The sequence below is a fragment of the Lagenorhynchus albirostris genome, chromosome 7 (assembly GCF_949774975.1).
Source record: "Lagenorhynchus albirostris chromosome 7, mLagAlb1.1, whole genome shotgun sequence".
In the NCBI taxonomy this organism is placed as follows: Eukaryota; Metazoa; Chordata; class Mammalia; order Artiodactyla; family Delphinidae; genus Lagenorhynchus; species Lagenorhynchus albirostris.
Genome location: NC_083101.1, coordinates 32,973,959 through 33,117,395, shown reverse-complemented (window position 1 = coordinate 33,117,395; position 143,437 = coordinate 32,973,959). Strand labels below are relative to the sequence as shown.

At 48.5% G+C, this 143,437-nt stretch overlaps 1 protein-coding gene across 1 annotated transcript; it reads left to right on the top strand.

Moving 5' to 3' along the window:
• Positions 1 to 23,274: 23,274 nt before the first annotated feature.
• On the top strand, positions 23,275 to 126,279 carry COL15A1 (collagen type XV alpha 1 chain). Its single transcript, XM_060154758.1, has 42 exons — positions 23,275 to 23,432; positions 23,515 to 23,600; positions 56,532 to 57,079; positions 58,447 to 58,521; positions 59,996 to 60,076; positions 65,295 to 65,442; positions 68,632 to 68,741; positions 71,418 to 71,573; positions 72,782 to 72,934; positions 74,799 to 74,935; positions 75,380 to 75,386; positions 75,445 to 75,585; positions 79,494 to 79,544; positions 80,716 to 80,802; positions 81,969 to 82,094; positions 82,968 to 83,030; positions 89,996 to 90,031; positions 90,449 to 90,589; positions 90,771 to 90,839; positions 91,660 to 91,695; positions 91,802 to 91,885; positions 93,180 to 93,245; positions 95,673 to 95,708; positions 97,800 to 97,862; positions 100,257 to 100,325; positions 100,433 to 100,468; positions 103,519 to 103,572; positions 103,673 to 103,732; positions 105,222 to 105,290; positions 105,408 to 105,449; positions 107,986 to 108,031; positions 109,765 to 109,845; positions 110,265 to 110,314; positions 110,412 to 110,513; positions 111,418 to 111,562; positions 115,395 to 115,459; positions 116,777 to 116,905; positions 117,043 to 117,102; positions 117,837 to 117,896; positions 122,442 to 122,627; positions 124,063 to 124,178; positions 125,189 to 126,279. Exons 1-42 carry the CDS (start codon positions 23,422 to 23,424, stop codon positions 125,400 to 125,402), a joined length of 4,095 nt encoding a protein of 1,364 aa, XP_060010741.1. The 5' UTR covers positions 23,275 to 23,421; the 3' UTR covers positions 125,403 to 126,279.
• The last annotated feature ends 17,158 nt before the right edge of the window (positions 126,280 to 143,437 follow it).

The following is a 143,437-nucleotide window of genomic DNA, read 5'->3' as shown; positions in this document are numbered from 1 at the left end:
AGAAGAGGTGGCATTTGAGTTGGGTTTGATTTCCGCAGGAGGAGTTGGCAGAAGGGAAACAGGATGAGCCAAGGTCCAGAGAGGGAAACGTTGTCTTAGTAGAGGAAGTTGCAGGAAGGCAACCTGGGTTGTGTAGGTCACTGTATTATAAGCTCCAGGAGGGCAGGGGCTGTGTCTGTCTTGTCCCTTGTTACATGACACTGCAACTGGCACATAGTAAGTTGTAAACTGTAGCTTAAGAATGAATGAGTGATATGAGAATGGAAAGAAAAGATGGGACCTAGAAATCTTTTTTGGAGGTTTGTTTAGCACCTACAATGGGTTTCATCGTCCCCTTCCATCCTGTGTAGATGCTCGTGCCTAGAAGGAACCTTAAGTTCAACCCCAATCACCTCTGTAACACCCCACCAAGGGGTCATGTACTTTTGGTTGGTATGCCCCTTAGTGATGGGGTGCTCACTCCCTCCCATACAGCTCGCCCCTCTTTTGTGTACATCTGATTGTTAGAATAGCCAGCCTTACATTGACCACACAGAAGCAGAGGGGTGGCAGGGAAAGACCACTGAACTTGGCTTGGCTCCTGGCCCTGCCACGGACTTGTGTGGTCCCTTGGGCCGGGCTGGTGTAGCCAGTGATTACAAGTGTGGGCTCTGGTGTCTGACAGTTACTTGATGTGCAAGTAAGCTTAGATAAACTAAGCTTCTCCTCTGTGCCTTAACTTTCTTATCTGTAAAATGGGGATAGTAATAATAGTACTTTCCTCATAGGATCTTTGCGGGGATCCTTCTCAGTACCTTATTAGCAAATTAGTAAGTACTCAACATAATTAACCATGATTTGTAGTGTTATCACCTCCTTTCTGCCTCTCAGTTTCTTCCTCTGTATAATGGAACTTAGAACTCCTGCCTTGGATGTCTCAGGTGGTATGTTTGAGGAGCCAGAGAGAACGGGTGAGAGGCATCCACAGAAGGGAGGGTTGTGTGCTCTTCCCACCAGCTGTGGTGTTTGCCATGGGAGACTTCACCACATGGCTGGCCCCCCAAATCACTCCCACCCAACCCAGAACCCGAGTTTTCTCTCCACCTTTGGTGGCTAGGTTTCTGCTTCTTGCCATCCCCTATCTCGACTTCTAAGATGTATATTTAGAACAGGCCTCTGCAAGGAGCAGAAGGAGGAAATGAAGGAAAGGAAACAGGCAAAGTTCTCTCTCTCAACAAGTCCTTGGGGGCCTCAGGACTCAGGCCCCTTTGCAAAGCAGGCTCGCCCAGCCTTTGAAATAACCACTTCCTTCTCTCTTGACCTTTTCAGATCAGAGAGGTGGGAGGGAGTGTGGAGGTTCACTTCCCAGACGTGCTAAACAGGAGGCTGCAGGCTTTCCTCTGATGTGCCCCACTTGTCCAGGGGCCCTGCCTCTGGGAGACAGGGCTCTGGGCTGTGGCCGCTCCTCCTGGGGTCTGCATTGGACTTGCCAGTGGCCCAGCTGCCACTGAGTACACGGATTTCTTTGAAGAGGTTTGGCTGACCTTCAGCAGAGCTGAGGTATTGTCAGAGCTGGAAGAAGTGTTAAGACTCCAGGGCAGTAGTTTCCAGGCTGGGGGTCCCTGGGTGTTGGGTTCCTGGGACTATGTCCAGTTCTTTCAAAATCCTAAAAGAGAGAGTCCATAGTTCCTGTGTGAGGGCTCATAGGCTCCTAATAGTGTCAGGTGTCTCCGTGTTTCTGAAGTCAATTCAGGGTGGTCCCTGTGCACCCTCGTGTTTGGAGAAAATAATAACAGCTTTTTATTGAGCTTCTCCCCTGCCAGGAGCTGGACGAAACCCTTCACACATCGTCTCAGTGATCTTCAACCTGGTAAGGTGGGTACGCTTATGGTTCCTATCTTGCAGATGGAGAAACCGAGGGTCAAAGGGGCTAAGCAAGCTGCCAGAGGCCACACAGCCAGCCAGGATTCCAATCCAGACAAGCTGGTTCCCAGCTCCACCCTCAACCACTAGGAATAGTCTCCTGGAAGCTCTGTTACGTGTCTCTGAATATCACAAAAGGGGCAAACACATTCGTCATTACTCAGGAAAAGTACCGGCAGGGAAGATTTGTGGATGCAAGCACTCGACGTAAGAGGAATAATAACAGAGGTAGTGGGATAGTGCGAGCCAGACACCTTGTGTTGTAGAACTAAGGCCCAGTGAAGTGAAGGTCTCGCCCAAGGTCTTCTTGTGAACTGGCAACTGGGACAAGAACTTGTTTTATTTCAAGTGGACTCCTTGGGCCTAAATCCAGAGGGACCTTGGCTAGCCAGGAAGCAGGCCAGCAGTGGGTTTTTCCTGAGCTAGTGGCTCATACCTTTGATGGCATCAGCCTGTGGCTCTGCCGGGCAGAGTCTCTGAGCTCCCCCTGTCCCAGCAGGCTGCTCCCTGTTATGGGACTGACCGCAAATCCTGACTAATTGTCCACCAGTCCCCACCTGCCTCCCACCAGCTGTACAGAGCTTTGGCCTTGCCAGACCAAAGGGCTGCTGAGTGCTGGTGGGGGCCAGTGGTATTCGTCTTCAGCAAACTCTTCCCTCATCACCTCTGTGACTTCCAATTCCCTACTTGTGCACGTACCTTACAGTTCGCAAAGTGCTTCCACATCTATTAGTTCATTTGAGACTCAAAGCTGCTCTGGGAGCTGGGCAGGGCAGGGATAATGTCCCATATTATAGAAGAGGAAAAGGAAGTTCCAAGAGGCAAGTGCCTTGTTCAAGGTCACACGCTCAGCTAAGAAATTTTGGAGCCAGAAGTTGGAGCTGAGTCCACCCACACAGCCTCACCCCTTTAAAAAAGAGGAGTCTCAGGGAGCAGTGATGAGTAAGGTGCTAAGCTGGGTCCTGCAAAGCACTTTATATATAATTAACAGCATCATCATTAACCATATCTTTCTTTCCATAGTACACAAATACTCATAGTACACAAAAGTACCTCAGTTAAAACAGTTAAACCTGTATCAACTAAGATTCCAGTCCTGCATTCTGAGAACTCATTATGTGATGCAAATACACAGGTGTTCAAGTCAGAAGTGGTTTCTGTCTCACTGTCACCCTGGAAAGACGGTTCATCATCTGGGTCTTGGTTTCTACAAGTGGACAGAAGGTAATGATAACATTTACCTCGCTTCTTATAAAAACGAGTAGGACCATTACATACAAATTTCTTTCTTTCTTTTTTTTTTTTTTTTGCGGTACGCGGGCCTCTCACTGTTGTGGCCTCTTCCGTTGCAGAGCACAGGCTTCGGACGCGCAGGCTCAGCGGCCATGGCTCACGGGCCCAGCCGCTCTGCGGCATGTGGGATCTTCCCAGACTGGGGCATGAACCCGTGTCCCCTGCATCAGCAGGCGGACTCTCAACCACTGCGCCACCAGGGAAGCCCCCATACAAATTTCTTTACGAAATTTTTATACGACTGTTACACATGACAATGAATTTTCATAAGCAGGGAAGGCAAGGGAAATTTACATCTATAAGCTAATGATTATTAAGTGCTTCCTGAGTAATTTACATGGATCATGCCATTAATTTGAACAATGGCCTTTAGGAGGCTAGTACCTTTATTATCTCCACTGTATACATGAGGAGACTGAGACGCAGAGATTTTAAGTCACAGGTAGCAAATGGCAGAAGCAGGATATTAAATCTTGGCAATTTAGTGCCAGCAGGTAAGCATTTTAACTGCCCAGGTGCCTCAGAATCACCTGAAGGCCTGGATAAAACACAAATTGCTAGGCCTCACCCCAGAGGTTCAGATTCAATAGGTGTGAGAATTTGATTTCTAACAAGTTCCCAGGCGATGCCGACGCTGCTGGATCAGGGGCCACGCTGTGAGAATCCTGTGCCACACAGAGCTCTCCTGGCACTTCCTGCCATACAAGTGGCCAAATCAGGACCTCTGAGGCCTGTTTGCAAGGTTAGCTGGACATCCATGCACTAGATACTTGATTTATGTCACAAGACATATGTTATGCTCATGGACAAAGTAGACGTGGAGGCTGAGGAGGTCCTGACTCCTTCAGAAACCAAATTAGAGAAGTTGCCCAGTGCCTGATGGCCCTGCAGTTGCCAGAATCCTTGTAGCTGTGGCTACTCAGGTCCTTCCCCAGAGTTGACCAGGGGGAAGGAAGGCCACTGACTGAGGAAGGCACAGAGAACAGATTCACGGGCTGCTTCCTTGGCTTCCATCAGTTTTGCCCTTTAAGCTGGTCACACTCCCAGATTTCAGAAATCATCTATGAATGGAGAGATAAGGCATAGCCTGCGAAAAGAGAAAGCACAGACCGAGAAGATTTAAATTTAATTAAGATTAATTAAATTTATGTTTTTGAAAAGGAATAAGAAAAAGAACTTTAGAAGAATACAAGTATTTCAGAAAATAGGGGTTGAGCCAAAAGCAGGGGTCATGGGCAGAAGAGAGTCAAAAAATCAAGACATATGGATATCCAATTGTTCCGGAATTCTATATATTGAGAAGGCCATGCTTTCTCCACTAAACAACCTTTACAGCTTTGTCAAAAATCAGTTGTCCAACCCTCATAATGGGAGAAAATATTTGCAAATGAAGCAACTGACGAAGGATTAATCTCCAAAATATACAAGCAGCTCATGCAGCTCAGTATCAAAAAAAACAAACAACCCAATCCAAAAATGGGCAGAAGACCTAAATAGACATTTCTCCAAAGAAGATATACAGATGGCCAACAAACACATGAAAAGATGTTCAACATCACCAATCATTAGAGAAATGCAAATCAAAACTACAGTGAGGTATCACCTCACACCAGTCAGAATGGCCATCATCAAAAAATCTACAAACAATAAATGCTGGAGAGGGTGTGGAGAAAAGGGAACCCTCTTGCACAGTTGGTGGGAATGTAAATTGTTACAGCCACTATGGAGAACAGTATGGAGGTTCCTTAAAAAACTAAAAATAGAACTACCATATGACCCAGCAATCCCACTACTGGGCATATACCCTGAGAAAACCATAATTCAAAAAGAGTCATGTACCACAATGTTCATTGCAGCTCTATTTACAATAGCCAGGACATGGAAGCAACCTAAGTGTCCATCAACAGATGAATGGATAAAGAAGATGTGGCACATATATAAAATGGAATATTACTCAGCCATAAAAAGAAACGAAATTGAGTTATTTGTAACAAGGTGGATGGACCTAGAGTCTGTCATACAGAGTGAAGTAAGTCAGAAAGAGAAAAACAAATACCGTATGCTAACACATATATATGGAATCTAAAAAAAAAATGGCTCTGGTGAACCTAGGGGCAGGACAGGAATAAAGACACAAACATAGAGAATGGACTTGAGGACACAAGGAGGGGGAAGGATAAGCTGGGACAAAGTGAGAGAGTAGCACTGACATATATACACTTCCAAATGTAAATTGATAGCTAGTAGGAAGCAGCTGCATGGCACAGGGAGATCAGCTTGGTACTTTGCCGACCACCTAGAAGGGTGGGATAAGGAGGGTGGGAGGGAGATGCAAGAGGGAGGGGATATGGGGATAAACATATGCATATAGCTGATTCACTTTGTTATACAGCAGAAACTAACACAACACTGTAAAGCAATTATACTACAATAAAGATGTTAAAAAAAAATCAGTTGTCCAAACTGAATAGCCAAAACAATCTTGAGAAAGAAGAATAAAGTTGCAGGACTCAAACTTCATGATTTCAAAAGTTACTACAAATCTATAGCAATCAAGACTGTGTGGTATTCACATAAGGATAGACGTATATATAAGGGAACAGAATTTGAGAGTCTAGAAAGAAACCCTCATATTTATGATTAAATGATTTTCTGCAATGGTGCCAAGACCGTTTAATGGGGGAAAAATAGGGTCTTCACCAAATGGTATTGGGACAACTAGATATCCACATGCAAAAGAATAAAGTTGGACTCCTGCCTCACACTATATACAAAAATGAAGTCAAAATGAATGAAAACTATAAGACTCTGAGAAGAAACATAGGGGTCAATCTTTGCACCCTTGGATTAGGTAATGGGTTATCTCTCCATTTATTTAGATCTTATTTAATTTCACTCAGCAATGGTTTATAGTTTTCAGCACCGGTCTTTCACATCTTTTGCAGATTTATACCTAATTATTTCATATTTTATGCTATTATAAATGACATTATTTTTACATTTTAAATTCCAATTTTTATTGCTAGTATACAGAAATAAAGTTGATTTTTGTACATTGATTTGGTATCCTGCAGCCTCACTAAACTCACTCCTTAGTTCTAGTAGCTTTACTGTAGATTCCATCGGATTTCCCCATAGACAGTCAGGTCATCTGTGCATAAAGGCAGTTTTACTTCTTCTTTTCCAATGTGGATGCCTTTTGTTTCTTTTTCTTGCCTTAATCAACTAACTAGAGCCTCTGGTGCAGCAAAGAATAGCAGTGAAAGTGGACATCCTTATCTTGTTCCTGATCCTAGATGGAGAGGGGCATCTTATAGTAAGTACGATGTTAGCAGTGGGGTTTGTGGGGGCCCTTTGACAGAAGGAGGAAGTCCTCTTCTATTCCCCTTCAATTCTTAATTTGCTGAAATTTTCATCAAGAATGGATGTTGGATTTCATCAAATGCTTTTTCGGTATCTACTGATACAGAAAATACAGTGATCACAGATGGGAGAGGGTCCAAACTCAAGAGTGGCCTCTGTTTCTCTCAGAATGAAGGAAACAGGGAAGAAAGGGCCCTGCCCAGTGAAAGGAGCCTGTCTAGGGGAGCTGGGCTTGCCCCACCTCTGCTCTGCACCCCTCTCCTTGCCTGGCATTCCTAGAGGTCAGATCCTGGCCTGCGAACTCCAGAACCAGTGCTCTTTCCTCTACACCAAACTGTCTAAAGACTTTGACTCCGGAACTTTGAATGGTCAAGGCCCTGAAGATGGATGGCCCCTCAGTAATATAAAATAGTAGCAGCCATTTACAGAGCACTTTTGGAATGTCAAGAACCAGGGCTGGGTCGAGGGTGAGGTAAGTGAGCCATCTCTGGATGCAGAATTTAAGGAGGTGTCCACAGGACTGTAGGCACCTCATTCGCTTCACCCTAATCCCAGCCCTGCAAGGAACAGTGCTAAACACTCCACTTGCATCTGTTCCCTTAATCCTCAAAAGAGCCTACAGTGGTAGGCTATTATTCTTATTTTTCGCAGAGGAAACAGAGGATCAGAGAGGTGAAGTGACTTACTGAATGATAAGTGGCAGAGCTGACTTGGAAGCTCTGAAAGTCTATTCATGATCCGTCTGTGCTCGTAATCAGTAGTTCTCAACTCCAGTGGATCAGAATCTCCTGGAAGGTTGGTGAAAGCACTGATGGCTGGGCCCCATCCCAGAATTTCTGATTTGGTAGGTCTGCTGTGTGGGCAGAGGAATTTGCATTTCTAACAATCTAGTCCAGGGACCACATTTTGAGAACCACTCATTAAATCTCCGGGGGCATGAAGATTCCAAGAGTAAAAGAGAGAAGTATGAGAAAACACTGCTAGATCCCTCTGGTTTTGAGAAAGGAAAGAAAGCATCCATCTCCCAGGACTGGACCAAGAGTTTCCATGTCATTTCCGGGCGTGTGTTGGAGTTCCAACCCCATTCCAGAACGCCTTCCACAGAATCAATGAGCACTTACGAGTCGAACTGAGGGATGAACGGACCAGTCGTGCTGGGACCTCTGCAGGGGCTTATTCATCCAAAAAGAATGCCTGACATTTATTCTGAACAGCGTCTTTCTATAAACCCTCAATTCTTGTGGTACCAAATGGCATTTTTTTCCTAAATATATTTCGAATATTTTCTAATTTATTCTTAGACATGTGTATCAGAGAGACATGGTTCATCAAATTTTTCAAGCCTTTGAATAAGGGCCACTGCAAGATAATGGGGGGGGGGAACCAACACAGAACTATTCATCATGTTATAAGAAAAGCAAACTTAAATGAGGCTTGGCCAAATCTCCAAGCTTTAAACACGTGACAACATTCCAGAGTTGACCCCAGTTTCTGAGGGGTTAAATTTTTCTTTAATTTCCCAAATCTTTGGACCCCAAGACCCCCATTCAGCTGCACTTGGCCCTAAAGTGCAATAAGAAAAAAAGCTGATTTTATTCATTCACTTGATCTTTATCAGGAGTATCACAAGGAATTCTCAGCACTGCGGCCCACTGGAGTCACTCGGGGAGCTTCTAAAAATCTCTTTGCTCCTCGCCACATCCCAGACAAAGCACATCAGATCTCTAATGAGGCTTCTGAATCTTAAATATCTCCCTTGAAGTGAGACCCTTGCTTAGAATATGGAGACAGCTACTGCCCAGGGCTCTGATTGGAGGGGTGATGAATGGGGAGTGAACTCCTATTTGTTAAAGGTCTTCTGATGCCACTTAACAACCCTCTGAGACAGGTATTATTACTGTCTCTACTTTGTAGAGGACACACTGCCGGTCAAGGAGGTAGAGTGACTTGCCCAAGGTGGCACAGCTGGAACTTAGTGCCAGGCTTCGATCCTTCCTCCTCGGGAGGGAGGAAGGAGGCAAGAGTGCCCGTGGCAGCCACTGCTTGCCCCCTGCCTGCTCAAGGCAGCCCTTCTTTGTCCGTCCTACCTGGACCCCTGTGTCCGCTTGGAAACAGTTCATGATCTTCTCCAGTTCTGAGGCCTCTGTAGCTAAAGGTCAAGGACAGGACTGTTCTCCCATCCCTGCCCCCCCAGGACTTGCTGTTAGGTGGTGGATGACAGGGGCCCTGCTGGCTTCTCTCTGGGACTCTGGCTTCTGGCATCCCCTCCTTTCCTGTAATCTGATGAGTAATCAGCAGCTGAGGTCACCGTGTGTCCTCTCACAGACCAGGGCAGGCCAGGGCCCTGGGTGACCTGGCCAAGCTTGGCTGGAGCTTGTGCCTTATGCTGCTCCTAATGTATGCACAGCACCCAACAGCTTTGCTGCCCAAAATGGGCTATGATATTTGTAATATGAAATATATATTTGATCTACATCCCCATTTCTGGCACAGAGTTCCCCAAACCCTTGGAATTTCCTGTGCTGAGAGGGATAAAGGTGTCTTTTGTTGTGTTAATGAAGTGACTTTTAGACCAGCACCTAAGAATGGGGGCTGGTTGCCAGTTGGAACTTTCAGTCCCACCTCCAGACCCCTGGGGAGGGGAGAGGGGATGGAGGTTGAGTTCTATTGCCAATGGCCGATGATTGAAGCCTCCATAAAAACCCAGAAGTATGGGGTTCAGAGAGCTTCAGGGTTGGTGGGGAGAATGGTACACTCCCAGAGGGCTTCGATGCTCCGAGCTCCACACCCTTTCCCCTGACCTTGTGCTATGCCTCTCTTCCACCTGGCTGTTCCTGAGTTATATCCTTTTATAATAAACCACTGATCTAGTAAGTAAAATGTTTCATGAGTTACGTGAACTGCTCTAGCAAATTAACCGAACCCAAGAAGGAGGTCGTTGGAAGCTTCACTCTATAGCCAGTTGGTCGGAAGCACGGGTGACAACATCGACTTGCAACGGCGTTTGAAGTGGTGGGAGGGGAGCCATCTTGTAGGAGTAAACCTTTCACTGTGTGATCTGCTGCTAGCAGTGTGAGAATTGAGTTGAATTTTAGGACACCCAGGTGCAGAGACCTGCTTGATGGTGTGGGGGAACCTACCCCTCCCAACACACCTCCACCTTTGGGAACTGGTACCAGAATCTTTAAGGCATCAGACAGCTTCACTGGTGCATCTCAAGGTAAGATCTTTATCCTTGCTTAATGACTGAGGAAACTGAGACTTTGATTGGGCACAAGGCTTGAAGCAGCCACCTGGGACCAGGGCCAGGTCTCCTGTCTGTAAGAACCTGTTTGGGTTTCTAAGTCCCCCACTGTTCAGGTTCAGGCCTTCCTCACCCCCAGGCTCCTGTGGCATCCTTTCCACACCAATGTCCGATGCATCCCTCCAAGGCACAGCCTGGCTTGTCCCTTCATTCAGCAACCTTAAATGACATTGAAAACGAACACCTTTTTTTATTACGGAAACTTTCAAAGAAATGCAGAAGAGAACAGTATAATACCACCCTTCCCCCCAACTACCAACTCCTTATCTCCTTTCATCTTCACCCCATCCACTGCTCCCACCACTCCATATTTTTGGGAGCAAATCCCAGATATCGTATCATTTAATCTGTAAACATTTCTGTAGTTATCTCTAAAAGATAAGGACTTTAAAAAGTATCCACAATACCATTATCATCTTTAACAAGATAAACAATAATTCCTTAAGATAAACAAAAGCCCAGAGTTCAAATTTCCCCTAAGTCTCTTGAATATTGTCACTGCGATTCATTTGTTTGGATCAGGATCGAAATAATGCCCAATTATTCCAGTGGGTTGACAAGTCTCTTTAAACCTCTAGATTCCCCTTCCTTTTGTTTTTTTCCTTGTAATTTATTTGTTGAAAAAAACTGATCATTTATCCTGTAGAGTTAGTGTCCCACACTAACTGGATTTTGCTGTTTGCATCCCCTGTGGTGTTGTTTAACATGATTCTCTGTTCCTTGTATTTTAAAGAAAAAAATCTAATAGGAAAAATAATGATCTAATGTCACTACCCTAATAAAACTATTTTTATTCCTGTCTGTTCTCCTTTGATCCCTGTTTACATGCATATAACCTTTGGTGTTTTTTTCTGTTTAACACCACACTGTAAATATTTTCCATGTTTCTATGTAAAACTTTCATAATTAACGTTCTTAATAGCTACTTACTATTCCAGAGTGGTGTTAAGCCTTAGTCATTTTCCTACTGTTGGACTTTTAGGTTTTGTTTATTTTTGTCACTCTGATAGATAATAGTAAATTTTTCATGTCTCTAGTATAGTTATTTCTTTAGGGTAGATGAATGCCCAGGACTGAGACAGGGGTCCAAAACGGATGAATGGTTTTATGTATTCTGTACATATTGACAAGGTGCCTTCTCAAAATGTTGTACCAATTTCCATCATCACCAGTGATGTACACACGAACTCCACCTCTATGACTTTGCACTGCCTCCTCCCCACCTTGAACCTGGGCTAGCCTTACTGATTGTTTGACCAATAGTATATGACAGAAGTGATGTTCTGGAATTTCCAGCCAGTTTGCAAGAAGTCTAGGCCTCTAAATGCTTGCTCTGGGCCATGGCAGTTACCATGTAAGAGCTCCAATATACCGAGGAGACTGCTGTGCTAGAGAGGCCTGGTGTAGGAGCTGTGGTCAACAGATCCAGCCCAGCCCAGGCTGCCAGCCTCTCCAGGCATCGGACACACGAGGGAATCTTTGCATCCTCTAGACTCATTTGCTAGCTGAGTACCACTGAGTGCCCTCAGATGCCATGAAAAGCAAAAGCATTTCTCTGCTGAGCCCTGCCTGAATTCCTGACCCATAAAATTGTGAAATACAATAAAGTGGTTCTTGTTTTAAGCTGCTAAATTTTAGGGTAGTTTGTTATGCAGTAATAGGTACCAACAGGTGTCTTTATGCCTTCCCCCTTATTTTTCTTGTGTCAAGAACTATGTTCCTTTGATTTACACTTCCAGTTTGCATTTTCCCAGGGATTTGGATTTGGATTCGTGTTTTTTTTTTTTCACCTTTGTAAATTGACCTTGTTTTGCCCCCGAGCAGAATTTTGACTCTGGAATCACACTTATATAGTGAGTCAGGGACCCTGCATGTCCCCCTCCCCTCAACCTCACTGGGACATGTGATCCTGCTAAGGAGATTTCTACCTGAATGACCTGGAGTTTCCTTCCAGTTCTTCCATGATTCTAAGTGTCCTGGATGGTGGAGGGAGAAAATGAGATTTGTTTTCTAAACCCAACACCCATATCCACCTGATCATGGCATATCGAGTGCTGCAGATGAAATAAAAACTGTAAGGAGACACTAAGCATCATCTCAGTGCTCCTTGACAAGAAGTCCCTTGTAAGTAGTTCCATAGTAACCTGAAAACATAGAAATAAAAGAAGCTTTAAACACTGAATGGTTTCTGCAGTAATATAATTTGGACTTTTCTGTGCCTTAAACAAAACTATATTTTTATATATGCTTTTTGCATATATTTTATATTTATTTCATAAAACATGAAACCATTCTAAAGACACAATATTTGGGCAATAAGATGGGCAGTTTCTCATCTTAACTTACCCCCCAACCTCTACTCATGGTGTTTCTTCCTACTTAAAGCATTAATAGCATCTATTGCCTTTCTTTTTTTTTTTTTTTTTTTAGGGATTGAACTTTTTTTAAAAAAGAAGAGATGTAATACTATTAGAGAAATTTGAAAACAAGGTAAATATCCATAATGCTACCACATTGACACAGTGACAAGTACATTTTTATGTTCCCTGCTTGGTTTTATAAATCATGTGTGTGCAAATATTTTTCCAGACTTTATTTTTACGTAATACTTTATCATAAGTATTTTCTCTGATCCTTCATAAACTTCATACCATCATTTTTAATGGTTATAGAATATTTATTCAAGGCTTATACCCTAATTTATTTTATCATCCTCCTCCCCCTTTTTGAATATTTGGGCTGCTTCCAGTTTTTCACTAAGCAAGTCTTTGATGAGTATTTTTCTGCATATGGTTTTTCCATATTTCAGGGTATTTTCTTAGGCTAGCTTCCCAGAAGGGGATTATGGAGTCATAGTGTATGAACATTTTTATGGCTCCAAAGTATCTTTTGAAGAAGGTAGGTGTTCCATTTCATGAGGTTCACAAACGTAAAAGAGGAAATTTGGCTTCAAAAAAATCCCGTGTAACACATCTATGTAAAAATTTGGGCAAAGAGAGGTTCTAATAGTTTTCTAAGTTATTAAAGCATGCCCTTCTTAATTTAAAAAAGTTACTTTTGATTCTGTTTGTTTTTGATGAGAGTCTTTGCTAAGATGTTTTACACTTCGGAGCTTTTCTAAAAAGAACCCACAGAGCACAATTTAACCTTTTCTTGATGACTCATGTGATCAGTATAACCATCAGCTATTTCCCTGGGCTGAATCCCGGAGGACTTTTAGGAATTTCTCAGGTGGAGAGGCTACTCGCTCCTTCACAAAACAGCCACAGACCAGGAGCTCTTCTAGAGACCTACCCCAGTCTCTAGTTTCACGGCTCTGCACTGAGTCGCTGGCTACCTGTAGTGAGCTGCTGCCTTCTCAGACACAGACTTGTCTGGCCAAAGACACCAATGCCAGCTCTGATCTTTCCTCTTTATTCACAGGCCACAGGCAGCTATTGGAATTGGGGGCCTGAAGGACCAGCTCCCACCAAACAGCAAGGCACCCACATCAGCAATCATCCTTCTTGGCAAATATTATTTGTGAAGCACAAATGTTGAGGTGGTGAAAATTGCATGTTGGGATTTCCTTGGACTTGCCGTTGGAAACTTGCCATCTCCCACCGAAGTCCTGTGAAACTCCTGCAACTTCCCACGTGAAGGTGAAAAACTCTCAGTTGTCTTTTCATGTATCCCCTGGATAACGAGGTAGGTGAATGGAGTTCTGAATAAAACCTGGGTGCCTAACCCAGGTGGTGGTGGAGACAGTGAAATGTGAGTGGAATATGCATGGGCGGCCAGAAGACCCAAGTTGAAGTTCCAGCTCTGCCCTTCATTACCTACTGGCCTTGAGAAAGTCAGTTACTTAACCCTTCTAAGTTTCAGTTTTCTCATCTCTGAAAGGGATAATAAGACATGCCCTGCCGCCTCCAGGGTTGTTGTGATAATGACATGAGATAAGTGGTAAGGAAGTCATGAAAGCCCCTACCTACGCAGGTCACCATAATCTTATTTAGATTGTAAGAATACAGACCTGCTCAGGCCAGAGCAAGCCAACATTTTATTTTGTCAGCTTTCTGGTGGGAAAATGTATGATGTTTCATGCCTCATTAAGAATGAGAGGCCTGGCAGGGCTGGGATTCCCAGAGCATGAAGCAGGTGTGGGGAGTATTCGAGGGGTTGTCTGAATCCTCGGTGGCGCTGGGGTGCTGGAGAGAGAGTGAGATGCTTTTCTCAAGAGCTCTACATGTGAGAAAAACAAGTTGCAAAATCCAGGATATATATATGCTTTTCCTGTCCATATAGGAAGGGATTATATAGGGAGGGACTGTCCATGGAGAGGCAGGGGGAAGGCCACATTTTTCTGAAAGTGGTAGCATTTAGACCATTTAAAGTAATATGTTGATATGATGGTTGTTAAGAGTGTGGTAAAAATATTAGAGGAAGCAGCTGGAAGAAGGGATCAGTTTGTGACTGACCTTAGTGGTCAGGAGGTGTCAAAGGGTGGCTGGGTATCCCAACAGCCAGTGTCACAGCCCCACCCATTGATCCTGGCTCTGCCCTCAGCCTCCCAGGTGGCATCTACTCTTGCACTTCTTCCTCCATATTAGAACCTGGTCTGCTTGCACACAGTGGCAGGGAGGTTTGGGATTGATTTGGAGAGCCAGGCTGCCCTCTGCCATAGGTGTCACGCTGTAGTTCAAAGAAGGTGAGAAGTATTCTCTTAAAGCCTTTCAGCCGAGTTCAGGGTCCTCAGCCCTACCCTGCAAAATCTTTTGAATGGTCAGATCCATCTGTTCCCACTGTGGGGAAATGCAAAACACATGGGCCGCCTGGCTCAGAGCAGGGTCCTGTGAAAACCGCACGCTTCAACGATGACAATTGTTTGTCTCTCTTTGGGCATCTCTTCGGGAGACAGAGCAAGACAAGTTTAGCTCATCAGAAGTCACTGGGGCTTTCACTTTACCCTGAAATTTACTAAGTCAAGTAGTGTGGGTGAGAGCAGACAAATGATTCTGACAGCAAGGGTCCCTCTATATTCCTACCGCTGGTGCTGATTAAGAGTTTTGAAATGATTACATCCTAATATGGGTTTTGGCCCATTTGTAGGTCATGAAATCTATTTAGTAGGTTTTGACCAGCCTCTTTTTTTTTTTTTTTTAATTCAGTGGAATAGCACAGAATAGAGTAGAAAATACCTGAGCTCATTACATGTAATAAGTGCAAATACTGTTGCATGAAACTTTTGTTTCAGAAGTATGTGTTTATGGGATTGTGAGACCAAGCGTCCTGGTCAAAAAAAGTTTGAAAGTCACAATCTGTTAGTATTTCTCAGTGTGGGCACAGTTGATACTTTTGCTGGGCTATTTCTTTGTTGTGTAGACTGCCTCTTGCATTGTAGAATTCAGCATCCCTGGCCCCTGCCTGCCAAATGCCAGTAGCATCCCCATTCATTGTGACAAAAGAAACTTCCTTACTTGGACACCCTCTAGGGGTGCCATTGACCAAACACTTGAACCTATAGGGTTGAGTAAAGAGGAAGATGCAATCTATTGCTGATTCAAGACCTCTCCTGCGGATTTGCAGTCAAGGCCAACAGAGCCAGAACCGGAGGCAGTGAGGCACATAAGTGGGGAGAGAGAGGGGCTGTATTTTTTGGAAGCTGTACCACTTACTGACCACTCTCAAAAGCAAGGTGTGGCCCTACCCTCTGGGGATGTCGGTCCTTAGTCAGTGATAAAGCTCCTATCAGTTTGGGCAGATTTCACATCCTGCCCTCTCTGGCTTATCACAAAGACACATTTATCAACCCTCATCCTCCTTGAGACAAAAATAGCAGTTAACTTGAATACTTCCATCTTCGCCACACCCTTCTTTACAGATATTGGGGAAAGGACAGTTATTATCAGATATATTGATGAGGGGTTTGGGGTAGGATGGAAGGCAGACAGCCCCCAGGAGAGAGGTTTGCACACATCCTCTTCAACAGGCCCCCTTCTCTAGCCAAATGGCAGGCAGGGGATCCCCTGGTTGTCTTATTTCTTTGAATTTGCACAGCAGAGATGGATTAGATTGGATCTGGGATCATGTGCAAGGTCCCTTCCATTTCTGGGCTGCTTTGTTTCCAAAATCTTGGATTCTAAAGGCCTTACCTGAACAGAATGCATGATCTCTTGCTCTTTCAAGGGTATGGTAAATAGGAAAATCCATCCAAGAGAGGTCTTGGCAGCCTGTCTGAGCTAGAAACTGCAAATGCATTACTGTGGGGGATTATATTTGAACAGGAAAGTGTCCTAAGGCAAGAAATGCCAAGATAGAGGTCAAGAACCAGGTGCTGTGAGAAATATAGATGTGAAACTTTAGGCCAGTGGCAATGAAACTTCAGTGCACATAAGATGGACCAGAGGAGCTTCATAAAATTCCAGTTCCCTGATTCTGCCTGCAGACATCCTGATTTGGTAGGTGTTGAGTAGAGACTTGGAAGCTATGCTTTTAACATTTTCCCCATGAAATTATTCTGATGCACGTGGGCCACAGGTTAGGAAACACTGGTCTGGACTGGGGCTGACTAATGCTGATTGGCAGAGTGACTGAGACTTTTATCCTTTAAGGGTCTGTTCTCTTAGCCGCCTTGACTATTTCATTTGCTCATTTACCATCATTATGGAATATGGAGCCACCAAGAAATCCCCAAGAAATTACCTGAGTTCCTCTCTGACCCCATAAGGTAGTCACTGTTAACACTTCTCATGGTAATCAGAGTTCTTATCCCCGCTAATGCAGCCACTGTTTTCTTTGTCTGCTGGCTCTCTGGCATGAAGAACTCAAAGTAACCAGGTGGTACTCTCAGCTTCAAGTTTAGTGGCCTTACTATATCCCTTGGAAGAATTCTTCCCCTGCAAATCAGCACCTCTACCCCAAAAGAGCCTGGAGTTTCAGTGGATCACTGGAAGAGAGAGAGAAAGGGCTCAATCCTAGTACTATCCCTTGATTCCCAGACCCAAGTATTCTAGCTACTGGGGACACAGGACCATACAGTGACCATGGGTTCCATGTTCTGGAGGACAGTGCCGCAACCCTGCACTGTATTGCCCCTAAGCTGATGCCTTAGCTGAGCCTTTAACAGGCTATTCCACCATTGTATTAAGCTAGTGGCTTCTGGGTGATGTGGTAATGCTAAAACCAGTGGGTTCCTTGGTCATTCACCAATTTTCACACCTCTTTTGCCATAAAATGAGTCCCCTCATTTGAGACAATGTTGTACGGGACACCACACTGATATATCAAGCATTCTGCTACTCACTGAATGATGGTGCCGGCAAAGGTACTTGGTCAGGGAAGGCAAACTCATATCCAGATAGGTATCGATCCTGGTAAGGAAGAATTGCTCAGGAAGGGTCCGAAGAAATCAACTCGCCATCAAGTGGCTGGGTGGCCTCTTCGAGGAATGGTCCTATTTTGAGGGCTCTGTGTCAATCTCTGCAGCTGGCAGGTTGGCCATTCCACAATGTCAGGAGGTAGATCTGCTTCAGAAGGATGGGGCCCCTGTTCTTGAGCCGTGTTTGCCTAACATTTACCCTGGCCATCACTGTCACTCTTCTTAAGGCTCCACCATGTCAGCCCTGGGGTCGCCAGGGCAAGAGGCTAGCTAACGTCCACAGGATGAGCCACTCTGTCCACCTGGTTGTTGCATGTCTCCTCTGTGACGGATGCTCTCTGGTGAGCATTGTGAGATACAAAGACCAACACATTTTGTGCCCATTCCTCTATGTAATCACATGATACTTAGCTTCTGGCAGAACCTTTGTATTAGCTCCCTGACATATGAAAAGGTCTAGTGGAAGTCCTTGAAACTACCTTCCTTTTTCTACCTCCTAGAGTAAATCAGAAGCAATACCACATCCCAGCAAGTATTGCAGAGTTTAGAGCTACTGTTAACAGTTACATGGTGCAGGGGTAGTGGGTCCCATTGTATTTCCACGAATTCTCCTGAATGGCCTTTGAAAAAACCAAATGGATTGTGGTGGATAATAGTGGATTGCTATAAACTTGGCCAGATGGTAGCCTCAATTGAAGCTGCCATGTCAGATGTGGTAGCTACTGGAATATATCAATACAACCTTTGACACTTGGGATGCACTATGGTCTGGCAAATGCAGTCACAGCCTCTATGCGGGGGGAAATCAAAAGCAATTTGCTTTCATATGGCAAGGAGAATAGTCCAGGTTCATTTTTTGGCTCCAGGGCTATGTTAACTCTCCTGTTCTCTGTTATACTATAGTCCATAGGGGCCTTGTCATCCTAATATGACACAGATCATAATGCTGGTCCCCTATTTGGTAACATCATGCTAATGGGACCTGGTGAGATGGACGTGACAACCACTCTAGGAACCCTGTTAAGATCATGAGTGTGAGAGATAAACTCCACCACCTAGCTTATCCTGGGTCACTCAGGTGTTAGTCTTAGGTGCCTCTTTGGTATTAGGGAGTAAAATCCTAGGGAGCAGAAGTGAAGAAAAGAGAAGTGAGGCAGGGAAGGAGGAAGAGCCAATGAGAGGCATTAGATGATTGATCACTCGGTCTTGTGAGAGCATCTCTCAGATGGCGTATAAATGACTTTCTCAGGACAGTGCATCTGGTTGAAGAAAGGAGAGAAATGTATTTGCTGGCTTCCATTGGCTAAATATTTGCTTTGTGTGGTGTTATTTCTCCTGCACTTCCAGGTTGCTTGGGCTGAGTGGATTAGGCAGTGTGTCAGAGGTCAGCATCTGCAGGGAGGCCCTGGGCAGGAAGGGAGAAGTGCTCAGTGTGGGTAAGGGGCAAGGGGCTGTGACGGGGACGGGGACTCTGGGTGTCTAGACGTTCCCACCAAATGGGAAAGGGAGCCCAGGTTTTTATCCTGTCAGCCACTGGTTGAGAGCAGCTGGGGGGTCAGCACTGATTCCCTAGCACTTCCAGTCCGCTATGCTGTGGGCAGAGCAGGCTCCAGCAGCCAGAGAAAGTGCTCAGGTGAAGGGAAGCAGTTGCTGGCAGCTGGATGACCTTGCCTATGGTGCACATAAATGATGGAGGCAGAGGGTAGGGACGGGCACTGGCAGTGGCACCTAAGAGGTGTTTGACACACCCTCCCTCCTTTTTTTTCTTGTCCTCTTCCCACTAGGATTGTCAGATTTTCATATTCATCTCTCATGCAGAACAAATCAGCTCTTAGTAGCCCATGGTCTTCCTTGGCATAGCCAGACACATCAAGGTGCTCATCAGAACAAAAGCATCCTCCGTGGAAGGCACGTGTGGGGTTACGCTGTCATTGTTTTCTCTTGTTTACCCAAAGGGCAGCCCTTTTCTCTGGATATTCCAGTTAATTCTTTTCTAGTCAGCTAGTTAGGTCTATTCTGCTTTTTCTGCTCCTGAAACCAGATGAAGATGCAAGCTTTGAGTGTCTCCTGTGAACTTCCCCACCACAGCTCCTCACGTGTCCCCACGTCTCGAGGAAACATGTTCAGAAAGACATGCGCTATGTTCTTCGTAACTTCTTCCTAAACCACAACCTGGGATGCTTCTCACTGATTTTTGTGCCCCTTCCAGCTGCTTGAGACAGTCTGGAGAATGCTTTTGGAGATTGAGTTTACTGGGACAGTTGGGTGGTTTATAGGAAAATGGAACAGCCCGTTAATTTAGTTGAGTCCTTCAAGAGCTGGGACATAGATCCCCCCACCTCCACACGTCCCGATCTCGCAGATTGTACTAAAGCCGTGGTAAACAATTTAGACCAGCTCCAATATGACACAAAGCTTCCTCTTGGCTATTTCTACAACTTCATATTGAATAGAAGGAAATCGCTTAAACCCTCAAAACACAGTCTGGCAGGAGGCGAAACGTCTTGTTTGGCATCCTGCCCCCATCCCTCCCACACCGGCAGCTGGGACCATTTGGTCCCCCTTCAGCTCCCAGGCCGGATGCCCTCCCTGTCCTCCATCAGTCTGAGTTCACAGTTCCCACCTCCAGGCCCAACTTTAAAAATGAGAGCCCTGATTACCTAGGAACATGGTCTGGCTTCCCAGGTAAAATAGGTACAAAATTAACAATATTAACATGCATCCATTTCCAGTCATTTGTAGGAAAGAAATGTGCTCTGGGGACTTATATCTTTAGATTCTAGTGAATTAGATATTATCAGATACTTACACAGAACCAACAAACCATGAAATGTGCACAAACGACTTCCCTGTCAGAATAATAAAGGAAACTACTGCTTTATGCATATGTATCTTGGACTGATAAATTGGACCACAGTCAAGCCCACCAATCAAAATACAGCTATCCTTTCATCCATCAGGTAACATGCATAACTGAGGGGGACCAGGTTTTTTCATCATGGCATTTTAGTTTTCATTTTTTCAATGTGGGTATTCTTAATTTGTATATTAAACGTGTAGAAATATGTTCTTCCACATCTTTCTTGAAACATGCTCCCCTTCTCTATCTATTTATGTTTTCCCCCCATTTCTACCTGAGATATGAATGCTCAATCTCTTCCACTTTTCTCTTTCTTATAAGAAAAGGCAGAGTGCATATGTGATGAGAAATGGCAAATGGTTCTTAGACTTGGTGTTGGGGAACAATAGGGATGGTAGGGATCATGGCAAACTGGAGAACATGGCCTTGACTGAAGGCAGCCTCCCACTTTTCATGCAAATCAATCACTGGCACAGGGAATGCAAGCCCCATGTTGCCAGGTTTTCCAAAAATTTAAAAAGAAGCCAGAATTCTGGATTTTAATGTAAAATCAACTAATTATCAAATATATTGCTAACTAATTTAATTTGGAGGTTGACACCAGGCAGGCTGGACAAAACATACCTGTGGGACAAATTGAGCCCACTGCCACCAGTTCACAACCTGTGGTTTTAAGCATCAAATAGAACAATAGAACTATTATATAATCATAGTTGATGTGGCTCTTTCGAAGCAATATAGAATTCTAGTTCTTTTTTTTTTAACATCTTTATTGGAGTGTAATTGCTTTACAATTGTGTGTTAGTTTCTGCTGTATAACAAAGTGAATCAGCTATACATATACCTATCTCCTATATTTCTAAGAAAATCAGTTACATTCCCAGTCGATGTGGTACTTTATAAGCAATAAAAGATATAGAACTAATAAGGCAAATTCCTTATGGTTAGTAATTCATAATAAAATAAGGTATGTCCAGCACAGCATGGCTGCAAGTGGGAGAAGAATTCATATTCACAGAATAAGAAAGAAGCCTAACGGTTTTGTTAGAATGCACTTTGCCTTTTGTGTTAGCTTCATGGGGGGCCATCCTAGCTCTAGAGCTGCATTGGCTGCTTTTCCCCTCCCTCCTATTTGCACCCCCCCTGCCCCCTGCAAACCCTCCATAGACCCCAGAGTCTGGGTTAACTTCACTACCAGGCTGAAGCCTCTCCTGCCTTCTCCAGACCATGCTGGTTTTTCTTTCTTTTTTGAAGACTGTGTGCATTAATCCCAGAGCTGACCCCTCACATCTGTACAGCACTTTACAGTGGACAGAGCACTGTGGCATCCAAGTGATTTCATCGACATTCCAGCCACCCACCCACAGCAGGATCATTACGTCCATTTTATAGATGAAGAAATAAAAAGTCACACAAGGATTTGCCCAACTTCACTCTGTAGCTAGGGCCAGAACTGGACTGGAATCCAGGCTCCTGACCCCAGGCCAGAGCTCCCGCTGGAGCCCTCACTGCCCATGCTGGCATTAACCCCTTCATGCATGAGTGCACCATTATCTCCAGGGCAATTTTGCTTTCAAGGGTGGGGAAATGGGTGTAATCCTCTTGTTCACAGACAGGTAGTGTGATGGAGTGGTGAAGAGCATGGGTGTTGGTACCTGTCATGCACTAGCTTGGGTACATTTTAAACCTCAGCTTCCTCATCTATGAAATAAGGATCATTGAAGTATCACCTATCCAGGGCTGTTGCGGGAATTGATTGTCATGAGTAAAGCATTTAGCACAGGGCCAGGACACAATCAGCACTCAATAAATGTTAGCTACGATGTCCATCCCCATCCCATCTCTGCAGGTGGTGACTTGCCATCTAGAAAGGAAAACCAGGAACTGACCACAGAGTCACAGCCCACTGTGGCTATTGGTGCACCAGGAAGAGACGCCCCTGGGCCTGCCTGGCTTCAGAACTCTCCAGGTCTCAGCTGATCTCAGTGGTGCCTCATCTCCCCCAGATATCTTACACTACTGGGCCTGGTGGTAATCACAATAATAAAAAGCCACCGGGCTTCCCTGGTGGCGCAGTGGTTGAGAGTCCGCCTGCCGATGCAGGGGACACGGGTTCGTGCCCCAGTCCGGGAAGATCCCACATGCCGCGGAGCGGCTAGGCCCGTGAGCCATGGCCGCTGAGCCTGCGCGTCCGGAGCCTGTGCTCCGCAACGGAAAAGGCCACAACAGTGAGAGGCCCGCGTATCGCAAAAAAAAAAAAAGCCACCATTTGAGGGTTTAGCCAGTGCCAGGCCCTGTGCTAAGATCTGTAGAGGTGGAATAGTCTGCCCTCTGCTCCCTCCCCGCCAACCATGCACACTACCCATGTGTGCTTCTGTAGGCTGAGGTTGGTTCTTCTGTCCCCGATCATCACAGTGCCTGGAGTGGTATCTCACCTAAGAATTGTGTTCCTTCATTCGTCCCCTGTTTATTGGCATCTCCTACTGCCAGGTACTATTTTAGAAGAGAACAAAACAAATATAAATTCTTGCCCTTCTGGAGCTTACATTCTGGTGGTGGAGGATGGTGGTGCCGGCAAGGTATAAAGAGGAAAACCTTGCAATAGTAGATAAATTTAAAATTTTTATTAGGGTTCTCTTTGCTGCGTTTATTTACATGAATCACTTATGCCGCCCCAAGGGGGCCATTCCTGGGCATTCAAGGGGGTTGTGTGTCAAGCGTGCAGGGCGAGGCACAGCAGTCAGGAGCCCAATCCAGCTGTGTGAATTTGGGACATTCACTGCGTCTCTCTGAGCCTCAGTTTCTTCGTTGTCATTTAGGGAAATCAGAGCGATTCCAGCCTTTCTGGGCTGGTGAGAGGATTTCATTGGCCCGTAAAGAGAGTGCTTTGTCTGCGAAGCAGCCCGGACAGGCACAGACGTGAGGGCCGGAGGGAGCTGCCCTCTGACCCACAAGAGCGCGGGCGCGGGGCTTTTCTCGGTTACACAAGGCCACCCGGGTGGAAGCCACGGCTGGGGGGCGCGCATCTGTCGAGGGGGTGAGTGGCGTGGGGAGGTGGTCAGCGCGGCCAAGAGCCACGGGACGTGAGTGCGCCGCTGCGGCACTGCCCGAGGTGGGGCGCGGCGCGGCGCACGGGGGACCGCAGGGCGCGGCAGAGTCGGGTTTCAGAGCGCGGGTGACTCAGGGCGCGGGCCGGATCCTGCCCACCGCTGCCGTTGCCGCTGCCCCTGCCCAGCGCCGCCTTTGTTCCCGGCAGGAAGGGCGAGCGGCCCGCGCGCAGAGCCCGTCGCCGTCCTTAGAGCTCGGCGGCCCGGTGCCCTCGGAGGCTCGCGGAACTGCGGGATGGCGCAAAGGTAGGACTCGCTGCCCCGCGCCCCGGCTCCCCCCGGCCCCTCCCGGCCGCCTCACTTTCTCTCTCTCCGCCACTTCTCGCAGGAGGGACACGCAGCGTTGGCGCCTGCTGTGGCTGCTTTCCATCTCCGTGCTTCTCCCCGCTGTCACCCGGACCCGCTCCGCGACAGGTAAGCAGCCCGGCCCGAGGGTGGCACCGGCTACCTCCGCACCTGGGGGAAGTTGGTTTTGGCTGCGGGCGCGGCTGCGGTGCGCGCCTCATTCCTGGACATAAAAGGGAGTCCTCGCCTCTCGGTGCGCACTGGTGGTTCTGCCACGGCTTCCCCGGGCGCTGCCGGGGGTTGGAGAGGCGAATGGGAGTCTCTGGGCGGCCGGAGTGGGTGGAGCGCTGTCCGGGCACCCGAGGTGTCTGAGCTAGGCGCAGCCCTTCCAATCTTGGGCAGAGGGGGACTTTGGAAGCCCAGTGACAGCGCCAGCGGTTCCGCGGGGACAGTTAGCTCCAGCTCACCCAGGGCCCGCGCTCAGGTCGCGCGTGCTGGCTGGCTCATTGTAAGGGCAGAGCTGGTGCCCTCTCTGTACACAGGTGCGGAAGCACGACTGCCAGCTGAGACACCTGGTGCTTTGCCGCGCAAGAAATAACGGGACTGAATTGCCCTGATGCCTAACTTAGCCCTGAGTTACCTGGAGAGTCCCATCCATCGTGGGCAGTAGCTCCATGTGTGATGGGAAGAGCTATGGACTGGGGACCAGGGGATCTGGCACCTTCTGTTCCCAGGTCTCACTTTCCCTGCCAGGACCCAGAGGCGGTTGCATGACTAGTGGAGTCTGAGTTAAAACAGTTTTGAGTTAAAGTGTGTTCAGGCTTCCTGGGCTTGAATTGTGGCTGTGTTAGGTGCCATTGGACAATGAATTTCACCACTCTTTGCCTCAGTTTCCCCATCCGAAAAAGGGGAATACTTAGACGACCTTTCCTCCTAGGAATGCTGTGCAGATTAAAAGAGATATTAGAAATAATATGCTTTCCACACCATGGCACATACTGGGCACAAAATAAGTGATCGAAACTATAGGTTGATCCTTGCAATAGCTGTGTTGGAAAGCAATGCAGACATTTTTACAGAAGAGGACACTCAGGGTGAGAGAGGCTTAGGAACTGGCCTGTGCAAAAGGCAGGGCTTGGGTGCCAAGGTCTCTAGACTCTGGTCCTTCCCTGCTCAGCCCTTTCTCCATGCAGTTTTGCAGGAGAGCTACCACTCTCCAAATAGTAGCCTCGGACTGCTTTTGGATTTAGGAGATTAGTACACAGTCTCCATAGAATAAGTGTGCTGGGAGACAGGGTCTGGGGTGGGGGGGAATGAACACAACCTCTGTCTCTGTGAAGGAAACTGAGGACTGTCGAGTGGCCATGGTTAACTCTTCGTGTGCTGAAGGAAGCCTGGGACAGCCCAGATCCTTGCCTCCTTGGGAGCAAGACTCAAACACAATGACAACTTTTCCTGCTAGAGCATCCAGCCTGGCATTTCTTGCAGACCAAAGGGCAGCTGGAGCACAGTTTTGGCTTCTCAGCACCGTGGCCCGTGTCGGAACGTTGCAGTTTTGCATGTAATATGAGGTACTGCCAACTCAGCGGCAGAGGGCAGCTTCAGGTTCTGTGGTCTTTGTGAACTCTGCTGCAGCCCCACCCCCAAAATGAGGAAGGTCTGGGGAAAGAAAATTTGGTGTTTCTTTCTCCTCCTGCGTTTGTAGGCTGGCTCTCTGGATGCCAGGTCAGGGCTGTTTTTCTAACACAGAGGAAGTCCTGTGCCTATCCTTAATGTAAAAAGGGAGTGCCAGGAAACCCTCAGGAGAAGAATGAATGATTGTAGTGTTTTAATTACTGGCTAAACTTTTGGTTTTCTCTAAAGTTAGGAATACCCGTTACTGATGGGTGATTGATGGATATTCAGTGTCCCTCGAGGGGAGAATCTTCCTAGACCTCAAATATCCTCCTGTAAACTAAATCTGGCATGAAGTTTAATAAGGCTAACACTTGTAAACCACTTCATATGTGTGATAAGTTCATCCTTCATTCACTCAATCATCACAATCACTCCAGGAGCTGGGTACTGGGACTGTGCTTCAGATGAGGAAACGTGGTCCAGAGACCCCAGGCTTCTCAGCTCCTGAGGGTTTTCTGGCTCACCCGGTTTAAAGAGACCCTTGTCAGTTGGCCCCTTATCCCTCGCATCAATCCTTGTGCCCCTAGTGGGTGAGGGCTGAGCTGGTAAAGTTACAGTGTCACTGGAATGCCTGCTCTTTTAGAAGATAAGGAAGTTGTTGTGAGACGGGGGCAGTGGTGTCATAACTAATTTGTTCCTGATTACAAAATGTTAATATGTGCAAATGATCTACTTTTCTTTAAACTGTTTTATTGTGAAATATAACATCTATGCAGAAAAGTGCGCACAAAAATACAGTCCCATGATTTCTCACAAAGCAAACTTTCATGTAAGTGGGTCAAGAAATGGAATAGCCCCCAGAAGCTCTCCTGTGCCCCTTGGCTGTGATTTTTCCCTCCCTCCCCTCAGAGGTAACCATCCCCTTGACTTTTATGGTGATTCCTTCCTTCCTTTTAGAAAATAATGTTAGTACCTAAGCATGGATCCCCAAATTCTGAAGTTCAGTTTTTCTTTTTTTTTTTGAGCTTTATACATGTGGGGTGTCTCCTTTGGTGTTTGGCTTTTTTCCCTGAATATTAAGTTTTGAGATTCATTTATGCTGTTGCATTTCACTGTAGTTAATTCATCTTCCTTTCTGTAAAGTATCCCACTGTATTAACTTACTGTCCATTACTTATCCATTTTTTTCCAATGACATTTGGGTGGTTTCCATTTGGGGCTAATATTGTAGCGTGTCTCTGACATGCTGTTTGTCCACGTCTCTTTGTGCACGTGTGCACACATTTCCGTTGGTTGTACACGTGGAATTGCGGTGCTGGCCGACAGGGCAGGCAGGCCCTCCAAATGAACAATGGCAGCACGGCTTCCGCTATGGTTGTGCCAGGGCTCACGGCCGTCAAGCTGGTAGGAGAGCCTCTGTTTCTTCACCTCCTCCCCAGCACTTGGTGTTGTCAGTGGGCTTAACTCCAGCAGTTCTAATGGGTGCACGTTAGAATCTTACTGTCATCTTAATGTATGTTTTCCTGATTATTAAGTCGATTACCTTTTCGTATATGTATTGGACATTTGGATATCTTGATTTACTTTTTTAAATCGAGGTGAAATTCACGTAACATAAAACTAGCCATTTTCATAATGACAATTCAGTGGCATTTAGTACATTTTCAGTGTTGTGCAGCCATCATCTCTAGTTCCAAAACCTTTTCATCACTCCAAAGAAAGCTTCATTCCCATCAAGCAGTCCCTCCCCATTCCCCCCATCCCCACTCCACCAGCCTGTGGCAACCACGAAACTGCTGTCTCTATGGATTTGCCTGTCTTGGATATTTCATATAAATGGAATCATACAATATGTGACCTTTTGCATCTGATTTCTTTCACTTAGCATAATGTTTCTGAGGTTCATCCATGTTGGAGCATGTATTAGGACTTCACTTTTTTATGGCCAGATAATAGTCCGTTGTTTACCGCAATTTGTTTATCCATTCTTCCATTGATGGAGACTTTTGGGCTGTTTCCTCCTTTTGACTATTATGATTAGTGCTTTTATGACATTTGGGTACATGGATTTGAGTACTTGTTTTCAATTATTTCAGTTGTATACCTAGCAGTGGAATTGCGGGATTATATCATAATTCCATGCTTAAATTGTGGGGAACTCCTAAACTATTCTCCACAGTGGCTGAACCATTTCACATTCCCACCAGCAGTGTACAAGGGTTCCAGTTTTTTCATGTCCTTGCCAACACTGTTATTTTCTACTTTTCAGATTACAGCCATCTTAGTGGGTATGAAGTGGTATCTCACTGTGGTTTTGATTTGTATTTCCTGAATGACCAATGATGTTGAGCATCTCTTCATGTGCTTCTTGGCCATTTGGGGGAAACTCTGAGTACCAGTCAGGGCAGGTTCAGGTTTTCCCTCTAATCATCTCATTCTTGCTGGTGGCCAGCTGATGTGCTTTCCTGCGTGAGAGAGAAAGGGGTAAGAGTCACACCTAAGATTTTACATCACTGGCCTCCCACCTTACCTGTGCCCCAGCCTGTAATGAGCTCATGTTGCTCACATACCATTAGAAGTTGTGATGAATATGAATGATTGTAGTGTTTTAATTACTGGCTAAATTTCTGTTTTTCTCTAAAGTTAGGAATGCCTGTAGTGGCATAATGTCCTGTCATTATATGTTTTAAAGCAGAGTTAAGGCTGAAAACCCCTGGCACACTGAACCACACATAGCTCCCCATGTATATTTGGGATTTTGCAGTCTCCTTGACTTTGCACAAGGTGTGATGAATCCCCTTGTCTAAAATACACTCCCTCGCCTTGTTTCTCTTTAGGGCCTTATTCTACCTCCCAGCTTAAACGGCACCTCTTCCAGGGTGCCTTCCCTGGATCTCCCCAGCTAAGCTTTCTCATCACTAAACCGCCACAGCCCTTCACCTGTCTCTCCAGGCACCAGCCACTACTGTCCCCCCTGTACTGACAGTATGTTTATTTCTCTCTCCTTCCTATGAGAGCACCTTGAGGGTGTGGATCATGCCTCATTCATCCAGAGTTGGCCACGTGGACTTTGGCCATTTTGTCATTATGATAAATAGTGCTGCTGGAAACATCTTCAGACAAATGGCCTTTGTTTTCTTTTGGGATTATTTCCTTTGACTAGATTCCCTCAAACAGATTTGCCCATCAAATAACAGAACTAGTTGGATAGTTCTTATTATCTATTTAGATGGATCTTTCTGAGATACAAATTGAATCATGCCGCTCCTTAGTTTAATTGCTCTCTCTGGGTTCTCCACGTACCTAGGATGGAGTCATGCTCCTTGCCCCCAAGTACCCCTTGTGGTCTGGCCTCCGCCTACCTCCTGTTCTCTACTCACACGATGTCCCTCTTGACTTGGGCTCACACCAGCCGTTCGCTGGCAGGTTTCTGGATGAGATATTCACTGTCCCACCTCTGTGTCTTTGCATGGGCCAGTCCCTTCTTGAGAATGCCTTTCCCCCTTTTCACCTGGCACCCCGTCATTCATCCTTTAAGATTCCTCTCTGGGAAGTCCTCCTGTTCTACCAGGCATATTGAGTGTCTCTCCTATGGGCTAACACTGTATATCACCGTCTCTCAGTCACAGGGCTTCCCAGACTGGACCGTGATCATTGATTACTTGTCTGCTCCTACCACTACATAGGAAGTTCTGTGAGGTGGGGACTGGGCCTTGCCCGACTCTGAACCCCAGAACCTAGAGGGCCTGGCACAGAGTGGATGCTCCCCAAATCTTTCAATGAATCAAAGAGGGAATGAATGGGCAGGTCCAGACTGTGGTCTAGAGAGAATGTGCCGATTTATCATGTCCTCTGCAGTGTCTAAGTCATCCTGAGTCTTCCATGGCTCTGCCAGCTGTGGAGTGGCCATGGCTGAGTAATCAGGGCACGTTATAGGGCTTTTAGTTTTCTTTTCTTTAATGACTTTAATAACTGGTTAGGCTGGAATTTACACTAATGTTACTTTGCTCTTTATCTTTTTTTTCATTACATCTATTTGTGTAAACAATTTATTTTCTAGCTTATCCCACTCATCTTATTCCTGAAAGCCTCTATTTTGTCAAAAACTGCACGTTTATCTTTCTGTGCTAGCTAAATATATGAGCTTATTTTCGAGTTTTGTTTGAATGTCTACAGCTTGATCCATTTAAAATGAACCATTGATTAAATAGATTACATAGAGTGTATTCTGAGTTCAGTTCTTTTCCAAAGTGGTACCCAGGATTCCCTGAAATACTAATTAAAATGTAAACTATTCCTCCATCCTAGTATTGCTTCTGGTTATCATATAAAATTTTTCTTTTAATAATAGAATTTTTTGTGGAATCTTTATACATACTATTGGTTGCTTTCTTGTGCGTATGTGTTGTTTTTAAAAAATCCCACATGGTCTTGATAATTGTTGCTTTGTAACGTGTTTTAAAATCTGGTAAGGGAAGTTACCCCTGCTTCCTCCATTAAGCTATGAATTCCTTAGCATAGACTGATTTATCACATAATTTTCTCATGATATGATTGGATACTGGGAGTGTCATAGTGGTGGTGGGCAGGTGAGGGTTATGAAAAGCAAGGCAATCTTAACAATAAGACTCAATTTAAGACATTAATATGCAGTAAGGAGAACAGATGAGCAACTAAGGCTTCAAAGTCAGAGGAACAGCTGTAGGGCCTGAGCTATTGCTGTCGACACAGAGCCCAGGGAGCTGAGGTGGGTCAGAGGTGTTGGAGAGGCCCAGTTTGCTGACTGACCACCTTCCTCCGCTACCACAATTTAAGAGAAAAATGTCTAGGGTTAGAGCAGAACCTCGAGAAACCCCAGACCTCTTCCTGGGCAAGATCTAATGAGGCAAAAATGAGGCCTAGGTCACCTATTGAGTGCAACCCACCCCTTATCTCCAATCAGAATCAACTCAACCCAACCCAACCCAACCCAACCTAATCCAGTGTAATCCATCCCAACCCAACTTTATCCAGTCCAATTCATTTCATACTTGTTGCATGCCATGGATGACTTAAAGAACTGGACAGGGCAGAAAACAGTTTTGAGGGCCCTCATATCTCTCTTAAGTGAGCAGGACCCTTGACTTCAGGTGTTAGGGCAGCCCCCTTTTTGGTTTGGGGAGCTTGGCTAGAGTCTGGCTTGCAGAGAGCAGCCCTGCCTTAGGTCTGTCTGGGAGTCACCCCTCCTATCACTGAGGGACTCAAATGAGGCCCAGCTTAAAAGGCCCCTCCACCACCAGGAGGTCTTTGCAACTAGTCTCCTCCCAAAGCAAACGTCTGCTGAAGTCCTCAAAACTGTCTGCCCTGTTCTGTGTTTTGGCTACTACTATAGATTTCTGTCTTCCTCCCATATCTCCTGACTGCCTGCCCTCTCTGAGGCCCACTGGGATAGGTGGCAGAGTGAATAAAGAGCCACACTGGACCCAGTGCCCATCCTGGAAGGACTCACAATCTAGCAGTAGGGACCAGCAGCTGGCTTGAATGCTGTGGACCTTGTCCTGAGTGTCCTAATGAGGGTGCAAGCAAGCCTCCTCAACACTGAAGCAGGGATGTCCATCTCCACCAGAAGGTGGAGGAGGCGGAGGGAGGTAAGCAAGCTTTGAAAGAAGAGATTTATATTTTTCAGTAACATTAAAATATTTTGATAATAAAAATAATAGTCATTGTAAAAATCTAGGTTGGAAAAAAAAAAGGAGTTTAAAAAAGTTGCATATTTTCGCGTGACTCAGAGATGAATCCTGCTAACATTCGGTGGACTGTTTTTCAAGTTTATCTTCTGTGCCTAAATGTGCACATATGTTATAATGCGAATAGATCGTTCTGTGCACTGTATTTTGTTGCTTGGCATTTTTTTCCTTAACAATTACCTAGATACTTCCTCTGGAACGTTGAATATTCTTCCCTAAATCCTTTGTAATTGAAATAGTATTTCATTATGTGGATGTCCCATAATTAAACTAGGCCTCTTTTAGGCCTTTAGGCTGTTTCCAGTTGTTTACGTCCATAAACACTATTGTGATGACCCTATTCTTGTACCTCTGTACTTGACCATTCTCGTGACTATTTCCTAGCACAAATTCCTAAAACAAACTGTTGGGTCTAGTGCTTGCCCGTTTTTTTTCTTAAGGCATTCATTGCATTTTTTTGGAAAGGCATAGTAATTTATACTCCCTGCAACAGCATAAGAGAACACCTACCTAACTTACCGCACCTTTGTCCACTGATGCTATTTTTCTAACTGAAAGGAGAAAATGACAACAGTGCAAGGGACAGTGCCAGCATTACTGCTCCAAACTGCCCTTAGTTAAATGGAGTTGGGGATTCCTCCCTCGCCCCTACCATTCATTCATCCATTTGGCACGGGCCTTGTGGTAGGGCTAGAGGAGAAGAGGCTTTTTCAGGAAATTAGAATGCAAGAGCTCAGGTCACAAGGACCTTGGTGGTTCTCAACCCTGGCTGCACCTTAGAATCACCTCGGGGATTCAAGAGGAATCTGAAGCCCAGTCCTCCCCGCGTCCAGGATTCCTAATATGCCTGGGGTCCAGTCTTGGGCAGATTTCAAAATCTCTTGGTGTGATTCTAAAGTGCAGCCAGGGTTGAGAACAAGCAATGCAGTCCAGTGGCTTCCTTTCAAAAGTGACAATGCTGAGTCCCAGAAAGGAAAGGTCCTGTCCGTGGTCGCAAGACAGGTGAGAGGCAGAGCTGCCACTGGACCCCAGAACCCACGTCCTGGGTTCAGATCTCAGGTCTGTTGAGTGACCCGGGGCCAGTGACTTCTCTTATCCATGTTTTCCTTATCTGTAAATTGGGACAATAATTCCTACTATGAGGAGTAATAAGGGAAGCATAGGGCCTGTAATTGGTGACAAGTTCTGTACCTCTTTCCTTCCTGTTCCCGCATCTCTGTGAGTTCCTTGAGGGCAGAAACCCTATGTTATTTATCCATGTTTCCTCAGTGTCTGACGTGGCACCAAATGGACACAATGAGTGTTTGAATACATTCATGAATGAATATTCAAAGCCTGGGGCTGTGGAGATCTTAGTGAAAACCTAGCATTAGGAACCCTGGACCATAGCAGAGTCTGTGTGAGCCTCCAGCTCTGCTGGAAGACCGCCTCCAGCTCTGCTGGAAAACCACCCCCAGCCATCCACTGTGATGATGGTGATGGTGATGATGATGACGGTGGTGCTAATGGTGGAGGGGCCAGAGCGGGTGGGAGCAGGGGCTGGGTGTAACAGATACGTCAGGGATGGAATACATTTCATGAAAGAAAAGTGAAGGTATGCCTTTCCAGTGCTGGAAAGTTATAACCATTGCATCCTGTAGAACAGAGAGTCCAAAAGCCGATGACAGACTACACCTAAATCCATGCAGTTTCAACAGCGTCACACAAAGAACCATCTGAAGTTAGGTGAGCCAGCTGCTTCTCCCCTTCCAGCGGCACAGTCTTAGTGCCTGGCTTGTTCTGTCTTTGTTTTTAGCAAACAGGTCTGTTTCCTGGCCTCCATTCTCTCCACCCACCCCCTATACTGCAGCCACGGGAGTCTTCTAGCTTCTTGCCACTCAGGTGTGGTCCACCAACCAGCAATATCAGTATCACCTGGGAACTTAGTAGAACTGCAGAATCTCCAGTCCCACTCACAGACCCAATTTATCAGAATCTGCATGTTAACAAGCTCTCTGGTGATTCACATGCACGGTAAAGTTTGAGCAGCAGTGTAAAACCAGCTCTTATTATGTCACCCCCTGCCTTAGAACCTTTTGTCATCTTCCTGTGCTAACCAACCTTGGTAGGCAGAGTACTGGCCCTCCCACTGTGTCCACATCCTAATCCCCAGAACCTGTGGATATGTTAGGTTACCAGACTAAGGGGAATTAGGGTTGCAGATAAAATTAGTATTGATAATCATCTAACCTTCAAAAAGGGAGTGGATCCTGGGTTACCCAGGTGGGTTCAGTGTAATCACAAGCGTCCTTAAAAGTGGAAGAAGGAGATGAGGTGAGAAGGACTTGACCAGTCTTTGCTGGTGTTGAAGATGGAGGAAGGGGCCACAAGCCAAAGGAATACATGCAGCCTCTAGAACCTGGAAAAAGAAAAAGAAAAGAAAAAGAATTTTTCCTCAAAGCTTCCAGAGAGGAGCACGATCTGCTTAATTTTTATCCAAGATCTGTGTTGGACTTCTGACCTACAGAACAGTAAGGTAATACATTTGTGTTGCTTTAAGTACTTAATTTGCAATAATTTATTACAGCAGCCATAGGAAATGATTTTAACATTCCTTAGCATGGCATTTGAGACCCTCTGAAGTCCTACCAGTGTGCTGTTTTGGCCTCATCTCCAAGAATATCCTTCCTCTTAGCCTGATCTCAAAGCTCACAGCCCCCAGGGTGGCTGGAATGTCAGGAGTGGGGCACCCTGCGAGTCCAAGCTAAGGTTATTCTCCCTGCACCCCCAGCACCTAGCCCCATGTCTGGCTCCGGCAGGTACTCAGTCAATGCTTGTTAAACAAATAACCCAGTGGAAGCCTGCTATATTCATTCAGGTCACCACCAGCCATGGTGGGGCCCCAGTACACTGGAGGCACTGGAGGGGCTCTACTTTGCTGTCCCCCTGCTCTTCTGTCTTGGGCAAATCACTGGCTCTCTTTGGGCCTCAGTTTTCTTATCTGGGAAATGAAGGGGTTGGACCAGGTGAATCCTAAAAGCACTGTTAGCGAGAACATTCTAGGATATCTGAATTCACTTCACCCAAACTTTGCGGCGGTTGGGGGAGGTGATTCAACTCAGCAGCGCTCGGTCCAGTTCCCATCCTTCACTGACATCCTGTTCCATAGGTCAGGATACAGAACTGTGCCCAACGGCTGTGTGTATTTGGTACATAATGGAGACCACAGCTGCTCTCCTTCCCTGTCTAGTTAAAATGCCAAATTGCTCACTCTCCCACAGAAAGAAAAAGGGAGGGAAAAAAGAATGCATTTCTCACTGCAGAGTTTTTCCACGTGACACATTTTCTAATTTTATTTCAGGCTTAACTGTCTAGAGTAGGTGGCTTCATTTCAGTGTCTCCCCCCTCCCCTTTTATTAGAATATGAGCTTCCAGTTGAAGAAGTGGAATGGTTTTTCTTGTTTAATATTTGCAAGTGTGGGCTGCTATCAAACTACGGCTGAATGTCCTCATTTTCTCTGCTGAAGGAAGTGCTCTCAGGTGCACAGCACTAAGCTAGTGGTAGGATTCCTGGGGTCTGGACCCTCCATGGGACGCTTGACCAAGTCACTTCTGTTCTTGGACTCAGATACTTAGTCTGCAAAGAAAGGAAAAGGTTGGGTCACCACGGAGACTGTATGGACGATTGGAAGAACTGGTTGGTGAGCCCCATTTCTAAGAGTTGTTTTGTTTGAGACTTTATTGGAATTGTGTGCACCTAAATTTATATCTGCCATCAGCTTTGTCATCTCCGCACTGTCGCTGCAGTGCATGGATTGGTTGAGAAATTTTTAGCACCTGGAAAAAGTGTTGTAGCTTTTTTTCGAAGAAACTGATTCTGCTCCTGCAAGGTCTGTTGCTTCCAATCTCTTCCTTTCATCCCTTTGCCCCACTGGGTTCAGGCCTGTGTCGTGCTCACTAAGGGACTGTCACAGCAGCTTCCTGTCCTGGCCAATAGGTCCTCCCATCTCTCTGTCCTCTAGTGCATCTTTTCACAGCAACCCGAGTGGCAGGTCCTATTATGTCACATGCCCTTAAAACCCTTCCCTGCTTTCCCTTACAGCACCTTAAATTCCACTCTCCTCGAGCTGGAGCTCAAGGCGTCTTCTCCCCTCCCAGCGCTCCTGGTGCCCTGGCTCCAGCTACGGTGCCCTGGCTTCCAACTACGCTGAACTCCACTTGTCTCTGAATTTACAAGTATGTTCCCTCCTCCTATCTTTGCTAGCGCTGCCCCACAGTCTGGAATACTCTCCCTGCTCTGTTGAAATCCTCTTTCTCCTTTATAGACTTGGTATTCAAAGTATGGTCCCTGTACCAGCAGCATCAACACCACTGGGGAGCTTGTTAGAAATGCAGGGTTCCCTGGTCCAGCCCCAGACCTGCTGCATCAGAATCTACACCTTACCTCGCCCCCTGGCTGATGGGAGTGAAACAGAAGTGAGGGGCGCGCCTTGTAGCGTGGTGGTCAAGTGCTGGGGCTAGGGGTCAGGCAGGGCTGGTTTGGTTCTAGGCTTTGCACGTACTAGCTGGTGACCTTGGACAATTTACTAGTCCTCTTCTAGCCTCAGTTTTCTTATCTGTAGAGTGGAGATGATAATAGTACTTATCTCAGAGTTCTTTGGATGAGTACATGGAGTCATGTCCCCAAAGCTCTTAGCACAGTGCCTGGCACACCACGATCTGTCAATGAAGGGTAATGGCCATGGTGACGAGGTTCAACCTCAGTGCTAACTGACATGGTTCCTAAACCCTCCTATGGCCTCCCTCAGCATTGCTTGTACCTGGTTTCTTCCATCAGAGTCACTTGCAAGCCCATCTACCTAAGGATGGGGAGAGCCGGGACAGTGCCATTCATTTTCAGGGTTCAGAATCATTGACCTTCCAGTGCAGGGAGACAAGCAAGGACTTTGCAAGTATGGGTGGGTGAGTTGGATAGAATTAATGCCAAAATTTCTAGGTATAAATGGTCATCCTGCCTGTCATAGCCTGGTAGGTTTTTCATTCACTCATTTGTTCACTCACTTTTATTTGATAAATATTTATTAACTGCTTACTGAGTGCAAGGCAGTGTGGTACATGCTGGCTACAAAATGATGAACAAGATAAGTGTGGTTCCCTTCCTCATGGAGCCTAGAATCTAATGGGGGACATAGACACTAAATAAAGGGTTGTAGAAAAAACCCTAAATGTCTATAAACAGTAAAAAGTGTTATGAAGAAGTGCAGGGAGCTATGAAAGCACATGGCTGGCCACTCTAATACTGTGGTGTCAGGAAAGTCTCCCCAAGTTGTGACCTTTAAGATGAGATCTGAGGTGTGAATAGATTTAGCCAGGAAAGGGGGTGGGGCTGGTGGGTTAAAAGAGGAGTGGAATGTTCCAGATAGAGGCAACAGGATGAGGATAGGATGGAAGCAGCTGCTGGTGTGGCCTGAGCAGTCAATTCTCTGAGCCTGGTAAAGGAGGGGAGGCTGGGATGGGACAGGACAGGATGGGATGGGGCTGAAGTGGGGGGTCTCCAGCATGAAAGCAGGACCTCCGTCCAGTAGCTGCTTTCCCGAGCCTGGCCCTGGGTGAGCATCTCGGCTGCCACTGCCCCTTGGGTCCTGCCCAGTGCTCATAGCCCAGGGTCCATGGGCTGAGAGCCTCTGGGTGCTCTTTCCTGCCCTGCTCTTGCCTCTACTTACCCGAGAGTTTATGGCTTCAGGGAGGGGCACAGTGTCTCCACCTCTGTGTTGCCCAAGAGAAGTGTATGTGAGAGACTTGCAGTAGAATGATAGGGAAGCAGGGCTGAGTGAGAGCCTGGAGCAGAGTCTCTGGTCTTACCTTGGCCACCCAGAGCCTCCCAGGCCATCATAGCTGCCTGGCTGAGAGGTTGTGAAGGTCACACAAGAAAAGGATTCTAAGAATTGCCCTCTGCAGTTAGTCTCGGCTTTGAAAGCTTCTTCCTGTCTGTGAAATGAAGGGGTTGGACCAGCTCTGAGGCTCATCTAGATCTTATATTATCTCTTCTGATTTCTCTCTCTGGATCTCTGTATTCAGAACGTGTATCCACAAGTACATGCAGAATTCTCTTGCCAGGGAACAGAGAGGTCTTGTGGGGGAATAACTTGGGTGGGAAGTCCTTAGGTGTTTTCACATGGGAAGCAATTCCTTTAGAGATGGTGGGAGATGGGTGATTCATTACCCACTCCTGTCCAGGCCATTCCTTTAGAGACCTGCTTCTCAAACTGGGTGTGCTCGTGGTCCTTGGCTGTGTGACAGCAGTGTGCAAAGCTACATTGTTTATTTCCTGCATCTATTTTACTCAGCGGTTGATAACTCAGGGAGTCCAGTAACAACTGGAAAATAATTTAGAATATTTTTATGTTAAACAGCCCACAATTATTATGGAGTGCAAAACTTAAGTGCTTTTAAAGATAGGGCAGGAGGCTTTAATTAAATTTCCAAGCTCTGTGGGGCTCTGGCTAGACCCAGGCCTTCAGGTATAGGGTCCCCTCTCTCTAATGGTGATGCTTTAGTGGAGACGATGTTATATATAGATTTGAGGTCCCCAGTTGGTGGGGGAGGCTTGGAATTATGGTAGCAGGTACAAGAACCCGTTCTTGTATAAACGTTTCCTCCATCAATAGTTACCTAACGCACTTGTGTGTGGAAGGGGCTACTGACATGTTTGGTTTTTTGCTATGACAAATGGAGGTCACTGCTCTCCATAGCGCTTGTACTAGAACTTTCAGGTCCACGAGGGAAGGAACTTGTCTGTCACTGCTGGATCCCCGGCACCTAGAACAGTGGTACCACACAGCATGTGCTGAATAAATGCTAGCAGAATGAATAGATGTGTGTGTGTTGGTGGCCGTAAGAAACTTCCCTCCTCAATCTGCATTTACCTTTCCAGGAATAAGTGTGTGGGTGCACGAGCATGGGAAGGTTGGGTGGAATGTGAAAAATGCTGTTCATGCATATGCATGCGGTAGACTGGCCAGTCCCACTCAAGGTCAAGGTTTCTAAGAATCTCTTTGGAGGCAGCCTCCTACCCTGTGTGGTCCATGCTCCTTGTGGGAGAAGCACAGTTCACCATTCATGCACCTTGGGTAGCTGGGGCTCCTGAGCTCCCTTCTTAGGGTCCGTGGGTCCCCCAAATACCTCGCTCCCATCAAAACCCACCGGGGACCTTGAGGACCCAGAAAATGTTGGACTTTCAGGATCCTCTATTCTGGCTCTCCTAAATTACAGAGGGGAAGATGGAGGCTCAGAGAGAACAAGGGACGTGATGAGAGTCACACAGCCAGAATATAGAAGAACTGGATTTAGAATTGGGTTTTCTGATGTCCATGTGGGTGGCATCACACCACCCTCAAATGCCCAAGTTTTGCTGCTGCTTGGATGTAGACATGTCCGTCTGTCCCATCCTCAGGGATGTGGGAGGAAAGACGGGGGACAGGAATTCACATACACTGAGGGTCTCTCCTGTGCCTGGCAGCGTATGGTTAGAGCTGAGTTTTGGAAACATCAGCTGGACTTCAAATCCCAATTCCTCCATTTATCAGCTGTGTGACCTGGGCAGATTGCTCAGAAGGAGGGTTGGTTCCCTATCTGGACGGGGGGTAGTGGAGGTCCCACCTCCCAGGCTGTGTGAGGCGCTCAGAGTAGAGCCCGAGAAGACAAGCCCTTGGTGGGGGAGAGCTCTCCCCGAAACCATGAACCGCACCCTGTGCACAACAGCGTCACTGGGGAGCTTTTAAAACATGTGGAGGCCTAGGCCTTTCCCCCAGAGGTCCTGATTGGGATGCAGCCGAGAATCAGACTTCTAAAGCCCTCAGGCGGTTTTTCTGCCCATCCAGGAACACAGTGCTAGAGCATACACACCATGAGGGCAGGGGACGCATCTGTCCTGTTCACCCGTGAATCTCCCACAGTGGCAGTGCCAGGCACCTGGTGGCTGGTGAATGAACGAATGAACGAACGGACAGATAAATAAGATGTGCTCAGCACCTGACATTACCCTGTACCACCACCCTGAGAGCTGGGTATTGTCATCTCTCTGTCCAGATAATGAAACTAGGCTCAGAGGAGTTAAGGAACTGGCACAAGGCTAGTAAGTGGATGAGGCCTGGCGTGCAGGTCTCCCTGGCACAGAATACACGTCCTTCCCCTGCATCTGCTGGGCGAGGCTCGAGGCTCATCCTCCTCGGGTGCCCCCGAGGTCACCCTCAGTTTCAGGCCTCCAGTTAGGGGCATCTCCTGGTACACACCTTGGAGGGTCTGGTTCCCTCTGCCATTACTCTGGAGGTGCACAGGCTCTTCCTCCAGCTGACATTTGGAGGCCATCAAGCTGTACTTTCATCTAGATTAAACAAGAGTCAGCCTGTTTCAAAATATGACTTCAGGGTCACCATCTGTTCTGGCTGTTCCCTTAAACTCAAATCCCACCTCAGAGCCAAATGGGGCCCCAGCATCCCGCAGGGAGCAGGTCTCTGCACAGGGGAGCAGGAAAATCTGTAGAAAGGAGCAGTGTGTTTGATAACAGCTGTAGGACAAATTTCTTATGTCGTTCGTTTCCCCCTACTCCATGGCATCGAGTTGTTATATGTGAGCACCACAGGCCCCACTACGCATCCATTCCTGTATTGGGTGCCTACTGTGTACCAAGCACTTCCCTGTGCCTCACCTTCTTAGGGCAGTGGGTGAGAGTGGCCTGGATAGTCGATAACTGTGGGAACACGATACGCTGGGCAAGTCACATCGTCAGTCTGGGCCTTAGTTTTCTCATCTTGGGGACACTGGACTGAAGTCCTTCCCAGCTCTGAAGGTCACCCCGAGTCTCCAGGCCTCTATCAGCCTGTTCAGTGTAGGCACGATTTCACAGCTCCTGCTGAAGCTGTGAACTCATTCTGCCAGCTGCTTCCCTGCCCTGGCTGAATTCATACAAGCTCATCTGTTGGGACGCCCTGGGCCGTTCCCAGGGCAGCTTGATTTTGCCCAGGGCATCACATGACAAGTGCTGAGAGGCTGCAGGAAAATATGTCTCCTGCTGTTGCCAAACGACCGCCTTCGCTCCACATTCCAAATCGCCCAATTCCACCCTCTGCTTGGCAAGGGAAAGGAAGGGGCCCGACTGCAGGGGCAGCAGCTCGAGGTGAAGTAGTGATGCCTCCTAAAATGGTCAGCGGCAGCCTTCCTCAGAAACCCTTCAAGGCACCCCATTGCCTGTTGCATAAATTTTAGTCTCCTTGGCTTGACATTCAAGGCTCTCCCTAATCTGTTTCCAGTCTCTTGAGTGAAAAAGTGATTAAGAGTAGAAAGAGCTGGGAAGGACCTCAGATGACCCATGTGTGAGTCCCAACCACACCAGTCCAGCTCTGTGGCCTTGATCTCCTTCAGCCTTGGTCTGTTTATCTGCAAAATGGGAGAGCAATTGTTCCCACCTTACCAAATTGTCCTGAGAGTAAATGAGCTGATGTTGGCTTCACGCTTCTAACCTGGCTTCATAATTCTCTCCTTTCTGTGCTAATGTTGGAGGTTACCTAAGAGTCCCATTGCTCCCATCCCCCGGGACTACCCACTTACCCCTCAGTTTCCTAACTCCATAGGTTTGCTTATGCGCTGCTTGCTCTACCATGTTCACCTGTGCAGAGCCTTCCAGGCGCATCTCCATTGCCCTGTCCTTCAGTTCAGGCACCTGTATCAGGGCTCTGTGTGTTGGTGTCTTGCCCTCCCTACTAGTCTGAGAGCTACTCGGGGACCAGAGCCCGAGTCTTCTTGATCTTCCAGAGTCCACCCCAGGCCCAAGTCCAGACAAGTGTGGCCACTGGATGCTGGTTGTGGGCAATGCCAGAACCCTGGACTGGGACCAGGATAGAGTGAAAGACAGGGAGGTCCGCTCCTGCCTCGCCTTCCGAGATCCATCCTCCCCTTGTGGCTGCGGTTCTCTCGGGGCCGGCACAATGTAAATTATGACTGAATTGCATGTGGTTAGCACCTCTAACTCTGTAAGAGATTTTATGGACCACGTGGTGTCAATCATGCGAAAGAACTCAAGAAATACCCAAGGACATGCCTTACTTAGAGACTTAGAAAGCTCCAGAATTACTCTTTCAAGCTCCTCCCACCATCGATGCCCCTCCCACCCCAATGCCTTACAACGTGGGGCTGGAGGTTGGAGGTGGGGGGATGCAGGAAGGAGCAGGAATCTTACCCTTCTTCTCCCAGGACCTCGAGGGCTGGCCTGTCCCGCCCCATCTTGCCCAGTGGCCCCAGCTCATGCTGTAGCCCCCAGATAGGCGACGAGCAGCCTCTCTGAGCTCTCCAGCCAAACCTCAAGAAGCTAATAGTATATCACGAGAAGGGGAAGCGTACGTTGTCCACAATCCCTACCCGGACCCTTGTTCCGGGGAGGCAGCTGGAATGCACACTGAAGTCTAAGAGGCCAGTGTGTTTTAGAGCGGCACCCCCAGCTCAGTTTGGTGGGTGAGAGCCAAGGCAGGCATTTTTCAGAAGCCTGGTCATTCTGCACCCTCTTGCTTAAGGGTTAGCCAAAAGGATGGAAGATCGCAGCCCTCAGAAAAGTTAACATCAGGCCTCTGTTTGGCTATTAATATTATATTAATAGTTGGATCAGATGAGAGCTAGGCCGTTAAGTGCATATTGAGCTAAATGGTGCTGGTGGGATCACTGTGACAAACAGCTGGCGTTCATCAGAGTTCTTTGTAATTGCTGAAAAAGACTATTGATTGTATGTATTGATGACCATAAATGTAATATGGTAAGACAGGCATACGGTCACTCTTCTCCAGAATCCGTTAAGCTCATTCATTCACTCATGTGTGCATTATTCGTTCATTCATTCCTCCATCAATGCTCAATTTTTGCCTAACTCAGGCAAGCCCTGTGCTAGAGGCGTGAGGGTGAAGTTAGGAGATATAAACATGAAACAGATGATGCCTGACCCCCGAAGGGCTCACAGGCTGGTGGGAGACGTAGGCAAATAAACAGATAATATCATAGAAGTGAGGAATTGGAGCTTCCTGGGAAACTTACCAAAGGAGGGTTTCTTGGCAAGATGGGGTGATCCATTTGCAGGCATTTAGAAAAAAATCAACCCTGAGGCCCAGCTTCCCAGTGTGGCTGGAGAGGACTTCCCCCAGGTAAGGGCAAGGGGAAGGTGGGGAGGCAAGGGAAGTAGCTGTTGTTGCCCCTCCTGGAAGTGTGGCCTCCTCCGGCTTGGGACAGGCTTTCTCTGGGGAGCAGCTCCCTTGGAGGCCACAAGCTTCCTCCTGGCTTTGGAACCCTCGCAGACATGCCCAGGCCCCCTGGGCTGCACCTCCCAAGCCTCTCTGCATCCCACAGATCACCAACCTCCTTCCCCCAGCTGGGGCCACGTGGCTGCCTCTCCCTGTTGTCAATCGGTGGGATCTAGTCACTCAGGGGACTCGGCCTCCCGTCAGCCTGTCTGGGAGGCAGCTCATTTGCTGTGGCTGTGCTGTGATCTGAGGGAAGCCCCATCACAGCTAGGGCCCTGCCTAACCCTGTGTCCATAGAGAATGGACCCAGGCTGGGTCCACATCTTGTCTCTGCCACTTACTACCTGTGTGACCTCATCCCTCTGCATCTCAATCTCTTCATGTATAAAATACAGGTAATAATACCTTCCTCACTGGGTTATTGTGAGTATTAAACGAGTCAGTCCAGGCACCACACTTATAATAGGACTTGGCATACAGTAAGGGTTCAATGAATGTATTAGGTTTTTTGCCTGCTCTAACAAATTACCACAAACTGGTAAAGTTCTGGAGACCAGAAGTCCAACGTCAAGGTGTTGGCAGGGCTGCACTCCCGGTGGAGGCTCTAGGGGAGAATCTTTCTTTGCCTCTTCCAGCTCTGGGGGCTTTCAGTATTCCCTGATTCATGACTGCCTCACTCCAGTCTCTGCCTCATAATCATGTCGCCTTCTCTTCTGTCAAATCTCCCCTGTGTCTTATAAGGACACTTGTCATTGGACTTAAGGCCCACCTGTATAATCCAGGATGGTCTCGTCATCTCAGGATCCTTAATTATATCTTCAAAAGACCCTTCTTCCAAATAAGGTCACGTTCACAGGCTCCAGGGATTAAGATATGGACGTATCATTTTAGAGGCCATCGTTCAACCCACTACAGCGAACATGGGCCATTATTATTATCGTTTAGTTGTTGTTTCTTCCAGCAGCTGCAGTTAGCCTGACCGTAGCGTCCTGCCCTGGGGTCAGGAGGGGGATGGAGTGGGAATGCTAAACCAATTTCCAGGTTCCAGCTCCTCTTGGTCAGCCCCATTTTATTCAAGCCATTCCCAGGCTGGGACAGGAAATTCTGCTTATGAAGTTCCACTGGCCACATTATAGCATTTCCGCATATTCAAATTTCACTAATCTGAGATAAACAGTCCTCTCAGGCCCCTACACCTGTTTGGAGCTCTCTGTCCATGTTAGTTGCTCCTTACACCTGAGCAGGCTATGCTTAACAAAGCATTTTCACATGCAGAACCACATTTGACCTTCACTGCGACTAAGCTGAAGGAGGTCATTTCACCCCATTTTGCAGGTGAGAAAACTGAGACCCAGAGGGAAAATTGCACAAACCTATCTTTCCTGGCAATTATAGACAACAGTTCAGGGGAAAGAAAAGAAGGCTAGTATCATTGATGATAATTGCAGTAACAACAACCACTGTGCTATATTGAATGTATGCTTTGCTAGGCCCTCTGCCTAGTATTTTACGTCTGTTATCTCAAGTCATTCTCAAAAGTCTCTCCTGAAGTAGGTGGCATTATTCCTGTGTTATGGATGTAGACACCAAGGCTCAGAGAGATTAAGTGTCTTGTTCAAAGTTGCACAGCTTTTAAATGCTGAACTGGGATTTGAAGCCAGACCTGGCTGAATCTTTCTCCCTAATACTGTGCTGCTTGGAGATCCTTCTCTAGTTTGGAACATATGTCACGCTGGCCAAAATGAGAGCAGTGGCAGTCCAGTTCCCTCCCAGATCTGCTCAGAAGATGAAGCCCACGAGAGACTGTCTCTTGCTGGTGGCAAAGCTCCTTCCTGAGAGGCAGGTGCTGAGTGTTGATGCTCAGAGCAGTGGGGATTGGCAGCAGGGCAATGGGAAGAGGGAGGCAGACAGGCCCAAGGTCACTGAGGGCCGGGACAGTCAAGGTGTGCTCCCTGGAGTGGGGCAGCCTTGGGTTGAAGTGACATTCCTGGAGAGGAGAGGAACAGAGGGAGACTCAACTCCTTGCCTCAGACCTTTAAGGTTCATATCTTAAAATCGCCAGTTCTAGGACCTGATAGCTGTGTGCCCTCGGGCAAGTTATTTAACTTCTCTGTGCCTCTGTCCCCTCATCTGTCGACTGGGAACAGTAAGAGTGGGGTTGTTGTGGAGAGCTCTGGGGCTGTGAATCAGGATCACCTGGGAGGCTGGTGCCCAGGCCATGCCTGGACAAACTGAATCAACATCTCTGGGGGTGGGCCCCTGGCATAAATATTTTTTTTAAATCTCCCCGGTAATTCTGTGTAGCCAGGGTTGAGAACCACTGCTCGGCAGGTAAAGTACATGGCGCCCAGGACATGATAAGGGCTCACTATACACGAGCTATTGTTACACTTTCCTCGTACATTCACGAAATTAACATTTATTGGGCACCTCCCTGTGCCAGGCTCTGCCAGGTGCCCATATCACCTGCGGTTCATACTTCTTGCTCAGCCATTTCTAGCACTGCTTCCAAGAGAATGAGTTAATTGGGTTCGATGCTGTGTGAAGACATGACCCAAATCTAATATTCTGAGAAGAAGGTTTTACTGATAAGGGCAGAATCCAGAAAATGTGCCCACATCAGAGAAACTGAAACCCTGTGTGTAGGAAGTGCAGCCGAAGATCTCCAGACCTTTAAAGAGGAAGCTAGAGAGAAAGAGTGGGCTGCAGACTCTCTGTGGGTCCCCAGGCAAACATCTGCCCCAGCAGTGCCCCCACTTCGACATCTGTAACGTGGAAGGGTTTCTCATGGGTGGCTTTATGTTTTTAGCCGCAGAATCCTTTTCAAACGAGGCTGTAATTGGAACCCAAAATATCAAGCAAATTAAGTCTGAGTTGCTTTGGTGTGAGTGTATGGATCAGGGTAGATGAGTGTGGGTGTGTGAATGTGTGAGAGAGTCTCCACGAATGATTTGTGTGTGGATGTGAGTGTGTGAAGGTGTCAGGGTGTGTTAGTATGGGATGAGAGTGGGGGAAGGTGTGTGTGGATATGTGTGCATATACGTGTGAGTATGTGAATGTGTGTGTATGGATATCTGTATCAGGGTGTGCGTGAGTGTTCGTGGGAGTGTTGTGAATAGGTGAGAGTGTGTATGAGTGTGGTTTTACGAGCGTGAATCTGGATGGGTGTGTGTGTGTGCATGTGTGACTGTATCTGCGTGTGTTAGGGAGCTGAGGGGCAGGCCTCCTTTAGCCTCCCCTCTCCTGCTGGTGGCCTCCTCCGTGCCCCTCCCTGCCCTCCTGCCATCCCTGGCCCTGGGGAACAGTTGGGAACTGTCTGGTCATCTGCCCTGCCAGCATTGGTTCTGTGTCCCCTTGCAGCGCGGAGCCTGGCATATTCAGGACATCCTGAAATTGCCCACTTCCAGCAGGTTGCCACCTGTTCCTCTCTGGTGCCCCTCACGTTCCCGGGGCAGGCCCCTTTTCCTCCAGGCCCGCTTCAGTGAGTTTGTGAGTTTTCCTTGCAGAGCCCCGGGCTGAGTCCTCTGGAGCTGCTGCCGGGAGTGATGACTCACCGCAGTTGATGTCATCCCCAGGAGTCAAGGCCTCCATCACACTCAAAGAGTCTTTGTTCCCCAAATGGAAAAGGAAGGGCCATAAACTGAGAGGAGTTACTACAAAACCCTTCCCAGATGCCCGTGGCCCTCATGCCTGCCCACACCTGCTAGCCTTTACTGTACCACCTGGTGCACGGGGTCCCTGCAGTGGCTGTGAACCCAGGTTTGGGGAAGACAGTGAGGAAGGGGTCTGAAGACGCTCACCGCAGCAGCACAACAAGACCCACTGCTTGCTTCCTGGGGCTTGCGTATGGCTCTTGCACTGGAGCCAATTCTGCCTAGCCGGGTGTGTGTGCGTGTGTGTGTGTGTGTGTGTGTGTGTGTGTGTTGCAGGGCCCGGTCACAGAATGAGGGACTCATGGCACTCTCTCCAGGCTCAGCTCCTCAGTTCCCTAGTCTCTGGGCCTACTTATCTGATTCTATTATTAATTCTGTAAAGGCTATAACAGTTGGAGGATGACTGTGAAGGGAACTGCAGAGACCATGAGGGTACCCGGCCCAGAGTCTGCCTAGTCTCTGGGTCCTGAGTGTTCCTGGCCCATCGTGTTGTCCATTCTCGTGGTGACTCTGGGAGGCAGCTTTCATTGCTGCCCCGCTGTACAAATTAGCTCACAGCTCAGAGAAGCGAATTGGCTTGCCCAAGGTCACACCCCAGTTAGCGGTAGATCCAGGGCTCAAGTCCAGATCGTTCTGCTACCAAGCCCCAGGAGGTTAACCCTTACCTGTGGCTGCCAACCAGGAGAGGGCATCAGACTCACCCAGGCCAGACTCTGGAAGACTCTGATTCCATAGGGCCAGGCAGGAGGGGCAGACCTCTGTCTTTTTAAAAGCTCCCTGGGTGACTCTGACGTGTGGCTAGGACGGCAACCTTCATAAAACATTATACTGCCTAGTCAGATTTGAATCCTGACTGCAATTGCTTATTATCTTCATGGCCGTGGGGCAGTAATTAACTTTTCCAAGCCTCAGTTTTCTATCTTGTAAAATGGGGATAATAATATTATCTCCTTCATAAAGAATCAAGGGTGAAGGTGAAATGATTGGTGGAAAGCTCTTCAAATAGTGCCTGTCACGCAGCAAGCCCACAGTAAATCTTAGCCACAGATGTTATTGTTTCTTGTCATCCATTCATAGGTCACCCTTGCCAGACTCCGTGCTGGTGCCAGGGACTGCGAGCTGAGTCTGTGTGATCCATGTCTAGGCATATCAGGGAAGGAAGGGAGCTAACCACCAGAATGCAGGGATGAGGGTGTAGCGGTGGAGGGATGGACGGGGACTGTGGAAACACAGAGGGAGAGCCGAGGGGGAAGCCCAGGAGGCAGGGGGCTGTGATAGGTTGGCTTCCGCACTGGGGTTTCAGGTGAGTTACTTCTGCTCTCTGGGGCTTGATTCCCTTTGCCAAATGAGAGTATGAGCCCCACCTTCCCTCTCTCCCCCCTGGAGAGGGAACAGGTGAGAGGATGCTTCGAAACCAGAGAGGGTGCTGATGGGTGCAGACTTCTTCCTGCTGGGGCACCCAGCTGGGCCCAGCTCCTTCCAGCTGCTAGGCAGGGTAACCAAGCTGCAGGGCCCACACCTTGCCAGGACTCTGACCACCTCCAGGCCCCTTCAAAACCATCGTTTTCTCATTTGAGGTCAGAGGCCTGAAAGAAAGAGAGAGAGGAGAGCTCATACAGTAACTTCATTGAGCAGGAAAATTCCTGCGCTATATATGAAAACCGGAAAAGGGAAAGAGGCGTTCTAAGTTTACATGTAGAAAAATGCTCTTCTGTAATTCAGAAAAATGAGGTCTTTGATTGTTGGCAAGCCCAGGTCTTCCTTCTAAGTTGATCCAGGATTTTTTCCCTGGCAGCGAAACAGTTCTTTTTTCTAAGAAATGCATTGGGTGGTAGGTTTTTCTAAGAACCTCTTGCATCTTTGCTGGGTGTGGATTGAGCCCCTGCAGGAGGAATTCTGCTGCGTCCATTTTCCTCGGGAAGGGAGTCAGGTAGATCTGGGCGCCTTCAGGGACTCCAGCCCGGGTGCGGTGATGTTTCCTCACAGGCAGAGTTATGACATTTTCCTGGGCACAGTGCTCCCCACCTCCGGCCAGGCCACACTGTCCAAAGATGAGGACATCTGTAGGGGGAGAGCTGGATTTGTGCTGGTCCCCATTGGAGTCATTCCTTCCAGGCCTGAAGGCTGTGGGCTGAAGGAACCGGCAGTTAAGGGTGGTTAGAGAAACTGGAAAACAGATGGGAGATGAGGATGCAAAACTGAAGACATTCAGACCTGGCAAGGGCCTTTGGAAACCATCTGATGCAGGCCTCTCATTTCATGGACGAGGAAACTGAGGCTCAGAGAGAAGGGACTGCTCGAGATCATACGCTGCATTGGTGGCAGAATCTGCCTCCCAGGCTGGGCCCTGTCCACCATTCCATGCAGTGTCTGAGAGGCCATGGTGTGGAAGTCCAGAGGGCAGAGTTAGGCCCAGCCAGGCAGGTGGGAGCTACAGGAGGACATGCCTTAGCTTACTGGGAGAAAGAAGACTTAGAATTGCCCAGCAGTGGCCAGGGTTGTCCTGGGGCCGTTGAGCTCCTGGACAGTGTAGATGTGCAAGCAGAAACCAGATAGACTTTGGCGTGGAGGGATGTGGCAGAGGAAACTCTTTCTCCAAACGGTGAGCAGTCTTTCTGCATAGAGTCTGTGGCTTGGTGAACTCCCAGCAGGCAGCAAAGGAGGCACTGGGGACCTCCTCTCTCCCAAGGGGTGAGTGCAGGGAAATCCAGGGGAGAAGGGGCCCTGCTGGGGTCCCAAGGGCAGTCATCCCCACTTTACCTACACACTTAGCCTGCTGGCTCCATCAGGGTTGGAACACCTGGACTCCCTGAGCCCTGCCCCCAGTGGGAGCAAGAGGAATCAGTGAGTCCCCGTTTAAGCTGACTGAAGTGTTCTGTAGTCTTCACAACGGCAAGTGGAAATGGGACGTGGGGAAGGGACACCTTTTGCTTTCCCAGGCAGCCGGTGTAGGAAAGGGGTAGAGGATGGGAGGGAGGCACCAGGGTTCTAGGCCTGGCTTGTTCACAGCTCCCCACTGACCTCAGACCTGCTCTCTTGGGTCACTTCCAGACCTGACTGTGATTCTGGCACAGGCGGTGACCCTCGCAGCTGCAGCCCAGGAAGCCTTCCTTGGGTTTCATGGATGCAGTTCTCCGTGTGGCCGCCAGGGGCCGCTGCTGTGCACGTTCCTGGAGTGTCCTCAGCCACCCTGTCTGGCTTCTCTGCAACTCTCTTTGACCTAGAGCCAGAGGAATGCTCCTTAGTCCCTTGGGGCTTTAAATGCTAACAAGCGCAGAGCGCTGGGCTCAGGTCCCAGAAAATCATCTGTGAGATGGAGCTTTGCAAAGCCAGATACAGTTCCCTGAGGAGGCAAGGCTCCAGAGCCCAGGCTAGCCCAGGCTAGCCCCAGGCACTGCCTCAGGACCCCACAGATGGAAGGGCTGAACCAGCCCATTACATAGAAGGAGAAACTGAGACCTGCCTGGGGAGGAGAGATGTCAGCTGTCCTGGAGAGGAGGAGAGGGAAGGGTTCCAGTTCTTCACCTCCTCTGGCCAGGTCACTGTCATCTCTGTGGAAGGAAAACCTGAACCCTGCCCTGTTTGTTTCTTCAGCACTAGGATTCTGCCCTGGTTTCCATGGAAACTGGCTTTGGACCCCTGGGAGGAAAGTTGCACCATGTGGCGACTGTTCACATTTTCCTCAGCCCAGTCCGCCTCTAAAGCCGTCTGATTCCCTTCCCTGTGCCCTCGGGAGGGGCTGCACCAAAGTTGTGCTTAGGAGCCCAAACCAAAGACTTGAGGAAAGTGAGGCCCAGTGGCATCTCTCTATTTCCTTTCCTCAGGCCACAATGCCAAGGGTCTGCTCTCTGCCAAGCCCTGATGTGGGTATTTGAAGGAGGGAGTCATGACTATGGCTCTGTGTATAGGGTGGGAGAGGAGCTCCAGTGTCTTGGGGTGCAGCTGAGTGAGCTTAGAAAGATTTGGCTGTGAGAAGATAGGGGAGGATGTTACCGATAGAAGGAACAGCCTGAGCAAAGACGGGGACAGGAAAAGGGAGCGAATGAAGCAGTGAAGCAAAAGGTGTCTTGAGTGGAATTTCAACTTGATCCTGAGGGCGCTGGGGAGCCATTGAAGGCTCTGGAGCTTGTGAGTAGCATGAGTGGAAGACTGCTAACTGAGACACCTAGATCATGAGCTTCTTGAGAGCCTACATTCTAGGTTCAGCTCCATATCCCCAGCTGCACATAAGGTGTGAGGTGGGGGCTTTATGAATGTTATCAAATTCATGAACTGGAAAAGTGGGTTGAAGAACCTCCATTGGAAATGAAGCTATCCCTATGCATTAATGAAGTGAAAGATTAAGACTGAGGTCAGATGTCCTATGAGATAAGTAGTTATCTGTGGCGAAGTGTGGCCACCTCCCACAAAGGGCCCCGAGGTTCCTGAGGCCAGAGAATTCTGCAGTCAGTCCCCCATTAGCACTGCCCCCTCCAGTCTTGCCCCTCAAGGATGGTGAGCTGTCTTCCCACCAGCTGTGATCTCCACCCCTAGCTTCCCACCCAGCACAGAGCCATCCTAGGACAAGTGTATGGACCAAGTTGCTGGGCCTGTTTGTCTTGGCTCCCCAGCTTCTCTCCCCTCCCTGGTGGCTGCCTGAGCAGGTGGCCTTCCTGCTGGAGGCCAAGGAGAAATGAGCCAGCAGGCCCAGGCGCAGCCCTGAGCATGGGTCACTCCAGGCCAGGGGTCGCTCCCTGCCACGCCACGCTGTGGGACCATGCGTGTGGAGGGAGTGGTGGTTGCTGAGAGCATGGCTGGGCCGACTTGGACTTCCTCTAGATTGTGGCTTGGCTCCCCCTGTGGCCGACCCAGTGGAAGCAAGGCCTGTTGCCTGATGCCTGCACTCCGGTCCTGTCTCATGGCTGAGGTCTGGGCAGCGGGGCGGGGGGTAGGATTAGGAAATGATCTCTTTGCAGACTTTGCTTTTTGCTAAGCTTATACCTTTGAATCAAACAGAAGACCAATTTCTACCATTTGTTGAGCACTTGCACTTTTCCTCCATCATCTCATTTGGTCCCCATGTGTGAGATGGGTGGGATGTCCCCTCGTCAGCAGTAAGTTATCTGCCCAAAAGCTGCCCGCTTCGTAATTGGCAAAGGCTGGATATGAATCCAACACCAAGGTAGTTCTCCTCTGCAGGCTGCCTTTTTTGCCCACTGTCCGGCTGGCCAACCAGTGGTCTGTGCCTGGCAGGGCTGAGGCAGCTTAGGGGTCATGGGAGGGATACCAGTTCCGGGTCATCTGTCATTCCAAGTCACCCCTAAGGCAGAATCACACCTCCCCTCTGTCTATCCTTGCTTCACTGCTCTATCTACTGCTTTCTGGCTGTGTCTCCTCGTCCTGGAACTCTCTCCTTGACCACCCATTTCCCTGTCTATAAGATAAGGAGATTGGATAGATTGGTGATTTTTTTTTTTTCCCAAACCAGAATCCTCCTGGAACTAAGAATTCCCAGAATGGCCACATGGAAGCCTGGGCTTTACTGGCCATGGCAGCACTGGGCTGGTTTAAGCAGGTTTCTGGGTGGGAACCTCTCAGCCCCTGTCCTTGGGTACCCTGGAACCCCAGCTGTTCCTTGAACGCTCAGGACACCACTTAGAAACAAGCCGCTGGATGAGAGGCCCTGGTCATTCACTCCCTGTGGAACCACACATTCTACAAACCTGGAGTATCCCACCAGAGAGGGACTTCTCCTCCTGTTTTCAGTAGGCGAGAGAGAGGAGCTAGAGGAAAAGCTTTCACTGGATTAAATGGAGAAGAAAGCGAAGCTATCAGCAGGGTACTCATGGTTTTGTTTGTTTTTATCTTTAAACTGTGGAAGGGAGGAAAGAAATCTCAGTGGGTTGCTTGCTTTTCTATTTCTTTTCTTTTCACTTTTTCTTCTTTCTATAGAGATGGGCTGTATTTGAGTGAGGAGAAACATGAAGAAAAGGTTTTATACTTTCTAAAAGGGGATGTAGGGTGTTAACATCTTTAAAAATATGTAAATGTCTTTATTTTTCACATCATGTACTTGGGGTAAAATTCAAAAAGTAGAAAAGAGTATCCAGTGAAAAGAAAGTCTCCTGTCGTCTCCCAGCCACCAGCACTGTTCCTTGGAGACAATCTCTGGTCCCAGTTTCTGGTGTATCTTTCTAGATGTATTTAATATATATATTAAAATATATTTTATATATTTATGTATTAATATATGTATTTCCAACTGATAGCAATTCCATTCTGCACCTTGTCTTTCTTATATGTTTGTTTCTAGTTAATACATCTTGTTTCATATTAAAACCTAAGGAACCATACCTTTTTAAAGGCTGCATTGTATTTCGTTGTATGGGTATATCAAAAGTTACTTTTTTTTTTTTTAGAAATTTATATATTTATTTGTGGCTGTGTTGGGTCTTTGTTGCTGCACGTGGGCTTTCTCTAGTTGCGGCGAGCGGAGGCTACTCTTCGTTGCGGTGCGCGGGCTTCTCATTGTGGTGGCTTCTCTCATTGCGGAGCACGGGCTCTAGGTACACAAGCTTCAGTAGTTGTGGCTCGCGGGCTTCAGTAGTTGTGGCTCACAGGCTCTAGAGCGCAGGCTCAGTAGTTGTGGTGCACGGACTTAGTTGCTCCATGGCATGTGGGATCTTTCCGGACCAGGGCTCGAACCCGTGTCCCCTGCATTGGCAGGTGGATCCTTAACCAATGTGCCTCCAGGGAAGTCCCAAAAGTTATTATTTATTTAACCATTCCCCAAGAATTCCAAGACAGAATGGTTTAGATACATTTAGATACATTTTAAACAATACTGCAATGGATATTCTTGTAAGTGCTTTATATGTCACATTTGTAACTGTATCTGTTCTAAAAATTCATAGATGTATAACTGCTGGGTCAAAGAGTACATATGCACTTTTACTTTTGATAAATATCGTCAAAGTGCCCCTCGTACAGTTGTTGTGCCAGTTTACAGTCCCACCAGCGATGCACGCGATGCCTGTTTCCTCAAACTCTTGCTAAACAGAATATTATCCAACATTCTGATCTTTGCCAATCTGATAGGGAAAATGGTATCTTCATAATCTTACTTGTTATCTCTCTTGTTCTGAATGAGGTTGAGTATTGTTTCATATGTTTAAGAGCCATTTTTTTTTCTTTTACTGTGGAAAGAATTTCCTGTTCTTTGCCCATTTTTCTGTTGGATTTTTGGCCTCCTGCTTATTCGTTTGTTTTGTGTATTAGCGTAATTCATCTGTTGCCTGTGATATATGTAGCAAATATTTTTGTCCAGGTTGGGATTTTATTTGACACTGTGGGGATTTATTTTTGCTCTGCAGAACTTTAAAAATTTATGTGTTGTTAAATTTAATGAAATTTATAAATCTTGTTATTTTTGCCTTCTGGGGTTTGTCATACTTTAGTTTCTGTTTTATTGCAAGTTGCAAACTGGACAGAAAAAGCATTGGATTGAGAATCAGATCTGCTTTTAGCCACCAGATCCCTTCCCTCCTTTAACCTCAATTTTGCCTTCTTTCTGTAAACTGAAGGGGTTGGACTTCATTCATTTATTTGTTCATCTTTTCATGCATTCATTCATCAGCACTGAGCTGGATACTGGGAACACAGAGATAAATGGTGTGGTCCACGTTCTTGTGGTACAATGGGGAGAGAGACAAGTGACCCAACAGGGACCTGCAGTGTGCTGGGAGTGGAAGTGGAAGACCTCAGTATATATTGAGGCGGCATCTGATGCGGGCCTGGAAGGAGATGTAGGTCAGGAGGTGAAACAAAAGATTTCATGGGAGGGAGTCTTGGAGAATGAGGAGTTAGTTATTCTGGTAAAAATAACTGGTGGGGTGAGGTGGGGTGGTGGCAGAGGGAAGAGCATTTGACAAGGAGGGGAGGGGACCTGTGATGGCCTGGGGCACTGGAGGGAGGGCGTCGGGAGGGCTGGGTAGTCAGAGTGCGGCTGGGTCTAGACCACAAAGGCCTCTCCAGCCAGGTGCCCAGGCTGCCGCGGACCCTGAGGGCACAGATGGCCAGAGAAGCCTTCTCAGCATGATCAGATTTGCCCTTTGTTGAGGATGGGACAATCGTTTTCATTTGAGTGTTGTGAAATATTTTCCATGGCATTTTTATAAAGAATACTACAAGGAATACTTTTGAATATCATCTAGTTTAAGAAATAAAAGGCTTCCCTGGTGGCACAGTGGTTGAGAGTCCGCCTGCCGATGCAGGGGACACGGTTTGTGCCCCGGTCCGGGAGGATCCCACATGCCGCGGGGCGGCTGGGCCTGTGAGCCATGGCCGCTGAGCCTGCGCGTCCGGAGCCTGTGCTCCGCAACGGGAGAGGCCACAGCAGTGAGAGGCCCGCGTACCGCAAAAAAAAAAAAAAAAGAAATAAACATCATCACTGTAGTTGAAAAGCCCCATGGACCACTCCCCAAATCTCATCTCTCTACCTCCTCTAAATGTTGGCAAGAACATGCTTCTGGTGGACATGTAAAATGGCACAGTTGCATCTTAATGATAGTTAAGATAATAATTGCATCCAAAAAGAAATGATAATTATGGTATATAATGTAGGTGTTAGCTAATGCTAGGGAAGTAATCATACTGCAATACATAATATAAGTATCATATCAACACTTTGTTCACCTTAAACTTACACAATATTACATGTCTGTTATATCTCAATTTTTTAAAAATGGCACAGTTGCTTAAGAGAACAATTTAGCCACACTCAGTGAAGTTGCAGATGCATATACCCATATCATCCAATAATTCTACCCTAAGTGGTGGAATTACCTGCACAGGTAAGCACAAGGAGATGTGTATAAGAAAGTCCATAGTAGTAGTGGTTGTAATAGTGATGGTAACCTCACTCATCAGCAGAAATGTGAACTAATCCATAGTGGCTTATGTATACCTAGAGTACTGCTGTGAAAATATGAGACCTGGAACCACACGTCTCAACAGGGATAAATCTCAAAAATACAGCGTTGAGTGGAAAATAAAAAAGTTCCAGAATACATGCAGCATGCCAACATTTATATGAGGTTAGTAGACAGGCACAGCAGTGCTGCATTCTGTTAGAGACATATAGCCATGTAGTAAACACACAAAGGCATGCATGGGGATAATAAACACCAGACCCCCAGAGTGGCTGCCTCTGGGGCATAGGCAGGGAGAATAGGATCAGAGAGTACATGAGAGCTTCAGCTGAGTTGATATTTTCTTTCTTAAGTGGAGTGGTGGGCCCATGCCTGTTCCTCATGTTATTCTTGTTCTAAAAATGTTAATAATATATTTTATTTAGCCCAGAATTTCCCCAAATTATCATCTCAACATGAAATCAATCTAAACATATTAAACAAAATGAATATCTTACATTCCTTTTTTCAAGCATTCCTTTTTCAAAATCCAGTTTGCATCTGTTGTCCCACCTGCAGAGCTCCTGCCCACCTCTCTCTGGGACCTGCCTTCCTATCTCATCACCGCAGGTGCACAGGGGTGCACGTCACTGCAAGCCAGCCTGCAGCCTTCTCCCAGGGGACAGTGGTTGGGTGGACCAAGGCTCATGAACCTGGGGTCCTTTCCAGGCCACCACAATGGAGGCCTATTATTTCTCCCCCCAAGGGGTAGTGGTTAAGAACACACCTCATTAGTGGGATGCTCTCCTGAGGGGCTTACCTTGGGCAAATTTCTTACCTTCTCTAAGTTTTCTCTGGGGTAGAATGGGGATAATAGTACCTACCCTCATGGAGTTGTTGTGAGGAGTAAATGAGCTAGCTAATGTATGTGAAGAGATTAGAGCCTGGTAAGAGTGAGAGCCCGGGGAATGCGGGTGATGCTGACCATGATGACGACAGTGACAAAGGGCGATGACGATGATACGGATTTCAGTTGTCCTAAGGTCTGAGAACACTTGGTTTTGTCCCTGCTTTTTTCCCCACACCCTGAGGCACTTAAACAGTAGACCTCATTCAAAATAAAACAAAACAAAATAAACCTATCCACTTTTTAAAAAATTAATTTATTTATTTATTTGGCTGCGTCAGGTCTTCGTTGCTGTGCATGGGCTTTTCTCTAGTTGCGGCGAGTGTCGTTTTGGTGTGTGGGCTTCTCATTGCGGTGGCTTCTCTTGTCGCGGAGCACGGGCTCTAGGCAAGCGGGCTCAGTAGTTGTGGCTCGCGGGGTTAGTTGCTCCGCGGCATGTGGGATCTTCCCGAACCAGGGCTCGAACCTGTGTCCCCTGCATTGGCAGGTGGATTCTTAACCACTGTGCCACCAGGGAAGTCCCAAACCTATCCTCTTTTAAAGAAAGAAATGGGGAAAAAAATCCTTAAGTTGTTGGGGGAACACTGTAGGGATATTCTAGGAATATTTTTAAATGTTTTCCAAACTGCTAATCATGACTTGTTAATGGGTAATGATATCAATTCAGTAGGTTGTTTCCAGCATGTTTTTAATAAAACAAAAGAGAAAAAGAATTGTTAAACAGAAAGGAAAATATCATAGTGCCTGGTAAGTATTAAAAGTAAATAATGTTTTATGAAACATCTGTTTCGCTGTTACAGATATATATTTGTCTAAACGTGCATATTGGGTGGCCATGTAAATGCATTTCTTATTGTCGGTCGTTGTCAAAAAAGTTTGAAAAACAATAATTAAGACACAACAGTGGGGTTCCTGAAGGATCCCATTTCATTCCTGAATTTATGTCTTCCTCATTTCCAAGCGTAGTCGAATATATATGTGAAGCATGGCCTCCTCTCTCCCTCCCTGCAGAATTGGCTTCCCAGGGCCACCTGGACCTCACGGAGCTCATCGGTGTCCCGCTGCCCTCGTCCGTGTCCTTTGTCACTGGCTATGGTGGCTTCCCGGCCTACAGTTTCGGGCCTGGTGCCAACGTCGGCCGCCCGGCCAGGACCCTCATCCCACCCACCTTCTTCAGGGACTTTGCCATCAGCGTGATGGCGAAGCCCAGCAGTGCCCGAGGCGGCATGCTCTTTGCTATCACAGATGCCTTCCAGAAGGTCATCTACCTGGGCCTGCGGCTCTCAGGAGTGGAGGACGGCAGCCAGCGGGTCATCCTGTACTATACGGAGCCCGGCTCCAAGGTGTCCCACGAGGCTGCCGCCTTCCCGGTGCCCGTGATGACCCACAGGTGGAACCGCTTTGCCATGGTTGTCCAGGGCGAGGAAGTGACCCTCCTTGTGGACTGCGAAGAACACAGCCGCGTCCCCTTCCCGAGGTCCTCCCGGGTCTTGGCCTTCGAGCCCAGCGCGGGAATCTTCGTCGGCAACGCAGGAGCCACGGGGCTGGAGAGATTCACTGTGAGTCCGAGCCCTGCCGATCAGGGGGGCCTCTGGACACCGTGCGACAAACACAAGCAACTATTCTTGTTATTATCTTATTCTTATGTCCTCAAAGAGGCATGTATGCTGGTGGGAGAAAGCTAGGCCCAGAACACAAAACCTAGATTCCAGCGCTGAGTTTTCAGTGTAGCTTGATGATTTTAGACAGTATCTGGATTCTCTGATCTTCTCTGTGTTCTCTTATCTATAAGGAGGGATAAGAAAACCTAGGCCACAGGGTTGTGGAGTCATGTGAGCTAGCCTGTGTGAAAGCACTTTGTATGTTTTAAGGCATTATAGAAAGGGTAAGGTTTGTTAGATCCTTCAGTGATTTTATCTTTGGAAAAGGGTGGCAGTTGCATGTAATTTCTACAAAGGTGGAATAGCTGGGATGCCAGAGTGTGAGGTAGTTTCTCTCTCTCCTTTTGGATAATGCGACTTGAAAAAAATACCGGAAAACTGATTTTGCTGTCAAAATGGTTTTTTTGTTTTTTTGCGGTACATGGGCCTCTCACTGCTGTGGCCTCTCCCGTTGCGGAGCACAGGCTCCGGACACTCAGGCTCAGCGGCCATGGCTCACGGGCCCAGCCGCTCCGCGGCATGTGGGATCTTCCCGGACCGGGGCACGAACCCGTGTCCCCTGCATTGGCAGGCGGACTCTCCACCACCGCCACCAGGGAAGCCCAAAATGTTTTTTATGAATAAGCCATTCTAAAGCAGATCCCTAAGTTACTGTAGTTATTCATTTAGTCAGCACTATTCTTACTGATACCTTCCCAACTGATTCAGGACAGGCCTGTGGCCTGGGGTTTGGGTTTATCTGTAGGACAGTGGAAGATGGATTTTAAGAAGTTAAAATCCGATGAATAATTTTGAAACGCTTGCTTGGGGATAGTCATGGAGAACGGGCTGTCAGGTGTGGAGAGGGGAGGCAGAGTGGAAGCAGGGAGGTTGGTGGACACCTACTCTGGGGACAGTTCCTTCCAGCTGGGAAGCATTGAGTCATGGAGGAGAGACACTTTCTGGTGCGGGAGGCGTGCATTTTAGGGCTCGTTGTTGACAAGCTGGGGACCTGGGGACCAGTTAGGAGGCTGCTGTTAGTCTATGCTTTGAACACCATGCTCTCCAAGGACCTCTCTAGTTAGTGGGGCTCATATTACATTGGCCCAAGGAGCATGCCCCTGAATGAGAACAGGTCTGGAGGTGGCTTGGTTTCCTTGTCACGGCACTGGGCGGCACTCCTCACACCTGTCCTTTCACGGCTTCTTCTCTGTTACAAAAAAGTCATGTTTCCCATGGCTGCTTGTGCTGTAGACGTGGCCTCTGACCCCTCTGCTTTTCCCTAGGGGTCTATACAGCAGCTTACCATCCACCGTGACCCCAGGACTCCCGAGGAGCTGTGTGAAGCTGAAGAATCCTCGGTGAGCCCCTACCTCCCCCCGGCAGCCAGAGAAGCTGGTGCCCAGGCAATTTTTCATTCCCAACGTCATGGAGTCTCTGAAATCTCTCATCTTGGCAAGCACTGCATCAAGTCCTATTTTGGGCTTTTTGGCTTTATTATTATTTTTAAGAACTTCAGCCATGTCTTTGGTGTGTGTGGGGGAGGAGTTGCGTTTCTTCTAAGGTGTTAGGTTCTTCCGTGGCCGTGCCAGTCAATGGCGTGGTTTCCAGACTTCCTGCCAAGAAAGGGTGTCAGGATTCTAAAATCAAAGTAAAAACTCAAAGACATTCTGGGTGTAAATTCTTATAAAAGCAAAACTAAATTTAGCTTTTATGCTTGGCAAATGAATCAGTTCCTCAGCTGGGGGGCAGTGGTGGTGGGCAGGGGACAAAAGATGGGTCCTTTCCCCCCTCCTTCCCTCCCTCCCCCCCCCCCCCCCCGCCAGAATTGACTGAGCACCTGCAAGGTGACAGACCTGGGGAGATGCTGGAGATAAAGGGATGAACTGGGAACTGTCTCTATCCTCCAGATGCTCACACACACCCAAACTGCAGTGACAGAGCTGAGTGTGAGTGGCCCTCAGACCCAAATTCTAGAGGTCAGGTAGGACAGGAAGGTGGGGGAGGAGCAGTGGGAAGCCGGTCAGGCCGGAGCTGATGCCTGACCGGTGACAGGCAAGTGTCATCCAGATGAAGAAGAGGTGTTCCCGGCAGAAGCCATGGCAATAATGCAGGAAAGGCAGAGATGGGCAGAGCGTGGCGTATTCCTAGAGCTTCTGCCCCTCTTTGGGTGGTGTCAGCCCCAAAGCTAAAATAAGCTGATTTTATTCATTTAGTAAAAACTGCTGCCAGTGTCGTTGGAAAGTCCCTTCAAGGTGGAACTTGGATCTGTGAGAATGTTTGCTCTCCTTGAGGCTGTGATCCCAGCCTGGCGTTCGCATGACGCTGAAAGAAGGGAAGCTTTGTGTGTATTTATTCCTTCATCTCCGTGTTGCTATTGAACAAACAGAAACAACCCAAGGGTCCACAAATAAGTTACAAAATCATGGCATACGGTGTCTTGGCTGCCATTAGGGGGCTAACCCTGAAGACTAGGTAGCAAAGGGAGGATGTATTTCAAATGTAACGACTCCCAGTGAGGAATTCTGGCGACAGTCGCACAAAGAGGGAGTGCCTTTTGATCGAGATTGAAGGGCACCTGGGCAAAATGCAAGTAGGTATGTTAGAGAGACTACACTGATTGTAGTTTTTTGTTTGAGCAATAAAATGTGGAAGGAAACAGAAAGAATAGCCAAGACGTATGCTGTCTTCTCCATCCCACTCCCTCTGTCTCCATCCATCTCCATCTCTCTCTTTCTCTTTCACACACGCACCGTTCCTCCACAGGAGTTCATTTCTGTGACTCCGCAGTTGTAAACTGCCCCCCTCTGCCCAGCATGATTTGTCTCCACACAGGCGTCAGGAGAGACCAGCGGGCTTCAGGATACAGACAGAGTAGCTGAGATCTTGGAAGCCGTCACCTACACTCAAGCCCCGGTGAGTACTGGATGCTGTGCCATGTCCTCTTAGTCGGCTTTTAGGGGGCTAGGCGATATCAGAGAGTCCTGGTCTGACGTCTCTGTTCTCAGAACTGTGACTTCATTAGACAGTTCACCTGGGGAGGTCAGGAAAACACTGGCCAATGGGCACTTTGCAAAATCCCAACTGCAGGGGAACACCGTTACCTGGGTGCCACCCTGTGCTGTGGCCACGAGAGGGCTGTCCAAAGGTGAACTTTGTGCTCTGTCACCTCCCAGCTGTGTGAGCTTAGGTGACTTACTCAGCCTCTCTGAGCCTCAGCCCCTCTCCCATAAAACAATAATCAGCGTGCTATCTCATGAGGTCCTTGTGAGGTTAGATGAGGCCATGCAGGTCTCGGCCCAGTGCCTGGCACAAGGGAGGTGGCCCTGAACGGTGGCTGTTGTCACATTTGCTCAGGGCTCTGGCTGTGAGAAGGAAGTTGGGGCCCCCACTCCTATGAGATGCAGAGTCCTCCCAGGAGCTCGTTTCTGGCCCCATGGGAAAGGCAGCCATCCTCCCAGTGGTGTGGGCCTCCTCCCTCCTGGGAATGTGCCCCATGGCCAAGACAAGGAAGTGGTTTTGAAAGCACTGAATCAGACTGTGGAGACACCAAGGAGCCTGTTGTAATGAAAACAGCCGGCACTGTCTGAGTCACTGAGCACAGAAGCCCCAGCCATCTCCTCGACTGGTCTGGCTCAGTCTACAGACTCATCTCTGATAGAAGAAAGCAGGGAGCTAGAAATAAGGTGGGGGCTTTAAATTATAGACCTCCAGTGACAGAGGGGTGGATGATGCAGAACAGGACCAGAGTCTGTTAGTGTGGGAGGGACTTAAAGGTCACCTCTTTCTGTTCAGATGTGTACAGAAAACTGCCCTTTGTACAAATGAGCAAACTGAGGCCCAGAGAGGGCAGGAGACTGGCCCTAGGGTGTGTGGCTGAGCTGAGGCTAGAGCACAGGTCCCCTCATGCCCCATCGAGGGTTCAGGCCGTGACCCTGTGCTGCCGGCCTGGGCGGTGTTGCAGGGGTGCATCCTCAGGACCACAGCCGATTTGGGGGTAGCTGAGATGGAGAAAGTCAAGGGTCCAAGGTGCCCGCCTAGGTGGTGACTGGCGGGTGGCTTCTCTGGGCAGTGTTGCAATCCTGTGTGCCCATCAGCCCTTGGCCACCCCATTGGCATGTCCAGGGCATAGGGCAGCAGGGCACAGAGCCGTGGTCCCCTGGGCTTTCTAGCCTGACGCTGCCCCCCGCCCCCAGGGTACCAGTTCACAGCTAGGAGTGAGGCTGACTTGAGCAGAGAGGCTAATAACCCGAGGTGGCCCTGAGCGACAGACAGGAAAGGGGAGTGGGGCTTAGGAGCATGAGACGTCATGGAGGCGGGTGCTGGTCAGGGAGGGCTGTAACCTTCTTTGCAGGGTGGTGTTTTCCATTCATTCCCCAGAGGAGGCACTGAGGTAAACACAAGTGAAGTGCTTTGCCCCGGGGCTGCCCAGCCTGGAGGTGGCAGAGCCAGGTCTCCAACCTGGACCCAGGCTGCTATCAGTCATGTCACCCCCAGCTAGGGACTTCTCCCTTTCACCCTCTCCTGGAAGGCTCCCCTCCCTGGCCACCGGCCTTGCCCCGCCCCCTCCAGGGCGGGGGTGGTGGTGGTGGTGGTGGTGGTGGTGGTGGTGGTGGTGGGTGGTGGTGGGGGGGTGTGGTGGGTGGTGGTGGTGGTGGTGGTGGTGGTGGAATTACTCTCCTCGGCTCAGACATTCCCCTCCCCTCTCTGTCTGGCTTCTCTCTTGGAATGAATCTCACTTCCCTGTCCTCAGCCTTTCCAGCCCTGCCGCCCTCCAGGACACAAGCCATGACTAGCGAACTGAATCATGGACTGCCTGAGCACTCAGGGCCTTAAAAAGCCAGGCCCTCCTGGCCTCCTTCCCCATTTAGGGTAGGAGTCCCTGCTCCCCAATTCTTCCCCCTGCTAAGTCAGCATGTGCTGACACACCTTTCCATTTCTGGAAAGCTCTATCTTTGACGAGTTAGAATTAATACCTTAGGGTTCTCAGCCCTGGCTGTGCATCAAAGTCCTGAACGTGTGTGTGTGTGTGTTTATTTATATGTCCTTATGTGTCTGTGTGTATATGTCTGTGTGTGTATGTATGTGTGCTTGTATGTGTTGTGCGTATGTGTGCGTGTAGGGGTGTGTGTGCTGGGGGAGGGTCTTAAAAAAAGCCTCTTGCCTGGGCTGCATACCTGGACATTCAGATTCAGTAGGTCTGGAGTAAGATCTGATGGTCCGTACTTACACAAAACTCTGCAGGTGATTCTGCGCCACAGCCAGGACCTCTCTTCCACCCACACCCAAATGCTCACAGATTCCCAACACAACACACCCTTTCACTCCTCATCTGTGCCTTGGCTCTTGCAGGTTCTGTTTGCCCGGAGGGCCCTTGCGCACCCCTGTCTCTGCCTGGCCAATTCCCACTCCTTCAGGATCCAGTCCATAGCCCATCATTGGAGGCCACGGCCACGCTGCCCTCCTCACGCGTGACTCTCACTCCGGCAATCCCAAGTGTCACATTCATCACAGTTAGTTGGGTCTGGGTCTGCATCTCCCCGTAGTCCAGCAGTTTAAGGACAGATGCCCTTCTTATTTACTCACTTCTATATCCTGGGGATCAGCCAAGACATGGCACACAGTAGGGCTTCAGGAAATATGTGTTGAACGTGGGCCAGCAAATTACCCCCTTTTTTTTTTTTTTTTGTGGTACGCGGGCCTCTCACTGTTGTGGCCTCTCCCGTTGCAGAGCACAGGCTCTGGACGCGCAGGCTCAGCAGCCATGGCTCACGGGCCCAGCCGCTCCGCGGCACGTGGTATCTTCCCAGACCGGGGCACGAACCCGTGTCCCCTGCATCGGCAGGCGGACTCTCAACCCCTGCGCCACCAGGGAAGCCCAAATTACCACATTTTAATTAAAAACTCTTAAGGCTTGACATTCTCATTTTGTCACAGGCCACACTGGTTCTCCATCCACACTAATGCCTGAAAACCAGCAGCAGCCTGTTGGAGACAGGACACCTGACCCTGACTGCCGAGGGTCAGCTCACCAGCTCTGCCCTGAACCCAGGCTTCATGGCTGCCTTGTTGGGGTTTTGCCAGAAGAGGTTTTTAGCTGAGAGGCTGGAGTTGGTGATTTCATATAAGTCAAACTTTGCCACCTTGAGTTACTGAGCTCAGCCCACCCTTACCTGACTGTCCTGTGTTTCCCGTACGCTCACCTGCCCTACCTGCCTCATCTCAAATCCCAAGCCCCTTGTAAAGCCACTTGGCTTCCAGCCACCAGCAGTCTTGCTCCAGGCTAGGGAACCATGGTGAAGTGGCTTCCCCCAACCCTTGGCAGGGAGAGGAGAGGAACCTGCCTGGGGCAGGGGTCCTTACCGCCTTGCTAGACCACCATGCAGCTGGGGAATGGGGAGCTCTAACTTGGTCTTCTTCACAGCCTCTCCTTGGTTGGGGGGCAGTGACTGCTTGCTGCTCCCACTATACCCCCTTGGTTCCTGCCTCACTGGGCTTCTTTAGTGCACCCTCCTGGTCTCCTGGCCTAAACTTCAATACCCCAAATCCATGCTCTCATTGACACCAGGGTGAACTCCCTAAAGTACACACCTGCCCACATCTCCCCCATCCTGATACCCAAAGGGACACAGTTTGTTGCCTCTGGTTTAAGGCCAGACTTCTCACCTAAGAGCCAGCCCCCTCCCTCTCTCTGCCTCCCCAGGCTTTATCCCCCTGCTTCCATCCTCGAACCCTGGCCAAGCACAGGTTGTCAGGCCCTGGCAGTGCTGTGTCCTTTCTCACCTCAATGCCTCCTTCCATCCCTGTTCTCTGAAACTGTTCATTCTTCAAGGCTCAACTTCTTGAAGCCTTCCATCTCTGCCCTCACCCTGGAGATTTTAAGGTACAGTAGACTATATCTTTTTTTTAGTACACAAGTATTCCATATTCATTATGGAAAAAACTACAAGTACAGTTGAGCAAAACGATAATCACCTTTAATATTAACACCCAGAGAAATCACATCTAGGGATGTTGATGATAGCTACCATTTATGGGCTCATACTATGGGTCTGGCCCTATGCCAAGCACCTCCATGCATTTTATAACTTTTAAGTAGTTATTATTGGCCCCATTTTACAGAGGAGGAAGCTGAGGCTCAGTGAGGTTATATGAGTTGCTCAATATAATATAGCTAATAAGTGGAGAGCTGGGATTTGACTCGAGTTTGGTTATAAGAACTGAACCATTAAATCCTAAGTTTTGGGGTGCATAAGAATCTTCTTTGTTCTGATGGACCAGAGAGTCATCATTTATATACTAGGTTCTGACATTAAGGAAATAACCTTCTGTTATTAGTCAGGATAGGTAAGTGATAGGTATGGTAAGAAATTTACCCTGAAATCTTAGCGTCTTAGTTGTTTCGTGTTCATACCACAGGTCCCACACTGGTCGGTAGGATCCCTCCATTTACCCTAGCCCCTTGAGCTCAGAAAGTGATGAGATTATCTGACCACTAACGAGCCCTGGGTCATAGGAGCTGCTCCCCGATCCTGGGTCTGGGGATGACCTTTGCTGCCCTTTATCAGGATTTCTGCCTAGCTCTCTGAACTGCTCTGTTTCCAACTGTTGGGGTTTTTGGTTTGTTTGCTTTTTCCTAGTTGGTAAAGGTGGTGAAGACATTGACTGGCTTTGGAAAAGTTACACAGAAGCTGAAGTTTCCTAGAAAGGAAACCACACCCATCTTTTTTTTCATAGGTATACAGGGCCAGTGTACCTCTGGGATTGGATTTATACAGCTTTTATTGAGCACAGCCCCCTTCCTCCCTCCCTCCCTTTAACGCATCTTTACTGAGCACCTCCTCTGTGCTGGCCTGGGATGCAGGGATCACAGGGATATGGTCTCTGTGCTCAAAGAGCTTCAGCCAAGAGTATCAGAGTCTTGCTGTAAACTGAACAAAGTTTAATTACCCTAACATACACCTTTTTTAGGGCCTGGGTGGCCCAGTGATCGCCCAGGTGCACAATAGGCAGGTCTAGGTTTTCTTCTGGTTTATTCAGCTTTTGTGGAGATACTGTTTTCTCCAGTGATACTCACTGCCGTCTTTTCTGCTCTCCTGCTGAGTAAATCCTTTGGGTCTCATTTCCCCTGCAGTCTAGAGAAGCAAGAGTTGGCCCCATCAACACACCTCCAATCCTGTCTTCTCCCTCTGAGGATGCAGAGCTTTCCGGTGAACCTGTACCTGAGGGGCCCCAGGAAACCACCAACGTGAGCGCCGTCCCGCACAGCAGCCCCAAGCAAGGCAAGTCCCCGATGCACCTTCATACGCAGTGGGTTTTGTTGAGTGACGACTGGGTGATGTATGTGATAGAGAGCATCTCACTTGAGCTTCCCCTCAACCCCCTGAGGAAGGGACTATAATCACCCTCATTTCCCAAACAAGATGGGGACATCGAGTCACAGAGAGGTTATGTCACCCAGCCGAGGCTCCGCGGCTCCTAAATGGCAAAGCCGGTGTTTAATCTTGGATGCCAGAACTTTTAACCCCCAGACTCCACCCCTCCAGAAGGGCCTGGGGTGTGAAAAGCTTGTGATAATTGTGGCTGCTTATTAAATACCTACTGTGTGCCAAGTGTTTACATACTTCCCCTCCAATCCTGACAACATGTCTACTAGTCGCTAGTATTAGCTAGGATTTTACAGATGGAAAAACTGATGCTTGGAAAGGTGAGTGATGTGCCCACAGTCACACAGCTAGTGAGTGGTGGGACTGAGCCAGCGCCCAGGCCTGACTCCAGAATCCCTACTCTTTCCAGCCTTGGCCACAAACTCGCCGACTCTCTGAGGATCAGGCCATCTAAACTCCTGTTGGCACATGTGGGAAACTAACTGATGGCCAAAGAGGGGCAGACACCCAGGAGGTCATTGGCAGGCCCTGGGGGCAGTGCTGGCCTCCTGACTACCCATCCAGGGCTCTCACCCCTGCCCAGCCATACAGAGGAGCCCTGGCAGAAGCAATTGCACAGGATCTGACAGGATCCCCCAGGCAGCAGCATGGCCGGAGATTGGCCTGCATTTTCTGCCCTTTATCAGAGGGGTAACCATTCAAACTGAAGTTACAGCCAACGCCAGAGCACTGAGATTTAGGTACAAGGTCAAAAACAACCCAGACTGCCCACATTCACATGTACAGCCCTGGAATTGGTGACACAGAAAATTTAATGACCCAGAGACATGATCATGGTGTACTCCACAAGAAAAGCAGCTTTCAAAACTATATGTGTGCTGTGACCCTAAATTTGAATATATGTTATTTATATCTATTTATATATAACCATGTAGAGCACTGTGTGTGTGTGTGTGTGTGTGTGTGTGTGTGTGTGTGTGTTAGAATAATATACAACAGAATGCTGTGAGTGGTCATCTCTGGTGGCAGGTTGTAGGTGGCTTTTATTTTCTCTTGTACTTCGGTATTTTGTCTTCTACAATCCTATGCATCATTATTCCTTTTACTTCTGCCCTCAGTAAATGAATATTATTTTAACAACTAGGGAAGTCTGTCTGTGAGGGAAGGTATATAGTACTGAATAGAAAACAATTGTATAATAATTTAATAAAGTTACAATACCAGCAAGGAGTCAGGGTGTAGCCGTGGAAAGACCGCTGGATGAGACCCTTTGGACGGAAACCCTGCTCAGACACCTCTTTGCTGTCGGGCGTGGGCAAGTTGCTCAGCATTTCCAAGCTTTGGATTGCTCCGGCGTCCACTGCGAGCATTCACAACCCCTGCCTCCCGGCTGGATGAGAGCACTGAATGCTGTGGCTGCGGGTGTGGAAGTGGTTTGTGAATGGCACATGCTGCTCTCCTGGGGGGAATTAGGATCTCAGAGAGAGGGGCTAGGAGGGGGCAGAGGCTGCAGGGCCAGGAGACGAGGGCCTCCCCTAGACTGAGGGGTGAGTGCACAGGAGGCGGGACCCAGACCCAGCACAGCTCGCCTGTTCCCCGGCATGTGCCAGATTACTTCTGTGGCAGACAGAAGGCCGAGCAGAAACAGCAGAGCTGGCTAGAGACCCTCATTCTTGTTGAGCAGACAGCTCAGGGAGGAGGAAGGGGCTGAACCCCGAGCCCTGTCCCTGGCTAGGGAAAGCCTCCCAGGAGCTTTATCCCAAGGGTCCCTGACACCATCTTGGCGTAGGACCTTGGTCCCCCCCGCAAAACTCGGTCCTCCGAGGGGTGGGGACTCAGAGGCCTGGGGTCCCTCTGCCTGCTAGCACAGCACCCCCTGGTGGTCAGATCAGGGAGGACGAGAGAGCAGTGAGAGACTGACCACTGCTGGGCATTCAGTCTTTTAAGTGCATGTGGGCACAAGGTCCCTTGAATAGTTCATCACCTCCCCCTCGACAGTGTCCTTACCATGGGACGTGCATGAGCACAGTGTGTGTGGAAAGGGCTGGCTTCAGGCCCCTCGCAGCCTCTTATGTGGGACCTTGTTCCTTCTCTGCAAAACGGGGTTAATAATCACAAGGTGCTAGTGTGCAGATCAGAGCAGGACACACACCGTGGGGTGACAGTGGGGATACTGAAAACGTAGGATTCCTGCCTTGGTTCTGCCCACCTGCTGCGAGGTGGTATGGAGGTGCTTGTGGGTAGGACAGATGGGCCAGCCGGAGACTTCCAGGAGGCAGTGCGTGGGATGTGCTTAGCCTGCAGCCCAGCCTGTAACAGGCAGGCATTCATGTTAGTATAATGTCTTTTTCTTTGCTTTAGGACTCCATTTGTTTTTTTAAATTGCCAAAGAAATATGTGCTTGTGGTAACAGTTCAATCAATGCCGAGTTGTATGAATCAAAAAAATAGTTTCCTCTGATGTCCTCTGGAAGAAACCAATACTGTTAAGTACTGTGGTTTAGCCTAGTATGTGTGGTTTATCTGCACACACATATGTACATAATTATCTATATATTTTATATGTTATATATAATAATTAATATATTAATTATATAATGATAATATATATAATGATGATAAAACGTGTATTCTCATATATAGTTTTTCTTCCTTTTACAAATGTAGAACCACACTGACAATGAACATTTATCCCTTGCTAACTATATGTCAGGCACTGTCCTCAGTGCCTTTCCTGCATTAGTTTAATTAATCCTTGTAACACATAATCCTCAAAATGACCCTAGGAGATAGGAATTATGATCCCCTCTTTATAGGCAAGGAACCTGAGCCACAGGGTAAATGCCTTGTCACAGGTCACATTCCTAGTAAGCGGCAAAGCAGTGTTCTCACCCTATAGTTGGTGCCAGAGCCTGTGATCGAAACCACCATGTAATACTGCCTTTCGTTGTCCGATTTTCTGCAACATTTTTTCCCTCTTAATCCTGTATTATGGACATCTTTCCAAGTCACAGGTGAAGAGAGACCACATTCTTTTTCATTTGCAAAATGCAGTTATTAAGTGCAAAATGCCTGCTTCCTGTAGGGTCTGGTGAGATCCTGAATGACACACTGGAGACAGTTGATACTGTGGATGGTTCCCCCATTACTGACACTGGCTCGGGGGATGGGGCCTTCCTTCATGTCACTGAAGAGGTAAGTGAATGGTAAATTTCGTCTGAGTCAGTAGTACATTGGCTTGCTTATTTCAGACTTGATGGTGACTTGTCTTGGGCACCATAGAGAGTCACAAGGGTTTTAATTGAATATCAGGGAGACTGCCTCCCTCCTGCTGGTACAGAGAAGGTGGGAGTCCCAGGGCCCCAGAGTCTCCCCAGGGATGCACCAGGACAGGGGAGGAGAGGCAGGTCCTCAAACCTGCCGGGAGATGCATGCTGGGTTCTCAATCCCTCTTGTTGTGAAGATGCACAGCCTCTTCTGCCCTTTGAGCCCCTTCAAGAGAGAATGAGATTAATTGCAGGTGTGTTTGCTCTATTGTTTGGTAATTGGCTTTTACATTTGCAAAGCCAGTTGTTTAAATGCTGGACACAGGGAGGGTGCCAAATTAAAGCAAATTATGTTTCTCACCTGTGGCCTCTGCTAAAACCCTTGTGTCAGCTCATTCTTTCCCCTATCCTGGGGTGAAAACTCAAGACACTTCTCTCCTCTTCCAGTTACTATCTGGTAACAACCTATTTTCACAGGTATTTCCAAAATCCCTGCAGCATAATATCAAAAATTCAATACAAATATAACCAGGAGCCAGGCAGGGAAGGAAGCATGGTTAGGGATATTTCCTCTCTGTTTTCTTACTTCTTTCTCCTCCCTCTCATCACTCCCCCCATTACCCGAAAGTCTGGCCCACCTGGAGAAAACGACACAGTTTTTTTGATTTTTTTTTTTTGCGGTATGTGGGCCTCTCACTGTTGTGGCCTCTCCCGTTGTGGAGCACAGGCTCCGGACGCTTAGGCTCAGCGGCCATGGCTCACGGGCCCAGCCGCTCCGCGGCATGTGGGATCTTCCCGGACCGGGGCACGAACCCATGTCCCCTGCATCGGCAGGCGGATTCTCAACCACTGAGCCACCAGGGAAGCCCCACGACATAGTTTTATGGGGCTGGTCAGACAGTGATCTGGGCCTTTTGTGGGGAAGATATCTGGCTGCTGGAACATTCTCTCACGGGGGCTTTTGTGATTCCTTACAGGTCCTCCTGCAGGGAATCTAGGACCCAAGTCCATTTTTGGCCTTTCAACTTCCGCCTGGGCTTCCACCCTGTGCTGGTCACCCTGATCCTCTAGGGGGCCCTTTGGGTGGGAGTCCGTCTCCAGATGGCTTTAGCTGGCTCCCTTTGGAAGGGTCATATCAGTCATTCACTAGGAAAACAACTGCAGAGCAGATATCTCTGTCTCTCTCTCTTGACTCAGTCTGGATGGCTCCCTGCTTTTGCCTTTGGTAGTTCCCTAGAGGGAATCAAACCCCAGTCCCTTTGCCTCCCAAAGTCCAAACACTACATACCCAGCTCACCAAATGGTTTGTGGTGGGGGCCAGTGGGGAGCCACAGCACACAGAAAATTGTCTCCAAAGGAATTCTTACAAAAGTCTCTAAGCACTCAACCCCTAAATGAATTCTTTACCTTTTCTTACATAGCCGAAGGCAGGTGGTGGGCGAATGCTGATAGAACTGATTCCATTTCATTCTCTTTGCCTGTCCCATGTAAGTCGTCTGGCTCCTTTTTTTAGAACACGGAGTTTACCTGAGGCTTATGGAATTGTACTTTGGGGCTTTAGCTGACATTGAGTCAGAAAAAAAATCTCATTTTAAAATCCTATGATATCATCTTTTCTCTGTTTTGGGGGGACAGTAATTCTGTAAGGATTTGATGTTATATGGAAAAATGGTTCTGTAGGCCAGTAAGTTTGGGGAATGATCCACTCTGTATTCTTCTCACAGAGAAGGCTCTGAGAAGTCCTTCAGCAAAGAAATATGTCTAACTCTGATCAGCCTAGTGTTTTTAGTATCCAAAAGAACTACATTTTTGGGGGGTTCCCTGGTGGCCTAGTGGTTGGGATTCCAGGCTTTCACTGCCGGGGCCAGGGTTCAATCCCTGGTCGATCCCGCAAGCCATGAGGTGTGGCTGAAAAACAAACAAAAAAAAAGCCCAAAGAACTACTTTTTGCAGCAAAACGAAGCAAAACCCCACCCAAATTTTTTTTAAAAACAAACCTTTGTGAAACAGATAAAACAGTCGGTTTGGTGACACCAACAGCCAAAGCTGCTCTCTGTTGCCATTTCCTGCATCTGCTGTGTAACCTTCAGAGAATCTGCCTGTGAATTTCCCGCAGAAACTGAGTCACAGGGAAAGAGGGGGGGTGTCCAGTCTGGAGAAGGCTGAGGAGGGCGGGGTTGCTGCCTGCGTACCTCTGAAGCACCATCATGGACGAAGACACTTGCCCTGTTCTTATGGCTCCTGGATGCGCACGTAGGGGAGGTCACAGGGAGGAAGACAGGTCTCGATTGAAGTGTCTAGCGCTATAGCAGGAGGCGTAGCTATATGTGTCTCAGGAGGCACTGATCTCCCAGTCACTGGTGTGGCAAACAGATGCTTGGAATCACATGGGAGACACATGTGCCTTGCAGTCTCTCCTGCCACAGGGATTCTGGGACGGTTGTGGAGCTGGGGTAACATCACAGATAAAAAAGTGCCTTGAGGAAAGAAGCTACAGAAATGCAAGCGGCCGGAGGACACAGGCAGTCAGTCTTCTCCAGCCACAGCCACCTTGATCGGGGGCATGGGCAAGTGGCGTGGTCCCTCGTGATGCCTTTGTTCCCAGGGTCCACATATGGAAGAAGGTTTGGCAGCAACAGCAGCAGCTGGGGAGGCCAAGGTGTCCATCAGCACTGCCAGGGAAGCAGAGGCCGGCAGTGTGCCCACCGAGGGACTGACCCTCTCCATGTCCACCGAGCACCCTGGGGAAGGGGTCACTCTGGTAATTAGCTCAGAGTACATGCTCCGCTTCACTTGCTTCTGGAGTTTGGTTGCGTCTCAGGTGGGAGCAGTCACTGGCCTTCCTCACCTCTTTGCAAAGGACAGAGTGACATCCTTGTGGGGCCGAGTCCCAGTAGACACTGATTTGGAGGCCGAGGCCTCTGTTGACTCATTCAGCAGGTGTTTGTGGAGTGCTGTGCTGGGCTCCAGGTGAATAGGATAGACCCAGCTCCTGGGAACAGAGAGGGAAGAGGAACAATAGAGGCACAGGGGAGCATCAAAAGGGTCCCAGAGCCCAGACTCGGGGGACCAGGAAGCCTTCCTGGGGAAAGGAGGCGAGACCAGGGGGATGCTTAGAAGTGATGGGGTGAGACGTGTGTTTGGGAGGTGAGCCAGAAGGAGCAAAGGCCTGGAGGCATCAACAGGAGCACACACAGACCTAAACAAGCGCAGCATGGCTGTGGGGCCTGGCGTGAGCAATGGGGAGGGGAAATGTGGCTAGAGAAGCCTCTGAGACCGTGGACGCCGTGAGACGGAGCCTGAGTGTCCAGCAGAAATGGGAAGTCACTGAAGGGTGTTTTTTTTTTTCCAGATTTTATACATGCTCTTTAATTTCAGCTTTCAGTAAAGCATGAGTGACCTTAAACTCAATTATTTGATCTTAGCTCATTTTCCTTTAAATAATATATAACTTTTATTTATTTTTGCTCTCATTTTTACTTATTTATTAAAAAATATTTTTTGCTCTCATTTTTACTTATTTATTTAAAAATTTTTTTATTGGAGTATAGTTGCTTTACAATGTTGTGTTAGTTTCTGCTGTATATACAGAAGTCAGAGTGAATTAAGTCAGAAAGAGAAAAGCAAATATCGTATATCAACGCAACATGTGGAATGAAGGGTATTAAAGCAGGAAGTGATGTAATCACAGTAGGATCTTAGAAAGATTGGGGGAAGCAAGCCTCGGGGGGGAGGGTGGTGGGTTTGGAGGCTGTGTCTAGGTCTGGGTCAGGGGTGGTGTTTTCTTGCTCTGGGAGTGGCCAACGATGTCACCTCCTGCCAAGAGTCCCAGTGAGTAAAGGCCTGGGAAGCATCTATTGGACCTGTCACCACAATGATCAGTAACCTCGGGGAGGGCAGTTTTAGCTTCCCCTGGCCACAGCGCAGCGGATCAGTGATGGGGCCCCTTTGTGACGTCTTCCTATTCAGGGTCCAGATAACGAAGAAGGTTCAGCAGCGACAGCAGCAGGGGAGGCCGAGGTGCCCGTCAGCAGTGCCGGGGAAGCAGAGGCCAGCAGTGTGCCCACCGGGGGACTGACCCTCTCCATGCCCACTCAGGACCCTGGGGAAGGGCTCACTTTGGTAAGGAGTATAACGTGCTGGAAAGTTGAGGTCACAGCTGGGAGCGGATCCTGGCCTTCTCAGGGGGCCGGTCTCCATTCTGTTCAGCAAATCCAGAAGAACCTGAATGGGGAGGGGACACCTCTCTGACCAAATACTCCCTCAGAGGTGGAGTCTGCCGGTGCCTGGTGAGTGTACTGTGGGCCCTGGAGGCGTGGGGACAGAGCAGGCTGGTGCAGGGCTCGGGAGCCGGGGTGGAGGAGTGCTGGGTGTGAGTGGAGGAGGTGATGGCGGGCACCGCCATGCCCGTTTCTGGGTGCAAGCACAGGTTCTCAGAGCTCAGTGGAGGGTCCAGGTGCAGGCAGGCCCTGGCGGGGTCCAAGGGCATGGCCAGGCCTTCTCAGCCCTCTCCTCAGGCCTCACGGAGACACTGCTCCCAACTCCTGAAGACAGGATGCAAGTATCCTAGGACACTCAGACTCAACAGATTCAAACCTAGACTCCTATCTCCACTCCTTTTGTGTTCCCATCTCAGATGATGGAACCATCATCCCCCAGCTGCCTAATCCAGAATTCTCTTCCCTCTTCCTTACTTCCACGTTCTGTCACATGTCAAGTCTTGTTGATTTTTCTACCCCAGCACATCACAGATCTGCCTCCTTCTACCCTTCTCCAACGCCAGCCCCCTGTACCGAGACACCGCATCCCCAGCCCGGGCAATGGTTAAGGCCCTTCCTGGCCTCCTCCATCCTCTCTGCCCCCGGTTCCTCCTGGTGGGGGCAGCCCTCTGTGGACCATTGTCCTCGCTGCAGACCCCGCTCCCACACCTGGCCTCCAAGGCTTGCAGGGTCTGGCCTCGCCAGCCTCTAGGGCCACACCTTGGGCCACTGTCCCTGCTCTTGGCGCTCCAGCCTCACTGGCCTTCTTTCAGTTTCTTGAGCATACCTATTTCCTTCTTGCCTTAGAATCTTCCCACACCCTCCCCTCTCTGCCTGGAACCTTTTCCTCCTCCTTCTTCCCTCCTTTAATTCCTGCTTATCCTTTAGAGTTCAGCTCAAACACCGCTTCATCAGGGAGGTGCCTCCCAGGCTGTGAAGTCTCCCCGTTAGACACATTCACAGTACCCCAAACGACTCCTCGGAAGGCCTCATCACAACTGGCTCCCTTCCAGGCTGGAGGCTCTGTGAGGCCAGGGATCACATACGTCTTGCTCACTGATCTGTCTTCATCCCGGCTGATGCTGGGGACTCAGTAGATGTTTGCTGAGTGAGTGAAACGAGGGGCTTGTCAGGCCATCACATGTCAACACTGGCCTTTGAGATCATTCCACACATTCACTCCCAGCCCTTCACCTCTGGTCTAATGTCCAGACAAGGAAACCTTACAGTGGGGAAGGTGTGCCCTGGCCAGGTGACGGGGCTCCCAAGGCCACTTGGCAATTACATGGATTATTGTAATTAACAAATCGTCACCACCACCTTCTCCTGCTTCTTCTTCCTCTTCTCTTCTCTACTCCTTCATCTCTCTTCCCTCCCTCCTTACCTTTCCTTCTTCTTTAAAGGCAAATGCCTTGTCACAGGCTGAGAAAACTAGGGTTCAGGTCCCAGTTCTACCAAGTCTTTACTCAACAGAAACTAGAACTTAACTAGCAGAGCTGTCTGGAGACAGAAGGGCTTCCTGCGGAGGTAGGGAGTGCCAGTTCCTGAGGATGCGCAGGTTTGGGCCAAAGCACGCGGCAGAGGTGTGCTGGAGGGTACTCCAGGGCAGGGAGGGGACGACCTGAGAGGTATGTGATGGCCTCAGCAGGTTCCTCCCCATAATCACACACCCACCAACCAGGGGTGTGGATGAAGTGTCACGATCCCTTATGCCAATTTCATTTCAGGGTCCAATCAGTGAAGAAAGCTTAACAATAGCTACAGCAAAAGTGCCCCTCAGCACTTTTGAGGAAGAGGAGGCCAGCGGGTTCCCCACTGATGGCCTGGTTCCCCTCACACCCACAGCGGCCCCAAGCAAGCTAGTGTCTCCTAGCATCCTCTCTGGCTCACAGTGGGGAGAGAGGTCAGGGTCACGAGACAGGAGCAGTTGCCGGCCTTCCCAGAGCCAAGTGCACAGGCAGCTTCGTTAGAGCATTTATCTGGGTCGGCACCAACTGGAGGGAGGCAGGATGTAACTGAAGGAGCAGAGCAGAGGGGGTCAGGGGAGCAGGCTTTGTCCTGACCCTCTACCCCCATCTTTGTCCAAGGAGAACTTTCTCGGAATGTGGTCCAAAGTTAGACAGCATTGCTGGGGTGAGAGGCAGTAAGCACCATGACTGGGGAGGGGGTTTAGAGGAGATGCATGTTTCAGAAGGGGATTATGAGTCTGTGCTTCTGTGAGTGTGTTGGGTGTAATGACAGTTGTAGGTAGGGAAGTGCTTTGAAATTGGGCTAGTGCCACTGAAAGGAAAGTCAACGAATCTCCCAGCAGCAGTGTGCACATTGCATCATGGGTGAGGTGACTTGATTCATCGTGTTGGTTTGGCTTCTCAGGGTCCTGGTGATGAAGACTTAGCAGCAGCCACAACAGAGCAGTCCCTTCCCACGGCTGGGGCAGAAGAGTTGGGTGGCGCTCTCCCTGAGGGGCCCCCGCTTCCCATACCCACAGTAGCTCCTGAAAGAGGAGTCCCTCCGGTAAGTGAAGATTTCACTTTGCATAGAGGCATGAAGATTTGACTTGGCTGGTCTTACAGAGGAGAAAATGAAAGACCAGAGGCATGGGAGGGGCCTGCTCCTGGCTTTCCTAGAGGGAGGTTTTCATTTTGGTTCGCAAAATGCGGAATTTGGGCTTTTGAGGGTCCTCCAACCTAGGAACGCACAAGGAAGCTGCAGTTTGTGGAGAAGAAGAAGCAAGAGGTAAAAACCTAGGGCGCCTGGCTTTGTGTCCCAAATTGCCCACTTCTTTAATTGGAATGAGAGCTTTCTAACAGGCAGAGCTGCCTGAAGATACAAAGGCCTATCTCAAGTGTCATTAGATTCCATCCTGGAGGTGGGGAAGCTTGTAAGACGTGGCAGGGACTGTAGAGGAAATAGAAGCATCAGAGGTGTGTTTGTGTGTGGGGGGGAGGGGGCAGAGGGTCACCTTCAGGTCCCTTCCAACACGAGTTTTTGGGTTGCAACTGTACGACCTCACGCAAATCCCTTTGGGCTTCAGTTTCCTCATCTGTAGAAGAGGGTGGCTGTGAGGTCAAGTCAGAATGCAGGTCAGGGAATGTTCGGAAAGTTCTATGCACAGGTGTGAGGTTGTCACCACTTAAGGGCTGTGACTTTGTCTTTTAGAAGTGGGAAACCCAGAGCTGGTCCTCAGCATGGGCTTGTGTGAACTGGGGAATTAAATTGCCATTTAAGTGTCAATACATATATATATATATATATATATATATAGCGATACGCGGGCCTCTCACTGTCGTGGCCTCTCCCATTGCGGAGCACAGGCTCCGGACGTGCAGGCTCAGTGGCCATGGCTCACGGGCCCAGCTGCTCCGCGGCATGTGGGATCTTCCCGGACCGGGGCTCGAACCCGTGTCCCCTGCATCGGCAGGCGGACTCCCAACCACTGCACTACCAGGGAAGCCCTAAGTGTCAATATTTTTAAAGGAAAGAATTCGATTGGTGACCAGCTTGGGCCTCCCAGTTCCCCAAGCAACACTTGGTCACACATGCTTTCAGAGCCTTGACTCAAGTTACAGACATGTGGTCCCTTGGCCACAGCGCTCCAGGGCTGACCTGGGATGGGAGGGCTGTGGGACAGGACACCCGAGAGCTGGCTGTGAATCCTGAATGCCCACGGCTGCAGCGCCCGGTGGTCATTAAGCACTGCTTGGTCTCTTTATTTTTTATTTATTCACTCATTGATGTTCTCACTGACTCAGTGCATAGCAACTCAGGGCCCTCAGTCCATACACTTGGAGATTGAGATGAATATGACCTCATCCCTGTCCCCAAGGAACTCACAGTCAAGGGGCTGGAAATAAGCCTTTTGCACTGACATTTATTAAGCACTCTGGGTTCCAACTTGATCTGATTCTATGCACACCACCACTCTCTGGTACAAGGAGAATCGTCTCCATTTTCCAGGTGAGGGGAGTGAGACTTAGGTAAAGGAACCTGCCTGCTGTGGCACACCCTTAAGAGCAGGGCTGGGATTTGAACGCAGGCGTGCTGGCCTGCAGAGCTCATGCCCTAGAGCATCCCCGAGAGTGTGGTATGGTGGAGAGGTCCCAGAATGGGAGCCGGGAGGCTGAGGTTCTGACTTGTGGTGAGTCTTGGTGTTGCTGTCTATAAAAAGAGGAAGCGAGCGAGAGCTCTGGTTTTTAACCTTTTCTTCATCTTAGAGACACCTGGGAAGCTTAGGCCGCTGCAGGTGTCCGAGTTCACTGCCAGACCAGTTGAGGAGCCCCTGGTGCTGGGGCTCATGCTCCCAGGAGACTCTACTGGGCAACAAACATGGAAGCCACCAGGCTGGCTGTGATGCCTGTGGCCCTGGGCTCGCTAAACAGCCCCCCTGCTCCTCTGCTTCTCACCCCAAGGGACACACAAAACACCAAGACTGCATCTCGCCACGGTGATGCCACATCAGGTGCAGCAGCACTGGCTGGCGATGCACCTTCACGTAGAGCCAGTTTTCCTTTTTCTTTTTCTAAAACTTTTTATTATGGAAACTCTAAAAATTCACAAAAGGACTTAGAATAGTATAATAACCCCCCCCCACACACACATACACATCACTCAGCAACATTACGCGAGTCGTGCTTTATCTGTTCCACCTCCTACAGCCATCTTTTTGAAGTGGAGGGAAGGGGAAGACTGGGGTATTTTAAAGCAAATCCCAAACACTGTATCATTTAACTCATAAACGTGTTAATGTGCATTGTTAATAGGTTGATCCTGGGACTTTTTTTTCCCCTTAGCCACAGTGTCATCCATCAGTGGTAATAATGGATGTCATTATCTATCTAACAAAATTGACAGAGGTTCCTTCATATTATCTAATACCCTAGTTATTTAAAAATGCCTTTTTGCACTTAGTTTGAATCTGCATCCAAACAAGGTCTGCTTTGTGTTTGGTTGATGTGTCTCTTAAGTCTCTTTTGGTCTATGATTGCTTCCCACCTACTTTGTTCTTTTTGCCATTGATTTATTGGGAAACCTGGTTCAGTTGTCCTTGGATCCTTTATATTTTGTGCTTTCAGAAGCTGGCACTTGGTGAGGGCCTGGTGAGACCAGCTATGCTGGTGACAGTGTCAGTGGTTTACTACTGCTGAGAAGTTCTTGATCAACACATATCAACACCATAAAACTGCATATTGTTGACCCAGACACTTCTGTTCTAGGAATCAATCCTAAAGGAGATAGATAGTCTGTTGTGTAAAAAGGCTTTGTGTACATGGATGTTAATCTCAGTATTGTCCATAATGGAAAAAAACTAGACACAGTTTAACTAGCCAACAATAGGGGAGTTAACTGAATTAAAGGATGTTCAAATAATGGAACATTATGCAGCTATTAAAATTATACTTATTAGGAGTATTTAATGATGGAGGAAAATACTTACCATATAATGCTAAGTGGAAAAAAAGCTGGTTATGAACTTCAGTATACTGACTGGGCTGACCCTGGAGGAGTCCTAGCCTAGTGGGACCAACACACGCACAACTGAGCTTCAAGTCAGGTGGTCCTACTGTGGTCTTAACTATTTAAAAATAGACACATGCAAAAACCCTGGAAGGAAATACCTTCCCTAAATGTCGGCAGCTGTGGCCTTAAAGTAGTAGAACTGTGAGGGTTGGTAGGTTCCTAATACATGGTGGTTTTTCCGTCAAGGGGGCTTCTGACTTTTCCAATGAGATGTTTAAAAAAATTTTTTTTTAATTTTTCTTTTTTGGCCTCTCCATGTTTGCAGGGGTCTTAGTTCCCCGACGAGGGATTGAACCCGGGCCACGGCAGCGGAAGCACAGAGTCCCAACCACTGTACCGCCAGGGAATTCCCGTCCAATGAGATTTTTAAAAAGCTCCAAGAAGAGAGAGAGAGGGAGAGAGGTGTGGGGAGAAAGGTGAAAGAGAGAGATGAACATGCAGGATTTCATCGTGGCACATAAGTAATGAAGATAGATCACCCTAAGTGCCTGTGTCAGGAATTTGTGATGAATTGAAATGGGTGCCCCAATTCCTGAGCAGACAGTTTAATAACACAGTAGGGACAGTCATGGGAGTACCCACTCTGGAATATCTTTCGGATCATTTTGAATCTCAGAGTCACCGAAGGCAGTGGGTGAGAGGGGCATTCATGTCTGGCTCTGCCACACCCCTCTCTCTGTTTATTCATGTATAAAATGGGGATTGTAGAACCTTCTCTCTGGGATGTGGTGAGGATTAATTGAATGAATACATGGAAAACTTTACCTGGCACATAGTACACGCTCAACAAATTAGGTATATAGAACTCCTGCATAAGCCTCCTCTTGAAATAAGCACAGTTTCTGGAGAGAGGAGGGGAGTGGGAAGGGGTGTCCAGTGTTCCACTGACATCTTGTTCTCTTTAGGGTGAAGCTGGGGAGGGGCTTCCTGACCCCCTTGGACCTGCTGGACCCACGGTGAGATTCCCACCCGGGGTTGTCACATGCACAGTGTGCAGGGGATGGGGATGCACAAAACAGCCACAGGCGGATCCTTCCTGTCTGCCCCCAAGTGCCCTCCAGTCAGAGCTCAGTTCTCTTTCCTGTAGCAGGACTCTCTCAGAGGGTCCAGGAGCAGAAACTATTTACATCCCATTTATATCCTGTGCCCTGAAAGACCCCCAGGTCCCTCAAACTAAGCACATCCCAAACTGCACTTGTCACCATGCTCCCAGGCCTGCTCTCCCCACAGGGTTCCCCTGCTCTGGGAATGGTACCCCATCTTCCTGATCATGAAGAGAGAAGCCAGGAAACATCCTCGAGTGCCCCCCCCTCAATTCAGTCAGTCCCGAAGCCCCCGAGTCTAGCTGTGCAGCACCTCCTCATCCCTTGGATGCTGGCAACAGCCTCCGTCTCCTCACCTTTATGTCATCACCCCCGTTCTCCCACCTACATGCCCACACTGCCACAACCTGCCTAGACTCAGCTCTAACCCCTAACCCAGCTCTTCCTTATTCGATGATTGAATTAGGCCTTGCCTGGTTCCCATCTTCAGGAACTGAGTACCAGAAAGGTGTTTTGGAAGTTTCCTTTTGTTCTTTGGAGGAATTTGATGGTATTCAACAAGTACATAATGAGTGCCTTCTCAGTGTCAGATCTCATGCTGGACACTGGGCACCCAGAGGTATCTCAGGATTGGGCCGACCCTGGAGGAGTCCTAGCGTAGTGGGACCAACACACGCACAGCTGAGCTTCAAGTCAGGTGGTCCTACTGCCAGATCCAGACCCTCGCAGTGGCTGGTGGGAACACAGAGTAGGAGAGGTGAATTCTCTCTGAAAATGGGGTTGGGCAGGGCTCCATGGAGAAGGTGACCATGGAACTGGGCCTTGAAGGATGAGTAGGGATTTGAAAGGCAGCAGAAGAGGCTGTGAAAGTGTCCTGTGTTTGAGGACTGGCTGTGTGTTGGCCGCACAGCAGGGAGGGGGAGAGGGAGGAGGGCAGCTGTAGAGGGGACAGGGAGAAAAAGCCAGAAGGAAAGTTGGCAGCAGCAGTTATAGGGCCACAGAATATGGGAAAACTTTCAGTGACACAGCTGTCCTTGGAGAGGAGCAGGTGAAACCAAGCCGTGGGAACTTTTTCTCTGTACAGGTGGGAGCGGAGGCTGAGGGCTCCAGCCTGGGCTGGGGCGTGGACGTCGGCTCTGGTGACCCAGTGCCCAGCGAGGAGCTGTTAAGAGTAAGTGTGAAGGGTTAAACAGCCTAGCGTCGGGGGCAGCCTTCACGAGGATCCAGGAGGGAGGGACAACAGGGGCCGATAGCAGATGAAAGCAGGTTGCCACCGTTGATAACTCTTGCGGCTGATGGTGGGCTCCTGGGGCTCACTATCCTTTCCCCTCTATATTTGTATGTTTGGCATTTCCGTCTTCCATCAGTTTTAAGTGAGTCTGAGCCTTAGTTTATAGTCAGGAGCCCCACTTGGCCACTTGCCTCCTTCCCCCGGCAGCCTTCTCCAGCAGGCTCTTTCACAGCAGGTATGCCCATGACCTTCACCTCTACCACCTGGCTCTGCCCCCCACCCCCTTACCCATTACAGAGACCTGCTGGCCTCTCCTCTAGATAGCATTTCACACTTTGGCTTCCAAACCCTTCTCAAAATCCTTCCTACCCTGAGGCGGCCCCCTCCCTGCCTCTCCAGACCACTCATTCTGCCTCTTTGGCGCCTCTTGCTCTCCCAGCCTCTTGCCCAAGGCTGGGCCCCCACTGGTCCCTCTAGATTTCCCCCGGGAGCACCTCTCTTCTCAGCTGCATCTCGCGCCTCTGTCCCCAGGGCCCCAACCTCATCTCCATCCCTTCCTCTGAGCCCTTGTGCTGAATCCCCACCTAGAAGGCTCTACTGGGCTGCCCTTCTGCTCACTCATCATGACAGGGCTGGAAGGGTTCAGGACTCACTGGATGAGTGGAGCGGGACCCAGCTGGGACTTCCAAGCTGGTGGCATCAGCCAACCCAGCCCGAGGCTAAAGAGACTAGTACACTGCAGGGATGTTTTTAATAAGGGTTAACAATAGGCAGTTTTGGACTAACCTCTCAGGCAATCAGAAAACTAAATTAGAGCAACTCTGAGAATTCCAACAAATTATATTTTTATTATGTACATACATCTGGGGAGAAAACATGATATAATGCGCTTAAAAAGACCTGGATTCACATCCCAGCTCTTCTCCTAATTAGCTGTGTGTGTGAGCTCTTGGGCAAGTCACATCATGTCACTAAGCCTCAGTTTCCCCATCTTCTAAGTAGGAATACCAGTCTCTACTTGTAGAGTTGTTTTCAGAAATGGAGTGAATGGAACATATATATTTGTCCCCTCCTGCACTGTTTCTTAACAAGGTGTCTATTTTTAGGGTCCTCCAGGTCCCCCAGGCCCACCTGGCTTACCTGGGATTCCAGGAAAACCAGGAACTGATGTTTTCATGGGACCCCCTGGATCCCCTGGAGAAGATGGACCTGCTGGTGAACCTGGTCCCCCGGTAAGCTGCTGAAGCCATTGCCCCCACCCCCGTGCCTATGGGGCTTCCTTTAGCCAGGGAGGGGGTACAGACTGCAGACCCCAGCGCTAAGGCTTACGACAGGGAGCGAGGAACTAGCTAGCGTTTGTAAACAAATTCCTCCTCGGCTGAAACATTACTAAGACTCATAAGAAGCAGCAGCCAGGCTTCCCTGGTGGCTCAGCGGTTAAGAATCCGCCTGCCAATGCAGGAGACACGGGTTCGAGCCCTGGTCCGGGAAGATCCCACATGCGGCAGAGCAGCTAAGCCCGTGTGCCACAACTACTGAGCCCGCGCACCTAGAGCCCGTGCTCCACAACAAGAGAAGCCACCGCAATGAGAAGCCCGTGCACCGCAGCGAAGAGTAGCCCCTGCTTGTCGCAACTAGGGAAAGCCCGCGAGCAGCAGTGAAGACCCAGCACAGCCAAAAATAAATAAATAAAATTTATTTTTTAAAAAAAGCAGCAGCCAAGAAAAACATCACCCTGCACATTGTTCCGCTGCTTTATCTTAGTGTAGGAAATGCAGGCTCCCGTAGAATCTCGGAATCGTAGAGCACCAGTGCTGGGCCCGGGGTGGGAGGCCCCCAGAAACTACCTCGTCCAGCCCTGCCCCCGACTCCCCACAGAAGAGAAAATGCAACCCAGAGAGTGAAGGACCCTCGTCCACAGATGCAGAGCCGGCCGTGGCTGAACTGGGGCCAGGACAGTTGTTCTGCTATGGGCTGACACAAGGCTTTGGACCCACTGGCCTCACCCACTTGGTCTTCCCAGCCCTGGCCTCCTTTTCCAAAGAGGGTTCATATTTGATTCTTCTCAGAGATGTTGTGGGCTGATTATCCTTGATGTTCCTCAGGGCCCTGAGGGAAAGCCTGGACTTGACGGAGCCTCCGGCCTTCCTGGAATGAAAGGGGAGAAGGTACGGAGAAGAGGGGGGCGGGCTCCAACACGGGGAATCACCAGGCCCAGCCTGCCTCTCTGACGTCTAAGCCTGACCTTGCCTGATCCCATCCTGGTCCGCGCTGCTGGATGTCTCCCCATCCCGGAGCTCTTTATGCCCAAACCTGCACTCAGCGTCTTCCCCTGCCCACTACTGCATGTCCCCAGCTTCCGTGAATGGCACTGCCATCCACGAGTCCAGCCCCCTGGACTCGAAAGCAGCGTCTTCTCTAACTCCTCCCTCCTCTCCCTTTCCTACCATGAACCATCTGTTGCCAAGACTGGCCAATCTGATGTCCACCTCTCTTTCCGCCGTGACATGACATTCATCTCTCCTCGCCTGCAGCGTGGCATCAGGCTCCTCGCTGGTGCCCCCTTCTCTCCACCCACAATCCAGCCTCCAGCTACCTGCCCAGTCCATCTTCCTAGAGCAGGCTCTCACCACGCACTGCCCTCTCCACTGAGAAAGCGCCAGCAACCCCCCGTTGCCTGCAGGACAGAGCCCTCACTACGTGCAGACCTTCAAGGCCCTTCCCGGCCTACCTTTCCAGCTCCACCTCCCGCCGCTTCCTTACACACCTGGCCTCCAGGCCAGCCAGCCAGCACTACTGAAAGGCTCTGGGCTTGCACAGCCTCCTGGCCCTGGCCTGTGGTTTCCTCTCTGGCCTGTCCTTTCCCTTCCCTCATTCTCAGAAGTTCCCAGTCCAGGGAAGCTCTCCTGGACTCTGTGAGCAGAAAGTACCCCTCCTTCCTCTGCTTCCCGTTAGCACAGTACTGATTCTGCAGGACCCCTCCAGCCAGGGTCACTGAAGCTGTTGGCTTACCAGTCTGCTCCCAAGCCCAGCCTTACAAGCAGGGTGTGAGCGCTGTCTGTGTATCCTTAGAACCTAGCCCAGGCTTCTGTGAGCAGTTTGATGCATGAATGAAACTTCTTCAGGCGCCCTTTTTGCCCTCCATTCCTGAGTCCCACACGCCCTCAGTCTCGCTCTTCTCTGTAAGCCCCTATAGTCTTCGGTTAAGGTTAAGCCACGTGGTGCTGTGGGGCGGGGTTCCTGCCCCTGCTACGCTCCCATGTTCCGCAAATGGGGGCAATAAAGATAAGGTGAGCTTCCTTCTAGAGATGTAGTCGTGAGCTTCACTGGGGTTCAGAGGAGGGAGGGGCCTCCCCTCTGGGGTGGGGACTGGAGGCCTTCTGTGTACCCAACCTGGACGGAGTTTTGGAAAGTGCTGACTCCCTAGACACCGTCCTTGTCACTGAATTTCCAGTTTCCGTCAGCTCTCAGGAGTATTTTTATTGAAACAGTAACTCGATTTTCGTGAAAAGCTCATTTCTCAGAAAAAGAAGAAACAATTGTCGAGCTTTATAGAACTCATTTTACACATACTGTTTCATAAAAAATTAAATTTTGCAGGAAACATCACAAGACTTACTCTCATCTTCCTTGTTCTTCTTACCAGCTTCCCTGCCCCCGACACTCCCCCCACACCCCGCCCCACACCCCTCCCACACCCCCTCCCCACACCCCCCTCACACCCCTCCCCACACACCTCTCCCCCACACACACCCCCCACGCAGCCCCCTCCCCACACCCCCCTCCCCACAAACCCCTCCTCACAGACCCCTCCCCATACACACCCCTCCCACACACACCCCTCCCAACACACCCCTCTCCCACACACCCCTCCCCACACAGCCCCCTCCCCACACACCCCTCCCCACACACCCCTCCCAATACACCCCTCCCCACACACCCCTCCCGCACACCCCCCCACATACCCCTCCCACACACACCCCTCCCACACACACCCCTCCCCACACGCCCCCCAATACACCCCTCCCCACACACCCCTCCCCACATCCCTCCCACACACACCCCCTCCCACACACCCCTCCCACACACCCCTCCCACACACACCCTTCCCCCCACCCCTCCCACACACACCCTTCCCCCCACCCCTCCCCACACACCCCTCCCCCACACCCCTCCCCACACACCCCTCCCCCACACCCCTCCCCACACACCCCTCCCCCACACCCCTCCCCACACACCCCTCCCCACATACCTCTCCCATACACCCCTCCCACACAGCCCCCTCCCCGCACACCCCTCCCCACACACCCCCTCCCCACACACCCCTCCCCCCACACACCCCTCCCCACACACACCCCCTCCCCACACACCCCTCCCCACACAGCCCCCTCCCACACACACCCCTCCCCACATGCCCCCCAATACACCCCTCCCCACACCCCCCTCCCCACATAGCCCCCTCCCCACACACCCCCCTCCCCACACACCCCTCCCCACACCCCTCCCACACACACCCCTCCCCACACACCCCTCCCCACATTCCTCCCACACACACCCCCTCCCACACCCCTCCCCACACAGCCCCCTCCCCACACAGCCCCCTCCCCACACACCCCCCTCCCCATATACCTCTCCCACACACCCCTCCCACACACACCCCTCCCCACACGCCCCCCAATACACCCCTCCCCACACACCCCCTCCCCACACACCCCTCCCACACACACCCCTCCCACACACACCCCTCCCACACACACCCACACACACCCCTCCCCACACACCCCTCCACACACCCCCCTCCCCACACACCCCCTCCACACACACCCCTCCCAACACACGCCTCCCCACACCCCCTCCCCAACACCCCTCTCCCACACACCCCTCCCCACACAGCCCCCTCCCCACACACCCCTCCCCACACCCCCCCTCCCAATACACCCCTTCCCACACACCCCTCCCCACACACCCCTCCCCACACAGCCCCTCCCCACACAGCCCCCTCCCCACACAACCCCTCCCCACATACCTCTCCCACACACCCCTCCCACACACACCCCTCCCAACACACCCCTCCCCACAACCCCTCCCCACACACCCCTCCCACACACCCCTCCCCACACACCCCTCTCCCACACACCCCTCCCCACACAGCCCCCTCCCCACACACCCCTCCCCACACATCCCCTCCCCGCACACCCCCTCCCCGCACACCCCTCCCCACACACCCCCCTCCCCACACAGCCCCCTCCCCACACACCCCTCCCACACACCCCTCCCACACACACCCCTCCCACACACACCCCTCCCACACACACCCACACACACCCCCTCTCCACACACCCCCCTCCACACACACCCCTCCCCACACACACACCCTCCCCACACACACCCCTCCCCACACACCCCTCCCCACACATCCCTCCCCACACAACCCCCTCCCCACACTCCCCTCCCCACACACCTCTCCCACACACCCCTCCCCACACACCCCCTCCCCACACACCCCTCCCCACACACACCCCCTCCCCACACACACCCCTCCCACAGACACCCCTCCCACACACACCCCTCCCACAGACACCCCTCCACACACACCCCTTCCCACATCCCTCCCACACACACCCCCTCCCACACACCCTCCCACACACACCCTTCCCCCCACCCCCTCCCCCATACCCCTCCCCACACACACCCCTCCCCCCCACACTCCTCCCCACATACCCCTCCCACACACCCCCCTCCCCACACACCCCTCCCTGCATACCTCTCCCACACACCCCTCCCACACAGCCCCCTCCCCGCACACCCCTCCCCTACACCCCCCTCCCCACACCCCCCTCCCCGCACACCCCTCCCCACACACCCCCCTCCCCACACACCCCCCTCCCCACACACCCCTCCCCACATACCCCTCCCACACACACCCCTCCCCACATCCCTCCCACACACACCCCTCTCACACACCCCTCCCCACACACCCCTCCCACACACACCCCTCCCACACACACCCCTCCCACACACCCCTTCCCACACACCCCTCCCCTACACACCCCTCCCTGACTGGTCTCGGACTTAAAAATACCCACGCCCATGCCCACATCGGCACACAAACACCCTCACAGGCGCATTCTGCAGCTGCTCAGACGCTCGGTTGTGCACAGAGCAGCAGGCTTGCCCAGACTAATTGTGGCAGATAAATCACATTTTTCTTCCTGGAATTTGCTGTGAGGCCTAATTTGTTGCCCTGTGTGTATACGATGTTTTCTGGTCAAGGAAAAGTAGACTCTAGAAGGACTTTGAAATTTTCATCTGGAGAGCTAGCTGGAGGAAAGCCTCGCACATGACATTTACCCCCCACCCCCACGCCCCCCCCAAAAGTAAACCAAGGAGAATAGTCTGAATGTGAAATAACAAAAATTGCTAAAGAAAATGAATAATCTCAGGGATGTAACACCACATAAGATCCAATGATACATTTGATCCTTGATGCCCCTCTACAATCTCTGCTCAGCTTACACACCTTCAGTGACAGGGGACTCATTTCCTGCCTTTATATGTACAAGCTGGATAAAATCATCTGTTTCTGAGAAAGATAAATCAAGGTCCCACATATCTTCTAGAACTTCCTTTGAAACTGCTACAAGGTGTACTTTTGATTTGAAAAGAGTCAGGAAAGCAATTGAAAAAGTACAGTTTTTTACCTTATGAACATCTTTTTCTTGAACGGGGTCAACTGGCAACACAATAATAATGTTTTCAGAGGATAGAGTCCAAAAGTCAAGAGATGGGACTAAGTTAACTTCTATTTCACAATATCCCTGACTGTGATTTGACTTGTTACTTGAAAAATGCATAAGGTTGGTACTTCCTTCAAGGACAGATTGCGTCAGGCAGCAGAAGATGGTGTGGCTGGTCACACCCAAGAAAAGCAGACAAAGAAACTGTAGCCTGCAGATTGGGCAACAAAACTGGAACCCGATTCTTTCTGTTTCTGCCTGGGATAAAAGGTCACACTTAATTTTTCCCATGTCAGGCCAGCAGGCGGGGAAGTGACAGAGTCTAGCCAGCCAGCCTTGCTTCCTTCTGCAAGCACCCCTCTCCTCCCACCATCCCATAGAGTAACGGGATTCTTTCTGTGATGCTCTCTTCAGGTGTGTCTCCTCTGTTATTCAACCCTTCTGTAGAGTACTTTCTCTCAGCAGTTATATATTTTTGTCTCTAAGGTCTCTAATTGATTTTTTCTTTTTTAAAAAATTTATTTATTTTTGGCTGTGTTGGGTCTTTGTTGCTGCGTGCGGGCTTTCTCTAGCTGTGCCGAGCAGGTGCTACTCTTCACTGTGGTGCACGGGCTTATCATTGCGGTGGCTTCTCTTGTTGTGGAATACAGGCCCTAGGCGCACAGGCTTTAGAGCGCAGGCTCAGTAGTTGTGGCGCACAGGCTTAACTGCTCCACAGCATGTGGGATCTTCCCGGACCAGGGCTTGAACCTGGGTCCCCTGCATTGGCAGGCGGACTCCTAACCACTGTGCCACCAGAGAAGCCCTGATTCTTTACTATAACCACTGTTCTTATTTCATAATAGTTTGTCCTTGTTTCTTGGCTGTAATATCCTCCCTTTTCTCCCTGAGAATATATAGTATTTACTTAGACTCCTGATTGGATCGTGTTCTTAGCTGTTTCCTCAGGAAACCTTCCATGGTTGATGTTGTCGTTTCTCTTTCGGAGTGTTGCCTCTCCTCAAATGTGTAGTGTTTCTTGTTTGTGTGTTTGCTTTAGAAATTGGAATCCCTCTTTAGTCTGTTTCCCGCCTCTGTACAAATTACTAGGGAGTTGGGTGGTAGCTACTTCTGCAGGTTTCAGGAAGGCGACGGGAAGAGTAGGATGTACCATCAGGCAGGGTACCTCAACAGCTGATCTTAGGTGTTTGGGGTACCCCTGGACCTCCCAGGGTCCACTAGCCACCTGGGGCTCTGCCCTATCCCTTTGCTCCAGTAAACAACTCTTATTATCCTTGTAGCAGGAGTGGAAGTGGGAGGTGAGGGGAGATGGGCAGGGCTCCATGGCTATCTAGCTCCAGAGTTTCAACCTATCTCCCTGTCAGAGCCACACCCTGCTCCTGGCTTCCGCTCCTCCCTTGCCTGCTATTTTTCTACCTGTGGTTCCTCTCCACCGCTGGAGCCCCTGGCTTCAGCTTCCCATGTTTTCTCTTTGCCCTTCCTCACTGTTTCAGATTCAGTATCACTTGCCATCTTATTTTTGAGCATGACTATTTTGGAACTATCCACTCTGTCATTGCTATGGATTTGATATAGGAAGGGGAATCTGGCCCAGGGAAAGAGGGGTTTGGGAGAAGGCACAGCCTTAGATGGCGGGTGTATCACGGTGTCAGGGCCTTCTGTGTGGCCGTGCAATTGCTGGCTTCTTCTCTTGTGGGTGCTTCTGTGGTTTCCTTGGAGGTTCTCTAGCGGGGAGCCCCCGACTGCAGTCCTCTGATGTAGTGCAGTGTCTCCTGTGCTGGCCACTCCTGACCATCAGCCCCCATCGGTCCTCCCCTCTATCTGAGCTCGCAGCTGACTCCTTTCCTTGGGATCCACATCTGACCCCCCAGGAAACCTGTACTGTGTCTCCCATTGGCGGTGGCACGCAACCTGCTTTAGAGACCCCACCCCACCCCCATTTTGGGGCTATTCCAGCCAGATTTTGGTCTTTAGATTTTTCCAGAAAAGAACCAGCCATCATCCACATATCCCCAGAAGCCTAGGGAATACGTATCAAATTCTTGAAGTCCCTTCCCTTGGCTTCGAGGAGGGGAATCGGGCCCACCCAGTACACTGACAGCTCTCCAAGGGAATTCTTCCTCTACAATCTCTTCCTGGTTAATCTTCAACTTCTCCTTTTCACTCTTGAGGTAGGTGATGAGATAATAGTTGGAAGATGGGTTTCACAAGCTTTCAGCATGACCTGCTTAGCAAACTCACAACTACTGTAATGGGCTCAGGTTTGAGACATCAGTCAGAACTGAGCTGGAATAGTCCCATTTTAATGTCCTGTTACTTAAGAGTCTGAAATCCTGCGTTTTCTTTTAAACGTACCTAATGAAATTATATTAATTGGCCCCGATTTTTTTTTTCAGGGAGCAAGAGGACGTAATGGCTCATTTGGTGAAAAGGTAAAAAATGAAAATGAAGAAGAAAAAGCTTTCTCCTCCTTCCTCCCCTCTCTCTGAGTTTAGTATAATTGAACTGTTGGGCTAGAGTATTGAATGTATAAATGTCATGGATCAGAGAGAAACATCTGGAAGGAACTGCTTGGGAAAGGCAGAACAGCTGGAGCAGAGTGAATAACCCACCAGGTTTTCTCCTTTCTCACCCACCCCACCCTAATTCATTCAATGAGCGCCATTAGCTTATCTCCAAGTGAAATGTCAATTGGCAAGATGACTGTTTCTGTACAATCAAGTAGCGCTGATCAGAGAATCCAACGATCTAATTAAGTTCAAAGAACAATTTTCTGACTCGGTTGCGGATGTTGTTCCTTCTATGAGTGACTCCAAGGCTAGATAATCAGCCTGTCCCCTTCCTTACAGGGTGATCCCGGCAACAGAGGCTTACCAGGACCCCCAGGGAAAAATGGACAAGTTGGCGCTCCTGGGGTCATGGGACCCCCAGGGCCTCCTGGACCCCCTGGGCCCCGAGGTCCTGGATGTACAATGGGACTTGGATTTGAGGTGCGTTTCCTCCTTTCTGTGGTTAAAGAACAATGTGCGCTAAGGACTACCGGAAAGGCCAGCTAACTGAACGCCAAGGTGGTGCTGATTCCCCACTGAGCCCCAGCTCCCAGCATCACACCTGGCACAGGGAGGTGCTCGGGAATCAGTACTGAAATTCTCATTCTTCTTCCTTCCCTAGGATACTGAAGGCTCTGGGAGCATCAGGCTGTTGCAGGAGCCCAGAATCTCTGGACCAACGGCTTCAAGTGTAGGTTGACTTTTTACACCTTCATTTTGAGGATTGTCACGCTGTCACGCTGGAGTGGAGAGGCTGTGGGGTGCCATCCTGGCTCTGCTACTTTCTCTAATTTACCCGCTCTGCGCCTCCAGCTTCCAGCTGTGTGGTGGGGAGACCAGGTGCTCTTTATAGCTTGTTTCTTTGAGGAGTAGCACAGAGGTTTTGCACAAAACATCATGTGGGAAAACTTGAAAATTATCTTTCTCTCTCTCCGCAGTCCCTTACCATCGAGCATCTCTGCTTCATTGCCTCCTTCCTGCCGCCCATTCAAGACTCACACTTTGCCCCGTTTCAGAATCCCTTGCTCCTAACAAGTACCCTCCCCCACTGCATCTACCCCCCAGGGAGGTGTTGTCCATCTTCTTCTATGACACCTGCTCTCAAGAGGACCAATCCCCAGGATCTCATTATATTTGAGATCCAAGTGGTACCCAGAGCTGAGCACACCAGTGCAGGAGGAGCTGAGCCTCGCCAAGGGGAGCAGCACAGCCCCCTCCATGATTGAATAGGAAGACCTCCCCCACACCCCAGATGCAGAGTGCTCTGGGTTCAGGGTCAAAAGGACACTCACCCCGTGCTGGGAGAGGGCCTCTGGTCCTCTTACTGTCTGTGAGATATTCCTTCCTTCTGACTCTGTAAGGGGAATTTGCCCCTCATCTTTTGCTCCCATTATCTGGGACAAAATCCTTGTAAGAGCTTAGGGAGAGATGGCAAGATGGGAGGATAGATGGAGCGTGGACAAAGTGAATAGAAAAAAACCCAAAGAATATTTGTTTGTCTGTTTTGCCAGGGTCCCAAAGGAGAAAAAGGAGACCAGGGACCCAAGGTGAGGTCACAGATCTGAAGTGGGGGTGAGAGAAATTTTCAGCCTGGTTCTAGGAGCATTATCCACATACAGTGAATTTTTTTTCCACTCTCACTGCTATATCCAGGGTGAAAGAGGGATGGATGGAGCCAGCATTGTGGGACCTCCTGGGCCCAGGGGGCTACCAGGGCGCATCGACGTCTTATCTAGTGTGAGTATCACCAGGTATCACCAGCATGGCTGCTTTTGCTAAAGGGGAGGGAAGGTTGTCCACAACTTCAGGGCCTTCAGGGCTGCTCTTTATGCAGGGGGCACGTAGCTGGCGTCTGGTGTTGGAGTTCCTACCTGCCAGCGTGGCCCACCTGTCTGTTCCTACCCTGGTACCACTATTGTCACACATAGTGTGTCCAGAACCCTCTCTTCTGGTTGGCGGCATTTGCAGTCAGGAGACTGAGTGTAACAGAGCTGTAACCAAGAGGCAAGGAACATAAGTGGGGGAATGAGGGAGGAAAGATGGTTTAGGTTATGAGAAATCAAGGAAGACTTTCTGGAAGAAGTCTCCTTGAGCAGGGACTTGAAAGCTAAGAAGGATTTACCAGGTAAGTATGGAGGACAGGACTTCCAGAACTCAGGTGGTCAAGACACTCTGAGCCGAAGCGCAGAAGAGAAAAACATGGATGTGTCCAAGGCACAGGGAGCTGATGGGCATGGGGGTGGGTGGAGAGCGATGGAAATTTGGAGAGAAGACTGGGATGTGGGCTGGGACACGATCACAGCCACTGAATATTAGAACATCACATTTGTGAAAAACTCTTGCCCTTCCAAGAGAAATAATGTCATACTGGGACATGACAGAAAGACAAAAAGTCCCAAATAAGTGGAAAAAAGAATGACTAGAGTTTTTTTTTTTTTAAAGTATGATTAAAAAATATCAAGTATAGGTAAGGGTGTAGTGAAATAGATAATCTCAAGTACTTTGTTGGAAGTGTAAGTTGTACGGCCCCTTTAGACAGCTCTTTGGCAATCTGCTAAAACTAAAAATGTTCATACTGAAAACTTCCATATGGAAAGACCTCCATGCTGTATGATTGAGTGAAAAAAGCAAGTTGAAGAATAATACCTGCAGCCTGATGCCATTTATATAAAATAACCACATGGACAAACACACACACACACACCCAACAACACTGTTTTCTGTGGGTATTAATATTAATTTATAATTATATAACATATAAATATAATATTTAAATATATATATTTAAAATTATAAAAGAAAAAAGGCATTTACGTATGGTGCAATTTTAAGATTAATCGAAGAGGAAAGTGATAAGGCGGCTCAGGGCTGTGTCGTAAGTGGGAGGGATGGGTGTGTTGGTAGTGGGTGGGTGTTGTCAGTGTCTGCTTGTGTCTGCCATGCGGGGTGACTTCAGTTAAAGCCTCACAGCCAGGAGCAAGGTGGGACACGTGCCACCCTCTGTCTCTTTGTCTGATTTTTCTCTTTTCAGCCTTTGATCAACATCACCCGTGGATTCATGAATCTTTCGGACATTCCTGAGCTCGTCGGGCCTCCGGTGTGTATCCACAGCTGCCCTAGAGTGAGGGTCCTACCCAGACACCCCAGCTGAAACTAAGTTGGGTTGGTTTGGAATCCTTTAAGCTCCTGAAGCATAGAGCTAGAGTGTCTCGAAGTAGTGAATAGAAAGAGAGCTTTGCATTTCTGAGAAGTTGCTGTCACATTAATTTGTGCAGGGAGTTTTGTCCAATGCAGTGGAAGCTTCCAGTCCCTTGCATCAGAAATATGTGTAATGGAAATCAGAGAATCATAAGTAACAAATTGATAGATGTCTGAGCAGTGCTTTGGGCATGCTTTTATTTACATGATCTCATTTCCCAGAATGGGAGGAGCCTAGAGAGACCTATCCTTGTGCTGATGGGGAAACTGTCGCATGAGGAGGGAATGTGACTGGCTTCAGTCTTTCTGGCCCCATTTAGAGATCACACAAAGAAGCTACGTTATTTCTGCAAGTCCACAGAGTCTGTCCCTGACACAACACGACCTAAGAGGAAGGAAGCTTCCTCCTGCAGTCTGTGCAGTGAATCCACACTGCATCTTCCATATCTGCTGGTGACAGCTGGGGAGAGAGGAAAGAGCTCTGGCCTTAGGAGCCTTGGGTTCCAGCCCCATCTCCTCTACATAATGCTCTGAGACTCTCATCATCTCTCTGATAACACCTCACCAGCCTTTGGGGCAGCTTATAAGAGGTGATGGATGCGAAACTGCTTTGCAAACTGTGGCACTCTGTGGAAGCCGACACAGAGATTGAGGCTTATACTTCCACAGCTGCGCAGTCCAGATGTCTGCCGGGGCCACCCGCCCTGCAGTCCCCAGTGAGGTTGGCCTGAACCTCTGCCATCCACATCCTAGGGAAAATTCAGTGCTCTCCCCAAGGCTTCTGCAAATATCTGCATGATTCCTTTAGAGCCGGTATCTCCTGCTGAGTGGCCTCTGTTGGTGGGTCATTTCACTGTCTCTTCTGTACTACATCCAGTGGGTCTCCCTTTCCTTGATTTCTACTAAAATCATCCAGAACACCCCAGTAAGCAAAGCCTAAAGCAAACAAGCAAGTCATTTCACAAAAGTTTTTCCCAAACTATTGGGGGTTTAGAGTGTTAGGTGGCTTAATTCTAAAGCAAAACACAGACAGCCTAAGATCTAAGAATCAACATCTCCGTTCTAAGAGTCCTTGGGCCTTGTCTGCCCCCACCCCTTCTCTCTTTTCCCCACCTGAGGATCCTCCTCCTGTTCCAATCCCTGACCTCCTCTTTGGCAAATCCAGGCCCTGAAGGGGAAGATTAAGATTTTCCAACTCAGAGGCAGTTCCCTCCCAGCTGTACCTTTATACTTTTCCACTCTACTATATGTACATCATATAGATATATGTATATAGTATATTATATGTATACACACACACACACACACACACACACACATATGTTAGTCCTTTGTTACTTCTGCATCCTCAGATTCAACAAACCTTGGATAAAAAGTGCTGAAAAAAAAAATTCCAGAAAGCTTCAAAAAGCAAAACTTGAATTTGCTGCATGCTAGCAATTATTTACATAGCTTTTACATTGGTTTTACAGCTATTTACATAGCATTTACATTGTATTAGGTGTTATAAGTAATCTAGAGATGACTTAAAGTGTATGGGTATATGGAGTATGTATGTAGGTTATATGCCAACACTACACCATTTTATATAAGGGCCTTGAGCATCTGCGGATTTTGGTATCCACAGGGGATCCTGAAACCAATACCCCTCGGATACCAAGGGACGACTGTACAGTATATTGAGAAAGTTGTTGCCGTTCAGTTATATCTCTCTGTATATATATATTCTGCCAAACTCTATGTCTTTAATAGGTATGTGGGTATCTGGGCTTGGAGGAAAAAGAGTCCTGGCCCCATGTGGAGTGAACCACAAATTTTCTCTTTCCTGGAGCCTTTAAAATGGCTGGTCCTTTAAAATCCTCCCTCTTACTGAGGGAAAAGAACTGAGTCTCACCAACTGCCCCCACTTCCACCCCCAAATACCCCAGCACACCCTTTGGGCCCACTCCTCAGAGTTTAGGAACTTGTTTTCTGAGAATATTTGTGGAGGTTGAGCACTGCATTCATTGCCCCAGAGGTTTCTGATGCTGAGTGATTTCACGGAAGAGGAGGGTGGGACTTAAAGTGCTGAGAGTTCTGGCTCGGGGGAGCAGAGGCTCCAGACTCCTGAGCAGCTCCTGACTCTGTGCTGACTAGTGTGTGACTGCACGGTTCCTTCCCCTCCCGGGCCGCGGCATCCTCTGCAAAATGGATCCTGAGCCCCACTGTGTGGGAACATGCTTGGGCCTTTGGAAGGTGCTGGAGGGAGTGGGCCCCTGAGGTACAGGTTCCTGTTGGCCTGGCAATGCTGCTCCTAACCTGCCTGCTTTGTCTGTCTGTGTTACAGGGCCCCGAGGGCATGCCTGGGCTGCCAGGATTTCAAGTGAGTAGCACAGTAGCCATCTTCCTTTGTGCCCCGAGGCTGTATGCATTCTGTTCCTTCCACCTGGAATACCGTTCCTCTCCATCTGCACAACTGACCTCTAGCGCCGTCTTGTTCATGTAGCCTTTCCTCATTGCCCCCATCTGGAGTGATCCTTCCCTCCTTTGAATCCCATAGGGCTTTATTTTCACCTCTGCTGTCGTTCTTTTCTGTCTTGAATAACAGTTATTTGTACCCTTATTGTTTTTTCCTGAACTGTACTGTGACCAGCTTGCCGGGGGTCAGGTCTTGTTCATCTCTTTCTAGCCCAGGGCAGCCAGAGCCAGAGCTGGAGTCGGTGGTTGGCTTCCTATAAATGAGTGGATGAATCAAGCATTTCAAATAGATAGAGTCCGAGTAGATAAAATCCCTGGAGAGAGAGGACGGTGGCGATGGAGGATGGAGAGAGGGGAATCATAGCCTGGAAGTCCAAAATTAATAGTCTGTGTGCACCACGCTATGGGGCTTCCACCATGGAAGGTGAAAATGCATTTCTGTGTAGCAAGTGATCAGTTTAGTCTAAAAGTTTGAGCCTGAACTGAAGCCCAAGGCTCCAGAGTGAAATCTGCACAATTTCTCCATACATTGCAGCTCTGAAACGCCTAATGCCAATGGTGACACGCGCTGCTTCCAGGATAAATGAACGAAATTTATCAAAAAATGTAATAGAGGGCTTCCCTGGTGGCGCAGTGGCTGAGAGTCCGCCTGCTGATGCAGGGGACACGGGTTCGTGCCCCAGTCCGGGAAGATCCCACATGCCGCGGAGCGGCTGGGCCCGTGAGCCGTGGCCGCTGAGCCTGTGCGTCCGGAGCCTGTGCTCCGCAATGGGAGAGGCCACAACAGTGAGAGGCCCGCGTACAGCAAAAAAAAAAAAAAAGTAATAGAAACTTCTTGTTGATGGTAGAATTATAATGATCTCTTTTTCTTTTTTTAATACTTTTCTGAACTTCTACATTTTTTAAAAGGAGCATGTGCTATGCTGACACTAAAAATACATGGGAACTAGACATTAAAAAACAGGAGAGGGTGGCAGCCATGGAGAAGACCTCTTAATTAGGAAGAGAAGAGGCCAGAACTGTGAGCTTGAGCTCCACCCCACCTTGGCTGCTCCAAAGCCAGAGCATTTTCCAGACACATTTTTCTCTAAATGACGGGTTCTGTGTTCCCGAGGGAGCCCTAGGCTCCCCAGAAGAGCCTTTGGGACCACTTCAGGAGTAAGGAGGGGGCCAAGTAGGCAGGATCCAGGCCACTGCTGAGGCTCCATTTGATGTATTTTATACATTGGGCTTTTGTTTGACTTTACTTGAAAAAGGAGAATGAAAAGAGTTTCACTGCTAAAAAATAATAATAACAAATATTTGAAGTCCACTGCGTTAACCCAGAAGGTAGGGACTTGTGAAAAGGTAAATTGCAATAAAGTGTTGAACCTCTTTTTTAGGGGCAGACGTCTGGCAGTGTGAGTCATTGTCACAGATATTAAGTGTATGTTGGAGTTGAGACGAGGTCACCTCTGACCGGGTGTGCAGAATTTTGGTTCTGCAGAGGGAATGGCGGTGGCGGGCGGGTGAGGGGTGCAGAGAGGCTAAGGGGATAGGCTCGCCCCTGGTGGAGTGACAGGAGTGGAAGATGAGGCGCTGAGGCCGGCTGGGATCAGTTTGGGTGTCAGGCTAGGATGTTTGGATCCCATCCCGTAGGTAGTGGGGAGCCAGAGAAGGGGCAGGATTCATGGAGGGTGAATGATGGGGGCGGTGGGCTGCAGGACGGCCCCGAGGACCCATGGGTGAGCAGAGGCAGCAGGCAGTTTCAGTGGTGCCCATTGGAGGAAACCACAGTTCAAAGAGGAGTGGGGCCTCCAGGCCGCCTAACACTCAGTGCTGTCTTCTTTCCACCAGACCACAATTTCTAGACCACTTAATATTAGGAAAACATCGTGACTAATTGTGACTTCCACTGGCGCTCTGTGTTCTTTTACTTTTTGGAACAACAACTTTGTTTAGTTAAAGCATTTTAATCTTAACAAACCACTGAATACCCTCCAATGATTCCTTCTAGGGACCCAGAGGACCAGAAGGTGACACTGGTGTGCCTGGATTTCCAGGACTAAAAGGAGAACAGGTAAGAAGGGCCCAGCTATCTGGGTGGGATTGTGCTCTAGAACCTGGTAAATATTTCAAATGGGCTGAAAGTAGCTGTTAACTTTTTAAAAATTTGAGATATAACTCACACACCATAAAATTCACCCCTTTCAATTGTGAAATTCAGTGACTTTTAGTATATTCACCAGGTTGTGCAGCCATCACCACTACCTAATTCTAGAACATTTTCATCATGCCCAAAGAAACACTGTATCTAGTAGCAGTCACTCCCCGGCTGTTAACTTTCATGATCTCAAGGTTCTTCCAGGGTGAAGGTGGGGTGGGTGGAGAAGCAGATTTTCATCATAGTTTGGAAAGAGAACTCAACCCAACGCTCCCTTGAACGCTATGCTTTGTCTAACTGCCCGCGGGCACCTGCATTAGAGTGTGCACTCCCCGAGGGCAGGCACATCCACTTTCTTTTCTGTAGCTCCAGTACTTAGCACTGCGCCTGGTACACAAATGGCACTTAAAACATTTGTTGGATGGAAAGATGTATAAGTAATGAATACAATGATGCTAATATTTAGAAGTCATTATTTTATTAAACTATTATTAGTGTAAGCGGGGGCATTCCACACTTGGATGGCAGTCTTGGTCCAGAAGTTGTGGAATATTTAGCATGCAGAGCACTTCCTGAAAATTCCAAGGGCATTGAAATGACCTTTGTACCCTTCCACATTTGCCTCTTAGAATTAATTTCCCAGTTGGTTTTTATAGATAAGGGGAGAGTGACGTCCATAAATGGATTGCAGTTATTCTGGATTGGATTCATTTATTCATCCATCCATTTATATACTCATCCAGGTTACATCCATTCCCTAAGGTGTGCCAGCCAGTTTCCTATACTAGGCACTAGGGATAGAGAAATAAGATGTGAGGAACAGACATGCAGACAGCCAGCAGACTGCATGGTCATTGCTGTAACAGGGGTCTGTATAAAGCCAGTGGGAGCAGCCCTGAGCCTGCCTTGGGGAGTCAAGGAGGGTGTGTGTGTCTCTAAGAGGAGGGAGCATTAGGCTACTCTCTTTCCTTCCTCCCCTCACCGTTTTCCACTAGCCCCATGGAGGGGGAGAGAGTCTCCAGTGTCTGTTGGGCCACAGTTCCAGGAGGTGGAGGGTTCAGTGTGCTGGGTCTGAGTTTAGCGTTACATGGGACCATGTCTTGGGATGCCTTTTGCTGCCACGGGCCTACAGAGATGGCGTGGGGTCAGGGCAGTTCTGGCTTGGGAGGAGGCCTGGTCAAGCAGGATTGGCTCTTGCTTTAAACGCTCTGTTTTCTATGTGGCGAGGCCGGGTGAATCTGGAGGGACCTACGTGCCATCTCTCCCCTAATCCCCTGCCCCTTTGAAAACTGGGAAGAGCGCCCAGGCAGGTCTGCTCTGATCCTCGCAGCCAACGTGCTTTCTCTTGCTCTGCCTCTAATGCTTTTGTGCTTGCTTCTTCTTGCTGCTGGCGTGCTCAGGACCGCTTTTCCTCACCAGCGAAGTGGTAAGATCCAAATACCGGGTGTGGGCTTGGGGGACGGAGAGGAGAGGCTGCTTGGCTTGCTTTGGCACCACTGCCTTGGCTGCTTCCAGCCCTGTTGAAGGGAGACTTTCGTGTGGTCCAGCCCAGTTCCCCAGGGGCTAGCATTGAAGTCTGGGGCCAGAGCCTTGAATGGTTCCTCTCCCTGGCCTTTTCTCTGGACATATATCTTCTTGGAAGCCTCCTGGGATAGCAGATGGCCCTGCTGAGCACAGGATTGGGGGCAGGATCCTGTGTCCCTGCCACCTGTCTACCCATCTCCCCTATTTCCCAGCAACTGAGATAACTTTGCCTGATCAAGTGAGCATTTGCACAGGAGCCTGGAGTTTGGAGGCAAAGTTTCACATGGAGACTCAGGGCCCCTGTGTTGGAGAGGCCTCCACTGCTCATGCTGTCATCACTTTCCCAATTTTAGATGTTTTAACAAGACTAAGGATTCTAGGTGGGAACAGATCTCAAGTCGAGTTGTTAGGAAAGCAAGCCACCAAATACATTAGGAACCAGAAGTTCTCAGGGGGTAGCCACACAGCCAGAGGTGGGACGGACCTTGTTGGGACTGATTCCTGGAGGGTTGAGAGTGGGGATGCTGATCTGGCAGCAGAGGGAGCCCCAGAGGGGCTTGCAGGACCCCAACCTGTGCTTTCGGACAGTAACTGATTGTACATGGAGCGAACAGTCCAGAGAACATTTAATGACTTAGGAGGCTATGCAGTATTCTAGCAAGAGGTCATTGTCGGGCAGTGGGGCTGGAGAGGCAGCGTGAAGGCCAGAGAAATCATGGCGATGAGCCTCTGGATAAGGCGGTGAGGCGGAGGCCCGGCTTCATCAAAAGGTTCTCTGAATTGCAGGGTGAGAAGGGAGAGCCGGGCGCCATCCTGACGGGGGATATTCCTCTGGAACGGCTGAGGGCCCGAAAGGTAACTATGTCACCAGATCCTGAAGGCACACATCTTCTACATCCTATCTTTGCTTCTGTCACAAACCGTGTGCATCTGAGTGACAAGTCCGTGTCTCCCTGTTTTAGGGTGAACCTGGAGAGCGTGGAGCCCCGGGACCGATGGTAAGCCAGAGCGTCTTGCCCCTGCATCTGGACTGGGGTTTGAAGCATTTATCGTACTTTGGCTCAACTAGATTGAGTTGTCCCAGCTGTGAAAATAAAAAGGATGTGGCAAAATGTATCTGTGTCAAGGGTAGGCTAACTGCAATTAAATAAAATCTCAGTGGTTCAGCACGATAGCAGCTTAGTTCTCACTTATGCAGAGTCCACTGTGCTGGTTCCCAGTTGGGCATCTCCCCTCCAGGCAGTGACTCTGGGACCCAGGATGCTTGCATCCTGTGACTCTGCCCTCTGGTGGATTCAGGGCCACAATGGCATCTTCCAGCTGATAGGCTGAGGTTGGGGAGGGGAAAGAGACCATGGAAGATGATGTACTCCACTTCTGGCCAGACCTCTGATGCAGGAGGTGGGGGTGGAAGTGGGGGTGGGGATAGGTCTCAGAAATGTGGTTTAGCTGTGTGCCCAGAAGGAGAGGGGAAGTGGATGGTGGTGAGACCCACAGTTGTATGGGTCTTGCCAGCTAAAGATTGTCATTACCCAGGGAACCTGGGCCTTTTGGCTTCTGGTCTTGGGTCTGCTGCCCATTTGCTGTATGACCTCAAACAAGTCCTCTTCTCTCTCTGGGCTTTTGTCTTCCCATCTATAAGTGAGGGTATTGAATGAGTACTAGATGACATCATAGCGTCCTTCTTGCCTTACTGCTCCAGGAATCTATAATTTTGGGGGGCTGCTGAACAATTTTTAAGCTACCAGTTCTCTCCAGATGAACCCTAAACTTGTCCCTCGTATATTTCTTTCCAAAGAACAAAGAAAACTCAGAGAACATCCACCACGGGTCAGATAGTGATGCTTCAACACAGATCATCTCATTGCATTTTCACCACCCTAAGAGGCTAATGTCTGAACCCCCATTTTATAGACCGGGAAACCGAGGTTAAAGAGGTTAAGTAACTAGCCCACTGCCATACAGCTTGTTAGTGACACAGCAGGGATTTGAACCCAGCCTGTCAAACTCTGTGTCCAGGTTTTTCCCAGCACACCTCACTGCCTCCAGCTGACACCTTCATTCTTCTGAAACGTTTTGAGCTGGAGAACTGCACCCTGGGGCTTGAATGCGGGGTTTGTTTGAGCTGGATCTCAGGCCTGGGGAGAAAGGACCTCACATTTCTCTAACAGGCATGTGTCCTTGATGAATGGCCCATAACCTCCAAGGTGCATCCTTCAAAGGACCTTCTAAAGCCTTTGGTCCCTTAAGTCAGGCAGAATGGATGCCCTAGAGAGGTGTCCTTGGCCCTAGCTTCAGGCTAAGGCAGACTGGGAGAGTCTTGTGTTAACCACTGGGTAACACTTACTAATACCCAGTATGGTGGGAAATACTAATTGTTAGCAATGGTGGCCGGCAAGCTGCTGCAGATGGCCAGGGTAGTTATTGCCACTGAAGCCCAGCTGTGCATAGCTTGCCAAGCACAGACAGTAAGGGGGCACCTTCTTGTAATTTGCATAAGGTGGCACATGGGCTGTCTATGGCCCTCATGACGAGTATAGCTTACCACACTAGAGCCTTGTTACTCGAAGTGTGGCCCATGGACCAGCATCATCAGCATCACCTGGGAGCTCTCTGGAACAGCAAAGCCTTATGCCCCACCCCGGATCCGCTGGATCTGCATTTTGATGAGATCCAGGTGACTTGCGCACAGTGATGTTTGAGAAGCCCTGCGCTAGAACGTACCGCCACGTGGCCTGTGGCCTGTTAACTCCTTGCATTTCTTTTCCTGAGAGTAACCTGGTCTGGGTATTTTACATACAGAGCCTGTCTCAACACAGTCTATTTGCCATTCTTCAGGGTAAGTCTGAATATAGACTTATATAGAGAGAGAGCAGGAAGAAGGGGCTTGATAGGCCCCAGGCTTAAACCAGTCATTCCCCTGGGAGACAGGACAGACCCAGTTACAAAACAGGAAAGGTGTCAACTGGAAGTAGAGCTTGTTCTGGGAAGAGGTGGTACATTGTATGCATCCTAGACACTGGAAGGCATGAGGGTTCCGGCAGGAGGTTGGAAAAGGGCAGTGGCTCTGGGAGCATGGGGACACAGGAAGCAAGTACTGGAATGCGGTCCATGGGCAGGGGCTCATCTGGAGAACTGGGGAGCCAGGCCAAGATTCTGGTCCTTAGGGACAGGTGGGAGCAAGTTAGGAACCAAATCCTGAAGCAGGTTATTGGGCTTGGCTGACATGAGGAGTGAAGCAGGACTGCATTATTCCAACGGGGGACATGGAGAACCCTGGGACATAAGACCTAAGGCAAAGGTCCACGTTCTGAGCTGGCCCAGCACACGGCTACCTGGGAGCTAAGGCCAGGAGCTACTGACCTCTTGCTTCTTTGTTAGCTCTGACTGGCTGAGAGGGTTGGGTCCAGCGTCTGGACTGGGGTAGAGCCCTGCAGGAGGGACTGAGCAAGTGGGTCCAGCTGAGGACAGAGAGGCCAGGGGACAAAGGAGCCAGGCAGGTGGACATTTCATAACTTCTCCTTGCCCTCCATCCTCCTATTAGTGGTTCATTGTCACCACTACCCACAAAGGTAGGCTGGATGCCCCCCATCTCCCTAGCCCTTGAGATTCTGTTCTTTCCTTTTTAATTGAAATATATTTTACATACAGCATTATGTACATTTAAGGTGTCCATGTTGATTTGATACATTTATATATTGTAATATGATTGCTGTTGTGGAGATAGCAGCTCTCTCACATCACATAATTATCATTTCTTTTTTGTGGTTGGAATAAAGATCTAGACTCTTAGCAGTTTGAGGATTATAATATTAATACAGCGTTGCTGTCCATATTCACTCTACCGTGCATTAGATCTCCAGGACCTAGCTGTCGACTAGTTGCAAGTTTGTACCTTAAACCTCACCTCTCCTATTCCCCCACCCTCCTACCCCTGGTAACCACCATCTTACTCTGTTTTTACAACTTTGGCTTTTTTAGATTCCACGTATAAGTGACATCATACAGTATTTTTCTCTTTCTAATCTGGTATTTACTTTGCCTCCAGGGGCCCAAAGGACCACCAGGACACAAAGGAGAATTTGGCCTCCCTGGACGACCTGTAGGTGTTGGGGTTTCTCATATTGCATATGAGGGAGGACATGCGGGCCAGGCTGGCCTGTGGGCAGTGGGTTTACTAAGGCCTCTCCTGTGGGTTTCAGGGTCGCCCAGGACTGAATGGCCTCAAAGGCGCCAAAGGAGATCGAGGGGTCATGATGCCGGTGAGTGCCACACCAGAGACCCAGCCCCATGCTGCCCCGGGGACGCGGCCCCAGAGCCAGTGTCCAGAGGAGGGGCGGACAAGTGCCAGGTCCAGTGAGCAGGGCTCGTGGACAGAATGCTCAGGAACGTTATTCTTCTTCCTCTGCTGCCACTTCCAAAGATCCTCCAGCCCAGCCCTGTCCTCCGGCTTGCTCTCAGGAGGTCCCTGCCACCAAATCCACCTTAGTGGAGCATAGGCTTCCTTGTCCAGACCCCAGAGGGAGGGTGGGAGAACACGATCTGGGCTTTCTCAAGAAGTCTGGTTTCAAATCCCAGGTCTTTTGACTCGGGTAATATCCCATCCTTCCTGGGTTACACAGTCCTGGGGGTTTCGCATGTTGCTGGGGGTGCTCGGTGAGCGCTCTTGAGAGAACACAGACGGTCGATCAGCTGTGTAGGCAGGGCCTCGCAAGATGACAGACACCGGAGCATCAACAGGGTCCCACGTCTGCAATAAGGAAGCCAGCATTTATTGAGCACCTACTGTGTACCAGACACTCTACAAAGTGCTTTTGAGGACAGGATCTTAGTCTTGATAGTAACTCTCCTAAGAGAAACTCAGTGGTGTTCTTGTTTTACACAGGAGGAAACTAGGGCCTGTACAAGTTAGTGACTCACTGAAGGTCCCCCATTTGCTGCATGCAAATGCAGCTCAAAGTGTGTTGCTGCTTCTGTTTGCACCCCACGGTCGCCGCTTTGTATGCCTAGAAATGCAGAAATGCAATCGTATTGAATCACTGGGCACCGACTCACTCGCCAAGCCTACCGGGGCTCCAGGTACAGCAGACACGGGTGCCTGCACTTGAGTGATCACATGGAGCTTCCTCGTGGGCCGGAGGCCTCTCACCTGTGGCCATAGCCTCCCCGTCCCCCTCCCCTCCTGCAGCTTCTGCTGCAGGTCCAGCTTGGGCTCCAGGCTTGGCGGAGCAAACATTGCACGGTGTCAAGGCCAGGCTGACCTGGCTCTGAAAGTGACTCTGCCATCTAACAGGAGTTGGCGTTTATTGTTACATTTATGAGGGGCTCTCCCAGGCACTGTATCCTGGGAAGGCCTCACTCCACCCGCCGCTCCATATGAGGGATGCGTCGATAGAGGTGGTGGGCTCAGTATCCTCTGAGCACTGCTCTTGGGGTCAGAATCTGGCTTCCAGTCTCCATTCCGCCATGAATTGCTGTGTGGCCTTGAGCAGGTCACTTCCCCTCTCTGGCCCTCATTATGTCCGATTGTAAACCAGCGATGATACTTGCTCTGCTGTTGTGAAGATGCAGCGAGGCCACGGATATAGGTGTGCTCTGGGAAGAGACTGGCCTACCCATGGGAAGAGTTAGTTGGCTTTAGAGGACCCTCCTTTCCTCACTGTGTCTCCAAACCCTGGGGAAGTGTCCTGCAGCTGCCTCTGCATTCATAACAACCTGAACTCAGGGATGGCCTTTCTTTCCTCCCTTTAGGGCTCACCTGGCCTACCTGGTCCTCCAGGCCCCCCAGGACCACCTGGAGCTGTGATTAACATCAAAGGAGTAAGTTGGCAGTGGGGAGGTGGGGGAGACCTGAAGGAGGAGCGGGGGACAGACCCAGACCAGCCTAAGCTGGAGTCGGGTGCCCTGATTCCCTCCTCTCATTCTCACTTCCCACAGGCCGTCTTCCCAGTTCCAGTCCGGCCACACTGCAAAACTCCAGTAAGTAGCGTATAGTCACTGCCTTGGCAGTGAAAGGCTTTGGCATAGAAAGCAACTCAGAGAAGATGAGTTTTTGTCTTGAGCCCCTTCTGTCTGTCAGTGTCCTCTTTGATGTCTTGTATCACCTGCATATAGACCCTTGAGTGACTCGAGGTTTCTAGATAATAGATTGTGGCACTGAAATGTACTGGGTCTTCTAAGGGCACACATGTGGACAGAGTGTGTCTTTTAATGCAGTCAAAGAGCAGTGTCTTTTTTTAGCTTCGTGTTAGCATGTTAGCTTCATGCTTGGAGCAGTATAAGAAGCGGGGAAATAGACCCCTTAAAATACAGATGAGAATAAAAAGGCAATTCTAACCAGCGCTCTTTACATTGGGAGCTTTGGGCTAAAATCTATGACTGTCCTTTCTCAACTGTCATATTACTGCACAGCACACAACCCTGAGAGGAGGGACTTTCTCTCCCCCTTTGTAATGAGGAAACAAACTGTGACTCAGACAAGCTCACTGACTTGTCTAAGGTCACAGGACGGACAGAGCTGGGGCTATCATGCAGGTCCCCTGACCACCAGGCAGCAGGTACAGGCACCCCCAGGGGTCAGACTCGTGGCTGGTCGTCCAGCTGGTCAGTGCAGTGTCCCCGGGGTGTCACCCGTATTAGGTGTGGGGAAAACCAGGGAGGGTGGGCCTCTCCCCATGCACAGGCATTAGTCATGGAACTGTGCATAACTGTTCTCTCATTCATCCAACAAATATTTATCAAGGACTTACCAAGTGTCAAGTACAAGTGAGGGACCACAGGGGTGAACTAGACAGGCGTGGCCTCTGTTCTTGGGAGCTTGCAAATTACAGTTTAGAAGATTCTTTGAAGTGGGTTCTTAATTGATGCCTGTTGGAGGTGGTGATGAGACTTGGGTCAGAGGCTTTAAAATGACGCAGTTTGGCTGAGTGTTTGCCCAGACATCTGTCCATGTCTAAACTTTGAGACACCCAAGTCTGCATCCCATGGCCTGGGAACTCTGGCATGGAAGGCAGAGGATAGGACCCACTTGCGTAAGGTGACCAAGGGGCCTGCTGGCTCCCAGAACCACATGAGGACAACAGCTAACCAGGTCACGTTTACATCAGTGGCCTGAAAGGAATCCTAAAACGTCAGGGCTGGAGAGACCCTCCAGAGAGATAGCTGCCTCCCAGCCATAGAGAAGGGGAAACCTCAGCCCAGAGAGGCAAGGTCCCACCGTGAGTTAGTACCCGAAGCCCCTCCCAGCAAACATGATAGCAGGCTTCAAATGAACCGGCCACGGGACAGTACTTGAAAAACTCAAGAGCGTTGTAAAAATGCTACTGCAATTACCGTGACCTGTGCTAGGACACTTTGCTGTGACCATGGCCTTTGGGGGTCATGATGTTCCTTAAAATAAGCCAAAGATGAACTCAGAGCATTTTGGGTTTTGATTTCATGTTGCCTGTCTGGACACCATGCAGGCTGGGGCATGGATGTTTCTTGACCAGCTCTCAAAATGGACATTTGAAAAAGCAGTGCTTCCTCTCACATCCAGCACTTCACAAGCCCCTTCTCATTTCAGCCCCTTTCTAATACCTTAACATTTTACCCTTAACAATCCACCCCTGGAGTGGAGCAACTTTATCAGCATAGCTGTCAGATATCAGCTGGGCACTGCTGCCTTTATCGTTAACTTAGAAATATTCTTCCTGGAAAATTCCTGTCCCCTCCCCTCATCTTCTCTTGGTGACCCCTGAGCATCTTGTGACCCTGCACCCAAAAGCATGGGGGGATCTGGTGTGAGAGGGATCATTCTGATTCTGCATGTTAACTGGGAAAAAGGTGAAGGTGGACTATTAAAAGCAGGGTGGCAGGTGGCTCTGTGTTAACAGACAAAGAAAAAAAGAAAGAAATGCAGGAATCTGGGGATGAACTGTGAAGGAATATTATCTTGAATAGCTTGGACTCCAGACCCCTGGCACTTAATGGGAAGTCTAGAATAGCCCCCCAGTCTAATGATAACTCCCCTTTATTAATTAGCACCACCATCAACTCCTGTTCAGTGTGCTCATCTTTGATTACACATGGCAGCAAAGCTAATGGCTGGCCCAGCTTCGTGGCTTGAGTACATCACTTGCACGAGTGCTTGACCTCTCACATGAATCAATCCTGATTGATCAGAAGGGAGGGCTAGAACACTCACAGTTGACCAGACCAAAATTGCCATGACTTTTTGTCTTAAAGCTTTGGGCTTTCCTTCTGCAGAGTTGTTCGGCCAGTAGGTCTCAGCCCAGCTCAGCTACATGATGCCCTCCCTGCCCCCACCTCCCGACCCTGCCCCACTTGAAGGCCTGGGATGCCTTGCATTGAGGGATACCGGGAAACTCAGGGCCTTTGGGGGCTAAACACCCAAGGAAGGCCTGACTCCATGACCTCACCCCTCGCCCCCAGGACAGGGGACTGTGTCTCCCTGTGCATGCAAACACCAGAACAGGGTTGCAGTGTATGACCTTGGCTTTCTCTCTCTCTCTAGGTTGGTACCACGTATCCTGGAAATTCAGAACTCATCACTTTTCATGGTACACACTCTTGTCTTCACCTTGTTTCTCTGGGACATTTCCTGACCCTCCTATCTCTGCAGAGGTGGTTTCCAATTGTCCAGTGCTGGGTGTAGACTTGGTGGTCAGGAAGATCTGTCTGGGTGTCACGGGAAGGGTGGTAGCTGGACAAAGGCTGTGGGACTGGTCACCTCTGTTTGCTTGTCACCCGTCTCCCTATTCTGTGCATCTCGGCTGAGTCTCCTAGCTAGCAGGCTGCACTCCATTTTTCCATTCATGTTAGTTTGCTCATAACACATCCACTGATAGCTTCTCCTTGCCTGGTGCTATCCCATGCACTGGGCTGAGACAGATGGATCCCATGCTCTTCCTGTCACCCAGGCCCTTAGACTCTGCTGGGTGAAACTCTTTAAAAAGTCATTACAATACAATATGCCAAGAGCTAATGCAGGGGAGGCCGTGGGAGCTCAGAAGGCCTTTGCTTCAGAGTGTTCCTGGACCAGCAGTGTCAGCACCTCCTGGAAGCTTGTTAGAAATGCAGAATCTCAGGCCTCATCACAGACCTGCTAGACCAGGAGCTGCATGTTCACAAGCTCCCTCTGAGGTGTATACACAGTGCAGTGTGAGACGCACTGGCTCTTAGTGATTAGTAAACATCAGCATGTTCATGGCCTGTAGGAGCTTATCTACCACACATTAGAGTGGGGATAGGCCAGGAGACGGGAGCCTGCAGGCAAGCAGTGACTCTGGTTCCCTGTCCCCACACACGCTGTCACACCATGTGTGCCCCTTTTGATTGAGAAGTCTGAACGCTTGCAGTTTAAACAGGGAAAGGCCTTTTTTTTCCCCTGAGTACTGACCTCTGGCTTGGCTCTGTCACTCCCGGCCTGCTTAGGTGGTGGTGTCCCTGCTGGTATCTGGCTTCATGGGCTTTTGGTCACTTTTGGTGACAAAGTCCAGGCTGTTCTCAAACTGCTTGTTCAGATCCAATTCAAGGCTCTCCCTACCCCTGGTGCTAGGTGGACCTTGGGGAGGAGGTGGGGTGGAGCTCGATTTGCTTTCTTGGATCCCCAGTGTGTAGGCACACATTGGTCAGCTGATCTCTCTCGGGACCTGGGAACTCAAAGATCTAGTGTCCACCCACTCATCTAGGTGGGGAAAGGGGACTGCTTCCCTTCCCAAACTCTGTACTCCCAGGAGGCTTTCTCTGAGCCCCTCTCCCAGATAAAGAGTTTGCTTCTCACAAGTCCTGTGGGGAGTGGCGTACCGCACTTTGCGAGTGGAATACTTAGTAGCACCATTAGCTGTCCTCTGCGGCACTCCCGGAGAGTCCTCCCCTCCCCTTACACCACCGTGCTGCCCAGGCTTAGGTGGGATGGGACCGGGAGCTTGACTTGGTGTTGAGTCTCAGGCCACGTGTATGAAGCCGTCCAGGGGAGTTAATTGTAGCCTCTGCTGGGCTCCCATGATGCACTGCTGGCACCTTGAGGATGGTACTTATTCCATCCTGCCTCGCGCTACCCTCACTGTGTCTGTCTCCTTGAGAGCTTTCCGAGGTCAGGAATTGTGTCTGCTGCATCTACCTCTGCCTCTCCATCCTGTAGCAAAGGATTTTATACCCTCAATAGGCCTTTGTTGTTGAGTAGACTTAGCTCAAGGGGCTGAGTTTCAAATCTTGTCTCAAAAATGTTTTATATAGAATGAAGGTGATTTTCCACTCTTTTTTTTTTTAATGTGTGTGTATTTGGTGGCAGGTGTTAAAGGAGAGAAAGGATCCTGGGGTCTTCCCGGCTCAAAAGGAGAAAAAGGCGACCAGGGGGCGCAGGGACCACCAGGTATCCCAACTCTTGTTCTGGATCTTGTCCTTGATTTTTGTTTCTGAGAAATCCAATTGAGCCAGTAAGTAAGGCTAATTACATTACCACCCTGTCCACAAGCTCTATGGAATTCCAGAGAGACCCAGTCATGGGCAACACGTGTGCAAGATTGAACTTTGTCAAGAGAGACTGGAAGTTCTGATCATTCCAGCTTCATCTGCAGAACGAGGCCTGGAGAGGACCAGGGACAAGCCTAGGATGCCACAGGGTCACAGGATCTGAACTAGTGCTCGTTTCCAAGCCCAGTGCCCCCTCTGTCAGCTAAACCAACGTGGGGTCACTTCTGCTAGGAACTCATCATGGTTGCCAACTTGGAGGCTTTGGTGTTTGAATTTCTGAGATTGATTGTGGATTTTTAAAAAGCGTTTCTTTTTCAGGCCCTGCTGTGGATCCAACTTACCTGAGACATTTTCTGAACAGCTTGAAGGTGAGCATTTCTCAACATCTGGCCTGTGTTTCCAAGTTCTCAGGCTTATGTCAGAGACTGGTTCATCTGACTCTTACTGGATGTTCTCTGCTTCCAGGGGGAGAACAGAGACAAGGGGATCAAAGGAGAAAAAGGAGACTCTGACAGCGGCTTCTCTGTGTCAGGGCCCCCGGGCCTGCCGGGAAGTCCAGGCCTGGAGGTGAGTAGCGACCTCTCCACACCCCTTCCTCGGGGAGTCACGGCGCTCCCTGAAGCCCCCCAGTGTGACGAGGCAGCTGGGAGCAAAGGCCAGTCACAGTACCACAGGCTGCAGGCAGGCCTTGGGCGTTGGCCTCTCTCCCCCATACTTGCTAATGGGTGGGGAGCCTGGCAGAGGCCACAGAGGAAAGGGAGCTAGCCAAGGCCACATGCACGCAGGTTGCTTCCACGTAACCCACCACCGTGCCTTATTCACATCAGCGGTGGAAAACTCAGCACAAAGAGTTGTTAATGGTAAACACATCAGATAACAGAGGCAGAAGGGAAGGTGAGGGAGATGTTTTTAGGGGGCTATTTGATTCTTCTGAAATTTCATCAAAGAAGGAGCCTGTAGATCGGCTTGGTCTTCTTAGGTTGAGAAGTTTCTCCAGATCACAAAAGAGAAGTTCAAATTATGCCTCCACTGAGACTATGATCAGATCATTGACCCTCAGGGACCAGGAGCAAATTCTGGACCTGGAACTCGCCATGAGCATAGACCGAGCAAAGCCAGGAGACCAGGGTTCTCCTTCCAGCTCTGCTGCTGATTTGCTTTGGGACCTCGGGCAAGCCCTGCCCCTCTCTAGGCCTCTGTTTCTCCATCTATGAAATGCCGAGGCTGGACTAGATGAGCTCCAGGGGCCCTTCTGAGTCCAGGGCTCCCTAGGCTTCTCTGCTGTCATTCAACGTAACGACTGGGCCACTGCTCTTTAGGTCTTCCACCTCCTGGCTTGTGCCAGGACTGAGGATGATGATAACAATAGAGGATGTTTACTGACTTCTTATCAATGTCCTAACAAAAAGAACAGATGGGACTTCTAGTGACTAATGGTGCTTTCTCTCTTCTGTTACTGTGCACTTGACAGGGCCAGAAAGGGGAGACCATCATCGGGCCCCAGGGACCCCCAGGTGCTCCTGGCCTGCCTGGGCCACCTGGCTTTGGGAGACCTGGTTCCCCTGGGCCACAGGGACCCCCGGGGCCACCAGGACCTCCGGCTATCCTAGGAGCAGGTCAGTACTGTGAGTGGTGCCCAGCGTCACCACACCTGGGTGGCACGTCAGAGCCACACTATCCGACAGAGGGCTGCTTCCTGGGTGGAGCCTTCTTTCTCTTCGTTTTTCTTTTTAAATTGAGATATAATTTGCATGCCATAAAATTCACCCATTTAGAGTGCAAAATTTAATGGTTTTTAATATATTCACAAGGTTGTGCAGCCATCACCTCTCTCTAATTCCAGAACATTATCATCACCTTAAATAGGACCCCTGTACCGATTAGCAGTCTCTCCTCTTTTTCCTGATCTTCCCCTGATCTTGGAAACCATGAATCTACTTTCTGTCTCTCTGGATTTGCCTATTCTGGACATTTCTTATCAATGGAATCACAAAATATGTGACCTTTTGTGACTGGATTCTTTCCCTTAGCATAATGTTTTCGAAGTTCCCCCATGTTGTAGCATGTATCAGTACTTCCTTCCTTCTTATGGCTGAATAATATTCCATTGTATGGAGATACCACATTTTGTTTATCTATTCAGCAGCTGATGAACGTTTGAGTTGTTCCCACTTTTTGGCTACTATGAATAGTGCTGTTGTGAACATTTGTGTACAACGTTTTATGTGAACATATGTTTTCAGTTCTCTTGAGTATAATGCCCAGGAGTGGAATCGCTGGGTCATATACATGGTTACTCTACTTTTGGAGGAACCACCAGACTGTTTTCCAAAGTGACTGCAACATGTTGCATTCCCACTAGCAGTGTACAAAAGGTTCCAATTTCTCCTCATTGTCAACAACATTTGTTATTATCATATCTTTTTTATTCTAGTCATCATTCATTCATGTGAAGTGATATCTCATTGTGGTTTTGGTTTGCATTTCCCTAAAGACTAATGATGAACATCTTTTCACGTGTGGGTGGAAGCTTCCTGGCTGCTTTGTCAATGCCTGGGCCTTAAGGGACTTAAGGACCAGCATTGATTCTACCCTTCTATGTAAAAATTTCACCCCTTGTACCTCACTTCCTCAAATGAAAAATGGGTGAAATAGAAGAAAATCTCCATTTATCAAGTACTTACCAAGTGCCGGGCACTCTGCCAGTCACTCTACTACATTATCTTACTAGATTCTCAGAAAGCCTTTCAAGGAAAGTATTAGCATCCACATTTTACAGAGGAGGAAAGTGAGACCCAGAGATGTTTAGGAACCTTTCCAAGGTCACACAGCTAATAAGTGGCATGAATGGAATTAGGACCCAGATCAGAGTAGCTCCGAAGCCTGTGTTCTTTCCACTGTGCCCATGGTGGAAAATAACAGCAGCAGCAATAATAGCATGAATGCATCATTTTTTGTTGTTTGGGTTGGCATGAGCCAGGTGTGGTGGAAGCACACCTGGGAGGAGACCTACAATGTCTGGGGCATCCGGGAGAACTTTACACAGGAGGTGACTTTGGGGCAAGTGACAGAAATGGAACTCAAACTAGCTCAAGTGCATAGGGAAACTTATTGGATGTGCAGGAGGGTGTGAACAAGCAATTTGTAAGAGGGGCAGGCATGCAGTGAGACTTCAGGTGCAGCCGGAACCAGGGATTCAGTCCCTGTGAGGATTCTCTGGCCATCTCTTGCTCAGCTGCTCTCTGACTGCAGCATCACGCTTCTTCACCATAAACCATATCCTCTGCATGGCGAGAAATACCAACAACCTACAGCTTCCACTGTCATCTAGAAATCCTGACCTTGTTTCTCAGTTTTAGTTTGAAAAGCCCTGGGGTGGGGATGTTCTGGGGAAGGACACTGACTGACCTGTCTTGGGCCAGATGCCCAACCTTGGACCAGTCATCTGTGGCCAGGAGGTGGGATCACATGAGACCATGACAGCTCCTTCTGGACCTGAATGGTCATAGAGGTGAAGGGGAAGATCTCAGGAGCAAGTGAGGATGCTGGTCCTGTAAAGAGAGAAGGTGCTGGGTGGATAAAACCATAGGTGCCTATACAACCTTGAGGGATACATAGGAATTACAAGGGGTGGAGGGGCATTGCAGGGTGAGTACAGGATTCAGAGACTCTGTTGTCCACAGTAGCCCTAAACTAAGGGGCCCTAGGACTCCTTGCTCCATTGAAAAGGATTACCCTTCACATAATATATAGCAATTCACAGTTTACAAAACACTCCCATATCCATTATCCCATTTAATCTTTTTGTTTTTTTTTAAATTTACTTATTTTTGGCTGTGCTGGGTCTTTGTTGCTGCGCCTGGGCTTTCTCTAGTTGTGGCGAGCGTGCACTACTCTTTGTTGCGGTGTGCAGGCTTCTCATTGCAGTGGCTTCTCTTGTTGCGGAGCATAGGCTCTAGGTGCGCGGGCTCTTTTAGTAGTTGTGGCATGTGGGCTCATTAGTTGTGGCTCGTGGGCTCTAGAGCGCAGGATCAGCAGCTGTGGCGCACAGGCTTAGCTGCTCCACGGCATGTGGGATCTTCCCGGACCAGGGCTTGAACCCGTGTCCCCTGCATTGGCAGGCGGATTCTTATCCACTGCGCCACCTGGGAAGCCCCTATCCCATTTAATCTTAACAGCAACACCAGGAGGGAGATGAAATGCATAAGATTATAAAACTCATTTTATGGATGAAGGCACCAAAGCTCAGAGAGGTTGAGTCTGACTCAAGGTCACAAATCCTAGGAAGAGGCATGGCTGGGGTCCAAATCCAAGTCCTCAGACTTTGTCTCCACTAGACATTCACCACCTGTGTATGAATTTTCAGGTCCTGTGTCAGACTACAGGCTTATTTGCAGTGACCTCAAAAATCTCATACAGTAATTTTACTGGGACTTGTACAAACATCCTTAACTCTACCAAGAGTTTTGCAGATTCTGGGGGGGAATTGGAGATCAGAGAGGTAGAAGGAGAGCAGCGGAATTGCTACAATAACATTTCTTTATGTTTGCCTAAAGTAAGGACTCTTCATTTGGGAACCATAAACTCCTAGAAAATTCAAAGCTGTGCCTCAGGGAGCTATCATCCCACTAACATTCTAAGTAGAAGTGTGTGTGTGTGTGTGTGTGTGTGTGTGTGTGTGTGTGCGCGTGCGCGCGCACTTGCAGATATGCATATGTGCATTTTTCTAGGGGAGAGGGCAATAGCCTTGATTTGATTTTTAAGGGCATTTTGACTCCTCAAAAGGTAAGAATCTCTGGTTGGACGCTATACAATTTGCAAAGCACATTCCTAGTTTGTGTTCTCAGTTCTCAACACAGGCTAGTGAAGACGTACCTGTTTACATTTCACCGATGAAGAAGCTGGGGTTCAGAGAGCTTGTTGTTTCCCCAAGATCACACAGCTGAGAACTGACAAATCAGGAACTTGAGTCTCCTGGCTGGACGGCCAGGGCCCCTGTCACTGGCCTACCCTGCCCCCCTGTAGCCCAGCACCTTTTCTTCTTCTTTCTGAGCCTGCTTCCTCTGTTCAGTAATTACCTGTTTGTCTCTTGGGAGAAATAAGTTGTATGAGTCAGAGCATTTTTGGATGCAAGTGACAGAAAATTCAACTCAGACTGACTTATACAAACAATTGAAACAACAGGAATTTATTCACTTATAAAACTGGAAAGTCTTAGGCATGACTTCATCCAGGGCTACAGTCAAGAATCTCAGTTCTCCCCCAAACCAGTCAATGTGGCTGAGTCATATGCTGGGCACAGAGCTCCTAAGATTCGGCTACGAGGTGCAACACTTTGCAGCACTGTGAGTGGGGTGGTGAACGCTCCCCTCGGTGACCAGCTGAACGTCGGAGGCATTTTGCAGAGAGTATGCTATTTTGTAACTTCTCTTTTCTGCTTTGTCTTAGCTGTGGCCATTCCAGGCCCACCTGGCCCTCCAGGACAGCCAGGGCTTCCCGGATCCAGGAACCTGGTCAGTATTATCATCAGTGTGTCTTCATCCTTCTGCTTTGGATGGGTTTCCTTAGAACTTTGGCTGCAGTGTTTAGGGGCTGGCATACCTTCTCTGTTGGAGTTAGGCCTCCATGACAATAGAAATGGTATAATTTCACAAACAGGGTATTTATTATCTCTTTGGATGACTTATTAAGTAAAAAGATACCGACTACAAAATCATTTATGATTTAAGTTCCACCTTTCCAATCGTTAATTGACTAAACTGTAACAAGAGCCAATCATATTACATCAGAAAACACAGGCACAAGACCGTAAACAACATCACAGGAGGCCCTGTGCTGGTTACATTTCCCCTGGGTAATGCAGCCTTCTCCATTCTACCGAAGGATGTCTCTTGTACCTTGTTACCCTGCAGATCATTGGAGCAGGATATGGCACACAGAGATCGTTGTGATGCACAGAAAAGGGACAAATACCTCATTAGGGTGTCAGGAGTCCTAGGAATGCTCTTTGGTCTTTGATAGATTTTATTTGGAAATTTGGGCTGCCAAATGAAGAACTGTCCAACAGTAGATGGAATTTCGATATTTGGTACCTTTGGGGGATGCCTGAGTCATTTTAATCACAAAGTCATCTTCAAAGCTAGGTGAAAATTAAGTTTTTATAATCTTTCTCAGTTGAAAAGGTTGATATTTCTTTGAGGCTTGACACTTCTCGATAGATTTTTCCAGCTTTTATGCCTGTGCCTGGCTAGGCCGAGATGGCTGTCTGATCTTTGGCAATTTTCTAGACAGAGAAGTTACAGACCCCCATTTTCTGCTGTGTATTTAATACTGGAACTACCCAGCCAGGCAAAAAAGATTTAAGACGTGGGTAGAGTAACTCACTTGCTTACATTTCTTACTCCAAATGAAAAGCAATTTGCAGCAGCATGAGCTAACAAAACACATGTAACGATGTCGGTGCCGTTGTGCAGCTCACACCAATGGAAGCGGGAAAACTTACCCATGATTTTGCCAGTACCAATGTCCAACAGAGCCAACTCTGCTAACAGTTTTTAAATGTCTTTGAACTCTCAGGATACTATCTTCTTTGTCTTAATTTGTTTATTGTAATTGAGATTTATGTTTCAAGGTAATGCATGTTTTTGTTTTATCGGAAAGAAAGTCCTCTGGTTATTAATGAAGTTATATATCTCTCTGTGGCACAATAAGACTTTCCCCTGGCTGTGAGGGGATGGCTCATATTTGACTTTACAGAGAGGCCAGTTTTTCAAATTGTGCCATCGCTGTGATGATAACCGCAATGTTTGCAATTTGAAATTATCTGACAGGTTACAGCATTTAGCAACATGGCTGACATGTTGCAGAAAGCCCATTTGGTCATAGAAGGGACATTCATCTACCTGAAGGACAGCACCGAGTTTTTCATTCGTGTCAGAGATGGTTGGAAAAAATTGCAGGTAATTCTTTAACAAACCGCCTCCAAGTACCCTGTAAAAATAACATCCTACTCCTGTAAATGCCATTTTTCTGATTTGAAAATAGGCGAACAGTTTCTAGTTGATGTTTCATTTTCAACGTGTTCTTTTCCTTAAAGCTGGGAGAACTGATCCCCATTCCGGATGACAGCCCACCCCCCCCTGCGCTTTCCAGCAATGTGAGTCGTTTCCCTGCCTTACCTCTAACTCCTTCATTCACCAGCACTTGCTGAATCCCCTTGGCATCCAGTATCAAGCTCTCCAGACTCTGGACAGCCAGCTCTGCATGGTTCACTATCTGGCAGAAGCCCCAAAATTGCCAAGTGCCAACAGAACGTTCTCACAACAGCTGGAGGGAGAGCTGGACCCAGACGCTGGAGACCTGCCATTCCCATGTCGTAGCTGAATCCTCTTGGGCAAGGGAATTCCCTTCTCTTGGCCTCAGTTTATTGATCTGTGAAAACACGGTTGGCATAAGCAATCTAGAAGAGCCCTTTAATATTTGACACTGAGACTTCCTTGCCTGATAAGAACACCAGCAGCTTGCGTTGTCCACTATTTTAACCTTACAGCTACCCTTTGAGGCAGGTGATAGCATTCCCACTTTGCAGGGGAGGAAGCTGAGGCTCTCAAGAGGTGCCTTGCTCTATTAAGTGAATGAGTTGGTTGTAAAACATGGACTTCTTCCTTGATTCAGCACTCTTTCTAAAAGTCTGGAGAATATCCACTCCCTTTCCGAGGATAATTTTTCGTTCATGTGTGAAACTCTTCACAGTTAAGAGTGGTCCAAAGACCGTGACAAACTGTTTAAAGCAGCTTTTCAAGAAACATTGCACTTGTACCTTAATGTACGGTGAAGAACAGATTGAATGCATATTCAGGACTGTTTTTTTTTTCCTTTTTTACCTGACAGTCTCATCACCTTCAGCTTCCACTGGCGTCTATTTCAAGTGCTAATTATGACAGACCTGCAGTAAGTACAATTCATGCATTTACTGTACAGATGCCGAAAGTGTGTCTGTCATGTGCCAGTCCCCATGCTTGGCACACAGTTCCTGCCCTCAAGATGCGTATAGACTAGCCAGAGAGGCATATAAAACATAGGTAATTCCAGTACAGTGTGAGAAGTCGTTTGGGTGAGGCAAACACAGGGCACTGGGAGTGTTAGGAAGGTCAAAGAAGTCTGCCTTCTTTGGAGGAGGTGACCTTTAAATCACGACCTGAAGGACAGCTGAGAACAGGGGAGAGCCAGGTAAGGGGAGGGGAATGGGAGTCCCAGGCAGAGGGAGTATGGAACAGAGGCAGGCAAGGGCAAGTGCTGTACATTTCTCTAATTCCAAGTATTTCAGTCTTGCTGAAGGAGTAGAGTTCAAGGCAGGTAAGGGAAAAGTATAGTCTGCATAGGGCAAGGTCAGTCATCAAGGACCTGAAAGCCAGGCCAAGGGCTTTGGCCTTTTCCACTGGGCAGTGGGGGAACAATGAAGGATTTTAAGGAAGACAGGGTAAATATGAGAAGGGCATCAGAGAAATTACCTTGCTTATAATGTACAAATGGATTAGAGGGCACAGGACCAGGGACCCAAAGACAGTTAAGTAGTTACTGTATTATCTGAACTAGGATCACAGCAGTGAACATGTAGAAAAGTGGGCAGATGGGAGAGAAATTAAGGAGGCAGGAGTGACAATTTGGTCATTGGTTGGGTATGGGGCAGTGAGGATGAGGGCGATCAGGAATGATGCCCAGGTTTCTGCTTGGGTAACTGAGTGGTGATAGATTTTTTTTTCCAGGGATTATTTTGTTGCTTAGATCTGAAACTCTCACTCTATTTCTTCACTAGCTTAAATGAAGATTTTATTCAGATAATTGCAGGAACCTCATGGAACTCAATTGCAGGAAGTACAACAGGGCCTGTGGACTCTTGTTCCTGCTATTAGTATCTCTACAGACCAGCCTCTGCAAAGGTCTTTCCTCCTGCTTCCCCTCCACCCTCACCCCAGCACACAGACATAGGTTACATCTGCAAAGCTTGCGCACAGCCTTGGGTTGCCATGGCACTGATCCTGGCCTCAACTCTATGGGATCTTACGGCTGCAGAGCTCAATACCACCTCAGTCTTGGGAGAGGTAGTCTACATGGGTCAGTTGCCTACTCCCAGTCAAATCAAGAGTAGCCAAGGGGCTTCCCTGGTGGCGCAGTGGTTAAGAATCTGCCTGCCAATGCAGGAGACACGGGTTCAAGCCCTGGTCCGGGAAGATCCCACATGCTGCGGAGCAACTAAGCCCATGCACCACAACTACTGAGCCTGCGTGCCACGACTACTGAGCCTGTGTGCTACAACTACTGAAGCCCACATGCCTAGAGCCCGCGCTCTGCAACAAGAGAAGCCACCACAATGAGAAGCCCGCACACCACAACGAAGAGTAGCCCCCGCTCGCCACAACTAGAAAAAGCCCGTGCGTGGGCTTCCCTGGTGGCGCAGTGGTTGAGAATCTGCCTGCTAATGCAGGGGACACGGGTTCGAGCCCTAGTCTGGGAGGATCCCACATGCCGCGGAGCAACTAGGCCCGTGAGCCACAACTACTGAGCCTGCGCGTCTGGAGCTTGTGCTCTGCAGCAAGAGAGGCCGCGATAGTGAGAGGCCCGCGCACCGCGATGAAGAGTGGCCCCCGCTCGCCGCAACTAGAGAAAGCCCTCGCACAGAAACGAGACTCAACACAGCAAAAATAAATTAATTAATTAATAAACTCCTACCCCAACATCTAAAAAAAAAAAAATAAAGAAAAAGCCCGTGCGTAGCAACAAAGACCCAACGCAGCCAAAAATAAATAAATTTATTAAAAAAAAAAAAGAGTAGCCAAGAGAGGAATGGAGATGCAGATGTGGAGAGTGAATGTGTAGACACAAGGGGTGGAGGGGATGAATTGGGAGATTGGGATTGATGTATGTGCACTGCCATGTGTAAAATAGATGGCTGGTGGGAGCCTGCTGTGTAGTGAGGGGAGCTCGGCTCAGTGCTCTGTGGTGACCTAGGTAGGTGGGATGGGAGGCGGGTGGGAGTGGGGTCCAGGAGGGAGCGGATATGTGTATACATGGCTGGTTCACTTCGTTGTGCAGCAGAGGCTAGCACAGCATTGTGGAGCAGCTATACCCCAATTTTTTTTAAATGTAAAAACAAAAAAATAGAGCAGCCAAGAGAATGAAATTGAATGGCCTGAGGCCACTCTGTTTAGCAAGTATTGTGGGGACACTTTCAAAGAAGAAGGCATAGACTTGGCGGACACCAGAAACACGTTTCCTTTAGTGCTGCCATCCACCGAGCAGGAACTGATGTAGGGCCTGGTGAGCCTGCAGTACCTGTAGGATATCTGAGTGGAGAGCAGCAGGAGGAAGCAGGATCAGAAGGTCTGCAACCCTGCAGTGGGTCTGGTCTGGAGATACAGACTTGGGAGTTTTCAGCAGAGCTATGGAAATTGTCTTGGGGATGGTAGGATTCCCGAAAGAGAATCTATATGGTGAGAAGAGATTGGATTGCGAGGAGCAAAAACAAAAACGAACTGATGGAAGACATACGAGAAGGAAACCGGGAAACCATCGCCAGAGAGGAAGAAAGAATGCCAAGCAAGATAGAAGCCAGCAGTGTCAAATGCTGCCAAGAGGCCCACTGAAAGGACTAAAAGGTGTTGTTCAAATTGAGAAACTAGAGAAAAGCATTTCTGTAGCATGGAGAGATGCCAACAAGATTCTAGTTGGTTGCAGAGTAGATGGGAGGTGAGGAAATAGAGAAGCAATTATAGGTAACCCTTCAGAAAGCTTAGTTATGAGGGGAGACGTTAGGGCAGTAGCTACAAAATTTTTTTATAAATTCTAAGGCAATACATATTCGTTGTAGAAAATTTGGACAATGAATAAAAAGAATGGGGAAGGGGACTTTCCTGGTGGTGCAGTGGTTAAGAATACACCTGCCAATGCAGGGGACCCGGGTTGGATCCCTGGTCCAGGAAGATCCCACATGTCGCAGAGCAACTAAGCCCATGTGCTGCAACTACGGAGCCCGTGTGCTGCAACTACTGAAGCCCACGCACCTAGAGCCCATGCTCCACAACAAGAGAAGCCACCGCAAGCAGAAGCCCACGCACCGCAACGAAGAGCAGCCCCCGCTTGCCGCAACTAGAGAGAGCCAGTGCGCAGCAGTGAAGACCCAACACGGCCAAAAAAAAAAAGAATGGGAAAGAAAATAGTAAATCACTTATAATTTTACACAACTACAACCATCTTCAAAAAGCCATTTTAATGTTTGATTGTGGAAATGTCACTGTCTTCATAAAAATGATATCTATTCATGATAGAAATGTTCCAGCGGTTAAAGGTATAGAAACATGAGAACATAAAAGCCCCCAATCTCACCATTCAGAAGCAGCCATCATTGCAGACATTTCTCTGTGCATCTCCTTAAAGAAGGAGAGGTGGAGGTGGTGGGGTTGGAGGTGTGGCAGGGAGAACTGCACTCACCGCTGCCCCTTTCCTAGGTGTCCCCTGGTATCAGGGAAGCGCAGTCCATCAGGGCCTCTTGCGACTGCCCTTGGGTGTAGCCCCCAGAAACACAGCAGCAGAAAGGTGATGAGACCATAGGGCCTCTTCCCTCGGGTGCCACAGTCTTCAGACACATAAGAGGGAGGAAGACGTGTTTAAGATATTTAACAATATTTTCCTTTTCTGGCAACATGGGCCCGGGTCCTGCACCAGCTCTATGCTAATGAGATAAAAGTTACTCCTGACATGAGATTGAGGAGGGAGATGACTACCCCTTGAGTATTGAGTATAATTCCGAGGGTACAGCGGAAAGGGCTGGGAGAGAGGGCCGCAAAAGAAGGCTGGGTTTGGGGAGAGAAAGAGTGGGAGAAAGCAGATTATGGAATGGCTTTTATTTGGGCTCCTGACAAAGGTGGCAGGAATGTGAGGCTAGCATTACTGTATGACCCCTAGTTTCCAAAAGGGTCTATCCCAGCAGTCTTAGTAATAAATGTCATGACCGTCTCCTTTCAATGCCTTTTCCCTCTGGTCCCTCATGATCAGCCCCAGGCCTACTTAGGAGGTGGAAGAAAGGGCAGGAGGCAGATAGCTTGATGTAGCTCTGAGATCTAGGACCAAAGCCAGCTTAAAAACCTCCTAGAAACTCAATGAGGGGCAGACCCACAGATGGCCTGCCTGCAGGCTGGATTCAGATCTCTGAAGTGCTTTATTTTGTTTTGTTTTCCTCATATATGGAAGAAATTTCTACTATTTAGAGCTGTTCAGATTGCTGACGCAGGCTGCTTTGGGACACCTGAGCTCTCCTTCCCTGGAGATGGTCCAGCAGGGGCTAGAATTCCAATGTCAGGTAGAGGTTGAGTAAGGTGACCTCCAGCGTGCCTTCCGTTGCAGCAAGTCTGGGATCTTATTAGGAACATGTGAAGGTTATGGGGGTTGGAGTTTGCTTTAATTCTTCAACTGCACCGTCTTTTCTCTCACTTTTTTCAGCTACACTTGGTCGCTCTGAACACGCCATTTTCTGGGGACATTCGAGCTGATTTTCAGTGCTTCCAGCAGGCCAGGGCAGCAGGACTGTTGTCCACCTACGAAGCATTCTTATCCTCCCATCTGCAAGATCTCTCTACAGTTGTGAGGAAAGCAGAGAGATATAGCCTTCCAATAGTGAACCTTAAGGTAAAAATAAATATCGTTCCCATTGCCTCCTGGATGGACTGGTTTCCACGGGGACTAGAGGCAGTTGCCACTCCTGACATCATCAGAAGTATGTTGTTTCAAGGCCCTGATTAGCTGTGTGACTTTGGGTGGTTACTTTCCCTCTCTGGACCTCAGTTGCCTTATATTTACAATGGCCCTTCCTGTTTGGATGGTTTATGACCCTTGGAGCAGACAGGAGGGATAGTAATGACCTCTTTCATTTATATAGCTTTTGTGCTTGTTTACAATGCACTTCATATCCATTATCTTAATAGATACACCCGATAAAAATGAGAGTTATTCTTTTCTGTTTGTCAGTTGAGCAAACTGAGGCTCACAGGGAGAAAGCAGTTTACTCAAAGTCACTACAAACTGGAATTAGTTTCCTTGACCCCCTCTTGGTTCCACCTGAGGATGCCTTCTGTAGAGCACTGGCTGAGGGGCACCAGAGAACAGCTGGTGAGCCCTGGTCCCAAAGCAGAGCCACTCTGTCCTGCACCCTGGTTTGGTACCCTCAGATATTTCTCTGCCCTCATTCACTGGCAAGGCAGGGCCCCACATCATCCCTCAGTTATACCATGGAAATAGCCTACTTCTTTAAGGCTACAAGGGGCAGCTCTGTTGCTGCTCACACACATCCTGGGTCCTGACCCCTAACCAGACCTCAAAGGTGCTTCGAGACCCTTTGGTCCCTGTGAACCCCAGTACTCCAGTTTGGAACCTTGAGGCTGGCAAGTCCATCCTGACCCCACACCCAGCACTTCCCATCCCGTCTTCCAAGGTTCTGTTCCACCACATTCATCCACTTAGACTGTATTCTTGGAATACAAATAACCGAAGGAAAAGGAGTAAGAAGTTCATCTCCACATCATCCACTTGTAGGTTAGCACAAGGCTTGGCACAAATTCGAAGCTCAGTATATACGTTTAAAATAGCAATGATAGGGCTTCTCTGGTGGCGCAGTGGTTGAGAGTCCGCCTGCCGATGCAGGGGACGTGGGTTCATGCCCCAGTCCGGGAAGATCCCACATGCCGCGGAGTGGCTGGGCCCGTGAGCCATGGGCACTGAGCCTGCGCGTCAGGAGCCTGTGCTCCGCAACGGGAGAAGCCACAACAGTGAGAGGCCCACATACCGCAAAAAAAAAAAAAAAAAAATAGCAATGATAAAAACCTAAAACACACTTTTGATAGGGAGGAGACTTTATACACATATAGTAAAAGAAATTACCTCAAGAAATAAGACCGTAAAGCCAAAAGGGTTCAAGGAAAGTTTATAAAATCAAACCACAAGTATTTCCTGAGTTCTCACTCTGTCCAGGATCTGGGATTGGGGTTAGGGACTTCTGGGCCTTGAAGAATGGATAAATATTTGCAGGCTGTTTGTATGATTCTAACATGGCATTTTGTCTCCATAGGGCCAAGTACTTTTTGATAATTGGGACTCAATTTTTTCTGGCCATGGAGGTCAGTTCAATACACATGTTCCAATATATTCCTTTGATGGCCGAGACGTAATGACAGATCCTTCTTGGTAAGTAGAGATGGAAGCCCTTGAAGTATATCATATGATAGACAGTTTTAGGAGACAGTCTAACAATGGGATGCCCTTATCAGCTGCTCCTTTGGGGTGCTGCCAGCGTAAAGCCTCAATGAGGCAGCCAGGGGCCATGGAGAGAGCCTGGCCATGGAACCAGGAGACCTGGGTCCAGTAATTTAATATGGGACCTTGAGCAAGGCACTTCCACTCTTTGAGCCCCAGTTGCCTCACCTGTCAAATGAGCAGGATAATCATATCCATATGGATAAGACTGTTATGAGAATTAAAAGGTAAGTGTGAGAACATCTAGCATACAGTAGGCACTTAATAAGTGGTAAGTAATGCTATTCATGGTGATTCTTTAACCCTATACTGTGAGTTGCACTCTAATTCTTTGAAAATTATGTATGCTTTTAAGAATAGAACAACTCAGTAAACTTTTCCTCAGTGTCTACTCTATACCAGGCCTAATGCCAGGCCTGGAAGTCACAGTAATAAACCTACACAGCCCCTCTCCTTTCAAAGCTCGTAGTCTGTGGGAAGATAGACACAGACTAGCTACAATTCTAGATGTAATATTGTCATTGGAAAATGGAGAAACAGATAAGATGGTAGGAGCACAGAGGAAAGAGTCATTATTCCTTCGTGGTGAGAATCAGGAAGCCTTCCTGTAAGAGGGGGCGTTTAATGGACTTGTGAAAGATGAGAAGGAATCACTGAAAATGAAAGCGAGGCCATTCCAGACTAAGGGGCCTCATGAGCAAAGGTTCAGATTCACGAAAGCAGAGAGTATGATTTCAGAGCAAGTACAAGCTGGATATGGTTGGAATGCAGTATGTTCAGAAAGTTGGAAACAGTGATAAAGACAGAGAGGTGATGTGCAGTCAGACCCTGGAGGGTTCAGGAGTTTGACTTGACTCACTAGACTTATGCCAATTTGCTCACCGAGATATGCCACAAAGAAGGGTCATTTCAAAAAGTAACACAACAAAATTCCTTTTCAGGCCCCAGAAGGTTGTTTGGCACGGCTCCAGCACCCACGGAGTCCGTCTCGTGGATCAGTACTGTGAAGCGTGGCGAACCGCCGACATGGCAGTCATGGGCTTGGCCTCCCCGCTGAGCACGGGGAAGATTCTGGACCAGAAAGCATACAGCTGTGCTAATAGGCTAATTGTTCTGTGTATCGAAAACAGTTTCATGACAGATGTGAGGAAGTAATGACCTTCCCATGATTCTTAAGAGTTTTCCAATTTTTTTTTTTATGTGAAGAGTTGACACTGAAATCTAAAATGTTTAAACGTTGTAAATATTAGTTTTTTATTACACATTCATCACAACAGCAACCAAAGAAAACATACCTCAATACACTCAAAACTGAAGACAGAAAGGACTCAGATCAAAGATAAAATCTGATCCATCTATTGGTGCTAGATTCTGCAGGAAACCCATGCAGTGTAAACACATCCCAACACGGTTAACAGCAAGTTGAAAACAAAGGCCTTGGCACTCTGCCCACTGCATCCTTCAGAAAGTGATTTCCTTCTTTTAACCGTTGTTGAGTGTAAGATGTCCTTCATGTTTTCTTACAAAGTCAGTGTTTAGAAGTGTACCCCTTTCTAAGTTATGTGCAGACCAAATGTTTTGTTCTTTAATATACATCCATTGTTTGCAACTGCTATTCATACAGAGAAACAGAACTGCTCAAAATGATCCTATTTGTATTTTCTGATATTACCAGACTTTAATGTTTTTTTCCTAAAATATTATTGCCATCTTGCTTTAGGAGTTTTATATTTTGACACAACGTATTTTAGTATGGTATCTGTTTATATAAATGACTTGCTGGAAAAGTTTAAACTCCCAATGATCTGAAACTAGAGAAGAAATAGCACATAATTACTACCTTTCCTGTGGTGGCCCTTTCCCCACACCCCACCCTGATTTTATAACTTCCATTTGGCAATGCTTGAATTATAACTGCGATTCAACAAACAGGTTCATGAGGATGAATTTTCTGAGACACGTATACCTTCATGCTGTACACTTTGATTCTTTTTTTTCCATGTAAGTGAACATAAAAACATCTTTTCCAGGCGCTTTCTTCTGTTTGACTTTTTTCCCCCAGTTCCTTTATTCTTCACAAGTGATGTGGAAGCGGCCCTGGGGTGGGTTTGCTAACCCTGTCACTGCCACTTGTGCTACCCCTCAGGAGATGATCAGAGAACAGGAAGATTTTCCCATCATGCTCCTCTGCTCCTGCCTGTTGTCTTCCACTCAGTGGGGGCAGAAGAGCCCCAGTGTGACAAACAGGATCAACTGTGTCTCAACACATGACTTTGGGCAAATCTGCCTTTTTCTCTCAAGGAGGTTGGGATAAAATAAGTAATATCAGCTCTCAGTTCCTAAATATCAGACTTAACATAAGTCCCATTTATCTTTCCTCATAACCCTGCAAGGTAAGTAGTTTTATCTCTACTTCACAAATGAAAAAAAAAAAAAAAGTTGAGGCTCAGGAAGTCACTTGTTCCAGGTCACAAGGCTGCTGAATGGTGGGTCTGGTTTCAGGCCCAGGGTCCATCTCACTCCAGTGCCCAGGATCGTTTCAAGGAGCAACTGCACAAGGCTGCCTATTCGCTCCCTCCCAGCTCCCAGGCTGTGACTCTCTGGCTCTTGGCTTGATGCTGCAGGAGAAACAGAATCACCAGGCAAGTGGCATGCTGGGATATTTCCTCCCATTCAGCTGGGCTGGCCCAGAAACTCAGCGAAGTGAATCCACCCTAATAGTCCTTGAGGTAGGAAGGAAATGGAGGACCAAATAAAGGCAGACAGCCCAGAACCTCCACTTAGGGGCTTCCTAAATGGAAGAGCAGTGAAAATCTGAGTCATGGGATGAAGACAGTTATAGGTTGGAAAGCCCCAGAAGGGATTGTTGGGGACTCACTCACCTACCCAGTGGCTGGGGTGCCTAGCATGGACAGGAACTGAGGGGGGAGGGGGGCAGGGGGTGCTGAGGTCATGAAAAGAAGGTGCCTTCCGTTTCAGCCAGAGCCCGCAGCGGTCGTGGGCCACAGAAGGCACAGGGTGGTGTTGGGGTTTGGGGGAGCCAAAAAGAGGGGAGACCCCTTTTGCTGACCCCAGGAAGGCGGTTGACATTCATGCCCTGGCTTCTCAGTCCTCTTTGTGCACCGAAGGAGGGTATGACCAACCGGCCCTCCCAGAAGAGGCCTTGCATCAACCCCAGTCCTGGTTAGACTCTGAGAATGACAGTCAAAATCTTGGGCCTGGCATTCAAGGCCCTTCACTGAACATCAGTTTTCCTGTCATTTGCCAAAGGCCACTAGCCTGAGGGCCTCGTGAATACTTAAGTGAGCCACATGGGCCCCCCTACCAGGCTGCTGTCCATGCCCTGCCCCGTCTTGGGAAAGCCTTAGCCACTCTAGGTCTAGCCTGGCTCTCTTGCCAACAGCCAATGCAGACTCTGCTTCCTCTGTGACATCCCCCCGTCCTCTGAACCTGCCTACCTTTTGTCATGCTTCCTCCTCTGAACACCTGGTGTATTTCACACCTAGATCTTGTCACACAAGTGAAATGCAATGATTGAAAGGTCTCCAGCCTTCACTTTATCCCTGAATGTCCTTCAAGGCTGGGGAGGAGGCTAGCGCTCTCAGGCATAATAGGGGAGGGAAGAGAGGCCACAGTAGTCTTTACAGTGCAAGAGGTCTTGGGGTACTTGCTCTGAGTCCATATTGTGGACTCTCATCCAAGGTCCCCTGTCCAGAAGCAGAAAGACAGAAGTGGCTGTCCCATATCCACTCACATCAGGGGCCAGGTTCCATGGGGGAGGCAGACTCTGGAAGGCACGAAGGAGCCGAGAAGTTGGGAAGGAAGGGGAGTTGGGGGAGACACAGAATGAAGGGGGAAGTCCAGGGCAAGCTCTCTGCCAAAGTCAACGTGGCTGCGTGGTGGTGCCTCAGAAGAAGCGAGGGAACGAGGAGAATGGATCACAAGAGCCAGTCTCAAATTTCCTGCACCCTCTGCATTTAGATGGCTTGGACCATGTTGCTTGAACCTGTAGGGAGTGCAAGTAGGAGACGGCATGGACCTCAGGGAGTGGCAGCAGTCCAGCTGAATAGCGATCAGTGAGGGAAACACAAGGCAAATTCATAAGCCAAAAAACAACCAACAACAAAAAGGAACGTATTAGCTCATGAAACCAGGAAGAAGGACAGGGAATCCAAGAGATTCAAGCAACATCGTCACTTAGTCTGTTTCTCTTTTTCTCTGTGTGTGTCTGTCTGTCTTGCTTCTGCTTTTCTCTGTATGTGTCTTCTTTCCCTTCAGCGAGAACAAGATTCCTTCGTGTGCCAGGGGTCGTTCATAGCTCCAGGCTTACGTTACTCCAGACCCCAGAGGGTGGCCTCAAAGGAAAGAGAAGACTCCCTCTCCCCTCTGGGACTATATTAATTCCTGAAAAGGATTCTGGTTGGTCCCACTAGTGTTGTGTGTCTATGACTATGGGTGGCAGCTCCATCCAAGATGAGTTTGGCAAAAGAAATAATTCCTCCACCCATAATGTGAGGAGGTTTGCAATGACCAGAAAATAGGGCTCAAGAGGTTGAGAAAAAGACCAAAGAGAGAGATAGAGATTCCAGCACCAGCAGCAGGGAAGGGCTGAGTGTAGGGGATGTGATGGTAGATGCTGGCCCTGAATTCTAGGATAAGGTATGTGGACTTCATCCTGCTGCTGGTGGAGCAGGTTGGGAAGATTTTAAGAAGCTGAGATATGGGATGGGGATCAGTTCTGTGTTTGAGAAAGATCAAGCAGGTCTTTTGTTTATTCATTCTTCCATTCAGAGATACTTCTTCAATAATGCTTTTGTAGCCAGCACCATGTTTGAATTTGGAGAAATGGTGCCCCACTTTTCAAATCCACCAAGCCTATTCTCCTGCCACCGATTGTTTCAAATCCCATGTGTACCTCCTCTTCCTCCAACTCCTCAAAGACCTTACCAGTTGGGGCAAGTGTATGTGTGCGATCCCTGCCTAACCCAGCGCTGGGGGAGTACCTCTCTGGTTATTCCTTGAGCTCCTGAGTCACCAAGATACTGCTGAGCATCCTCAAAGTTCTTTGATCACCACTGGCTGATCTCCCCTTTGTCTTCCATCTTGTACTCCAACTTACAGGGCAGTCAAGTGTAGACAGGCCTTTGTCTGGGTTTGAATTTGGACTCTGCCACCCACTAGCTGTGTAATCATCTGTAAGTTACTGAAAATCATACCCTACACTCAACACTTCCCTGCAGTTCAGTTTCTTCATCTGTAAAATAGAGGTAGTAAAGGAAACTACTCTCCACTGAGTTAAGTTGTTAGAAGCTCTGGGAGTGGGGTTGTGACCCTGAGTAAGTACTCACTGTCCTTGGCCTGCCCTAGATGTCTCTCAAGATGAGCTGGGGGCCCCTTCTCTAGACTTGCTGGATGGCGTCCTCCAATCTGCCTGGCTTCTCTGTCTGCCTTCAAGCCCAGAGCTCTGGCTCAACCTGTACACACTAGTGCAGCTGTACCTGTTGTTGAATATCCACTGTCCCAAGCCCCTGGGTGTCCTGGCTCCCCTGCCCCTCTGCTCATCCTCCGCATAACCCTACAACTAAAATGTTATCATCTGGCCCAGTACGGGCTCCATGATTCCGCTCTGGCACTGGGGCTATATTCCTTCTGATTGACAGGAGCATGTGCCACAATGACAGTGAAATAATCTGATTATTCCCCTGCCTAAGCCTGCCCAGCACCCTGAGTTCCAAGCAGGACCCAGAATGCCCTGTTATCTGATATGTTCATAGGAGATTGCCGGCCCCACCCCTTCCTCCAGACTTGCTCCTTCGCCTCTGATCCTTCTCTCGGGGAATGGTGCCACCAGCCAACCAGTAGCCTAGGAGTCATTTACTTACTCATTCAACAATTATTTTCTGAGTGCTTTCTTAGCAATAACAGCAACAATGATAATGAGATGTAAAGTAGGTGCGAGGAAGTTCAGCAAAGTCTGGATATTTCTATGGTGGTTACTTCTTCCAAATCTCAAAGTGGTTTTTTGTTTGTTTGTTTGTTTTGCGGTATGCAGGCTTCTCACTGTTGCGGCCTCTCCCGCTGCGGAGCACAGGTTCCGGACGCGCAGGCTCAGCGGCCACCGCTCACGGGCCCAGCCGCTCCGCAGCATGTGGGATCCTCCCGGACCGGGGCACGAACCCGTGTCCGCTGCATCGGCAGGCGGACTCTCAACCACTGCGCCACCAGGGAAGCCCTCAAAGTGTTTTTTAAAATATCTCGGGGCACTCTTGCTTTGTTGCATGTGTTGGTGCTCCTTTGAGATGAAGAGCGGGCCCTTGTCTTACCTCTGTAGGACTGCGTCTCACATCTCCATGCTGATCTCCTGGCCCACAGCTTCTCCCTTCCAGTTCATTCTCTACACCAGGAGACAGAACTTTCTAAAAACAACTTGCCACACTGTCAGTGTTTTGATTTGGGGTCCTCCTTAGATGAGGATTCATTTGCCAGTAGTTTATGTGGGAGGTGATCCCAGGATACACCAGTAGGGGAATGGGGAAGTGAGATAGGGAAGGGAAGGCAGGCTTTAAAGGGGGCATCTAGTCACCACTGTGGGTGACCAGATCATCCTCTCCCTTTAGAACTCTGGGATCCAGTGTAGAACAGGCACCTCAGAGTTTCCCACCTAAGGGACAAGGAACTGTGGTTTTTATACACCAACATCCACCAGTCATTGAAAGGCAGAGGGGCATTACATTCCAGTACCTCTGACCTGCCGTGCTCAGTCGCAGTGGGCTCGGGCTGCCAGAGAAAGGTCTCAGGCAAAGAGATGTAAACGCTGGCCATCGGAACCTGGAGGTCTTTGGGCCGGCACCACAGAGCCAGTTACATCAGGCTCAGTCTAATGGGAAGCCACGCGGGTTTTATTTCAAGATAATAATTTGAGCTTACAGTAACTTCCCCAAATCTCATTGAAATGATGAAAATAATAAAAATAATAAGAAGAAAGAGCTCTGAAACACCACTGTTATAAAGGAAGAACAACATCAACCAGGCAGAAGTCTTGAGAATTTCTGGAAGAATGAACCTAGTGTGATTGGATATCTTACAAAGGCAGGGCCTGCTTGTGAGTCTGTCCAGATGCTGGCGCCCACAGCACTATGCCAGCCAGGGCTGGAGGCAAAGATACTCTGGGACCCGTGAGGGAAAGCTTATGGGGACCTGAGGCGATTGCTGCCAGCACTCAGAAGAGCTATCGATCCTGTTCAATACAGGCTTTCATATTTATAAATAGCAACATGTATTTGATTTGACGAATCTCCTCAGTCATCTGAGGAGATTAAGCAGTCTCAAAAAGGGAACCAGCAGATCAATCAGAGCCAATGGCTTTTATCAAAAAGAATTATTACAGAAAACAGGAGCCAACTTGAAAAATTCAAGTTTGTGTTTCAGTGAAATGTCAGAGGGTAAAAGAAGCATCAGATGGGATACTAGGAGAGCAAGGAACACTACTTGAAAATAGAATACATGATTGTATGAGCCCCCAAATAAAATAGGACTGCAGCATATATACTATTGAAAACTGATTTAGTGAATTATCAGTAAACTCATAAGAATTAATACAATCCTCTCAGAACACAGACAAAAAGATAAATTCATGAGATTAAAAAAAGAAAGAGAGAGGGCTTCCCTGGTGGCACAGTGGTTAAAAATCCGCCTGCCAATGCAGGGGACACGGGTTCAAGCCCTGGTCCGGGAAGATCCCACATGCCATGGAGCAGCTAAGCCTGTGCGCCACAGCTGCTGAGCCTGCGCTCTAGAGCCCACAAGCCACAACTAATGAGCCCACGTGCCACAACTACTGAAGCCCATGCTCCTAGAGCCTGTGCTCCGCAACAAGAGAAGCCACCGCAATGAGAAGCCCACGCACCGCAACGAAGAGTAGCCCCCGCTGGCCGCAGCTAGAGAAAGCCCGCACACAGCAATGAAGACCCAATGCAGCCAAAAATAAATTAATTAATTTAAAAAAAGTAAGAGAGTGATAGATATAATGTCCCAATATTCATATAGCAGGAGGAGTCATAGCATAAGAGAGAAGAATGGATAAGAAGTGAAATATCAATTAACAAAATAATGAAAGGAGATTTCCTGAGCTGAAAGAGTTTTAGCTATGGATTAAAGTGATTCATTAGTCCTGGGCAGAAGTGTTGCAAAAAAATTCACCCAAGGGCACATCTGGTAAAATTTCTGAATTTCAAGTATAGTGTAAAAATCCTATAAATTTTCAGTACAGAAAGAAATTCAGACTGGCATTGGAGTTCTCGTTTGCAATATTAAAAATTAGAATACAATGGAGCAATGTGTAAATAATCCTGTAGATTAAGAATTATGACATTAAAATTTTGCAGCCAAACTGAGAACAAAGGAGAGAGACTTCCAGAAATGTCAAGACTCGAAATTATAACACCCAAGTGCCCTTTGTGAGAAACAAACTTAGTGGAACAATTATAACCCAATATAAATGAACAGAGTTAGGCGCTCACAAAGTAGAGGGCATTGTAATACACTAGAAATCTAATAAGAGAGTCAGGGTAATTTATAGTTGTGTCTAATCAGTGTTTCCCAATTTGTAATGTGTGTACCACATCTAGATTGAGGTGATTTTTCCTTTAATGGTTATATACTTATTTTCATATGTGTTAGAAATATATAGGGAGCACCAAATCAATAATTTCATGGTTGTTTTTATTCAATATGAAGCTTAAGTGGGTATTTAAGTTTTTAAAAATATGTTGGTTTAAAGAAAAATATTAGGTAACTAGCAGTACAAACGGTATATTGTTAAGATAGTAGGCAAATGAGTGAGTTTGGGGAAAGGTTGGACTAAATAATTGTTGATAGCGGGGTTGTAAAATATGTTCCAGACTTTACCAACTTGCGATGATGATAAAATAGGTTCATGTTTCCTTTAAAACCCAAATTATAAGTCTGATCTCCTAGGTGGGAAATTAACACAAAGTCCTTTTCTTCCCCAAATATTCTTCAATAATTCTACCTTCAAATATATAAGGTTTGCTTATATTTTCCCCAGGAATCAGGTCTACTCATCTTCTACCTGTGGGTACCCGCTGGGAGAGGGGAACTCAGAGATGTCCCTTGTGCCAGACTCACTTCCCCGGTGTCAGTGCTCCACCGGCAGTTAGCAGGGAGCTTATGATGCTGAGAACTGTGCTGAAGTCATGCTAGTCTTGAAGAGATGGGCTCTGACATGACCACCCTGTTCTGGTGTCTTGACACCTAGACCACCTCCCCCGTCCACTGCCACCGATACAGATCTCTGCCAATCCATGCCATGGTGCTTTCTCAGAACTCAAGCAAGGATGCTTCTTCTCACAATGTTCTCATATTTAAGGTGTCCCCAGTGTCACAGCTCTTAAATAGTACGGCATTTTGTGTTCATCCATAGTGCAATCTTCTTCAAGGCATCCCCACCAGCAGGAGGGAGGCTGACTTAGAAGTTCCACCATTAATCCTACTCTGTGTCCACATCAAACATTTCCCAGACTGTGATGATGAGTGCTTTGGTGTCCCCAAATGCACAGCCTAAGACAAGACTTGATGCAGGTGATCCCAGGAAGCAAACGAGAGGGAATGGGGAGAGTGAGACAGAGAAGGGGGAAAAGTCCATCTATGGATGTATCATAATCAATGATGTGCTATGAAAATGTAATGATCAAAACTGATGCAAAAATACATAGAAAATCTTAATATTCTAACCACAAATGAAATGTAAAAGATTATAAAAAAAATCTCATCTCCCCAAATTCTGCATTCTTAGATAGTTTTATGGCCGGGATAGGAGCAATTCCTCAAAGAAAGGATGATGCTACAGACGAAAGAAAAATTATATTGGCAAATGAAAATGAAAGATGCCTATTACATTCGCCCTCTTGGGTTTCTCTCTCTCTATCTCTCCATCTCTCTCTGTCTCTCTGTCTCTCTGTCTCTCTCTCTCTCTCTCTCTCTCCCATATGTACAATACAATTAACTCACGTACAATAAAAATGCACTCACCCCCTCCTTAAGATTTGACAACCAAAGTGACATTCAGCTATCACATCTAGCTGCTGCAAATTGAGGGTCTCTGGCTGATGTACATTCCATTCCACCAGGTCCTGATGCTGGTCATTAAATTATTATTTATTGAGCAAACTGGAGTATAGAAGAAGAGTAATTGCCCTTGAAGATCTTATATTCCAGTGGGAGGGGAAATATAAGCATGCAAACAAATAAATAGATAAGATGAAATCAGGTACTGAAAATATCTAAAAGAAGACAAAATAATGAGGTGTGATTTGGGCAGGGGGATGCTGAGATAGCTTTCTGAAGAGATGACATTTGAGTTGAGATGTTAGCAACTGGTGTATTGAGATGTCTTGATTAAGGTATAAACATAGAACTATTTGACTTCCTACAGATGCTATCCCTGGCCATACTATATTTGGGGCACAGTCCTTTGTAGTATAGAACCTCTGGGGAAGTATATGAGTTAAGGACCATCCAAAAGACAAAAAGCACTCTCAGTATTTGAAACAGAGGGAATCTGATGCAGACAATTAGTTACATGAGTGTTGGGAAAGCTGAGGAACAGAATAGGACACAGTAAGACTAACCAGATATTATCAAAAGAGGGACAAAGGGAGGAGAGTGTGTTACCAGAGCTTAGAAATGAGCATCAGGCAGCAGAAGTTGGAACAGGCTGAGCCTGGAGTCATAAAGGAAGAAGAGCCCACAGCCAGAAACTGCACTAGAGGCAGATAGGGGGAAGAAAAATGCCTTGATTCATTCCTTCCTCCTGCTTTCCAATCCCTCACCTACCAAAGGTAGTCTGAAGTCATCTGAGCCAGTAGCTTGGGCAGCATGGCCTGCAGGGATCAGGCTCCCACCCCCAACACAGGGCAGAATTGGGAAAGAGTGAGAAATGCACCTTGAGGGCAAACAGGCCCGGGAGAGACACAGGAAGAGTCCATGACTTTTTGGGTATTAAAAGTCTACTTTAAGACTTCAGTCACGGGACTTCCCTGGTGGCGCAGTGGTTAAGAATCCACCTGCCAATGCAGGGAATGCAGGTTCGAGCCCTGGTCCGCGAAGATCCCCCATGCCACGGAGCAACTAAGCCCGCGAGCCACAACTACTGAGCCCGCGCGCCTAGAGCCCATGCTCCACAGCAAGAGAAGCCACCGCCACGAGAAGCCCGCATACCACAACGAAGAGTAGCCCCTGCTCGCCGCAACTAGAGAAAGCCCACGCGCAGCAACGAAGACCCAATGCAGCCAAAAATAAATAAATAAATAGAGAAATATATTAAAAAAAAAAAAAAGACTTCAGTCACAAACTCTATTTCAATCTCTTTTCCCTTTCCCCTGCCCTCACGCAGAGCATTCTTGAGCTGAGATCCTGACCTCTAGGAATGAAGATGGGGAAGGAGTCTGATCAAGTTCTGAGGTATATTCTCCCCTTCCTTCTTCAAGGCTCAGCCCTTCAGGCGTGTTTGTGGTGGGAGGGAGGAGAGGAAACAGGACAAGGGTTTCTTTACTTACCTGGCCAGGGCTGTCGTCCTTTCCAGGCTGGCTGTTCCTATTTCTCTAGCTTACAGTGGCCACTGACACCCTCTCTGTGGCAGGCACTCAAATGCTGGTGAATCCTCTGGAGGACCTTCCTACAGGAGGTGGGACCAACTACCTTCTGTAATGTCCACTTAGCCCAACTGAGAATCTCACCAGGGCAACAGTAGAGGATAGGTAGCTCCCCTTTTGCCCCAATTCCCATCTTGAAACAAAGTCGATCTTCCTCTACCTTACTCGGCTAAGTCCAAGGGCAAATTAGAAAAGGCTAACTGACTTGAGGACAGCATGCTCATTTCCCCTTCTCTCAGGGACCCCTCTCTCTTGCTGATTCTTTGGAGCCTCCCCAATATTTGGCTTAGGGGGAGGTCACCTCTCATCACAAACACTGCACTCCCCACAAAGCAGATGATTCTTACTCTAACTCCCCTCCTTCTCTCCTTCCCCATCATCTCATGAAGATTAGAAAGGAGGGGTGGGTGGTAGGGACTGACACCTTTCCATGAGCTCTGGGAAAGGAACCTGGTGTCATGGTGGGCCGCTGTCTTGAGAAAGGGCCATTCTCCAGTTCTCATCTCTGGGCTTTAGCTGGAACTCCCGGACGACAGGCGCGGGCTTCAGCAGTCCTGGCATGTGGGCTCAGCAGTTGTGGCTCACGGGCTCTAGAGCGCAGGCTCAGCAGCTGTGGTGCGCAGGCTCAGTTGCTCCACGGCACGTGGGATCTTCCCAGACCAGGGACTGAACCCGCATCCCCTGCATTGGCAGGCGGACTCCCAACCATTGCGCCACCAGGGAAGTCCCCATCCTGTTACCTTTGAACAATGGAAGGGAGGCAGAGACCTGGGGGAATAGTGTCCCAGGAAGGAAGAACAGCAAATTTTGTAAAGGTCTTGAGATGCAAGCTCACTTGGTGTGTCTAAGGGACAGAAAGAAGCTGGAAGGAGCTGAAGGGAGAGTAAATGGGAGAGAAGACAGAGCAAGACAAGGGAGTCTAGGTAGGCAGCTGCAGATCACCTAGGCCATTGTAGACTAAGGTAAACGGTTTGGACTTTATGTCTGGTTGCTCTGAGAAGCTACTGGAGGATTTTAAGCGAGAGAGGGACATGAACTGGTTTTATTTTTATTTTTTGAGGCAGTAGTATCATCATGACATTATCCACCATCAGAAAATACAAAACCAGCATGGACCCCTTAAGTACACAAGGAGAGTCTCACAAGCACATACCTCCTGAAGCTAGCATTCATTTTATTACTGAGATAGATACAACTATCTAGATTTTTGATTTCACCAGATCTATTAGGTTTAAAACTATGTGAACTGATTTTTGTTTGAAAAGACCACTGTGACTTATGTGTGCTGAGTGGACTGTGGAGACAAATGGACCAGTTAATAAACTGTTGCCATGATTTAGCTGAGTGGTGATGATGTCCTGGGCTACGGCTGAAGCAGTAGAGATGGTGAGAAGTGGACAGATTTGGGATGAATTTAGGAGGAGTCTGGCTGAAAGGTCTCAGTTATGAGAGAATGATTCCTGGGATTTGAGCCTGGCCCATTGCCTGGATGGTGGTACTATTCTTGGTATGGGAAGGAAGAGGAGGGCAAGATTTGGTTTCGGTTGGTTGTTTTTCTTTATTATCTTATCTCCAGGGTCTAGAAGAGTATCTGAGTAGGTGCTCAGTAACTATGTGTTGAATAATTGAAAAAGCAATAGTTTGATCAGGTTCTAGTTGAGAGGCCAATTGGCCATACTCACGTTCTTGCCACCTGTGATTAAATGGTACATTGAACCACTCCATATATGTTTGTGAAATTCTATTTAAAAGGGGGAAGGGGAAACAATTCCAGTTAGTTGTCATTTGCCGAGTAGCTACATCCCATTCTTCTGCACAGGGACAGCAAAAACTCATTTCTCTGGCAGAGGAGCAAATTCCTTCTGTCCTCCTATTGGTCCTACCTCTTGGGGGACTTGGGAGAATTCCACTGAGCAGTGGCAATCTGGACCCCAGAGTGGAGGGATCTCTGCTCTTCACCACAGGGTCCATTTTCTGGGGACTCTTCCTCCTGGCCTGAGCTGACTTGAAGCTCCGCAAGGTGATGAAGGTCCCCACAGGCCTTGGGCTGTGTTCCACTCAGTGGGGTTTCAGGATGAGATTCTCCCTCTTACTCCAGCTCCCCAGGGTACCCCTCTTCCCAACGACAGATTTCTGCTGTTGAATTACTTTAAGGAAGAATAATCAAAATCTCTGCACCCTGGAAATCTTGCTGCAAGGAGAAGGACCTCTCTTTTATCTCCCTGCTGTTCCCTACTGCTTTCAAACAGCCCGGCTTTGACGGAAGCATCCTTTTGGGTAGCGCAGAGCCAACCCACTCTGACACCCTGACATCTTTTGACCTAGACCTTTCCTGACAGCTGGCAAATATTGCCAGGCTGCTTACCAGCCCGTGGCCTGGAAGGCCAGCCTCTCCCCATCCTCCTGGCTCCTCACCACCTTGCCTCGCCAGTTCCACGTTTTAGAGTCTATTATTACTTACAGGTCCCCCTTTGCAGGTATCAATTTCTGTATTATTCAGACTTCTTTGGTTATGGGACAGAAATCAAGCTATACCTAGCTTAATTTTAAAAAAGAAGAGTTATTGGCTCCTGTAAAAGGTGGGCCTGGGGCTTCCCTGGTGGCGCAGTGGTTGAGAGTCCGCCTGCCGATGCAGGGCACATGGGTTTGTGCCCCGGTCCGGGAGGATCCCGCATGCCGCGGAGCGGCTGGTCCCGTGAGCCATGGCCGCTGGGCCTGCGCGTCCAGAACCTGTGCTCCGCGGCGGCAGGAGCCGCGGCGGTGAGAGGCCCGCGTACCGCAAAAAAAAAAAAAAAGAAAGGTGGGCCTGGCACTGAGATCACTGTGTCCAGTAAACAAATAACATCGTCAAGTCCTCTCCCTCCGGCTCCCATCCTTTTGCCTCCATCACTCACCTTGACTTTTCTCTGTGCTCGGGCCTCATTTTCTCTTACTTGAGTTGGCTTCATCCTGGCAAGGACAGGGCACAGAAGCTACGACCACCGGAAGCTCCTGGCTTATATTATTTAGCTCAGTTATGCCTAGGCAATGAGAAGGTGTCTCTTTCCTCCCCCCTGCTTTACTGGCTGTAAGTCCCAGCTGATCGCCCCAGCTTTTATCAGTCTCCTCATTCAGTCCTGGGGGCCGGGGGATGGGGTTCTGTGATTGGTCAGGCTCAGGTTGCATCATCATCTGTGCGGACAGGGGTCAAGAATCAGTGATTGGCAGCCTCAGTAAAATCTACGGCCTGGCTGAAGCAGGGGAGGAGCAGATCTCTAAAGGAAGAAGGTGAGTGTGCTCTCCCTTAAGAAAGGAGGAGGTGGACAGGGAAACACAGCAAATCCCTCTCGTAGGAAGTCAGATTTAATGCCAGGAACCAGAGAAAGAGTACACATTCAGACGCTGGTTTTGTTTTCTAGGTGAGACGAGAGAAGTGAACTTTGTGGGCAGGAATTGTAATGAGGAAGTGAGCGCAGGGGTCTTCTTCTGTGGAGAAATAGCACTAAGGGGGAAGTTGTGAGAGGAGGCCTACCCTGCAGCCCGGCCTGCGGGAGGCTCTTGGAGGTGGAAGCCATTTCAGGTGATGACTCAGTGCGGTGTATCACGCCTCCCTCAGTTCTGCTCTGTCCAATGCTCCAAAACCAAATAAATAGGAACTGTGGCAGACTGGGTTCTTTTTAGCAGCAGTACACTCGGGTTTGTTTTCATGGGCATGAGTCCACTGCAAAGCAATTATTTTCTCTTGCCTCTTTGCTGCGTTAGAGAAATTGAGCAATTTTAAAGAAATTGAAAGAAACAAATTCAAAGAAACAATTTTGTAACTTGCAAAATGGAATCACATAGTAACTGCCAAGTTGGCTGTGCTGATACATCATCATGACTGGTTCTCCTTTTTATAAAAAATTAAAATTATATGTATTTAAAATGTACATGTTTTGGGAGTTCCCTGGTGGTCCAGTGGTTAGGACTCAGCACTTTCACTGCCGTGGCCTGGGTTCAATCCCTGGTCGGGCAACTAAGATCCCGCAAGCCAAGTGGTGCAGCCAGAAAAAAAAAGTACGTGTTTTGATGTACATATACATAGTGAAATGATTACTATAGTCAGGCTAGTTAACATATCCATCTCTCCATATCGTTACCATTCGTGTGTGTGTGTGTGTGTGTGTGTGTGTGTGTGTGTGTGTGTGTAAGATGAGAGAACCCGAGATCTATTCTCTTAGCAAGTTTCCAGTATACAATACAATACAGTATTATTAACTATAGTCATCATGCTGTACATTAGATTTCTAGAACATACTCATTATATATAACTGCAACTTTGTACCCCTTGACCAACATTCCCCCACCTTCCCACCCCTGGTAGCCACATGCTACTTTCTGCCTCTATGAATTTGACAGTTTTGGATTCCACATATGAGTGAGATCATACAGCATTTGTCTTTCTGTGTCTGGCTTATTTCACTTAGCATAATGTCATCCAAGTCCATCTATGTTGTTGTACATGGCAGATCTCCTACTTTTTAAAGACTGAATTTTATATATATATATATATATATATATATATAAATTTCTTTATCCATTCATTTGTTGGAAGATGCTAAGGTTGTTTCCATATCTTGGCTATTGTGAATAATGCTGCAATGAACATGGAAATGTAGACACCTCTTTCATTGGAAATGTAGACACCTCTTTCACGGAAATGTAGACACCTCTTTCATTTCCTTCAGATATATACCCATAAGAGGGATCGCTAAATCATATGGTAGTTCTATTTTTAATTTTCTGAGGAATCTCCGTACTGTTTTCCATAACAACTGCACCGATTTACATTCCTACCAATGGTGTACAAGGATTCCATTTTCTTTACATCCTCTCTGATACTAGTTATCTCTTGTCTTTTCGATAATAGCCATTCTAACAGGTGTGAGGTGGTAGCTCACTGTGGTTTTGATTTGCATTTCCCTGATGATTAGTGATGTTGAGCATCTTTTCATGTACTTGTTGGTCATTTGTATATCTTCTTTGGAAAAATTTCTATTCAGGTCCTTTGACCATTTTTAAAATTGTGGTTTGTATTTTTTTTTTTTTTTTTGCTATTGAGTTGTATGAGTGCCTTATAAATTGTGGATATTAACCCCTTACCAGATACATAGTTTGCAAATATTTTCTTCTATTACATAGGTTGCCTTTTCATTTGTTGATTGTTTCCTTTGCTGTGCAGAAGCTTTTTATTGACAGTTTGATGTTGCCCCACTTGTTTATTTTTGTTCTTGTTACTTGAGCTTTTGGTTTCCTATCCAAAAAAAATTACTGCCAAGACCAATGTGTCAAGACTTGTCCTGATCGTATAGTTTCTATTAAAATCTTAGCGGGCCAGAATCAGAAGGGATCTTAGAGATCATAGCCAACCCTCTCACATTACAGAGAAGGAAACTGAGGCCCAGAGAGGGGAAGGGGGGTGATTTAAAGGACCCAGTGAGTTAGAGGCAGAGTGAAGTCTATCACTGAGGTCTTCTGAATTGTTGCACGAAGATCTTTCTATTAAGTCACTCAAGGATGCTTATAAGGGAGTGTCTGCTACAAATTTGCTTGTAAATGTCCTTGAAAGCAGTTGATGGGAAATTTCAGCCTGCTGCTTCAAGTGAAATTGCTAAATGAATTCGATTCTTGCATGCCAAAAATATCTCTGCAAAGATGTAACTTCGTCCTGGTTTAAACACGGGACACTTGAATTCAGCCATCCAGGATGTGCCCTCACCTCCCAATGGCCTTTTTGTCTCTGAATCCCTGTGGTCTGAAGGTAGTCTTCCCAAATCTACTGTTTGACTGTGTTTTTGTTACCTGGTACCCTCTGGGTTCCCCATCTTGACTGTTGGGCTCTGCAGGCCTGTCGAGCTGCCCCCACTTTCACAGCGAGGCTGTGAGCCAGTTGCTCCTCCAGACCCACCTGGTTCTGTGCCCTGCAACCTGATCCATCTGGAATACAGCAGTGGGTTCTCTTGCCCTGTGATGTCCAGTTAGGTTAGGCCAGTTGGCTGGAGATAGGAGGGAGGGAGAAGAGTGAACTTAGGGTACTTATTTGCCGGGTTCCCTGTCTATGGGATCTCTAGGTCTGGCTGCATTCCCCCATTGAAAAGCTCAGCTCCCATCAAGCAGCTTCCTGCACAGGACTCTCCAGGCACCAGTAGCTCTTCCTCCCCTTTTCAGGCCTGTGCTGGTAAGAGCACCTTCTGTTACCAGTGCCTCCATGAGCCCTTGGCGTTCTGCATTCTCCCTTGTGGTTTCTCCATACCTGGCCATCTCTTTGAAAATAATCCTTTTATGAAACTCCCCTCCAATGACCCCATTTGAGTGTGCCACCTGTCCAGCTGGGACTCTGACTGATAAACTACCTGATTCCAACCTGGGGTCTCAGTCTCCCCCAAGCTCTGGGGCATATTCTATCGCGGGAGAGAGAATCTTCGGAGCCTCAGTTTAGGCGTCAGTTTGTCTGTAGGGTCCTTGAGCCTGAACTCTTAGGTCTTAACAACAAATTCTAACCTTATTCTGGAGAACAAGCCTCCGACACCTGAAGGTGGAAAGGAGATGGCAAGGAGCCGGAAATCAGGACCTGCAGAGCTGGGCTGGGCATCTGGCCGATGTTAGGTGTGTCATATAATAGAGGACAGGGTCCAGCGATCCTGAAAGAGAGCCTACTCTGGCAGCATCAGAAGCCAGCATGTTCCTGTGCTTTCAGAGGCTGAGGAGAGCTGGGGGAAGGCATTTGTGTCCACGTTCAGGCCAGAGCACTGGGGAGACGCAACACCTACGAGGGCCCAGTGTGATCACGGCGGCAGGGGTCTGCTGACTTGACCGAAAGAGCCCCCAGGGAAGGTGAAGCACAGCACTCTCCTCTCAGCTCTGACACCCTCCCCCACCCCCAGTAGCATGCTAGTCCGAGTCCTGGGTCCCAATGGAGCCCTTAAGCTCCAAGTCCCTGATCTGACAATCACAAGCTATTCACTGGTACCCAATGTCGTCTTTATTTGCATCTTTATCATGCTAGACACAAAATTTGTTAGATTGAGAATAATTCACAGTTACTTACAACCTGTTTCCTTTAGACTGCCACTTGAGCCCAAAACTGTGTGGGGTAGTGCTTTCACAGAAGAAATGCACAGTTGAAAATATGCCCAAAGTGATAATATTACTTCACGTTTTTAAAGTGTTTCACAGTTTGTCAAAGATTTTCTCAAGCATCACATATCAATTGATTCTCACAATAAACCTATTATATATGTGTATATGTATATATCTGTCATCTATCTATCATCTGTCTACTATCTATCATCTGTCTACTATCTATCTAACATCTATCTATCTGTAAAATGTATCTGAAAAGCTTGAGGATTCAAGAAATAAAATAACTTACCCAAAGTCATAAGCCTAGCCAGAATGAATTGCTTCTTTATATTTCTTATGATCTCATTGTGTAATATATTCATTGTGATTATGGCTGTCTTCCACTTAAGTCTGTGAGCTCATTAAGCATAGGGTTCA

Bases quoted from the DNA above. Each gene is read 5' to 3' on its own strand.
- COL15A1 (XM_060154758.1), top strand. The intron at 97,863-100,256 runs GTAAGAAGGGCC...TCTGAATTGCAG, and splicing joins CAGGACTAAAAGGAGAACAG to GGTGAGAAGGGAGAGCCGGG. The intron at 109,846-110,264 runs GTATCCCAACTC...TTTCTTTTTCAG, and splicing joins GGGGGCGCAGGGACCACCAG to GCCCTGCTGTGGATCCAACT.